We start from the raw sequence: 121,896 nt of genomic DNA on the forward strand, positions 1-121,896 counted from the left end.
ACCTGATTGGGAAAGTCTTCATCAACGACTCTAATGTCACATCCTGGGAATAACAGACCAGATTAGGGAGGCATGGAAACTTCTCAAAGTCAATGTGATGGAAGGAAGAGTCCTGAAGTATATACAAGTCAGTACAGTAGGAGTTTTTACCTAAAGAACTGTTTTTAAACACACACAGCCCAGAAGAATCAATGAGAGTTTGGGGTGAGGACGGGGGGACTTAGAAGTCAGACCAAGGCTAAGAAATGGCAAAACAAAGACAAAATGAAGGTGTGAGTGTTAATCAAGCCCAGAGGTTGGGGGTCAGACAATCAGGTCAGAAAATGTGAGAATTAAATGTGGTCTTCGGGCAAGCCCAAGGGTAGTTATTCGTATAGTCTTAGAAGAACCTCTGAGATCAGACGTGGCCAATTCAGAGACAGTATTTACAACTACCAAATGGGAAAGAAGGATGTTCTCTTTTGCTTTTATTGTGCAGGGTGCTTTTATTGTTTTCCATATCACTTTGATGTATAACTCAACAAACTGAATGAATTATCTCACAAAGAGGATACCCTCTATAAACATACAGCATTTAACTGAAACAGAAATCATGTGGAAATAGTGTAAAATGGTTTTTGGAAGTCTTTAATAACACTTATCAATATGTTTCCTTGAATTAGTAGAACTATATTCTGCCTTAGTAGAAGAGATCCCTGTTTTGGTCGGATTTAGAAGTAGTAATTATACTTAGGTTTTCTAATCAAGATAAGTCTGCTTTAGATGTTATTCTCCAATCTGTGTCTCTCCAAGAAGTCCTCTAGTTGGCTGCCAACCACATCCTCTCAGTTTAGCAGCTCCAGCAGAGTTAACTCTAATGGAAACATTTTAGCGGATGCCGTCAGTGATTGGCTTAAATTAGGCCTTATGTCAATCTCTGAACCAAGCACTGTAGCCATGACAAGGTGTACTCTGAGTCATGTGCCTGGCTCCCTTGGTCAGGAGAGGGCAGGCCACTGCTACCGCCAGCCATACCAAGTTCACGTGGAATGGGCAGGGTCAGCAGCAAAAGGGAAACAAAGGGCTGTTATCAGAAGGACACTAGAAAAGTATGCAGGGCAGTGAGAGGGCACGTTACCACAATCTCTCCTACTGTCTGGGTCTTAATCTTTACTCCGTGACTTCCTGAAAGGTAATTTAAATATGTTCAATTACCCACTTTGAATATAAAATGGCAATTCTCATCTATACAAATCAGAGTAACATTTAAGAACCACCTAATCAATGATTTAGGACTTAAGCAAATTTCATATAACAAATGTTGAGCAATAAACATCATAAAACAGACCAAGAATACTATGGTGATAAAACTGTTTACCAACCTCAAGTGAAGTTTTGCCTAATTAGATGGTAATGACATTGGGCTGGTACACAGTAAATGTTTGATCTGAGGACCCATAATCCTGGCTCGGTCCTCCTTTTAGTCACGTAAGTCTTCAAAGAGAAAACACTTTACCTAAATATTTTTGTATGTGTGTTGCTCCTTTATGATGAGCTTTGAAGGATAAGAAATTTCACCAGATCATACCATACAAGCCATGATGTGTTCCAGCACGCCTGTCTTTCAAATAATTCTCCATTAAAATTCTGCTTTCGGCACTCGAAAAAGTGAGCAGAGCTGGTGAAGCATAAAAATATTGGTTTTATTGACAGATTGTACCGCTATCTGTTATCCAGCTGTGGGTTTCGTTTGTAGTTTATCACAGGGCAATTAGAGATATTGCTCCTTAGACACACAGCTAGATTGTTTATTTGAAAGTCATTCTGCTAATTAGAAATTACTACATTAATAGCTATAGCTCTCTGAGACTAGCATCTCTGAGAAATGTCCCCAACCAAAAGTATCTGTGGACACCAAGATCTAAAGAATACTTCATTTATAATAAATTCACCAGGTAATATATAACAGTTTCATTACTCTTATTAAAAAAGAACTGCTTCCTTATATGCAACAGTGGATCACACATATTAAAATATACACAAAATGGTTGCAAGATAAACAAAAATCAAACAATTTTTTTCTTAGTTTAAGAGTGAAAAATGAGGCCCCTAGAACTATAAAATTCAAAATGGCTTACACTAGTAAGATTATTTATTATACTTACAATAAAATAAGCACAGACTTTTTTTTTGTAAATGAATTTTACAATATAATTCTCCCTGAATAACATTGGCCAGAAGCCTAAAACAAAGCAAGAAGCAAATGGCAACCTATTTGTGAGGCTGCAATGAGCTGCCTTTTCTGTAATTGCCTGCACCCCCGGGGATGCTTGACCTTGCTTATCTGAGCGTGAGCTCACTGCTGAGTTCAGTCTGGACCTCTCCATATCTACGCTGGCTGGTAAATTACGCAGGCCTCTCCACTCGGGTGGCCTGGCTTGCATATGCGCAGGCTTTGTAGCCCAGTGACAAATGCTTAGTGTTATCGTGGGGCTTACACACCAAAGTCCACTGAGACACGGGAGTCAAAGAGGCCTGCAAGTCAATTGGTTTTAAGTCACAAGGGAAAATAAATACATATACACTGGATCCTTTTATTTCTGTTTTGATGACCCTTCTGTTTTATACTAGTGCATATAGGGGTTGAAGTGGATGAATAGTGATTACAATTCCTTATTTGGAGAAGGAAGTTTACAGTGAAACAAATATATCTATGTCTCATTCCATATGTATTTGTGTTTGTGTACATGATGTCACAGTAGAAAGAGAGCGTAGCAAACAATCTTACTAAAAGTTTTGTTTCATAAATAGAAAGATCTAAAAGTGAAGGGTAGTTGAGGGGCTGTGTCTCTTTGAGGGTAGGGACTGTGTCCTGCTTATCATTCTATGTCCAGTGTCTAGAACATGCCTGGCACATAAATATTTGCCCTGTGAATGATCAAACAGTAGTTCTCAGAAGTATTTGGTTCATCACAGGAGCTCAACTACTGTTTATCTCCATTAACCCCGTGCCTCCTACAGTTTCAGTCTTTTCAAGAAGGAAGTTCTGATCGCCATATCTCATAGCGAAAGAAGCTGTGTGCAGCCTTGATGAGATCCAGGAGTCATCAGGTTGTAGAATCTGCCTTGTGAGGCTTTGAGAAGGAGGTGGCATTTAGGCCGGGTTGTACATCAAAGCAGTGAATGGTGGAAGGGCAAGATATTTCAGGAGGGGCCGTGTACTCAAAACACAGAGGTACAAACCTGCATGGCATGATCTGCTGGAGAAGAGGCTAGGGAACAGAGCCGAATCCTAGAGGTTCTGAAAAGCCAAATAATAATTCTTTTGTGGTCTGCTCCCCCAAGTTAGCTCAGATGTCAGATGGGCTGTGTGTATGAGATGACTTACACAGTTCCAGGAAGTAACACCATAACCCGATGCCTAGGTTCAGTCTGTTTCTTCCTGCTGGGCAAAGGGACTCCACACCCCAGGAGGCTATGCACAACCAGTGGGCATGGGGCAACGTGCCTGCTGATAATCCTTTTAGAGGCCTATGCTCAAACAGTCCTCAGTATGCTTCTCCTAAGAGAACTAGACATTAGATCTTAATGTGTCTGAGATCTGAGATAGTTAAACTAAGAGGGACACAGCATAGAGGTTCAAGAAATACCATAGATGCCCTGATGTTTCAAAGGAAAGAAACAGAGGCCTTGAATCCTTTATTTTTTTAAGTGACTGCTTCAGAAAATGGAATTCCAAACCGTAAGCTGAGGGCCTTACACAGTCTCAACATCCAACATATATCGTCAGATACTCAATAAATAATAGACTCTTAAAAACATTTCCCTGAGTAACTATAAAGGCACCAAACAGCCAGAACGGATGTCAGCCTCAGCACCACAGCAAGCTCCTGGGGAACCTTTTGGGGGAATCTTGGGGGGTCTTTTGGGAACTGGGAAGCAGCGGCTATTTAACAACCAGTCCAGAAGTATCGGGTTAAATTACATAAAATTACTGATATTTAACCATTTCTCAGTCTACACGACTGTCAATTTCCAAGAAGTCAGCCTTATATCTCACTATTTTAATAACCAGTACAGCCATTTTAATGCAAATACAGGGATTGTGTGTCCCCAAAATAGACCAAGTGTGACACTTTGGTCTTGTATTTATGGTCTTGTATTTATGCAGCACAAGTAGATATGATCTGGCAGGTATCTGGTTAACTTAATCCATGCAAATAACCATATATTTTAGGTCCCAGGTAGAAGTTGCTGGGATTGGGGACTCAATCAATAGCCTATCTTTACCCACGCAGAATCATAACAGTATTGATTGAGCATGCACCCCATTTCCAATATCTTTCTAAGACCTTTATGTGAATTAACTCCTTAAATTCTCATACAACCCTATTGTGTGTGGGGGATGGGAAGGGAGGTTCTACATTTTACAAATGAAGAAACTGAAACCAAGAAATAAATCACTTTTCCCAAGTTCCAGAAAGGTAGTAGCAGAGGCCGGCTTTATACGCAGGCTGTCTGTCTCCAGGGTCCATGCACTTTGCCCACACTCGAGCAATCTGGGGACCCACAGAGGGTGGGCCACAGAGGAGGCAGACCACAGCAGACATTGGGAGACCAACCAACAACTTTATTACTGATAAAAACTGTACTGGAGCACTTCATACCACTACAAAGGGTTTTGAACAGTGACCCCTGAAAGGAACAGATTTGCCCACTTGGTGTCTGGCACAGTTCAAAACTACAGGTCTTCCTTTCAGGGGCCAGCTACTCTGCAGGACAGAGAGTAGCAGGAAGGTGTGTACGGTGCAGACAGGCTTGATAGGAAAGAGGCTGCAAGAGGCTGAGCTAAACAGAGTGGAGCTGAGCATGCTGTGTTTCTTTCCTCAAAGTCCTTGGGGAGATAACCCACCCCTCTTCCTGTGGAAACCAGCAAGGAAAGCCTGGCCAAGGGTTCTTAACCAGAGGTCCCTGGAGAGAATCCAGGGGGGCTATGAAACTGGAGAGGGAAAAATATTACTTCTTTAATATCATTGACCTGTACCTGACCTACTAACCTTGAGCTGAAATTTAGCATTTCCTTCAGTTATGAAAGGAGGCAATAAGCCAGACTAATATGAGCAGCGCACGTGACTCTGTCAGCAATAGTTGTCTCAGATGTTTCCACCGCAAGTTGCAACTGTGGAGAGATCCAGAAACTCACTGTGTACATCAAGACTTACAGAATTATGAAATTCAGTCTCGCTGCTATATTGTGTTATTTAGTGCATTAAGAAACATATTATATCACAAATTTAATTATTTCTACTGTTCTGATAATGGCTTTTTGATATAATTAATTTCTTCTATAATATGATATATAGTAGTGTATACATTTAAAAATGTTATTCTGAGAAGAGGTTCATAAACTTTGCCAGACTTCCAAAAGACTCCCCAAAATATGAGAATAATCAAAGTCCCTCCAGGTAGAAACAGGAGGCCATAGAAATGGAGCTCCGCCCACTTCTGTCCTTCCCTAAGAGGTCATTAAGCAATAAATAAATAATCTTGGCTGTCTAGGTTTAATGTCTCCTCCCTTCTTTTCATAAATCCAGTCACATCTTTGCATCAGAGCCTTCAAAATCAAGGCTGCAGAGTGGAAATCTCCTTCCAGACTGGTAGATTGGAGATTTCTTTTCTTCTATTGTCTTCTGCTGATCACAACAAATAGCTTAAACTGTGCAAAAGTGTTAAACATATGTTTTTATTTTTGTTTTATATACTTATACTCTGCTTTGTTCCAAAAATATTTTAGGGATTACTAAAAATGCCTGCCTTTTAGGATCACACAACAATATTCATAATTACAATGACCAGCAATTCTGTGGCCCACAGCTGCCCAAGTCCTGCCCTAGACTTCCCAGTCAGTCTCTGATTCCCACACAAGCACACATGCAAGTTCTTTCCAGAGAAACAGCTAAGAAACTGCAGACACCAATAGTGACGGATGCTTCATTGCTAATGGATAAAAAATAGACTAGAAATTCTTGCTCCAGATACCATTTTTATATTTGAATGGATCGTAGTGTGTGTCCCACCTGCCATGGTTGTAGAAGTCTTATTGGAAGCAGACTCGACTGTATCCTGAGTGTCCGCAACCAATAGAATTCATACTTTCCTCCCATCACCATACTTTCTCATTGTCCAACCAAGAAGTTGATATTAAGAAGAAAAAAAACAGATAATTTAATGCTGAGCTCATCTTAAAGTCTTTAAGTCTATCCTTTGGTTTTCTACTACCCTCTTTTTTATTATTATTAATTTAAGTAATAGGTCAAATATTTGCTCCTAAAATTCAAGTCTTTGTCTCTCTGTCAATCAGATAATGATATCCAATTGGCTCCACTCATTTTTATAGCTGTTTTGAAAGCCTTTAGAATTCGATTCTCTCCCTCCGAAAGCTCTGCTTTGAGAAAAAAAGAATATGTAAATGGGTTTCCCTACCATCTCTGCCAAATATAAGCACTGAGTGCGTGAGCCCGAGTAAGTGTGCTGTTCTCCTAGTGTGTCATGGGACACGCCCAAGCTGCCAGGAGCCTTGTCCAGGCACTCTCTAAGGAGAAGTCTGCATGGTAGGCTGCCTCCAAGGATGTGAATCTTATAAGGACTTACCAATTGATTCTACTGGTCCAGATACGTATGTAAAAAATCTGAACACACTGCTGTGTTTATTGTAGTGCTATTCACAATAGTCCATGGAAACAACTGAAATGCCCATTGGTAGATGACTGGATTAAGAAACTGTGGTACATTTACGCAATGGAGTGTTACTTGCCCATAAGGAAGAATGAAATCTTACCATTTGCAACGATATGGATGGACCTAGAGAACATTATGCTAAGTGAAACAAGTCAGACGGAGAAAGACAAATACCCTATGATCTCACTTATATGTGGAATCTAAAGAATTGAATAAATGAGCGAATTAAACAGAAATAGTCTCAGAGATATAGAGGGAAAACTGATGGTTGCTAGTTGGGAGGGAGATGGGGATGAGGGAGAAGGTGAGGGGATTAGAAAGCACAAATTGGTAACCACAAGATTGCCATGGGGATACGAAAGACAGTTTGGGGAATATAATCAATAATGTTGTAAAGATTTTGTAGTGTATCCAATGGACACTTGTCTCATTAGGGAGACCACCTCAGGGATGGTGTAGGTGCCTGACCACTGCAGTGTACACCTGAAGCTGAATCTGATTAATATTGAATGTCAATTATAATTTAATATAGATATAGTCACAGGATGTGGAGTACAGTATAGGGAATAGTGTCATGGAATTGTAACATCTATATACGATATCAGAGGGAGACGGCTGTTATCACTTTGTGAGGGTTGTAAATGTCTATTATTTAGTTTTGTATACCTGAAACTAATAAAAAAAAATCTGAACAGATTTGTTAACTTTATAAAGACTTGAGACTTTATAGAATCCACTGACAGTGATGAAATAAAAAACTAGAGATTACTAATTAAAATAAGCATGGGCACACACATACCAGGAGAAACAGCACTACCACCACACCCAGAAAACAAACTACCAATACTGTTCTGGAAAGTTCTGGCATTCACTTCCAAGCCTTTCTTACCAAGGAATTGGTGCAAATTCTTAGCCACATAGGGCTAAGGGTCTTATCCCTGTGTTTGCCTGTCTGTGGACTCTCCTGCTGCCACAGTCCCGATTCTGTCACCTGAGGACCCATTTCTAGGAGATCTAGGGTTATTTCTTTGTAACGAGGCACTTAAGATCAGCTGCAAATGGTTCTCAGTCTGCAGTTGCTTTAAGTTGTAATTTTAGATGCACAGTCTTTATCACCCATACCCCTACTATAATTGCTTTCATTCGATGCCCTGTGACATGCTGGTACCTGTTTGACACGGGCCTGATGGTTGTGTTTGCAAGGCACTCTAGCTCCGCCCCTTGTGCTGCACCTGGAATGCTCTCAGCCACTAACGTCCCATTCAAGCTCCTCTCAGGGATACAGCATGTGAGAGGGTTTATAAAGTAACTGGCTTTAGCTTACAGATTGGACCCAAACTGAAAGGGGTTTCCCAGACATGTGGCATTCACGGACCTCTTGACAGTCCCTGAAAACCCCCATTACACATGCGCCCTGAGGCCCATACTCAAGAGTTTAACCACAGGGTCAGGACACGATGGTTATTAGGTATGAGGTATATTGGAAATAATTCATTACTCAAATTGGAAAATGATTGACTTCTTTAGTAAGTCACAGCCAATTCCTGATTATTCCTGTAACAGTGACAACTCCATTCACCCTTCCTTTTGTGGACGTCTGCACTGGGAATAAAACATAACCTAAGGCCTAATTTATGTATACCACAGGCTCTTACTTCTTGTGAGGATAAATCTGTTATTGTCAGCAGCCCTGCCCTACTCCCCCCTCCCATTTTGGTGTTTTGATAAAATCTGAGTATACCAAGAGAGTGTGTGACACGTGCAAATGTCAACTAATCATAGCAGGAGAGTCAGAAGGGGGGAGAGGAGAAAGTTGAAAATGCCTGGGTTACTATTGATCAGTGTTACAATCAAGCTGTGTTATGTAAACCTGGAAATAGCCATTCTCAGTGTGACCATAAGAAATTGCCAATATTTGACCGCTCTGACCCACAAAAGTGGCAGTTTTATTTGGTTCAACTTAATATTATTCACATTGCATTAAAACAGCCCGGGAAACAGACCGACAAAAATCACCCAATCCTACCCGAGGAGTCTGCAGTGGAAAACCAGAGTGGTTTTTTGTTTGTTTGTTTCATTCCATTTTTAACCAAGAAGACTTCAACAATACACAGTGATATACATGCTTCCTTGTTTTCACCTGTGTTTGGGTATAAACATCTGAGACTAGCAATGGAATTTTTTCCTCAGTTCTAGACCCTTCATGGGGAGAAAAGGGGAGTGCATTAACAGTATTTAAGAATGGTTGATCTGAGTCCTCCAGAAATAAAAAATTACTTTTAAGTTCCTGAGGAAGCATCTAACAGAAAGGACTAAATTATCCTTTGACTTGAACTTCTCTTACTGAGTTTCTCCATCAGTAACAGGGTACTATTACACATGCCACTATAATTTGGCTCGAAAAGACAAATAAAATGTGAAGAATTTAGAAGAATGACTCCATTCTTCTAAAAAAAATTACTTTTTAATTTCTCAAATTAATCTGATTGTTGTTGTTGCAAAGAGGGCATTCACCAAATACATTATAAAATAAGCATACCATGCTCAAAATCTTTCAATACAGAACGTTTTATTTCCTTCACATGTTTACCTGTATATATGGAATCAGGTCATCCTCCATGGCCAAGATCATAACAATTATGATCAAAACAAAGGTGTGGCCCTAAGTAGTTTAAACATTGGCAGCCTTGCTCTTCCTCTTCTTAGCATTCAACTGCCATCCATGCATAAGTGCTCAGGTCTCACTTTTTAATGAAAAATCTACACATGGTGGAAATGCCTTAAACACTTTATCAAATGAAGGCCAATGAGGATCAGAACATGTGTCTTTCCAAAGGATTTCAGTCTTTGAGACGGAAGTGAAAAAGAATATGGAGAGGAACAAAAATGCTTCATTAGTCATTCCTTTATTACTGAACAATAACCGTACAATTTATGGTCTCAACTCAACAGTGGCAATGATGGTTACGTTAGTCTGCCTGGGCTGCTAGAACAGAATACCACAGGCTGGGTGGCTTCAACGAACATTTATTTCTCCTAGTTATGGAGGCTGGCGAGTCTAAGATCAAGGTTCTGGCAGATTCAGGTCTTGAGGAGGGACCTCTTCCCATCTTAGAAACAGCCCCCTTCTTGCTATGTTCTCACATGGTGGAGAGATTGAGATTGAGATTGAGAGAGAGAGAGAGAGAGAGAGAGAGAGAGGGAGGTGCTTTGGTGTTTCTTCCTATTCTTATAAGGACACTAATTCCATCAAGAGGCCCCTACCCTCATGATCTCATCTAAATCCTCATCTCAATTTAATGACCTCCCAAAGACCCCACTTCCAAATGCTACCATATTAAAGGTTACAGCTTCACCATGGGAATTTGGTGGAGGGGGGGGGGCAGTTCAGTCCGTAGCACTAATTAACAACAACAAAAAAGTAGTTTATAATGCACCTTAGAAAGCAGCTTTCTAGATATCGGAATTCAACACATATTATTAAAATACAGAGATGACCATTTTAAAACTAACATCCTCAGTGGCCGTGGCATATCTCATACCTTCAGTAAACAACAGTTATGCACCAACAACTGTATGTTACCTTTTTCCTTTGGGTATTTATATTTTCTTTCTTTGGACTTACTCTTCCCAGCCTTTTTCCCTCCAACAATCTAGCTTAGTGTGCTAAAAATAGCCTCTGCACACTGTTTTTCCTTTAGCTTTATTGTTACCCACTGGTTCTAATTGTCTTTGAGACAGAAAATCTCATGTGAATGCAGTAAGCATATTTGGTTGAAGCTCACCTGCAGATAATGCAACCCTGGATTTGGGGTCAGAGGTCTTCTGACCCCTTCCGCTCTACCACTCCACCCTCCTTACTCATATACCCTTTTGGAATTTACTTCTGCCCCTGCAGAATCTGGGTATTAAATGCTCTGATTTGCTATAGTTAGATAGACTCTATTTTTAGTTACAAACTGTTTCCCTGAGATACATACAGCTGCTCATTAACACTGGAAATCTTTTTTCACAAAGCTTGTGTCCTCGCCTTCCTTTTCAATGCCCAACAGGTTAAGGGAAAATACAGTCACCAGTTATATTAAGTTTTCTATTGAGCCATGTCAGCCCTAAATCGAAAAGGAAGTTATAAATATCCTACAGGCAAAATGCTCTCATTTTCTTTAGGCAGCATTTTTCCCGCCGCACAGTTTTGTGGGACAGAGAGTAGAAAGGAGCTTGTATTAAAATAAGAGGCTAAGTAAATTAAAATTTGACTTTTTGAAGGAGTTTTCCAATACGTGCAGTTGGTATTCACATTGTGCAGTATCGAACAGCGCCTGAGACATAGTAGGAGTTCATTCAATAAATAAGGAATGTGGAGGGATTGACAATGTGTAGCAGGTATTCAGAAAGGGGTGATGGCTTGAATGAATATATTATTTTGCATAGTTTACCTTTTGAGATCAGAGAGAACATTGTCTGAAGCAAATTCCCTGGGAAACGTGAGCATTGCAAACCCACAAACTACCCCCTACATTCCCACCAATGGGCCCAACACTCAAAGTTTGCAAGTTGTCTCAACTTCTTCCTCTGTGGTAATGAACTTTCATTAACACAGACACAAGAGGCATTCCTGTGTTAGGAATTGCTTGCTTGTTAGAATTCTAATACCCACTACCAGCCAGTTGCCCAATGATCATTTCCATCTCATTCCTCACCAGCCTGTAACTCATTTCTTACGTTCTCTTGGGGACCTGGTGACCAGTAGCAGGAACCCATCCAACACCCTCCTCAGCACCTCTTTTCAGCCTTCTCAAAGGACTTATACACATCATGACCACCCAAGTCTTCCATTTTTCACCAGTGTAGTCCAGGGTACATTGTAAAAAGGGACGCCATCAACTTTGAATTAAAATATTTGAAGTGAAATATAGGACTAGAGTTAATAAGTACAAACACACTTAAAAACAAGTCCAAAATACCCAAAATATGTTCTTCATTCTCTCTCTATTTCCAAGTTTAATCTGCTTTTCTTTGTGCATTCAACACTTCAAAACAAAACAAAATCAAAAATTAACTCGTACTCAGTTTTTCAAACTTCATACATATTTCTGGAGAGCAGTTATTAAATAATTAATATTGCTGATTTTTTTATGTGGGTTTCCATTAACAACTAGGATTCCACAAATACTTTCTAATATTTTTATCACAAATATACTATACATCAGCTCTGTGGTAAGTAAAATAGACAACCAGGGATTAGCCTTGGAAAGTAGCAAGTTATAAAAGAGCTTCCTTAGAGAGCATGTTCCAAATTCCAAATGAGTGAGTCACAGTCACGTATGGAATGACCTGGTAACAAGCTGAAACCTGCGCCCTTAAGTGTTTTCCCACACCTAGCACATCTTCCTGTCTCTGTTTTATTGTCTCGCTGTGTTTTTCTAAGATGTGGCTTGGAAAGGAGTTAGACAGCTCTCCGACACAGATAAAAGTGCAGGAACCCAGCTTCCAAAAATGAATGACAGTGGGAGAACAGTGGGCTTGCTGAGACATTACCACTTTTCATCACGGCAAATGTTTGGCCAAGAAATAATCATCAGTCGTTCTCTAGGAACACCTGTAACCACAGCTTTATTTTTTTTCCCCTTGTCATTGCTTTTCTTTCTTGTTTTAAATCAAGGCCTTATCATATTGCAGGGACATGTCTTATGTCTACAATCAGCATTGCAGCTTCATGAGAAGAATAAATGGAAACTCCCAAACCTGAAAACCATCCACTAGACAGTGTCTCCATCAGTTTTAAATTGTGCGTGAAACAGGTGCACACATCCCTACAGCAGTCCTTCTAGAACTGTGCTGTCCAATATAAAATCCACGAGACATAGGTGGCTACTTAAAATGAATTAAACGTAAGTAAAACTAAACTTTAGTTCCTCGGTCGCAGTGGTCACATGTGGCTTCTGGCTATGCTATCATATTGCACAGTGTAGACACAAGACATTTCCTACATTGTAGAAAGCTTTATTGAACAATGCTGCTGCAAAATATGGATTTTCATGGTGAAACAGAGCCAGAGAGCTGCACTGTACACAGAGGATGAATTTTTGGAGAGAACTTTTGCTGCTGTTGAACCTGGGTTCAGAGAAAGACTTCTCTGTTTCAGCACTCGACTTTCCTGTACTTCCTAGTAAGTGGCACAAGAAATTCACCATTCTGCTCTTCTAACTCAGTGGCTTGTTGCTTCAGAAGTAGCTAAAGTCACAGATCCCAACATCTGACTCTCTGACACAGAGCAGCCAGCAATGAGCAGGCAAACAGTCAACCTTTGTTTTCAACCATGTTGTTAGCAAGCAAACCAGGGAAAGAAGACAATCTAGTTATCATGTTCTCCCGTGAGTACATAGCCAAGGCTCTAATACAGTTCTGAAAATAAGGCTTCCTTATTTCTCTGTGTGGCACTCGGGACACTTATAAAAATGACTCTTGATGTTTTCAAGAACCTCAGCACGTGGAACACTGGCTCAGGAAAGGAAGGCAGATAACAGAAAATAATTTGAACCTTAGGACTGAGCCAGTCTCTGTCACTAATCATCTCAGTTCAAGTACAGAAAATATTCTTCTGACCTATTCCCCTTTATTATTTGGACACTGATTCCACCTTCTAAAACGTATCTATTAAACTTGGTAGCCCAGTATTTTATTAAATGTGGGTCGAGCTGGCTTTCACTTACTCTGCCATGAGCTCATTACATTAAATATATGTATATTAAGAAGTTCAAAGTTCCTTCTTTTAATTCCTTTGGATCTTTTGGAGGAAACCAATGTTTATCTCTGTAACGTTCAAGTCTGCATAACTAAAAATCAGCCAAATCTGACATCCAACCACCTAGTGTTGTGGGGTGGGGGAGGTTGGGGGGGTTTTCCCCCTCCTTTCTCAATCTTCATGTTCCCATTTCCTGCTTAGACAACAGTTTGGAAGTCACTGAATGAATTCACAAGTACTAGCGTTTGCACTTTCACACACTGTTTAAAAGCAGAGGTATCAGGTTTCACAGTGCTGTGCGCAAGCTGACAATGACTTCAAAGCAATTTGGAAGCATCTATTGCTTTATTAAGCAAGGGCACTAATGATCTACAAAGTGCCAGCTTGCTCATGTCTTCCTGCTTGTCCTGCATTTCGCTGCAAATACCAAAGCCTCTCTACCTACTTAAACGCCAGTGAGTACGCTGCCTTTAAAATGACAAATCTGACAGCAATCACAAATAAAAGAGCTAAAACCACACATCTAAACGTCTTACACAGCTATGACAGCAGGGATAGTAGAAAAGTTTGCCATAAAACAATTCAGCTCTTGTCACCATGCCCGTAGCAGCATGCACTTTATCCCTCACTCCCTTTATTTCTGTGCTCTCTATATTTCTACAGATATTGTGAGACCTAATAATAATTACAAATCATTAGTTCCTACAGTAACTCAACAGACAATCAAGTGTGTGTTTCCAATTCGTCCAACATTTGCTAACCCAGCTGGAAACAGTATAAGCGCACGTAGTCCGTACTCTGTGCAAGAACGCACACCAGTCTTGGAGGTAAGTCTGACCCACAATAAACAACAAAGACAAATTGTAGATTCATAACATGTGAATTTGGGCAAATGACTTCTCCTTCCTGGTCTCTTCCTACTTTAATGCCATATGAATTCTAAGATAGTATAAAAAGTGGGGTTCCATTATGCCTTCCAGGCCATAAATCTTGTGGGTGTTAAGACCAATGTGACAATTGAACTGCCATTCCTGAAACTTGACTGTCACTTTTAACAAGGCTGATTCTTACCAAGTGATACCTGGCACTCAGCATCTATTTGTCAGCAGCTAGTGAAGCTCTAGCTTGTTGATAGCTAGCTGCCCTTACCTCTCCCCTCTCTGATGAACCACGCTGGAATAGACACATCGAGGTGAATGACTTACAAACCACAGTAATCAGATCTATCTTTTTTAATAAAATTCATTAGCACTTGGTTCTGTCAAAATCTTCTGCAAACTCCTATAAACGAATACATTCTATGGCTTCCACATGTTAAATCTGACCATTGGTCTTCCCAGTTATATGTAAAACAGAAATAGTTTGGTGATTCAAATCCCTCTACCACTAAAAAATCCAATGCTGAAGAACATGGAAGTGACATCTACCCAGGGAAGCTGAGGTATTGTGGTGTATATAGCTAGCCTGTCATCTGAATATGTCAGGACTCAGGCCTGAGGTCAAAGTCTGTTTGGGGAGGATAGCAGGGTATAGCAGAGCATAAAGGAGCAGGAATACTGGAATGGGTTATTGTGTGTCCCCAAATCTCTTTTTCACATGATGTAGCCACTGACTGACTTTTCCCGTTTATTAAGGACAAAATCAAAGTTAATTACCTCCTTTGGCCATACCAATAACACTCATCTAGTAATTAAATGAGAGCTGAATTTTTGCTTTTTTCCCTATGTTGTTCTTGAGTCAAGAAAGGTCATTTCTCAGCATCACAGCTAATTGGTTCAATTCCAATAAATTTAGAAGCAGAGAAAACATTTCCACATGCAAAGGGTTCTTAGAAGGAATTCAGAGAAATTAGAAAGAAATTCATATTCACAATTGTGAAGAGTGACTTATTAAGGAGCAACACTGCTTTTTAAAACAATTACTCATCCAAATGAGCAATGGCTTTCAAAACAACCATCTTAGAAGGTGACTTATCACAGGGATGTGAAATACAGCATAGAGAATAAAAGCAATAATATTGTAATAACTATGTATGGTGCCAGATGGGTATTAGACTTATTGGGGTGATCACTTTTTAAGTTGTATAAATGCTAATCACTATGGTGTATACCTGAAACTAATATAATATTGTATGTCAACTGTAATTGAAAAATGTTTTTTTTTTTAAAGGTGACTGAGTCCAAAGTCACAGTTCTCCTCGACACATTTTTAAACCCCAGCGTTGAAGTTGCCTTCAGCTCTAATGGATGAAGCACATCTGAACATCTAGCCCATTCCTTTAAAATCACACTTCGGTTGAGGCCCAAACAATATTTCTTGGTTTGATCAGTCACTTTATTAACCCAGTGTCTCAGTTCATTCAGGTTGCTATCACAAAATACCCTAGACTGGTGGTTTATTAACAGCAAACATTTACTTCTCACAGTTCTGGAGGCTGGGAAGTCCAAGATCAAGGTGCCAGTAGACTGGGTGTCTGGTAAGACTCTACTTCCTTATTCATAGACAGCTGTCTTCTCACTGTGTCCTCACATGGTGGAATGAGTGAGAGAACTTTCTGAGGTCTCTTTCATAAGGACACTAATCCCATTATTAATCCCATGAGAATCCTCATGACTTAATCACCTTCCAAAGGCCCCACCTTCTAAGTCCATCCCCTTGGGCATATATGAATTGGGGGGAGGGAAATGCACAAACGTTCAGTCCATAGCATCCAGCTCAACTCTGAACTACTATTGGCTTTTCTCAAAATACTAAATTTGTCCTCCAATAATGAAGGATGCCCCCAGTGAGTAAGTTCAAAAGCACAAGTCAGTCTCTGAAGATCATTTTCAAAGGGGCATCTCACAATCGCTAAAGCAAGGGTAGTATTATTGGAATACATCTACTGCTCCCCAAGATAACTTCTCTAAAGAGCCCTCAGGTAAATGCCTATGTGCTGCTTTATTCTGTGCTGTAGCTCCTAGTGTCATGCTTTGCATGGTTGTCCCCATAAGTGATGTGCCCTGCAGCGTACATTTTTCTACCACCATCACCCCTGCCCCATAGGTTTCATTTCTTTCTCCTCTGCACCCAAGGTCAAATACTATATTTTCCAGGAAATTTTCCCCGACCAACCAGCCTCCTCTCAGACAACTCAGGCAAGGTTACCGAGACATTTCTTTAGCTCTTTCTCTTCTTCTGCTTGAGATATCTCATATTATTTTCCTATGCGTAGTTATCTTTTTATACATTGTTTCATATGTGCTTCACCCATTAAACGATAATATATTTGAAGGCAAAGATCTCTCTTGAGCCTCATTATATTTACCATACCATCCAACACTATGACTAGTATGTAATAGGCACTCAATAAATAATTAGTTGCAAAATGACTCTATTTCCATCTAACTTTTATCTAATATTTTCTTCTTAAAGTTGTTTGGCTATGTAAATAAAAGTAAAATCCATAGGCCACTAGCTATATCCTTGACCTTGTGCAAATGGTAAAACTCCTCATCCTTGCTTTAGGTCAACAAATATTTACTGAGCACCTCCTGTATGAAAGCCACCATTCTAGGAGCTGAGAATAAGCTAAATAAGCATGGAGCTCACATTTGCAGTGAGGACAGAGGGGAATCGATAATGAATAATAATAACAAATATATAAAGTAATATATATATTTGTTATTATTTGCATTATATCTGGTGATGACAGTTGCTAGAAAGAAAGAAAGTATGGGAGAAGAGTAGGGAATGGTGGGAGAGGGGCGAAGGTATAATTTTAAAGAGGATGATCAGGGAAGACCTCACTTCTTCATAGGAGGTGAATTTTAAGGCAACACCTGACGAGAATGGGGTATCAAACTTTTGTAATGTGTAGAAAGCATTTGAATGCTCAAAGAACCAAGGATTATATCGGTAGATGTTAAAGTTTTTGGCGTTTCAATGGGTGATCTTCTGAGTCTGGAACCCCACAAAATGGCTTCATAGTCTCTTGTGCTTACTTATACCTAAATATTAATCACAATGTGCCATTAATCTTTTATTTCATATCTCCCTCAAGAGACTAATTTGAAGTCAGGGATTATCTCATTTATCAATACACAATTCCTGGCCAACAGTGAGAAATCAATAAATATTTGTTGAATATTGAGTAAATCTTCATTCAGGTCAACAATTCATCTCATCTAAATTCAAAGCATAGCTTATCCTAATTTGAGCCAGATATGTTTGTGTAGATATGTTTAGATTTAATGTAAAAATGTGGCAAACTTCTTTTGCAATAAAAAATTAAACTTCTTATAAAACAGCAAGTAATAGTGGCCCTATCACATCTCTTGACACTTCTGTCTGGATTGAAAAAACTTGCCAAATGTGGAATTAAACCTGGGGAGCACATTTGCTACCCTTCAATAAAGGAGAAACAGTTAGTACAAGAAGAGACTGTGCAGGTTTCCAAAGGAAAACTTTAAATGAGTACACACAGCACTAACTTAGCTCTAGAGTTATTAACATGAGGAAAGAGTAAAGTTCAAGTCATCCGAGGCCAAACGAGGTGACCACACAGTCTCCTTGGTGTAACCATGGTTGTATAGAGACAACTTTCTTGCAGGCTTTGAAGTTGGGAAAGGGAATATGAAGAATGCCATCGTCTTCTTAACCAGGAAGTACAACTTATATAAGAGTTCTCTTTCTCTTTTAAATCATCCTCTGTTCTCCCTCTTATTGACAGTTAGAGCCCTCAAGGAAGAGAAATCTAGCACTCTGTCATCTAATCATCTGCCCATAATGGCTTTTTGTCTGATAAAAAGTCTATCTGAAGGCTGACATTAACTCTCCTGTTGATGGGGGCAACAAAGCATCATAAGGAAGCATATTCCAATCAAATAAATTATACCGTAATTACCAAAAAAGTGAAATAAAACATTTATTCAATATCTGTGCAACAATATAAATATGTCATGCTATCATTCTAAGGCCACTGTAGACCAAGAAATAGTACTGTGTTTCCCCCAAAATAAGACCTAGCCGGACAATCAGCTCTAATGTGTCTTTTGGAGCAAAAATTAATATAAGACCCAGTCTTATATTATATTATATTATGTTATATAAGACCCGGTCTTATAGTGAAATAAGACCGGGTCATATTAATTTTTGCTCCAAAAGATGCATTAGAGCTGATTGTCCGGCTAGGTCTTATTTTCGGAGAAACACGGTATAAAGGGAACCCACACTATGCTCAGAGATGCACTGGGTATGGCTAACACATCAACAAGAGAAAGATGTGGTATTCAGATAAGCAGGCACAAGGCAGATGGGGGCTTCGTTTTGCCAATTTTTATTTTTAAAAAATTGTTTTTAAAAAGCTAATCAGGGACTACCTCAAGAAGCTTCCTAAATCTTTTGTTTGTCTGTAAACACAAAGTTCTGCCTTTAGGGTCCAACAAATATTGCATGTTAGCCTAGAGATCACCTGTAACCTGGTAGGCTGAGACCCCTATAACTTAGATTTCAAAGAAGTCTGGTGCTGGGTTTGAAATTATAACTATTTTACAGGGGAAACATTAAGGCCTCAGGAAGCTAAATGGTGAACCCAAGATCTGCTGGAGCTTTTCTACTAAATCTATTCAGAACTCTGACCCCAACATGTTGAGTTCACGCCTGGGTCCCTTCAAGTCTCATCACACTCCCAACTCTGTCTAATGACATTGAATATCCCTTCCCTGAGAGAAGAAACACCATGTGTTAAGAAACAAGTAAATTACATAGAGTTTGCCCCAATATACTCAAAGAAATTAACTCTGTGCTCTCCCACTGACTCAACACTCCTAGGTGGTAATATATCTTCACCCTCTACCTCCCCAATCAGCTCCACAATGGCAGAGATTGTAACCATCATGGTTTTCCCAGAGTTTAGCATACAATTCATTTTCTAGCACTCAATATACAATTATTGAATAAATAATAAATCCTCCTAGTGTTAATTGGGGGAGGGAGGTTGGTCAACAATTAGACATATTGACTTAACTGTTCCCTATCACCTCTGACTAGTAAGCTATCTCGGTTAAATTATTTCAGAAAGGTCATGGTTTGATTATGCTATTAATGGGTTGTGTATGTTCTCTGTCCATAGAAATTATTTCCAACTATAATCTCTACTAGTCTTCTTGAAGTTGGACACCATACTGAAAAATCATTTGCATCAAGGCCATAAAAATGTTTGTGTTGTTTGACTTGATAGCTATATCTTTAGAAAACCAAATTTTAGGACATAACTTCCAAGGTAGGTGATGTATAAGTGTGCCCAAAAGTGTTTATGGAAATGTAATTTCTAAAAGAAGAAAAATCTTCCCATGATTAGAGCATGAACAAGTAGATCAGAGAACATTTGTAATATATAGAACCATTCAATAACTATCTATTAAGTACCTACTGTGTCCAGTCCTATCCAGGTAACTGATGGACATTGGTTAGCAAAACAAAAATCTCTGCCATAGTGGAGTTTGCAGAATTTAAAAATTATGTTTTTAAGAATTTTTACTTACCATAGAGAAATGCTTAGCATATGCTATGAAGTTAAAAAAAATCAGGATACAAAAATGGTATATTCAACATGATCTTTATGTATTCATATGTACACAGAAAACTAGTTTCAGTCGAAATCTTAACAGATGCCTCTGAGTGTGGAAATCGGGAGTTATTGTTATTTTTCCCTAAGATTTTCTGTATTTCAATATTTAAAAGATTATTTTCAATAAACAACTTTTATAGTTAATAAACACTGGCGTAGGTAGGCTAGTGAGTAGCACACCCGCCTCCACCACAGGAATCTGGAATCTTGTTCTAAAAACTCCTACGCTCTGTTCCTTATAAGTAATATACTTTTTTAAAATATAAGTTTCTACAAAGCCCTTTTTAGCATTCCTTCATCTGGCAGCTGAGAAGAGCAAGCAGAAACCTGCCATGAACAATTGCTGCTCAGTGCTAAATGTGTTTGAGACTGATAAGTTAATGAGTTGATGGGTCAGTGTAAACTGTGTTTTGAGATAATACATATTCTAATACCCATGGAATTATTTATAGAATGCTGCTTGTATACAAAATAGATTGAGCATCTATGAGCATCACACACACACACACAAACACACAATGAAGTGGAGAAATAAGCTAAGCTGAGCAGGAGTAGGGTGACTTGAAGGCATAATAAATTAGGTGAAAGTGAGAAATAGGAACAATGATATAAGAATTAGAAATTATAGCCTCTCAGCTCATGAGTAAATTACCGTTTCCCTAAATATCAGACCTCACCAGACATCAGCTCTAATGTGTCTGTTGGAGCAAAAGTTAATATAAGACCCAGTCTTATATTATGTTAGATAAGACCTGGCCTTATATTATAGTAAAGTAAGACCGGGTCTTGTATTAACTTTTGCTCCAAAAGATGCATTAGAGCTGACTGTCTGACTAGGTCTTATTTTCGGGGAAACATGGTAGGTGGAGATAGGGTATGAGATAAAGAGAGAGTTGGGTGTTCGATTTTTCTGAAGCATATGGAATTGATCCGTCAACACCTTTGGGAAAAAAAAAGTCTCAAATACTTTATCAATATCCAAAGCAGAACAAGTTCAAGATTATCTGTCTAACCCAAAAGATTAGCTTTCAGGGTAAAGCTAATGACTCCATGAAAGGAAAGAATGGCAGACTCAACTGACGGCAGGATGTACGAGCTCAGCAGCAGTTGTACAATTAGTAGTGACAACTTCATGCTGCTCTCTGAACCAGGTGACTTGCAGAAAGGGGTCACTCTGGAAGGATAGGAAAGCGATACAAAATACTGTCCGAATTTTGCTCTAAATTGATAGCTAAAAGAAAACCAATCTCATCCCTGAGGTCCAAAGGGTTTTCCAACTATCACATGTGAACAAGCCAAGCTTCTAGAAACATTGTGGGAGTCAGAGAGTCTGTGAACCAGTGCCACCAAGGGCTTGATTCCGAGGACACAGGTGGTGGGACGGGAGCAGTGGTCCCTGGGGAGCATGTATAGATTCCATTCCCTAAATAGCTTGATCCTGTACTTAGCAAAGAACACTTTGAGAAGGGAAAGAGACAGTGCAGTTTTTCCGGTTGTGTTCATGTTTCCTATTTGTCTTTGCTTTGTTGGGTTGATTTCTTAATATAATGGCAATATATATTAATACATATTTATTATGGAAAATCTATATGTGCAGAATAACACAAAAGTAGAAATAAATACCACTTGTAATCTCATCACTCAGAGAAACTCAGCTTTAACATTCTGATATATATCCATCCAGCTTTCATTTTTTTTTTTTTTTTTTTTTTTACAATGTATAAAGTAGTTTGGCTTTGTTTCATTGAGGATCATTATGAACACACCGCTTTGTAACCTGCCTCTTAAATTTTAAATAATATCCTGGTCATTAGGCAATGTACAAACATTCTTTTAAAATATGATTTTTTAATGGCTGCACGTAATGCTATCATATGGATGCCCTCTAATTTAACTAATTATTACCATACTCACATTTTAACTGATTCTGACCTACACATAGTTTGTGATGTATATCCTCATAACAGATCTGGAACAATTCTCTTTTTTTTGTTTTTCTTCCCAATAACTTCCTAGAGGTGAAACTGGGCAATGGTTATCAATATTTTTCAAGAATTTGATATTTGACGTCAACTAGTCTTCCAGAAAAGTCTCCTGATTCATATTTCACCAGTGGTGTATGAAACTGTCTATTCTCACCACATCCTCACTAACATTAAATATCACAAGATCAATGTAAAAAGAATCTGTTGGGTTGATATTTAAACATAAGTATTAATTGTCCTTTTAATTACAATTTTTTAAATTATCAGTGAGGTGTCCCTTACACTTATTCACTGCTTGTGCTTTAACATAAAAATAAAACCAAAATGTAATTTGCTTCTTATACAAAAGCAGACGGAGCATACACACTTTACTCCTTCCCAACTCCTGGGGTACTATTTTCCTAACTGTTATTTTCCTAACTGTTATTTTTTCCCCACTAACATGACAGTAAAATGGATAGTAAAAAGAAGAGGGGGGGTAAGCATAAGAAGATATCAAAAAGTTTGGAAGAGGGAAAATGGATGGACAAGTGGGAAGTGACTTTGGTTTCAACTTCGGTGTCCCTAAAGGAGAGGACTCAATAAGCAGCAAGTTGAATGTTCACCAGAGAACACTAAAAAACTCAGAAGTTGGTATTAAGAGTATTTCAATCTTCACATCATTTCCTCTTCCAACTCCACAGCCTGTCAGCTGCTCCTCCCAGGGAAAACTTTTTGATTATCTTCTTCTGCTACCTCCCCTCTCTTCTTTTTACTAACCATTTTACTGTCACTTTAGTGACTAGAGGGTGGTCACACAGCCAGCTGTCTGTGCCCAAGCAAGGAGGACACCTGACTGGCATTCTGTCAAGTGTAGCATTTGTCAATCCCCACGTGCCTTGGTTTGAACATAAAATTATATGGTCACTCTATTAGATTGCAATATGTCCCCCAAAAGATAGCCACTTGGAACCTCAGAAGTTGACCTTACTTGGAATAATCTTTGCAGGTGTAATGAAGATAAGGACCTTAAAATGAAACTACCCTGAATTAGGGTGGGCCCAAAATCCAATAGAGAGATTCCTTATAAGAGACAGAACGGAGAAGACAGAGACAAAAGGAAGAAGGCCGTGTGACTACTGAGGCTGAGAAGGAAGACAAAGCTGCCACCAGCCAGGGAACATCAAGGATTACAACCATCATGAGAAGCGAGGAGGGAGGCATGATGGGATGGATTCTCCCTCAGCACCTCCAGAAGGAACCAACCTTGCCCGCTTCTCGATTTAGGACTTCCAGCCTCCAGAACTGTGAGAAAATACACCCAGTTTGTAGTACTTTGCTGTATGAAAGCCCTGGAAAACTAGTATAGTCACCCTGATCTGGAGAGGCCAACCCACGGAGTTGAGAGAGTCAGGTACTCCTGGCTACAGGAAGGGAAAGTGAAATGTGCACTCTGAATAATCAGACACCTTCATCAGCCTGCCTTTCCTGCTTAGCTCCAGAATTCAGTGTCCAGGTTTATACACCCAGACCTTCCTGGCAGGAGAATGGAAGCCATTTCTCAGGAGTAGCCAACTGCCTTAGCAGTGCCCCTCCTGACCCCCCTTCTGTGAGGCCCACGAGTCAACAAGCATTGCCCATGTAGACACAGTTTATGATCATATTTCCATGCAGCACTCTTAACTATAAATGGATGCCAAGTAATTGTAAATGGAAATAAATCCAGAGAATTAAGAGGGTGGTGTACAGAGATCTGCAAGTCATTGAAGTACCGCATTCTCGAGGAAACTGTCCCTCCTTCCCACGGCCTCAAATCCCTCTCTCGCTCTGGATTCCGACAGTCTGACCAAGCTGCCTTTGTCCTGTGGTGTCTATGAGAACTTTTACATCTATTTTCCTCTCTCTTTCAGATGCTGAGTTCTACATATTATACATCTCTGTCTTTCCCAGAGCACTGACTTCTGTCAAGAGTCTCCATAAATACAACTAAAGATAAGATTCAGGGTACAGTACATTTTCCCCCCATACACCTGCATTCAGCATAACCTTGGTGAATCAACCAGCATATCCATGTCCCAGGAGTTCTTATGGCTGAACATATTATTCCTAAGTGCTTCGATGGATTGAGTGCTTCTAGATGCCAGGCCCCATGCTAAGAGCTTGATAAGATTGTATCATTTAACCTTCGCAGCAACCCTAGAAGTTAAGAACCACAACGGTCCCCCATTTTACAGGTAAGGGAACAGGCTCCCAAAGTTTTCCCAGCGTACCCAGAGTCACACAAACCAGATTCAGGCCCAGGAAGTCTAGCTCCAGAGCCTGGGCCCTTAAATCTTAAAACAGATGCTTCCTCTGACCTCATCAAGAGCATTCGTGGTACCCAGTACTAAGATTCACTCACCTCTCCTCTATTTACAGCACTCCTAGCACCAGAGGTGACAGGCACTCACAGGCTGAATCTAAAGGCTTACACCAAAAAGATGGAGAGGGAATTCACTGGCCAGGGTCACAGGTAGGTCTCCCAGCTGTGGAGTGGAAAGCAACCAAGCCCAGAGCCTCACACAGGCTCCAGTCAGTGCTCCTGTGTGGGGATCACACTTTCACTTGGAAAAGTTAAGAGCTCAAGAGGAGAAGTAAACAATCCATGTTCTCCTTACCTCCATATCTGTACAAACTCAAGCCAACTGTAATGCAGGGTTTCCGGTCCCGCTCTCGGAGGGTGGACACAGAATATAGGGAGGCCAAAAAGGAACACGAACGGAATCATGGGTAGGGGTTCATACCACTATATTTTCACTGGCGGCTGGGTTGGAGATACAGAAAGCAGCATCCACACAATCCGCAATCTGCCATCTGCTTCTCAACCAACCGCCTTGCCAGTGTAGCCATGGAAATTATATTAGTGGCTAATGGCTAACTGGTTACAGCTGATGACCATCTACTACCCAAGCCAGCACCTTTCCACGTGAGGCCGAGAGCCTGGAAACTGCTCTCTGGGACTCCATCCCTACACCAACATAGCCCATTCCAGACAGCAGAGCAGACTGAATATATAGTAGTGGTAGTAGCTGTTATGGATAAAAATCTAATGTGGTTCTTAGGCCCCCTCCTTGGGTATATATTAGGCCTTTTGAAAAGTAGATGCACTTTGGTCCTCTAGAATCCCATAGCATATTGGCACAGTGATTGTCTCAAATGGACCAGTAGAGATAATTATGCTTTAAAGGCATGTGTACCCATGAGGAAGTTTATTGACCTTGCAGACTATATTCAACTGAATAATAATGCCCCATCACCCCCCCAAAAAAAGACATTCATGGCATAATCCTTGGAAGCTGTGAATGTTACCTTATATGGCAAAATACTTTGCAGGTGTGATTAAATTAAGGCTCTTGAGATGAGGAGATTATCCTGTATTACCCAAAAAGGCTCTAAATATAACCACTCACTAGGGGCTCCAAGGGAACAGAGCCCAGCTGACACCTTGATTTTGGCCCAGGAAAACGGATTCTGGGCTTCGGACCTCCAAAACTGTAAGAGAATAAATGTGTTTGTCTTTAAACCACCACATTTGTGGTCATTTGTTGCAGCAGCCATAGGAAACTAATACATAGTCTCATGCCTATTAATGAATAACCAGCTTAACCTATACTTACGTAGCTCCATTTTCCTTATTATTAAATTAGTAGCAAACTTGATTATCAGGTGGTTTGTGAACAAAGAATGGCAACAACTGGTCAACCAAATGCTACTGCTGACTGCAAGAAGACTGGCCCTCACATCTCTGACTTTGCTGTATTGTCTTGAAGGAAGGTGTAAGAACACGGCAGGTTTCAATAGGGTTCCTGTGTCTCAAAGCCAATTGAAATCATCTGCTTTTCCTCAACAACACGTAAAACACTGCAAATTCACACCTGTCATCCTGATACCACAGCCCCAGACCACAGCTTCCTTGCAATCTCATCCATGCAGGTGTAGAGAAACTGAAATCAACGCTGTGATAATGGCCACAGATCAAGGTATGAAGTTCCTCCCTCATTCTAATAGGGGGACAAAAAAACTAGAGGACAAAGTGGACGTAGCCATTACAACTCAATTCCTGTTGTTTGAGTCAACCTGACTTTGAGGAAAAGCTTAGAAGAAATTGTTCAAGACCTTTGATAAATGGTGTTTGTCTACCGTCCAGGCACTTCCGATCTTCTGTGAGCATTGGGTGGTAGAAAGTAGGCCAGTCTTAGAATGAGATGACCTCACCTTTGGATACTTCACAGCTGGGCCTCAATGTCCTTGTCTATAAAAAGCAGGAATTGATTTAGACTGACGTTTGCCCAACAGAATCCCTTATTTACTGATTTCATTGGTCTGCTTTGTCAAAATAGTTTAAACATCATTGTTCTATGTATAGCTTAGAAATAGTGCTGCTTCTTTAGAATATAAATGCAATAAAAATTTGTTTTTTCCTCCTACAGATAAAAATGTATAGAATAAGCAACATCTTTTAAAATTCTAAACAGAGATGACTGCTCTTTGAAGGGAGTATCGCAAGGCAGCAATCAAAACGAGGCCAGCTGGTACTGTAACCACCACATTTGTGAAGGTCAAGCCCTATGGAAGTCCAAACCTTTAACCAAATATCATATTTCAAAGCCCTTCATTTGCCCCTGGGTATAAACATGTGTCTGCACTGTTAGCTCCTTTCCTGAACGTAAATGAATGATAATAAACTTGTAGAAGCTTCACAACCTAAGTATCTCCTGAAATAAACTTATGAAGTCTCTAAAATCAAGACACCCTGTAGAAAGTGCTGATCATTACTTGCTAAAGAAATTAATTTATGGAGTACCATAGGTGCCATAGGTGAGAAAGTGCTTATCGATGAATATTTTCCAGTCATAAACCTGCTAAAAAAATGTTTTCGCAGCTCGTCAGGCTGTTAACTCTGTGTCATTTACTTTGCAAGGGCTTCCTCTTTTTCTTTCACCTTTGCAGAGGAAAGCATTTATCGTGCTGGAAGACACTGCTAGAAGGTTGGCAAGACCATACGCACAAATGAGCATTTTTCCAGAAAATGTGGAGATTAGAGTGATTCTGTTGGTCTGCACAAGGCTGCACTTCCTCCACCCTTAACACAATTGTTCTTCCTTCTGTATTACATCTGCCCTGCCTTTTGACTGCTCTAAATTAACAGCTAGGAGTAAAAAATGTCAATGTCTCCTGTACAGATGTTTATCTCTCCAGTACAGCAGCATGGCTACCAGCTTCATAAAAGGAACCCGGCTCCCCAGCGACAGTTGTATGACATCGAACAAACTACTTGACCTCCCTAAGTCTGGGCTGGGACCACTTAGATGGGGGAAGTGGGTCACCTTCACTCTTTCTTCCTCCCTGACTTACCAACTGCAGTTTCTGGCATCACCAAGATCCAAGCAGGGAGGGAGGAGAGGTGACCAGGCGAAAAGTTTTGACTTGCTCAGTAATGTCGTAAAATGATCCCATGCCCTCCAGGATTAAGAAGTGTATCAAGATGACTTTCTCTGGTGAGCGCTCTCATGGGTTCTCTGGAGACCTGCTCCGAGGATTCTGCAAATATAAGTTTGTCAAGAGCAGCGCCTCTTTCATCAGGCCCCACTCGATCCCTGTCAGCTTCTGTTTCCAGAAGGACCCTCCACAGCTGGAACGTCCAGGACAATATTCCAGCAAGGGTTTCACAACTGGACGCTGGTGTCATGCTCCTCGACCTCCTGTCAGAAGACAGGACCAGTAGTTCCCAGATGTAGCCCCTGACCTGCCGTCATAGCCACTTTTGTTTGCTTAGGTTTGGATTAGGCACCTGACCACTCTGCCCTATAAGTGCTGGGATGCAGGTCTCCAAGTAAGATAAGACCTAGCTCACAGGGTACCCTACACTCCAGCCCCATGAGAGGATTGGGGCTTCCTGCAACACTCTGTCCACCAAATTCCTCAGGACAAATCATCTCTTAATTTTCATTCTTGACCCTTTTATATCCTTCAACTAGGTGAGACTCACTTGGGGAAAGGATCTAAGAGTTATAACTGGTTCTAGAATACATCTTTTGAAATGTGTGTATGTATAATCTTCTCATAGGTAAATGTGGTATCTGACATTTATCACATCTTTTTAAAAATATGGAGGTATAATTAATAATCCATAAAATTTACTTGTTTAAAGTGCATGATTCAGTAGATTTTAATATGTCACAAGCTTATGCAACCATCACCATATCTAATTCAGAACATTATCATCACCTCAAAAAGAAACCCAATACTCATTAGCAGTCATTGTCCATTCTTCCCTCCCCACAGTTCCTGGCTCTATAGGTTTACCTGTTCTTAACATTTCATATACATAAACTCATACAGTATGTGGCTCCTTTCACTCAGCATAATGTTTTCAAAGTTCATCCATATTGTACCACACATCAGTATTTCATCCTTTTTGTGGTTGAATAATACCATTGTGTAGACAAATATACCACATTTTGTTTATCCATTCATCAGTTGGTGGAGATTAAGGTTGCTTTCCCTTTGGGGCTATTATGAATAATATGTACAAGTTTTTGTGTAGATATATGCTTTCAGTTCTCTTCGGTATACACCTAGAAGTGAAATTGCTGGGTGACACGATATCTCTATGTTAAAACTTTTCAGGAACTGCCAGACTATTTTTCAAACAGTTACACCATTATACAATCCAAAATATATGAGGGTTCTGATTTCTCTACATCTTCACCAACACTTGTTATTGTCTGTCTTTTTAAATATAGCTACCCTAGTGGGTGTGAAATGGTATCTTACTGTGATTTTCGTTCACATTTCTCTAATGACTAATGATGTTGGCCATCTTTGCATATGCTTATTGGCCATTTTTATATCTTCTTTGGAGAAACTTCTACTCAAAACCTTTGCCCATTTTTAATTGGGTAATTTGTCTTTTTATTGTTGAGTTGTAAGTGTTCTTTATTCTTAATACTAGATTATTATCAGATATATGATTTGCAAATATGTTCCCCGTTTTGTGGGTTGTCTTTTCATTTTCATGGTAGTGTTCTTTCAAACATAAATGCTTTAAATTTTGATGAAGTTCAATTTATCTTTTTTTTATGGCCTTGTGCTTTAGATGTCATATCTAAGAATCCACTGCCTAATTCAAGATCATGAAGATTTATACTATGTTTCCTTATAAGAGCTTTATTATATCTGTTACAGTATGGTCTTTTTGAATTAATTTTTGTATACGGTGTGAGTATTTATTGTATCTTAACACTACATTAAAACCCACAACTCAGCATCTTGTTAATGTAAGTAAATCAATATGATATTTTGGTAAATAAGAGATGGCAAAAATATCTCTGATATGAAACAATAATATTTTAATCATTTAAAAATGTATAGTTGTTCAAAAATTAAAATATTTATTGGTATGTACATTATAAATCATCCTTATATATTAAAAAAGATCCCCCCTAAGGTCCTTATTAGAAAACAAATTATTGTCTTTATTTGACTATTTTTCCTTGAAAGCAATGCAATTAGCATTCCTTTAAAAAGTAATAATGGGAGATCCAAAATGGCAGAGTAGATTACACTGTGCGTGCTTCCTTCCATGAACACATGAAAATGACAACTAAATTATAGAACAATCACCCTGGAGAACCATCTGAAGTCTGGCTGAACAGAAGTTTTATAAATAAGGAAATAAAGAAGAAGCCACGTCAAGACTGGTAGCAGGGGCGGAGACACAAAAGAGCCGGCCCCAAACCTCCATGCGACAGATGAAAATTGAGAGGGATATCTCAGCCACAGAGGTTCCCTACAGTGGAGCAAGGGACCTCAGCTTCACACCAAGCTCCCCAGTTCAGAGTACTGGTGCCAGGAAAGGAGTCCCCATAACATCTGGCTGAAAAAAAGCTCCACTGAAAAACTGGATATTCCAGCCTTCCGGGTGGGACAAAAGACTGTGGGAAACCCGGATGTCCTCTTAAACAGCCCATACACAGACTCACTCACTTGCAGGCACTCACCTTGGGCTCCAGCAGAGGGATGGTGAGTCGGGGGGCCTCGGAGAGATACAAGGGGCATACTGAGGTGTGTGGCTTTGTGGGAAGAACTAGAGGACAGTCAACATTTTCCCCGTGAAGGGTCCACTTTCCAAGCAGCCAGCAGGCGGGCATGATATTTCCTGTGTTTAGCCCACCCCCTCTGGCCAACTGAATCTGATTGGCCTGGTGAGCTCTGCTGCTCTGTTCTCCTGACTAAGTAAGACCTCGCCCCACCCACGTTGCACACAGCTGGAGGTACTTTCTCCATGAGCAGCCAGCCCCGCCTGCATTGCATGCTTTCTTGGAAAACTATCAGAGTCTTCAGGCCCCAGGTGGACAGCAACTGGCCTTGGTGTGCTCTGAGACTTTGGCTAAGTTGCTCCAGGCTCAGCACTGGCAGCAAACCAGAATTTACATTAACCTGGTGACCACAGTTCTTCCCACTCTCGTGACTCTCTGAGACTCTGCCTCACCCAACTCACATACTGCACAAGGCTTTATCAGTGACTGAACCTTAAGGGAGCTGGCAGGTGGCAGCAGGCCTCAAGGTGACCTGGCGTTTTGCAGAGCTACCGCAGGCCCAGTACTGGTGGCAGATGTCCTCAGTTCCCAGTATGGCTTCTCCCACATGCCTCCAACTTTAGCACAGGCAGCAAACAACTGTGAACCACTTTGTAGCTCCTACCAGGTAGTCTCTGGCTAGTCGCAGGCAATGGGTGACTTGGGCCTGCACCAAAGCCCTTCCTAAGAGGTCCCAGGACCAACATCCTTGGAGGTAGGCTTCAGATCACAACAGGGCACCACCCAATTAGCCCCACAAGTGGCACACACAAAGGGCAGTCTTGACAGGAACCAGAGTCTTCTGGGGAAAATTACACTCAGTAGGGTAAGCCCCTCTCCCACAGCAGCCTATAAGTGTGGATGTGGCCAAACCCCACAGTGAGTCAGTCTGAAGGTCAACCCCACCCACTGATGTCCCAAAAGCAATCAAGGCTCACCTATAAAAAGAGGGCACACACAATCCACACAAGGGACACTCCTGGAGCACCCAGAGCAGGTGACCAGGGAGAATGTGCCATAGCCCCACAGGGCACCTACTACATCAGGCCACCTGGTGAAGACAGGGAGACATAGAAGATCTACCTAATACATAGAAACAAACACAGAGAGGCAGCCAAAATGAAGAAACAAAGTAATACATCCCAAATGAAAGAACAGGAGAAAACTTCAGAAAACGCAACAAATGAAATAAAACCAAGCAACTAACCAGAGACAGAATTCAAAACAATAGTTATAAGGATGCTCAAGGAACTTAGTGAGAATTTCAACAGAGAGATAACATGCATGAAAACGACATAGAAACCATAAAAAGAAACCAGTCAGAAGTGAAGAATACAATAACAGAAGTGAAGAGTGCACTAGAAAGAATCACCAGCAGAATAGAGAAAGCAGAGGATTGAATCAGTGATTTGGAAGACAAGATAGCAGAAAACACCCAATTGGAACAGAAAAAAGAATCCAAAAATTGAGGATAGTTTAAGAGACCTCTGGGACAACATTAAGTTAAAAACATTTGCATCCTTGGGGTACCGGAAAGAAAAGAGAGAAAGTAAGGGACTGAGATTATATTTGAAGAAATAATAGCTAAAAACTCTCCTAACCTGACAAAAGAAATAGACAGAGAAGTCCAGGAAGTGCACAGAGTCCCAAACAAGATGAATCCAAACAGGCCCACACCAAGACACATTATAATTAAAATGGCAAAGGTTAAAGAGAAAGAAAGAATCCTAAAAACAACAAGGGAAAGGCAACTAGTAACTTACAAGGGAGTTCCCATAATACTGTCAGCTGATTTCTCAACAGAAACTTTGTAGTTCAGAAGGGATTGGCACAAAATATTCAACATCATGAAAAGAAAGGACCTACAACCAAGAGTACTCTACCCAGCAAGGCTATCATTTAAAATTGAAGAACAGATAAAGAGCTTCCCAGACAAGTATAAGTTAAAGGAGTTCATCACCAATAAACAGTATTATAAGGAATGTTACAGGGGCTTCTTTAAGATGGAAAAAAATCAAAACTATGAATAATAAAATGGCAATAACTACATATCCATCAACAATTATTTTCAATGCAAATAGATTAAATGCTCTAATCAAAAGACATAGGAGAGCTGAATGGATAAGAAAACAAGATATTTACATATGCTGCCTACAAGAGACTCACTTCAGATTAAAAGACACACACAGATGAAAAATAAATGGATGGCAAAAGTTATTTTATGAAAATGGAAACGAATAAAACAGAAAAAGCTTGGTTAGCAATATTTATACCAGACAAAATAGACTTTAAAACAAAGACTATAACAAGGGACAAAGAATGGCCCAGAAATCCCACGACGGGGTATTTATCTGAAGAAGCCCCAAATGGTATTTCAAGAGTCTGTGTGCATCCATATGTTCATTGCAGTCTTGTTTACAATAGTCAAGATGTGGAGGCAGCCTGGGTGTCCATTGATGGATGAATGGATGGATAAAGAGGAGGTGGTACATATTTACAATGGAATATTTGCTCAGCCCTGGAGGGGAATGGGTTCTCACCATCCTCATCATCATGGATGGACCTGGAGGGTATTGTGCTGAGTGGAGTATGTCAGACAGAGAAAGACAGATGCAATGTGATCTCACGTATATGTGGAATCTAAAGAACAAAATAAACAAACAAAACAGAAACAAATTTATAGATACAGAAAACATTTTGATGTTTGCCAAATGGGAGGGGGTTAGATGAAAAAGGGAAGGAATTAAGCAGTACAAATTGGTTGTTAAAAAGTAGTCATGGGGATGTAGGGTATAGCATAAGGAATACAGTTAATAATATTGTAATAACTATGTATGGTGTCTGATGGGTACTTGATTTGTCGGGATGATAGATGGGAGGGGGTGGGGGCCAGGGTGAAAAAGGTGAAGGGATTAAGAAATACAATTGGTAGTTACAAAATAGACATGGGGATGTAAAGTAAAACCCAGGGAACATAGTCAATGATGTGGTAATAACTGTATAGTGCCAGGTCACAAATGTGACTAAAATCACATTCATTAGTCAGGGGCATCACTTCTTAAATTATATAAATGTCTAACCACTATTCGGTACACCTGAAATTAATATAAAATAACATTGAATGTCAGCTGTAATTGAAAAATTTAAAAAGGGGAGAAAAGGTGAAGCGGAATATAAGGTCCAAATGTCCAGGTATAAAACAAATGTCATGGGGATGTAATGTACAGCATAGGGAATATAGTCAATAACATTGTGATAGCGTGGTACGGTGTCAGGTGGTTGCTGGACATACCATGGTGATCACTTCTTTAGGTATATAAATGTTGAATAATTATGGTGTACACCTGAAACTAATATAATATTGTATGTTAGCTCTATTTTTAATAAAAATCTTTTAAAAAGTCATAATGCCTAACTTTCAATGCATTTCACTTACTATAATACTCAACTAATTTCTCTAAGGAAAAATATCTTTACAAATTAACATATCACTCTTACATTAGGTACATGTTAACACACTATTACTCCTCAAAATTGCTCTTGCTAAAATGTATGCGCCTGACAAAGAGAAATAACCTCACGGCATTCCAATGTCTTCTTAAATTAAGTCTTGGGTATGATTAAGTGTCCGTAGAACTGTTGGTAGACTGCCATCAGAACTCATTGCATTCAGAAATTCATGAAATAACCAAAACAAGACATTTTTAACTGAGCGGGTATGAGAGGAAAGTGGGGAAGGAAACTAGAATCAGAAATGTAAAAAACCCAACCAACAACAACAAAAAAAACTCCTTATGACAGAGGCACCTGAGAAACAATGAAGTATGTGATTTTGGAGTTAGACACCCTATATCTGCACCTCAGTTCCACTACTGACCAGTTTTGTGAAGTTGAGTCAGTTAATATCTGTAAGCCTCGGGTTCTTCCTCTCTATAATGGGTTTCATGACAGCATCTGTCTCATAGTATTGTTACAAAGATTAAGTTCATTCAGGTAAGCACCGAGTTCAGTTCCCTGCTTAGAGAGAGAACCCAGTAAGTGTTAGCTTTATTATTTATTATTTTTATTATTTCAACAAACAGAAAATGTGCATAGAGCCAAATTACTGACAATTCTTGGCTTCCAGAATTAAATTCCTATTCTTTGGAGTTACGATATGATACGTAATGTCCAAATAAGACCCGAAGCAAAATATTTCTGCATATCGGTGAATTTAGTTGTTGTTCCAGTCTTTGACCTTGAATTTCAGGGATCCTGTCCTCCACTGTGCTAGGTTATATTGTATTGGATTTTTTCGTTGTGCATATTGATACTATGTTCTTAGACTCATGTACACTCAAAACAGTTAGATTCTCATTCTGAATCGCACTCGTTGTCATGTTAAACTCTGGTACAGTTATAGTTATGAAAGCAACCAGTAGGTCAGAATTATTATAGTTCTGTTTCTTCCCCACTGCTTTTCTTCCACTATTCAATTTTAATTTATAATACCTTGATACTTTAAATGTACTTTTCTTTCTACTATCTGCTTTATCAGCTTTAAATTATATATTTTGTCTTTTCACCTGAAAGTTCAGGAAATCAGTGTACTTGCATGACCTCCATTATATTCTACGATTACAATCGCATGGGTATCATTGGGGTTTATAACATTTACATTCGGTTCCTAACCATATATTGGTATCAGCCTAAATGGAATCCATTGTGACTGCCAGTTCTTTTGCTATGCTTTCCATTCTGGTTCAGAGTACTCCCCCACTGTAAGGAGACAGTGTATACAGTTCCAGTGCCGGGAGGACTAAGGAGAGTGCAGCTGATTTGGAAACTTGGGACTCTTCAAGTTTGGAGCCGCAGGCTGGGAGCTTGGCCCAAAGCACAGAGTCTGAGAGCCGGTGGAGACTGCAGGGTCCAGGAGCAGAGAAAGTACAGAGCACTGCAAGCAAGAAGAGTTTTTCTATGAAGACACTGATGTGTCCCTGAAGATTCAAGGAAAATCTGGGGAGAGACTTTGCAGGGGGCTGAGTCCCAGCTGAGTAGATGGGGGGGCACTGAATCATGGAAACTTGTTTAAACGGTAAAGTGGTCACATGTGACCTCCCCAGGCTAGACAGGCCTGGGAACATTTAAACTCCATCTGAAATTAAAATGTGACTCAATAAGAAAATACATTTTTTTGTAGATAAATAGTGAGGTCTGATTAAACAGAAATGTGGGATTATAGATGTTTATATGAAGCTCTTACTGTAATAGATACAGATGTGTACTTTTGTCTTTAAGTAAGAAGCAAAGTTAGAAGTGGATTTAAAAAAAAAAATACTCCCTACTACAGCTACAACCTTTCTCTGAATAAAACTTAAACTCATCTTGTCATTCTCGCCTTTTCTACACCCTACTATAATGGGCACGCATACACACACACACACACACACACACACACACACACACACACCCCTGGTAGCCTCTGGCGCGCTCCTTCAATACACCTGGGAGCTCACATTCCACCTCCAACTGTCCACATCGCCCCACTTCCCTCTCTAGAGTCTTCAGGGGCACAGGTCCAGAAAAACAAAATCACCATGTCACACTCCTTTCCTGTTCCCTCTCATCCAGAGGCCACTCCTTCCTGCTTTCAATCCCCATGCTGTTTTATCTGCACCTCTCACGGGGTTTATGGCTTTCTGGCTTGTGTTATCATTGTTTACGTGTATTAGACATCACAGTCCAGTGGAAAGAACGACTGTCGGCTTTCGAGTCCATCTGTCTGCAGATGGAGCCCAGGTCCATCCCTCACTAGGTGGGTGGCCTTGGGAAAATTCCAAAGTCTTGGGAGCCTCGCTTTTTGGGTTTTTTTTTTGGCAAGTATACATGAATGATATTGTCACTCCTAATTGTTTCAAAGGTTGGAGATAATATACGTAAAATACAGGGCTCAGTAAAATATCAAAAAAAGCCCATCATCGTTATTATTATTATCCTCATTGATGATATTATTTTTGTGATTTCTTACGTCCCCTTTGAAGTATTTGTTTATCCACACATTCAACAGATATTTATGGAGGACAATCTGTGTGTCAGGCACTGGGGGATACACAAAAATACACAAAGACACAGAAGGTTTGGGGCTGGGGCTGGGTAAAGGCAGTGAATAAACAAGCAGACAAATAAATGCAGAGATCACTGCCGATGAACATAGTGCTGTGAAGAAAACAAAACAACGTACACAACAGAGAGTGACAGAAGCAGGGGGAAATAAGCAAAGGCCACGCTGGGAAAAGAGCTACTGGACTAAGAGCAGGATAAGACGCAAGTACCAACAAGAAGTCCCAAAGCCAGAACTTTTCAGGAGGGGACCGTGACTGTGAAGCCTCTGAGTGGGGACCGACCTGGTAGAGGGTGAGCAAAGGAAAGCATGGTAGAGAGCGGACAGGAAGAGACAGGAGACGCCAGTCCAGTGGGACCCGTTGGCTCTGATTAAAGAACATGGATTTTATTCCCAGTGGGATTGGAACCTCACTGAAGACATGGTTCACTGGCTTGAACTCAGTGTTACATCTGCCACTGGAGAGCTGTTTGTCTCCTGGAGAGCTGTTCCCCAATGACCAGTCCACAGATGTTTGCAAAAGGTAGAGATGAAAGGAAGGAAGGAAGACAGGAGGGGAGAGAAAGGAGGAGGAAGGAGGAGAAAGGAGAAGACCACAGTAGACGTCTATACAGACGAATCTGATCATTCTCACCATTGTCAGGGACTCAAGGACAGACTGAGGCCAGCTTTGGTGGGTGGAGAAATTTTCCATCCTCCCATGAACATTTGGTGTCACACTGGTGTCTTTGCTCGGGTGGTCCCAGATGGTGGTTGGGGCTGGGGAGCTGGGAGGTCTGCGAGTAGAACAGCTCATCGCTGCCTCTGGCTCTCATCTCTGGCAGTTCTGTCTCTCAGGTCGCAGATAACAACTGTCAGATGGTCTTACTGTGAAGCAATGAGCTTCCCCAAAACAAAGAGGCCGGCCCTGCTCCAGAAAATCTGCAGCCTGGACAAAACACACAAGCCTGGAAAAAATTAAAAGTTCATGAGCAACTTGAACAAAGCACCACGGGGAGATGGAAGGGGTTAAACACAAGCACACAATGTTCCCGACGTCCTTGAATGCACAGGCAGAAAAATAATCGCACATCCTTGGTAAAGAGAAAAAGAAACCGTGCGAGCAACAAGTCAGGGTTGCCCTATGATAACTAAAAATAATGCCGGGAAGGTTGGCCCAACCCAAAAATGGAGGGAAAGGAAAATGAAAGGCAGTAGGAGAAAGCAAGAAACAAGATAAGAAGAGGGGCCGGGGAACGGAGCTGCTAAGCACAGCCTACCTCCTGTTTTCCAGAAATGACTCCCAAACAGCCTCAGGGTGTCTGACCTGCCTTGGCCAGGTCCGGGTCCCCTGGACACCCTCCTCTCTAAGAGCATTGTGGTGACGAGAAGCTAGACTACTCATGAAGGAGAAACCACAGCCTCCTCTTAACTATTTTTTAAAATTAATTTTGGTCTTTCATATAAAATAATTGAACTCAAGTTTGGCCAACCCCACTGGCCAAATGATGCTGGGGCGATTTGCTAACAGACACACATCTGCAAAAGAAGGCTGTGGCTCAAACAAAACAGCAGCATTTGGAAAAACAAGAAGTGTGAGAGTGTGAGATTCGGGGACCATATCTGAATCCAACTTGAAGGTTACCAAGCCCGGATTGGATGAGAGTTGCTAGTCTCGGCTCATATCTTGAGGAAAATAATGCAATAGTTGGAATTCAAGGTAGAACTAGCTAATATGTTCATGATTCTTAACGACCAGTTCCTTCATGGGTGCCAGTTCTATGCTCCGAAAGTTGCACGAGTGTCTTTCTGAGAAGTAGTGCCATGATGGCAGAATCCCATCTGTGGCTTCATCATAAAAATTTCTAGGGACACAGGCCTATTTCACCAGAGAGATTGGTGGGAGACTTCAAGTGAGTAAGGACTCCTTGTGTCTAAGGCCTCTTAAAATTCTCATTTATAAAAAGGTAAACCAACCAGTTTGGGCACGAAAGAACAGATTTTGTCCCAAAGTTGTAAAGATGTTTAGAGTTTAAATTACCGTACTATGTCTAGCACGCACGGGGTGCCAGCTTTGGGCAAAGCACCATTGCAAATGCTGTGCATATGACAGAGGGCCTTTAGTGCCGACCAAACCTCTCTGCCAAGTAAATATCACCATCCCCTCGTTACACATGGTAAAACTATGGCTCTGAGAAGTGAAGCCATTTTCCCATGGTCTCCTAGCTAGTAAATGGGATGTCCAGGTTGGCCTAGGACTGTCTAATTCCAATACTAGAATAAAAACTCATGACCACAATAGGAAAACTTAAATGGCAGGTTTCAACTGCCTGGCCATCTTGGGTGAAAATCTTTGCTCGTTAATTCTTTTCATTGGGGTAGGGGCCCAACATTTTTATGGAACCAGCGCAGTGGGCATATAGTCTTCTCACCTGAAAGACTGTAGTGTAGTTTATGAGAGAAGAAATTTTGAGTTTAGAATCTCCAAAGAGAAATGCTCTTTTTAGATTTTTGGCTGGAGGTTTCTTTGTGTCATAGAGATCAACTCCATTGCTGGGGCACGGAAGAGTAAAAATAGATTTCCCATCAGTAGCAACAAGTAGGAGTTGTTTGTCAGCCAGAAGGAAATTCCTTCATTCTTTTCCTGCTTTAGTTCTTTGTCTGCCAACAATTAAGCCAGGTTCGTTGTCGAGTAGGAAAGAGCCCACTTCACGTATGAGTGGAGGAGGAGGTCACCTACAAAAGATAATTTTAGAGAGGTGAGGAGAAGTGGGGCTGAACCCAGTCAGGACGGAGAGCACCAGCCAAGCAGGGACCCTACACCCCAAAACAAAGGAGAAAATAAATTTAGCTTTGCTGAATATATACAAAATTGAAATTATTCAGAAAAATCTCTTAGAAAAAAGCATTTTAATTTATTAAACATACAAGTTTTATGCCACTATTAAAGTTTTGTTTATAATTACATCTAAGGGAAAGAGATGACCATCTCATACTCCTTTTTAAGACTCAGTGCCTACAAAGTGTTAAATCTCCCCCAACCAAACTAAACATCTCCCCTCATGGATACCTAAAACCCCATTTTTGCCAGTAAGTTCCGGTTTGCAAAAGTGTTCTCTTCCTTCTGGGTAGGTTTTCTTTTTTGAGGCAAATGCCCTGAGAGCTAATACTCTAATTTCATATAACTCTGGGGAAAAAGAGTTTATCAGATGTGTTTTCTCCACTCCAGAAAAACCCTGGGTCCCATGAAAGCATCTGGCAAAGGCCAATACCTAACCTCAACCAACGTGTAGAAAAGTTGGGACAAAGCTTGCTGACCTAATGTTTTGGCCCTAGGCCATTCTCTAATTCTATAAAATTTGCTCTTAAATCATAAAAATTGTGAAATTCTATTACTGTAAGAAGTCATCTCTGCTTTGAACCTTTGGTCGATCCACTGGAGTCACAGTCCCTTCTCCCTGGGGGGTGGAGGGGGGGAGGGGAAATGCACACAACCATACCTACGAAAAACACTGCATTAGATTTCAGTGTTGTCAAATTTCTGAACCCCAGGTTCAGATCAGATGACCCTCATATTTTATAAACAAAGAAGCAGAGGGCCAGAGAGGAGTTCTTTGCTCAAAGTCACTCAGTCAGTGACAAGGCAGATGAGAACTGAAGTATTCACACGATCATTCAAAGAAATACCCCCCATCAGATTCCCATCTGTCAAACATTTCAGCAAACACAAATAGTAGGGTTACTCTATTCAGGAAGAAGTTTGTTTAGCTCAGCCAAACTTATTTTATTTTTCAACAGTTGAAGTAAACCAGACTCAAACTCTACATATTTTTCACATATGGGGCATGAGATGCTACTAACTGGAATAGTTAGTGTGTGCTGGGGATGAGAGCAGGATGAAAAATTAAATGAACAGTTTGAATTTAAACCAGAAACGTGCTGCTGATGTGAAAAATAAGTTGGCTGTTTTAGATGCATCATTAACATTTCCTCCCTGAAATCTGTGTGTAAGGGGTGTGTAGTGTGGTTGCAAGTATGTACGGATGTGCGTGTGTGTGTATGGGCGGTGTGGTGTGTGTGCGTGTGTCTGTGTGTATGGATGGTGTGATGTGTGTATGTCTGTGTGTATGGGTGGTGTGGTATGTGTGCATGGGTGGTGTGGTATGTGTGCTTGTGTGTGTATGGGTGGTGTGTTGTGCGTGTGTGTCTGTGTGTATGGGTGGTGTGGTATGTGTGTGTATGGGTGATGTGTGTGTGTCTGTGTGTGTGTATGGGTGGTGTGTGTGTGTGTCTGTGTGTATGGGTCGTGTGGTGTGTGTGTATGGGTGTGTGTGTATGAGTGTGTGTTTACGTGTGTGGGGGTGGTGATATGGTGTGCAGTGTGCATATGTGTGTATGTGTGGTATGCACATATGTGTGTACGTGTATGAGTGTGTATGGGAGGTGTGGTGTGGATGTACGTGTGTATGTGTATGTATTTGGCTGCCATCTTCTGTGAAAAGCAAATGGTAAGTTGCAATTACCCAAGTGAGCAAAAGCCCTTGAGGAAAAGCCCTTAATTAGCAGTTGAGCTTTAATGAGACAGCCCAGCAGTCTTTTCACCAGCTTCCCAAGAAGCTCTCAGAAGCACCAGAGAAGGAAGTTGGATTGGGGAGGTGCCCACAGGGGAGGGGGTACAGGTTGTGTCTGGAGTATTGTAACTGCACATCAAGAACTTTCACTGGCATTTCCTGACAACCCAGAGCCATAAATGTGTATCAGCATTTCAAAGAACAGGGATTTTTTTTTCCAGTTTACATGTCTTTCCATTATTGAAACTTCCAAAGTAAAGCTCTGGAGTTAGATAGAACTGAGTTGAAATCCCAGATGTACATGGACCCACCAAGTGACTTTAGACAAGTTCCCTTCTAGGCCTTAGTTTATTTTACTGTCCAATGGTGTTAGAGGTGGTATATACAAACCTTTGGGATGAAGGGTTATATGGGCACCAGAGCTGATCCGTGACAGTGAGGGGGCACCTAGCAAAATGCTTGATAAACGTGAGCTGTGGAATATTACTTGGGTCTTCACCATACCTGGTCCAGGAGGAGTTCTGAAGTTATCGGCAGGAAACTGGGGACCTTGGTTTCTTGACTTTACCAGGAAATGAAGAGATGTATCAGATGATAAATAAAGCTTTCCACCCAGCAGTAATCCTTTGCGATTCTACAGTCTTTTCTGGCCTCTTTGGAAGTCTGCTGGAGGAGCCTTCTCCCCGTCGCCTGCCCCGATTCTCCTCATTCCAACCTTCTGGCCCTTCTTGTTGTCCCTTTTCAGCACTCTTCCTGTCCCCCACTCTCCACCTAGCTGGCTATCCAGGTTGACCTCAGCAATCCTCTGGGACATGATTTCCCAAATTTGTGTAGCAGCTTTACATACTAAATATGGGCCCATGATAACACACCAACATTCACTGGGAGGGGAGCACTAAAGCACTTCCAGAACCCATTTTAATCCAACTGGTCTAAATAGGATTTTCAAATAGTCTCATTAAATGGGGATGGAACTGAAATCCAATTTCCTTATATACAAGCGGTCCAGACAAGTCGAGATCTGAGATGACTTCCGGAACAGATATGAGAGCTGCAAGGGGCAGGTGCTATCATTGTGCCACATCCCCACACGTAGCACGTTATGTCTCCTCAATGATATCGAGGGTATGATGGATAAATACACATTGGGATATGAGTTTAAAAAACAAGGAACTGACTCCCTATCTAATGATTCAATTTATAACAATGTTGTTGTGTTTTTTTGGGTGTGTGTGTGTTTTTAAATCCAATAATCCTCAAATATTTTATCTTCGTCTCATAGGGTACCAGGTATTATCTTCCCGACCTGAATTCATGCTCTTGGCACTGATTTCCTTTCTCAGAACTGCAAGTTATTCACATCTGTTATTCTCAGATGACAAGTTAGAAAAGAAGACTGGAGAAGGATGCCTGTTAATTGTTTCTGCTACTGGTTGAGGTCCCACTGTTCTGGATATCTCAATCTACTTTGAACTTCCTCGGCAATTTCTCGAGGAAACCCAACCTCCATAGGAAAAACACAACCTTTAACTGATTTCTACTACTGGGTTTTTTTTTTTTTTTTGGCTTTTAATCTAGAAAAAACGAGGCACTAAGAAGAAAGTATCATCCTAGACCTAGTGCTCTAATTCAGCTCTATGTGCCTAACTGTAAAAGTAGTTTAGTGTTTATAGACAAAACTGAAGTCCTTCTAGCACTTCAGCAATCAACTGCATAGGGATTAAGAGATGATGTTGAACTCTAACAGCACGATATGGTGGCAACAGAGCTCAAAGATGTTCCTTTGGCAGGTCCAGGAGAATGTCAGAAGCCCAGGGCATGGAACTTTGCCTCCTTTCCAATTCTTTCTTAGACAGACATCTATCATTTGGGTCAGCAAACATTTCCTATAAAGGAACAGGTAATAAGCATTTTACTCTTGGGGCCATTTGGTCTTTGCAACAACTACTCAGCCCTGCTGTTGTAGTGCCATAGGCAACACCTAAATGTATTAGCATGGTCGTGTCCCAATAAAACTTTATTTACAAAAACAGGCAACAGGGCTGGATTTGGCTCACAGGCCATAGTTGCCAAAACCCTGAATTTTTGATCATGGAGTTGTATGATATAGGGTAATACCAATATGTGGGGATTCATTAAGATTCTCATCCAACCCCCTTGGTATGTGTGACTTTTTATATATATATATATATATATATATATATATATATATACATATATATACATATATATATATATATATACATATATATATATATATATATAGTATTTTGTTTTCTTTCTCATTGTGGGAATGAAATGATCATTGTAAAAACTTACAGAAAAAATAGAACAGATGAAAATCATTCATAATGCTATCAGACATACTACTTAATATTTAGAGATATTTTCTTTTGTTTTGTTTGAGATTTTTTTGTTGTTTTATAGGATCAGGATAATGCTGTATACTATATAAAAATTTACCTAATTTCCTTATTTTTATATTATTTCCTACGTAAGTTTAGACTTGATTTTACTAATTTCTAGTATAGAGATTATTTGATTTGTTTTTTCAGGAGCAGGGAGAAACTTCAGCAATATCATGGTGGGGACAGAGCCCCAGAGAGCAGTTTCCAGGCTCTCAGCCTCACATAGAAAGGTGCTGGCTCAGGTAGTAAATGGCCATCAACTGTGATTGCATGGCCATCAGCTGTGGCTAGTTGGCCGTCAGCTGTAACCAGTGAGCCATTGGCCACTAATATAACTGCCGTGGCTAGGCTAGTAGAAAAAAAATGGGGGCTAGCAAGATGGTGGCTGAGCCTGCAAGCGGAGCAGCGAGGGTTGCGAACAGTGTGGCTCCTGCTTCCTGTGTCTCCAACCCAGCCGCCAGCGAGAATATAGTAGTATGACTCCCCTACCTATGACTCCGTGGGTGTTCCTGTTTGGCCTCACCATGTCCTGCGTTCTTATGTGGGGAGTGGGACCAGAGATTCCAGAAGAGACCCTGCAGGTCGCCCCACAAGACAAATGGCGCAGCGAGCAGGGTCCCCTGCATGACAATCGTTTTTCTCACATTTCCAGTTATGGTACTTGAGGTCTGGAGCAACTTACACAGAGAGAGAGCAGAGAGAATACTGCCTAGTGAACTTCACTAACATGTTCCTCCAAGGTCAGGGTGTAGAATAACCCTGGAGAGAAGGGGTGTGTGTGTGTGTGTGTGTGTGTGTGTACAACTCGTTACTAATATTGTTTCTGATGCCCATGTTAAACATCATCAGGAAATTGGGTGTAGGTAGTAAACAGCCCAAGCTTTGAGAAGCATGTGGGTTTAATGGGTTTCAGGAAATGTTACACTAAAATATGGCACCTTGGCTTTTGAATATTTTCAGCTGAAGGAATTTGAGAAAACAACAGAAGCAGGAAGGTCACTCTGACCTTCTCCCCGTCCTTCTCCCAGAAACAGGTCATAAAACCCTCATGTGAGAGCCGCCTCCCTACACCCAGAGGAAACGATCATCCTTATCTCCCTCCTTATTTCCAAGGACGAAGAAAGGCCGAGAAGAATCTGAACAAACAACAAGCAGGACTCACTAAATTTCCCCCCAGCTGACTGCACTAACCTCAGACCCCTTAACCTATCATCTTCCTCCCAGAGTCTCCACCCTTCATCAAACCTAGCACAGAAACACTTAGTCTAACTAAGTCTTCTGGTCTTCATTTCATTGTGAGGGCTTCCGTGTCATGGAAAATTTATGTTCAATACATTTATATGCTTTCCTCCTGTTAATCTGTTTGTCAGTTGAAATTTCAGACCCAGACAGGGATCTTAAGAGTAACAGTAAACTTTTTCCTCCCCTACAGGGTAGTATATGAGAAAGGGTTCCTATATTGGGGGAGCTTCAACCATCTTTTCATTTCGGGTGAGGACTCATTCTCCAATCCAGAAAATACTCAGGCATCCGCCTCTCCCACATTTTTGCTGTTACCCATCGTGGTTATTTATCTAATGGTTATTTATCGAATCATTGGTATCTCAAAGAATGTAAGTTCTGATTTCCAAAAGTTTACAGGAGATATGTAAAACCTGATGCCTAAGAACAGGCATTTGGATTTTGTGTGGCTTTCATATTTCACCTACTGCCCTGCGTGTTCCTAAAATAAAACTGAATCTTTCAATTCCGTTGCTCAAAAGAGTTGCCCTTATTGAGAAAAACAATAGGGACCCAGAACAGGATTTTTGACGTGAATGGACTAAGGTAGACACAAAATTAAAGAATGGAAATAAATGTAATAAGGCCTTGTTACTTTGTAGGATGTTATAAGTTGGACAGAGATTTATTCTCAGGCTCATGTCAGACCATATTTGCTCAGCAAATGAGTAACACAAGGCAGCTGAAGTTATATTGTTTTTAATGCATGGAACATAATTTTTTTTAAGTACTTAGAAACCAGAGACTTGTAGTGGTGCCTGTGAGAATACAAACTTGGCCACAAACATACATACCCCCATTTTGCACATTTGGGAAATAGGGATGATGGGTGGTTGGAAGGATAAAATGAAATAATTGATATAAATCCTTGTGGCTAACCTAGAATGAATGCAGAAGGAATGTTGCTATTGTTTATTATAGAGTCAGTGAGGTAATTACCATTCTCGATGACTATTACATTCTCACAGACCTTTTATTGGCATTTTACTTGCTATAGTTTGTTTATATGGGTAAAGGTAATAAGACAATTATGTTATAAATCACACCATTAATTCATTTCAACTAGACTGCCCTCAAGTGACTACTAATTAGTGATGTTTATGTGTTGTTTCCATAGAGGTTAGAGTGATGTTTGATTTGCAATACGACCGGGAGGGGAAAATCACTTGGGTTTTTTTGTTTTTGTTTTTGAATAAATGAAGGAAGCTAATATACAATGAAGATGAAATAATGACTTCAAGCATTATTCAATCACATTGTGTGCTCCTGAAAATATCATCTATAATGCCAGGCAGAAGGGAAAATCCCTCCAGCCTGAAGCACCAAACTAGGATGGAAAAGAGAGTAGAGTATCATGCTCATCAAAAAGTCAAGTTAAAAAAAGAAAAATCTTGGATGTTTCCAAGTGTTCAATCATTTGAGTTTACCTGAACGACTTAGGACACATCTATCACCTGTTTTAAATTGTTTAAGCAAATAAAGCTCGATTTGGGAGGGGTAAGGGAGTTGGCTGCCTCTATACTGCTAACATGGCTTAGTATTTTCAAAACTTGTAGATATTCTATCCCTTCTAGTGGTGAGACGATCCCAAAGGCTCCCCTTGTACAGAAATCAGCATTTCCCTAAATGACAAGTTATTTCTCTAACTTGTCAACCACAAGTCACCTGTTGAAACACACGTTTCCAGACAGCTCCAGGGAATCAGAATTTCTAATAAGTCCCTGTAGTAATCGGTTGTGGGCAACCCTTCCCAGCAGTGGTTCTCAGCCTTTACCATGTACTGGAATCTTCTAGAAGGTGTAAAATGCAGCAGTAACAACCACTGAAGCCCAGGCCCCACCCCAGACAAAGTGAGTCAGAATCTCTGGAGTTGGCCTGCCCACTGTTTCCTAAAAGCTTCCCAGGTGACGCCAATGTGTAGCCAGGGCTGAGAAATGCCTTGCTCTTCCCTTGCTACTCAGTGCCATCAGCAGACCAGGGCAAGTGGCCCTGGGCCCCTGGGAGCTGGTTAAAAACAAAGAATCTCAGGCCCTGCCCCAGATCCCTCAGGGCCAATGTGCATTTGAACAGCTCTTCCAGGATCTCCGTGTACACTGAAGGTTGGCAAGGCTGTTCCAATGCCCACTAACAGAATACATGTCTTTCTACCCCTCTCCCTCCTGCCACTGTACCACCAGCAACAAAGTAGCTTAAAATATTTTCAGACATCTTTCTCTTTATACTCTTGGCCATTGAAAACCAGCTGAAGAGGGGTAGGGTGAAACCAACCTATCTGTCCCCAAATCACTTATTAACATATTAAGCCATATATACTGCTCTTACCCAATCAAATGCCCCAGCAAATTTTAATTGGCGGTTTCTGTTTTTCATGTCCCATAACCAAAGGCATCAAGGATCACTAGCATTCACATCTGTAAATTCATTTAGACAGTTTTCTTTAATTAACGATGAAGACACTACAGTGCTAAGTACCAGACAGAATCAGGAAGGGGGGAGAAAACTGAAAATAAGCATAACACTATAAAGAAAACTTGGAAAAGTGGAACACTTCTAAATAAAAATATATACCTGGCCTGGTACCTGTTACATATATACATAATACATATGTTATACACATATATACAGTAAATGTTTTGGTAGCAATACAGACCATGCATTGGTCCTTTTGTACACAGATGAAGTAGCACCGTGAGCAGCACCACCGTCTTAAGATGAGAAACCAAACTGCACATACATTAAATGAAAAAATATATATGTATTTAATTTGGCCCACCCTGTAGCCAAGAGGTGTAAGGAAAGAGCTTTGTAAGAAAAATTGTTCTGGGAACTACATTCTTAAGCCAATAGCAAATTTCTAAAAAGAAAAAATATATATATATATATAAAACAGCACTGAAAATGTCTATACAAATACAGACAAGCATTCCTGTTTACTGAATTTGTCCTGTCATGTGGCATATTGGTTAATACTGGGGAAATTCACCACAGAAGCAGAGAGATGGGAATGCCAGGTGCATGGCAATAGTCTAAAAGACCGGGTTTCGTGGTGTAGATATCACAAATACCAAGTCATCAACAAACCAGGAAAGAAAGACAACTCTCCAGTGAAGTCACACATTTTCTAATCTTATTAGCTGACTGCAAGCTCTTTCTTACTGATAAATTCCTAAGAGTGGGGTCAAGTATTGTAACTGCAATATCCCTCTACCTCTTCCCAGCACCCACCTTGATGCTTTAGTTACAAGGCGTGAGGGACACCCCAACATGCCATCTGACCCACACGTTCTCTCCCTACACTTACGGGGCAATGGAAGGACCTCCAAGGTTTTCTCTGGCTTGGCTTTGGAAATGACCAGTGTTTAACCTTTGATGCTCTACTGACTCCGAGAAGGTTGTTTTTACTCTCCACCACTAAGCTCAGAGACTAGAGGTCTTTCTCTTAGTATTGACAAAGTCATATTTTTTTCTATCCCTAGAAGTGCATACTTCTTCCTTTTCAGTTTCTCAGCAGTGTATATGAATGCAGCATTACCGCCAACTAACACTCACGGTGTCCTAGGAACACTAACTCCCCTGTCAAGTCATTGCAAAGAAGAGATTGCATATTTGGCTTTCATCCATTCTCCTTCACATGCCGTCCAAAGAGTTCTGTCTCTCCCGAATCAAGGTCTTAATTCCTAGTGTCTGGGGTTTCAACGCCTCCTTGTGTGATGAACTGACCTACAGAGCTCTGCCAAAGCAGTCGGAGCATGTCACATCTCTCCCATTTTTCATGGCTCTATTTGTCAGTGGACAATGAGTTCCCTTCCCCCATTTTTAAACCACCTTTTGTAAATAAAATTAAAGTTTTCAACTACATGGCATATTGCATTCAGGATGCAAGATCGAACAAAACAGGGCTTCAGGATTGTAAAATACTGTTTCTTATGGTATAGTCAAGTTGTTTCTTAATACTTTCTCTCAGATTTAAAAAAACAGCTAGGAGACAAAAGTCAGGGAAAGAAAGGTTAAAAATCTCTACTTCTGGCTAGATGAATTTCAGTAAATCCATTTTTTGCAGTCAACCTAGATTAGTCAAGAGAGTCCCTGACCTTTGAAAGTTAGCAAGAAATCACCACAAATGTTACATCGGTACTGATTGGTCATTACTGACTCAGGCAGTTGATCATTAATGGATTCTCTTCACTTCTAGCTGGTTCTAGGACCTTGTTTTCTTTTTTGTTTTTTCTTTTTTTTTGCCCAGAATGAAGATATCCTGGAAGTCATGAAACATATTTGTTCTTTCCACAAAGGAGAATTTTAAACCTCTGCCTAAGTCTCTAAGAAAGAACACTATGAAAGGTTGATCTCATGAAGAAAAAGCCACTAACTTACAGGTTAACTGGAGGCCACTAGAAGCTCCATTAACGTAAGCCCTTGGCTGGCCTACAAACACTTTGAAATGGATAAAAGCCAACTCTCCTCAATAGAAAATGAACACAAGGGCTTAGCCACTGATGTTGCTCCAGATAAACCCCTCATGCAGCCAAGAGTGTGAGTTTTTTGCCTTAAATACCAGCAACTTCCAGTTTTCGGTCGGTGAAGTTTGATACCACCATGAAACCCAGCTCAGGGACCAGTAGCAGCAGCTTCAGGAAGCATTTCTACCCTTATGCTATTTGCCTGAACAAAAACGTCAGAGAAATAGAGACCAAGAGATGGATTTTTCTAGTCTGTTCATTCCTGTTCTCACCCCAAATACACTGATAATTCCACATGCAGAGGTATCTTGGTAATAATAACTCAAAGTTTAGGTTCTTTAAGAAATAATCAGCTTTACAGGAAAACAGTTGAAGCTGACTTTGTTCACTGCTTTCTCTTGAAGTACTGTCCTCAGGGGAAGACAGCAGAACAGCTTGCTTTCACCCTGCACTACTAGTAAGAGTATGAGTCAGAATACTTGAAAAATGAAAGTTACTTTGACCAGTAAAGTCTTTTTCATAAAAGAGTAAAAAAAAAAAAAAAAAAAAATACCACTTTCATATCAGATTTTTAAAATTGGTAGTGTTCTCTCCTGGTAGGAAATGATGTAATTCAGCAAGTTCCTTGAAAACAATGGATTCTTATGACTATAGACCTATTCATCCTAGAAATTGATGAGCATGCAAATGATTAGACTCTGCAACAATGAACATTGTACAACAGTCTGTGAGGTACATGCCACCGGTTGAATTAACAGTACCACAGGCCTCAAGAGGGTGACGGGCCCCATTTATCTCCACGCCCTTTTGAACAGAGCAAGGGTCCCTGGCCAGGTGATGAGGGGCAGCAGACACTGCAATGCCCCTCAACTCTGGCCCCCTCCTTGTAGCCCCATCCCCACCCAGGGAGCACTACCCTTCAGAGAAATAAAATGTTGTTCCTCTCAATAGTAGGGCTGGGAATTTCTGATAACTCCGAGGAAGCCTGATATTGGCATTAATTCACTTAACCTTTAGAAAGTTTCCTGGTAAACAGGTTTAAAATTCTGTAGGCAATATCTGTAAGTATGTCCATCGCCATTTCTTTTTCACTAGGAAAAAATACAACATGTGTGTACTTTCCAAAGAAGAAAAGGATTAAAATATTCACTGCTGGCTAGATGTTTCCAAGAGCAGGTCATTGAGCTTTGATGGGCTCTCTGTACACTGGGTTTTATTAACTAATCACTAAGAGGCTAGTACCCACCAGGGCAAATGGGCCAAATTACATTCAGTTCAATAATGTGACACTGGAAGATTTCAGAAAACGTGAGATAAGTTCTTCAAGAAAGTGACATGTATCCCTGGTCATGATAAAAAGCATTTTCTGGAATTTTAATTTCTGGTTAAAAATTAAAGACAAATGCTCACTTGTCTTACCATCTTTCTCGAGATCATGCAGGAAATGAAATATCCTAATGTGTGCACTGAAGAAAATGGTGGCCATGGGGCAGGAAGCTTACAGAAGTGGGGGGAGGGGGAGAAGAAAAGATCAACAGTCTAGTTTATTATGAATAGAAAGAAATTTCCAGAATTTACAAACACCCACATTGTTCATTCCAAAGACCTTTTGACTTGAAGGAATCGCCCATGTCTCCTTCTCTTTACAGTATGTACAATGGAAGACTTTGATTTCCTTTTCTTGTAATTTTGCTTCCATTCAATTGCCAATTTTAAGCTGACCCTTGAAAATAACCAGTAGAATATATCCTTCAGTTTAATTAACATGGCCTATTGCCTTACAGGAAAAATACAAAATTAAGATCATTTCTTGTAAGGATATCAGCTCAACATCAGGGCTATATTACAAGAGATAGTATCAGCAAATGTAACTATACAATTGAAAACCATCTATGGCACTATGATTCTTATATTATTTTTCTGAATTACAATCTTAAAACAAGGGTCGTACCCCATTCTACTCGTTAGCCTTGTTTTAAGCATTTGCTCCACTCTTTACAACAGAACATTGTATACCTCAGGTCCACATCCAAAAAAAAGATGTGTACTGTAAGAAAAGTTACATTTTAATTAAAAAATTACACATAAAAATCAAAACCTATGTTAAATATTTCATACTCTCTCCACCCAACGCGAACCATTTTGCATGAAATAATTTACAAGGACGCTTTGTCGCACAGTTTCAGCAGCAGATGAAATGTGTCATGTAGATGCAATGAGAGTAAACCCATTCTCTCGTGGCATGGTGGGCACATCAGCTCATGTGGCCAGCCAAGTCCTTACGGCTGAAGATGAAGTTTATGCAGACTCATTGTTCTGGTGTCACAGTGCTTTTTTTTTTTTCTTTTTTTTTTTTTTTTTTGCTTGGCACAATATAGAACGTGCAGTTCAGTCAACGAACTCCTGAGGATTGTATTAAGTAAACAAACTGAAATGGATGCATTGTACCATCTGCCGAGGAGGAAGACGTGAGGTCCTGGTTGTGAATCATGAAATATTCAGAGTCTGGGTACCCATGAGTTAAAAGAGGATTTGCTGAGGTCATTTAGGTCTTCATTCTGCAAAGGAAAAATGAAGGAATCGGTCACCACAGGCATCTCAAAAGGCACGTTCAATCACTTTGTCAGGGTTGTGCTTTAAACAAAGAGGCATATCTGATACACTGAAGTTCCAAGCGCAAACAGCGCTGTGTGCTGAAATAAAATCAACAAACTATATTTAACTTCTTTTTTTTCTTTCAAAATTGCAAGAGTCTAAAGCAATCACAAACTCAAAATAGTCAATATTAAGTCAGTAAACAAATCAATGTGATTTGGAGGTTTCAGAGGCTTAGCAACACAGAAACACACAGTGCTTTGATGTTCTTACGATCAAAACAAAAATGTACATTATGGTCATTGTGCCAAATCACTACAAAATATGGGAAGCGGGTTATAGTCAGGCTACGCTGAATCTTCTTTTGGTTAAAAGTCAACTGCAAATTTCAGAATTTGATGTTGCAAGGCGTAACATTACAAAATCTAAAATCAGTTTTTAACGTGACAATGTTTGACAGGTAAATTTTAGATACAAAGGAGACCAAAGCAAGACAGACCTAGTTAATCATTAAATATTTAAAAAAAAAAAAAAAAGGATTCTGATTGAGGTCTAACCAAATTACATTATTCTGGCAGAAGCACAACATTTCTTCCGTGCAATTCAAGAAGGCAGACGTCAAGGGGCATTATCCGTTCACCTCCAAAGCGGAGACACCTTTTGAAACCTTGTCAAGCCTCTTCTGCTCTCACGCATCAACATTACAGAGTCCTTCTGAGGTCCATGTTTTTCATGCATTCCAAAGTTTTCTACAAATATCAGTATTTACAGAATGTACTGAACAGAGTAGTTGATCAATAAATACTTGTGGCATGAGTAAAATGGTTGCATTAAGTACTATGGAGGATACCAAGTTGAATTCAGGTACAGGCTCTGCTTTCTAGAAATTCTGGAAAGGAAGGTTAAGTTCCAGTCATAAATAGACAGAATGCAGAGTAGACAGGTGTGAACTCCATGAGAGGTGCACAGGAAGAAAGCTTTAGATGCATGGAAGAGGGAAAGAATCCTTCTGGCCAGGAATGCAAGGGCTGACACAGAGGCTTGGTTTGGAAGGAGGAAAAAGATTGGGGCCGTGCAAACTGGGAATGTGTCTATGTTGCTTCACCTTTGCTTCCATCTCCAGAACTTAGCACAAGGGCTGGCCCATAGCAGGTACTCACTGGATGTGAGCTGCATGAATGACAGGGACAAAGTACACTTCCCACCAAGGGCACGGGATAAAACAAGGCCCAGGGGGATGAGAGCTCAGCCATGGGCAGGCCAAGTGAAGACTGAAGCTTCCCCAGAGCCTCAGGCATCCGGAAAAGGGGTAGAAGGAGTGAAGTCCACAAACACAGGTTGGGCTAGATGCTGAAGACCCTTCAATGCCAGGCCAAGACGCCTTTATCTAAGTACAGGGACAACAAAGGGCATGCTTTGTGATGTTACCAAAGTGCAGCAGTAATAATCTCTGTCAGCTACAAGTACAGCGAAGGATTCTCAAATCCGCACAATGAAAATGTTGAGCAATAGAACTGTTTTTTATTTGTTTCTCTCTCTCCTCTTGAAACAGAATATGGCCGGGATCATCAGCATTCACTATTTACATAATGGCTTTCAGGTAAGTTGAAATTTAGCAAACAAGGACTCCAGTTATAGGAGGAGATTTCTGTTTATTTTAAAATATTAACTCTGCCCCTAAACAACAGGTGAACAGTCTCCTTTTCTACTTATTCATAAAGACTTGACGTGAAGACACCCATGTTAAAACAAGAAGCACACCAGGCATATCCCTTTAATTCCCAGAGATACGAGATTTATTTTGCTACAAGTGAAAGGCAAACCCATCCTTTCAAAACCTTAGAGAACAGGTCTACGGATCTTTTATTTAGTTTCAAGTTTCTCCCGAACTCATGTTGTGATCTATCAGAGTATCTACATACAGCTTAATACAGCTTCACAGCCCTGGGCGTAAAATTAGGTAGGAAAGCCATACTTTATAAAGGGCTGAGACAAACCGCCGAATGTAAAACGGGACAGCAGCGAAGGTCACGTGTGTTTTTCATTTTATATCTGGCTCTCCTCCAGAATGGCTCCACAAACAGCTTAGCACAGGGACAAACTGCATCCACTGTTGTCATCGCATGTGCCAACCTGCATGGATGCAGAAAGGTGGAGACTGGGAGCCCTATGAGTTGAGAAACACATATAGCTTCATCCGATGTTGAAATCTATTGCCTTGGGACACTCGAAAATCATCCCTGTAATTTTCCACAAGTACGTAGGCTCAAAGAGCAGGAAATAAGAAGACATATCAATTCCACCCCATACCTTCCTCCAAACCCTTAGCAAAGTCTCAGTCACTAATGGTACCTATTGATGCCATCGACTCGGGAGTCTATAACAGAGTGCAAGCATGTGGGAGGTAATGCTGATGGAGGGGATGGGAATGGAAGGCTATAAACAGGCAATAGAGGCTGCAAAGATTTTAAAGGGCATGTCTCAAGTTCCCATCTGCTTATCTTTGAGAGAGAGAGAGAGAGAGAGAGAGAGAGAGAGAGAGAGAACTTTAGCTCCAGAGTGATCACATGGATTTTTAAGACATCCCTCAGTGAGAACTGTCCTTCACTGCAGCCACCTTGGGGTCTGCATACTTATTCTAATCAAGGGGCCATTGTTTGAACATTTTTGGAATGCCTTCTCAAGTTTCCATTTCTTTTTTGCGACTGCTTTCTCAGCCTTGGGTATATTCTTTTGAGTGGTCTCTAGAGCAGCCAGTCTTGGCCCTTGGAGGGCCCATTTGATCTTGGAGACAGCCAAAAAGCTCTGAGAGACATTTATGGTGAATAAAGGGGCTGATTAAGCTAGGTAATGGTTCCCAGAGTGGTATTATCTAAAGCCAAAGAATTCCAAAACTGAAGTTCCGGAAACAGAGCTGTTCACAACTCCTCCGATGAGTTTCCTTGGAAGGAACTCTCAGAACCTTACAGACAGACCACAGCGTATGCTTCGTGGACGTAAATTCATCTGACTATATATGTATCCTTGCCTCTACGTGCTTGTCATCAAGAAGGGCTGAGCTTGCATAAAGCAACTAACTTCAAGAGAGACAAACATGTAGATTATACAATTTTGTAATTTATGAAATTGGGTTGTTTTGTTTTTTTTTAAAGCAATTGAATGACCAGGCACTCAGTCATTCAAATCAACAAACATCTATGGCGTGACAAAAATGCAATGATCATGCCTACCCTCAGCACTGAAAAGGAAGACATGGGTATCTGTTTAATGCACTTTATGTACACAACCCCAATTGACTCACACCCACATGTAAGGCAAATACTGCTCCGATGCTTTATAAATACAAAACCTCATTTGCAGCACACACGACCTAGACGCAAACCAGCAAAATGTCTCCTGGGGGAAGAGCTGTGCCAATGTCACACGGGGACGCTCCTGTGACACGCGTCCTCATGTTACAGCTTTGGGGGATAACTTCCGAACCCAGAAATACGATGCCCCTGTCACTGGGTTTAGTAACAGGAAATTACATTTTGACCAAATTTCATCATCCCATCAGCATCTACTGTAGCCTTTCGTGTGTCTTCTCATAAGATAAAACCCACCTAATCCTGTTCCCAGTAACAAAAAATGTAATTTTTCAAGAATTATCAAATAAGTCAACACTGAGTGATGCTACTTGAGACCTATGGATTATTGCATTATTGCATCCAGTAAGAATTTACATCTTCTGGATTCAACCCACTTAAACCAGGCCTACCAGAGCTGAAAAACAAATAAAGGTCCTACTGCCTTTCACAGGGCCAGCCTACTGAGGAGTCTGCACCGGGAAAAGCAGCTGGAAGTAGCACGAGATTATGACAGAAGATCAAGAGGGATCTGTACCCTCTCAGCAATGCGTTTTTAGTCAAACCCATTGATTAAAAGTTTTTCCTCTTGTATTGAAATGCCTTGAAATTTCTTGCCCATTTGTTGAATCAAATGCAACGTAGTTATAAGTATCTGGGTAGAGCATTGCTTTTACTAAGAAAATAGGAATAAAATATTATCATCAAACTATGCTGGGTAAAAAAATCACGACATAATGACTGTCCTTCAATGGAGAGTATTGTTTGAAATCTTATACTGTAGATTTGACTAGAAAACTTTGTATAAATTCCTCTGGTTAAAGAAATGCGTCAAAACAGCATATTTCTCTTTCTCTTAACATAAACAGCGATGACTTAAAAACCCTTCATCAGTAATATAGAAAAATTCCTGAGTACAATGTGTGAAAATATTTAAATGGGAGAGGAAAAATGACGTTTTGATCATATGTAAATCTTCCCCATTCTTGAAAACAAAATCTCTGTTGAGAAAACATGCGACACATTAACCGACTTGTTAAACCTTCTAGGTATGCTCTCCCCTGTCCTCTCAATTCACTCTGTAGGGGAGAAGTATGGCAGTTTCACAACAGACAAAGCCTCTGGCTTACTGGCTTTGGTTTCCAAAAGCCTAACTCCTTAAGGGAATGGTACAAGCAAAGTATTTGGAGGAACCAGGAGAAGGAGAATCATTCCTCTCAGAGCAGAAAGAGACTCCCAATCCTCTGGGAATCCTAGAGGGAGACAGGGTGAGACGAATGCATGAGGAGAGGTGGGTAGGTGGCCATGGCCCTTGAAGGATGCTGAGCATGGCACCTGTGACACCTCTCTAGATCTTGTCTTCCCAGGTCTACTTATTTCCTTTTTCACACAATTATATTCAACTGCATGCCACTCCCACAACCAAAATCCACTTCTTCAGGTACCTCATTGAGGCGGGTGCAATTAATTCATGGTACCACTAATGTAGAGCCGATCAAGCCTTCTGGAATACTTCTGTATTAATCTTCTGTATTAGTAAAACAAAACACCTGACAAAACACCGCAAAAGTACTGGTTTTAAGCATACCCGAAATCTGGTAAATGGACCTAGTAAGTTTTTTTTAATCATCAGTCTCAAATATATGTATAGTTCTGGTAATGTATAGCACGCCTCATTTTCACGTTTACGCCATGTACTCTCAGATGGATAAAGGAGACCACTGATTCTCAGGAGGGACTGTGAAACCCCTTATTAAAGGAATTTCCTGGCTTAGAGCTGGGGTCCCACCATGCAAGTTCGAAGGCAGCAGCTGGGGAGGAAGCAGCCTTATCAGCCCAGCTCTATTAGCTATGGAAATCATCCTAGGAAAAAGGAAAGCTAAATCCATAGAACTTCAAGTCTGGGACTGGAGAAGCGTCTGTGCTTTTCACAATGCACAGCTGGGAAGTGCGGCGGAAAAGCATTCTGTTTTAAAAGCCTTTAGACCATAACCACCAAAAATAATGTACAAATAAAATCTCAAGTTAGGATTGAAAGTTAGAGGTAAGCCGAAGATGTTTGCTGCTGCATGTTGCAAGGAGAAAGCCATTTTCGCGAAAGAAAGGAAACTAACATCTTTTAAAACAGGCCAGAATTGAGCTGGAAAGACTTGGTTTCATGGTCTTAAATGGCAAAGGGCAATGGACCAGCCAAGCCAGCTTTGCTGCTTAAATAGCACTTTTGCCTGGTGCAAGTCACATGGGACAGGGCTGGTGGAAATAACAAGGTTGCTGGCCAGCCCTTCTAGTGTGCGGGGTTGCCAAGGAAGAAAACTCAGGGCGAGCTGCCAACATGTGAGAGGCCATTTCGCTCCAGTTCCCTTTCTGTCCCAGTGAAAGACCTTCTGGCAAAGCTGGTGACTTCAGGAGACCACCAATGAAGAAAGGCACACGTAGAATGAAAAGGAAAGAAGAGAGGGAGTGACCGAGGACAGACCATCAAGCCTGTGTGCTCCCGCTGTGGTCTGCTGGGGTGAATTCTGTCAGCACTGTGACTTTCTCCTTCCCCAGCAACCAAGCACAGGAGGAGGGTCTGGAAACTTTTCAAGAGAGTTAGGGACTGATGGAGAAGATAGATTAAAACAGCAACAATAAGAACATATGGTTCTCAACAATTAAATGTATTCTGTCATTGATGTATTAAGGAACTTTGAATAAACATCCAGAAATATTTTAAGCCAAAGAATATGCACTTTAGTAATTTCCCATTCTTTTAATGAACAGGGAGCATGCTGAGAAAGCAAAAGATAATTAAAAGATAAAATCCAAATGGGGGTCAACACCATTACACCCCCGCTTCAAAGGTAAACCAAAATGTCTCTAATCTCTCTTCTACCAAAAGTATATGTCCCCATATATATATGGCAGTCAAGGTAGAGGCACTCAGAAAAACAATTCCCCACATTTCAAGTCAGACCACATGTGCCATGGGACAGGAAGCTTTAGTTTTAACAGGGCTCAACCAAAATAAACCTGTTATTCAAAGACACAAAGGTAATATGATATCATCTTCCCTACCTGAGTAAGAAAGTCTTGAAAGTCAGTCTATTTTCTGCTTTCATGGGAGCTATTTCTACAGTATTATTCTTCCTCATAGGAATTACATTCCTCTTCTAAGGTTTACATGGAAATTTCACATCAGGTTTTTGTGTGTGTGTGATGTTCAGAAATATAGGATATAGGTTTTATTAGTATGTCTTCAACATAAACCAATACACTTAAATTAAAATCACAACTTCGTTTACAATGTGGTGTAGAGGTGGTAAAAAGTGTTTGCAATAAATACCGTTTCTGTAATTAGGCAAAAGGAAATCAAGCAGGCCTAGTCGCCTCGCCTTTACTTTTTCTTTAAACACTAAATAGATTTTGCATTCTTTGCCTACTCTCTGGAGTCCTGTCACAAACTGCTTCGAGAAAACAAATGCCTGACTTTACATTTGAGTAATTAATTGTCTGGCTACCCAATTGTTTCTTATCACCCATCATCAGCTTTCTGAGACAGCACAGGACCCAGAGGCTAGAACAGGTTTGCAGACAGCCCTGGGTCTGCAGCAGGCTGAGGTAAGGATCATTAAGACCACTGACATCACTTTTGGCAACTGGAGAAAAGGGAAAACCTATGTTTAATCTATTTCCTACTCACCACAAGTTTTAGTCGGAGTCCCCGATAATATGGGTTGTGGTTGACTTTATGGAAGAAGTTGGTAATGCAAGAAAAATGTACTGAACTGAACAAGCATCTTTACCGGGAACCATGAGGTACTTCAGCTGTGTGGTCCTGATAGCCTTCCTGTAGGTGTTTTTGGCCTGAAGCTGGCCTAATGGAGGACAGAACCATTCCCAACTCTGCCTAGGAAGTTCAAGCTCAGTAGAAGACTTTCCCTAGGACACACACCTAATTAACATCTCCTGGGAACCATGACCATAAATCACAAACAAACAGATTTTAGCCTAAATGCCTTCTTGCGCTGAGAATACCAAGGGGAAAATGTTGGGTAGAATTTAATCCAAGATTCTTTGTGTTAAGTGAGCTGTTATTTCATTTTATTTTTTTTGAAATGGTCTAAATAACAAAAGAACACTCTCTGAAACCAATTGAAACTGGTCATAAATATATAAGTAGATGGCAGCATAGTTCAAATCTAGTCAATCCACAATTCTCATTCATTTTACCTTTAGAATTCTTGTTAAAGAAATGCAAGTCATAAAGATTTCTGGGCTATGAGAGCAATTCTTAAACAAAATTCAGTGTAAAGGAGGAAGGAAAACTGTACCATCCATCTTAGATTACAGAGGGCCACAGGTGGAACCTCCGTTTAACTGGGTCATGTTAAAGAAAGCTGTAATGTTGCTTGCAATAAAGTAATGCAATAAATGTGTGCTTCCCTTGAGTTGCTTCTATCTGAGTGATATATGAGGAACCTGTATGCAACTTTGAATTCTAAAATGTAATTTAGGAAACTCAATCCAAAAAAAAGTTATTTTGGGAATGAGGATGGAGCTGTTTTGCTTTTTAAAGATCGATCAATTTTAACTCAAAATTTATTTCCAAGCGAAAATTTAAAAGGAGACTAAAACAACTTAGATTCTCTCTTCTCTCACTGTTTTCTCTATGATTTGGGGCATGTTCCTAAACCTCCTAAATCTCCATGGTTTCATCTGTAACTTGGGGGTCACGGTACCCATTTCATAGGGTTATCAGAGGTTAAATGAGATAATACATGAAAAATTTTTATCATCGTGCTTGGTACATAGTAAGTCCTCCAACCTCAGCTCTGACTGAAACTACTCTTATTTAAGAACAAGAAATCCTTGGAACTCACATCTTCTCTGGATACCTGACTATATACCAACCAAAAATGCCCCGGTGGAACTAGCAAGCAAGAATGAATCCACAGAGCAGATAACAGCCAAGGTCTGAAGCTGAAGCCAAGATTAGAATGTGTCTTGGGAAGAGAGACAAAGTTATTTCAGACAGGAGGTAGGTATGGGAAAAAATGCCAGAAAAAAAGAAAAAGCAGTGGGAGTAAAGCTAAAATATGACTGATAGGATTTTAGACAAAGACCTACCTACCTACCAACAGAACAGCATGAGTTAAATATTAGGACACACAGCATTAACACATCTCTGAGCAGATCTTAAATTAATTCTATCTATAGAATCACCACCGAAAGGCCACTTCTATTGCTTTCCCAGAAGAAATTAGAAGCTTGAAGCCCCCCACCTTTTCTAAGTAGTTAACAAAAAAGACTTACGCAACATGAAAGAATTTACAAAAAATCCCGATGAACAGGCTTAAATGGGTGTTCAGTGAGGTTCTTGTGTACTATTTCCAGGTTCAAAAGCACGTTTCTAATTGTTGGGGGAGGAATTGGGTGGCTTTTGTTTCCGAATTCTTTTCCCCAATCTCTCATCTGAAGAAACTGAACAGGAGCGTGACACAGCCAGTCAATGCTGCCTGAGTGAGTAACTTGACGAAAAACTGAAATTGCTGCCAGATGCACACATCTAATCGTTGGCAGCTGGAAGGGGAAGGGAAAAAATCGGAAAGATAATCTGAAATAATTGATAATATACACACTGCTTGCATCTCTAAGGTCTTTGAAACAAACAATGGTGTGGATTTCTAAGTAACTGCAAATATTCTTATCTCCTTATTTAAGGAAGCAAAATTCTTCCAGTTGACAAAGAGGGGCTGGCCTTTGACCCACTGACCCAAACCCCGGGTCCTCTGTTTTCATCTCTCAAGTCACACTTTCACTTTGCTCTTGTTCCCGCTCTTCTCCATTATCTGACATCTCAGCCCTTTTCTTTTTGATTTGGAAAGTGGCCTTTGCTGCAAAGTTCCCTGACAGCATGCTGAATTCAACTGCATCCTGTTAGTGGGGTGCTGAGCGGGTTGCCTACAAGGCTGAACTAGAAGCATCCTGAGGACAGTTGCGCCAAATTTTTCATTAAGAAGTGGTGACAGCTCTCAACGAAGGGATCCTTATGAAGGATATTTATCACTGACCCTGAGGGTATCACAGTCCCCATGGAGAGAAATGGGGTCTGTGAAGGTGACCCTCAGGCCCACTGCAGCCAGCGGGACTTTGGCTGAAACAAGCTCACCTCGCCTCCAAGTGTTTCACTAAATCTCCAGAGAAGTAGTTCTCAATTTGCCTGGGTAGGAATAATGTCTCCCCTCAAGGCAGTGCCTGGAAACATTTCAGTTGTCACAACTGGGGCTGGGGTGAGGTGGGAGACTGGCTATTGGCATCCAGTGGGGAGAGGCCAGAAACACTGCTACAGCCTACAGTGCACCAGGAAGCCACCTGCAATCAGGAATGATCTGGCCCCAAATGTCAACAGTGCTGAGGCTGAGAAACCATGTTCCAGAGCTACTCCCTTTAGCTGAGGAAATGTAAGAAGTCACCGAACATGCTTGTCAACTGCTTCTGGGGTCCATGTCAGTCCCAGGGAAGAGTGAGAGGGAAGGGGCATTCCTGTTCTGAGGCCTTCATTGATTTCTGATTGCCACCCATGGTTTCAGGGTCCCCGTGGGTGAATCCCCACGCTCACAGCCTTTCCCAACTCACCACAGATGCTGGACGCTTACGCTGCTGGGTCCTGTTCCCTCACCACCTTCTACTATATAGAAGACAGCTAGTTAACCAGATTCACCAGTCCAGGCCCATGTTTTCACATGCTCCTTCTCTCTAGGAAAACAGGAACCTTCTGGAGGGAATGCAAAAGCAATGGCTAGAGAGGCGAGAATATCGGGCATCACAGAGGCCAAAGCAACACAGCTGGAGGAAGGGTAGCAGCGTGCGAGTAGCTCCACCTATTCTGACCATGAAAAAGAGAGCAACTCCGCGGGGAAATACATGTTATCGCTCCCAGGCTTGTATCTCTGCCCAACTTAAACAATACTTTCTATAATACCATGTTTCCCCGAAAATAAGACCTAGCCGGACAATCAGCTCTAATGTGTTTTGGAGCAAAAATTAATATAAGACCCGGTGTTCTTTTACTATAAGACTGGGTATAATATAATATAATATAATATAATATAATATAATATAATATAAAATAAAATAATACTGGGTCTTATATTAATTTTTGCTCCAAAAGACGCATTAGAGCTGATTGTCCGGCTAGGTCTTATTTTGGAGGAAACACGGTATATGGTCTTGGACAAGTCACCTGACCTCACTTGCCTCCACAATTTAATAAAATGGAGAAAATGCCTAGTCTTCAAGATTATTTGCAAAACTCAGTGAGGTAAGAAGAGAAGGGCATTATGCACAAGAAGACACACTCTCCTGATACTACTTGTGACTACTAGTCATACTCGCTGCCCTCTTATATCTGGGCGTTAAAAAAAAAGAAAATTAAGGATGAGGTCCTTTCTGTTCCAGAATTAGTTGAATTTTAAAAATTAATCCACTAACTTTGCTAAGAGGTTACTTCTAAGTCAGAATACTGTTTCCTAGAGGTATTTTTGTTTTGTTTTGTTTTTACTTTAGGAAATAAATACTCACTTTGGAAGCTGACTTATTATAAGAAAAAAAAAGTCAAAGACAGATATAGAAATTCTAGTTGCTGTTTCTAAGACGTCTTCCCGGGGGGCACTTTTAGGTCTGTACACCCTAAACTTAAACTTGAAAACCAATAGCAGAATGGAGGGAAGAACATGTACATATACCATCACCAATGAGAGTGCATAGGGTTCAAATTTTTGAAAATCAGACACAATGAACGAAAGAACAAGTTGATTTTTGGGTGGTTCAACACAAACTTTTTCAGATTGAATCCTAAGGTAACAACAATAAGAACAGATCCTTTTTAAATATAGCCACAGGAGCTGTTGTGGACCCAAACTACACAAAGAAAACAATAGCTTCTATTCCTTCTAGACCACAGCCTGAGACGCTGACAAAATGCTTTCAAAATAAAACCCAACCATGCAATTTTGCCATTACTATCAAACAGCGACAGGCTATAATTAGGACTTAATTAACAGTCCTATGATGAGCTTGGCTTAATTGGGCTCAAACATTGCCTTAAATTTTCCTGTAAAACCATGTCACAAATGGGCAATGGCTTACCTGTTCATTCGGTTTCTCCATTCTCTCCTGCAGTAACAATATAAGGAAGAGCATGACTATGGAAATGTCCATGTCAAGCCTTACTTCTTCAGAGTTGCTCCTCTTTCGTCCTGTCTCCCTGGGAGTGAACTCTGATCACTCCCAAACCATCAGCAGTACCCAACAGGGCCCATAAACACGGCCACTGGCTTGCCACAAATCATGGCTTCTTGGATCCTCCCTAGAGAACTTCCAGTAGAAACAAAGGGCTTCCTAGAGTCTTTCAAACAGAGGTGTGAGGACTGACAGTAACCAGATCCTGGCTCATTTCCCATTCTAATGCAGATCTAGAGAAAGTCAGTGGCTTGAGGACCATTTGACTTGAGAACCATTTGATGTAAGTAAATAAGCCAGGACTCTTCACTGCTGTGGCCTCTGCCCCTGTCTTTGGTCATTTAGTGGATTACTAGCATTTCTTCCAGGGATAGATTCAAGAAATAAAAGGAGCCTGCAACCAAACTTCAACACAGCAAGTTTTTCCCACCTGAGAGTCCTATAAAAGTGGTAAGAAGGGTGGTACAATGACTAATCAAAATATGCATCTGGAGGATAATTATTTTAATTTTTGTTTTAGATGCTCCCCTCCCATTTCTATAGGTAACTTCTACTACAGGACCAAGTCACTATGTACATGAGTAAATATGAACAGAACAATCAAAGCAGTTCCAGGCCTGATATGATAAGAACTTCCTTGAACATATAGAATTAGAATCATCATTAAATGAGTTGTCCGAGCTCATGAAACTGGTTGGTAGTAGCATTGAGGTGAGACTTGGGGTCTTCTCACCCCAAAGCAGTATGCTTTCTAGCCATGACTCATTAAAATCTTAATAGCCCAACTATTTAGAAAAGCAAAATGATCCAAGTAGAAGAAAACCAGGGTGGTATTCAGTATAAATGCAAAGCAAGATTCCTAGCAGCCAACTTAACCACAAAATGGGGACTTCTCTAGGTGACAGGGGTAACCATGTAGCAGAAAAAGACCAAAAAAGTCTCTGCAGCCTACAAGTTTATTGTAAATGAAGAACAGACCTCAATTTACAGTTAAGCTTTGAACAACCTGGGAGTTAGGGGCACAGACACCCCCCCATGCGGTCGAAAATCCACATATAACTTTTGACTCTCCAAAAACTTAACTATTAATAGCCTGCTGTTGACCCGAAGCCTTACCAAGAACACAAACAGTTGATTAACACATATTCTGTATGTTATATGTATTATATACTGTTTTCTTACAATAAAGTAAACTCAAGAAAAGAAAATGTTATTAAGAAAATCCTAAGGAAGAGAAAATACATTAACAGTATTTATTGAAAAAAATCCGTGTGTAAGTGGATCTGTTCAGACACCCATGTTCTTCAAGGGTCAACAGTAGTTTGAAATATTTTAACCTCGTCGGTATTAAATTAACAGGAATTTGAGATAGATAAATATTTCCATTATGCTTGGTAACATCCAAGCCATCATCATTAACAGTAATACGTCTAGCTTTGGTCTTCACTGTTACGACACACTAGAGAAAAGTACAGAGAAAATAATAACCAAATTATGAAAGGATAAAATAAAGCAGTGCTTCTCAAACTTTCATGTGCTTAGGAGTTCTTGGAGATTTCCTTGCAGATTCTGACTCACTAAGTTTGGGGTGGGGCCCAAAATTCTGCATTTCTAACCAGCTTCCAAAGGACCCCAGCGCTAGCTACTGGTCTGAAGACCATACGTTTAGTAGCAAAGGACTAAAAAGAAAGGAAATGTACCATTTCATTTATATAAAAGAATAATAAGAGGGCTTAACTGGGGACTAATAAGGAAGGCTACCCTATAAGCCATCTGTTCTCCATTTCCACAGGGAAAATGTGCTTAAATTGCAGAAACAGCTTTGAATTGAAATATGAAAAAAATTTCCAGGTGGAAAAGGTTCTAAAAGAGTTAATGGCAAAAGAATGAGAAATCTCTGCCTAAGGGTAACAAAATGATCTGGATGATTGCAAAGAGAGTACTGGGGACAACAACAGAATTCCTTAAAAGACTCCACACTGATGGGTTTTTACTCTACTTAGTGTTCAGGCTAAGGGAGACTTTGACTACTGAATTGAGAAAAGGGGTGTGGAAACTATGACCCAAAACGTTTTTATCTTTAAAAAACGGATGCAGATTATTCTGATGTCTGGCGGTTTTGGTCAAGAGGAACTGAGTAGGGCCATGTGAGTCAGTTCACAGATGTCTGAACCCAAATAAACAGGCACTCCCCAAAACTCAATGGAATGCTTGCACCCTGCTCTCTAGCCATCTTTTACCAAATAAACTACAAAGCGAAAACTGGAGGTTAGTTCCCAACTCCACATCTTTGTTATTGGAGGGGACCAGTAGATAGTAAAAGCCACCAAACTGCCAAGTCATACATAGCTCATCTCAAGTAAATGAGTGGAATCAACATAATCAAATGATTATAATTAATCTACAACACCTTCAACTTTAAAATATCAAAAGCATGGTATTGAAATATGCTCCCATTTTCCCATTGAGCATTAATTCATCCTCCACAATCTTTCTTAAGAACAAGGATGATCCCTCATGCAGATATCTCATGCAGATATCCCAGAAACACAGCTGTGTGCACAGGAAGATCCAGAAGTAGTACATTTGTAACACCAGGGGAAGCAGGAAAGCTACAGTGACTCAAAGATATCAAAATTTGGAAGAGACTAAAAGATAAGCAGAGAAGGATACTATGTGTGTGCTAATAACTTCCACTCTTGTCAACAGATAGTAGTAAGGTGGTCCCCATTTCTACAGGAAGGCAAATAGCCAAAGTCAAGAGTATGTTCTCCAGTCCCATTTATTAGAAAGTCAATTACAAGAGTGCGTCTTCCCCATCAATGAAGTTTTATGGCAGTGCACGGGTCTTCATTATTTGACGGTGATTTCATTCACAAGGCCTGGCCCTATGCTCTGACCAGGAGCTGCAGCTTTAAGGGTCTGGAAGAGAAGCCCAGGCAAGGCAAGCATAGATTGCTAACAGCTTTAGGAAATGGAAGGAAAATGATGAGGTGGCCAGAGGTAGTCCCCAAGAGCTAATTCCATAACCGCCATTGGGCAGTGCAATTCACAGGCTATTCCCAACAGCTGATTTCCTAACCAGTTCGGATAGAGTGAGAACACATTTCACCAAGCAATGGAAGTCACTGCAATGACTTACTGTGGGACCCACATGGCCGACCATGTTGAGAACCCAGTTCCTCCAGCACCACTTACTGGCACTCAGGCAGTTTGATCAACCTCAGGGAGCTGCAGTTTCCTGGTAAAATGGTGCTACAAGTGTCTAACTCATTGGAATGTTGTGGGGGATTGAGACGGTGACTCATGTGGCAAGACCCCCAACTATTGCAATTATACAATTAATTCATGGCAGACAGTAGCAAGAAGCCGCCAGAAACCGTAATAGGAGGGGACAGGCTGAAAGAAGAACTGAAAGGGAAAGGAAGGTACTTGATACTAAAACTCTCCACTTTGCAAGACATGTTTGCAGAAAGGAGCACCTCAAAAAAATCGTGTCATTGAAACCTCAATAATTACACTTATCGTGTGATACCACAGGTTTGAAATAAGGAATTCTGTCCAAGCTATAACTATTTTATCACTGGATATGAAGGTGCTTCCTATTCGGCTTTGAACTTACAATTTTTAATAGTTGATCCATTATTTAAATTGGATTGCCTTAGCAATTATAAAGCACCCTACAGTTCTGTAACCTGAATTTTTAAACTTCATTACCTGAAAGGTAAAATTGTATCTAGGCATCGTAGAATCATACCATAGTCCAAATATGCCATGAAATTTCTGAGACTGTGAATAAACTTCCCTTTGATTAACATCCCTTACTAAATTGTTCCTGAAGTTTCTCATCTCTAATTCTCTACTTGATATGGCAGAGTTTTATACATACTTGGCATTCAATAAATAACTGTTTAGACTGTCTAAAAAAGTGTCTATATGGAAATCATATATACTCACATACATATTCTAAGGTCCATATGACGTAAGGATAATTTCAGCCAAATAAAAAATGGGCTCTTAAGTTTTTGTGACGTTTCTCTAGCATTTGGCAGGGGTTTGCTAACCTTTTAAAAGTTTTGTCCCCTCCTTTTGATAAATTTTAATGCTACAAATTAAATATCACCACTAACAAAGCAATTTTAATATTGATTATAATTGTTTTTGAATTATACTTGTGTCCTCCACCCCCCCTGAATATTCAAGAAAACCACTCCTGGGGTAAACACAACACACGCACACACACTCTTAGACTCTCCATGAACGATAAAGCCAACATTCGTTACATGTCAGGGGCACTATTCAGGCATTAATGTGCATTATTTCATTTAATTCTCACAACCATCCTGAGATTTTATCAGTATTCCTGTTTTAAAGATGAAGAAACTGAGGTGAAGAAAGGATGGGTAAATTCTGCAAGATTTCAAAGCTAGTAAATGTGGCAATTGGGATTCAAAATCCATGCTGTTGACCACAATTTTATAGACAATGCTATAAAAAGCTTGGGTAGAAGTGTTGTCAAGCCTCTCATCTAAATAGTCCACTGGAATGTACAAAGTTATTGTTACAAAAGGAAACAGGGGGTAATCTTCATGTTTACAAAGAGTAATGAGAAATTACACAGTGAAACGTCATTGTGATAAACCTAAACTAACTCAGCTACAACATTTCGTGTAATAGGCACCTGGATATCAGAAACACCTTCACTTCTGGAAAACAGGTCTGCAAATGAGATTGCTATCAGAAAAGCATACCTTTGTCCCTTATTATGCGCCGTCCTATAAAAACACTAAATATAAAATCTCTCATTCCTTGAAGAATCTAGACAGTAGTACGCACAAGCAACTGGGTGTGACTAACAGATTCTGACAAACACACACCAACAGAACCGAAAGGTAAAGCAAGAGGGAGGCCTGACATTTACTGGCCTCATAAAATAGAAACCCTTTACCTCTATGACTGTAGCTGCCCTGGCCCACGGCTTCCAGTGCAAGTTCTAGTACACTTCAGGATATTTTTACCCGGCAACTTTTCCTTCAGTCCTTCCGTCCTTTATTTAGAAAGCCAAAATAAACCTTGAAAAAGTACACTTGTAGAGTCATAAGCCATGCACTATAATAGGTAAAGAAAAGCCCTTTGACCTTAAAAGCCCTGAAAGAACAGAAGATTAAAAGTCAGCCATACACAGCGGCATCTCCCCTCCCAAGTGTTTACATTCTTAGACATCCACTTTTTAAAAATATTCCCTCTGTAGATCAAAACAGGCTGTACTTGGAGAAGGGAAAAACAATGACGTTCGCTTTAAGATATTATACAGTTTACATATAAACAGAGCTGAGTTATGCACATTATTCTAGTCGGAGGCAACTGATCTGAATGGCTCAAATGTAATTGTGTTCCTTCTCTCCCTGCACAGAAAACTCAGCGATACAGACCTAACCTTTGGCAGGTATCTAACTTGAGTGTACGTTCCCTATTGTAAGGTACAGGATACAACTGGTTTAACAAATCAAAATAATCCAAAAAGGCTTTTTTCCAGTTGAATTTGGGTGGCCTGGGCCTAGAAGATAACTGGATGCAATTACAGAGAAGCACTCTGTCCCTTCATCCTCTACTTCCCTCCCTTCTCCCCCCACCCCCACTCTCTTTCCTTTTCCTGAATACCTTCTCCCTATCAATTAGTGCCACCCATAAATACTTTCCAGTATGTTTATTGATACTCCGGCTTAGAAAACTAGGTGGCCCCATACCAATAACCATTTATTTTGACTGTTGCCTTCAAACGTTAAAACACGAATCCAACAAAAAAACTATCCCTGAGAGCATGGATCTCCCTCTCCCAACATCATAATGTGGTTAAACTTTGATGCAATATAGAAATAATTACAATGAATCAGACTACCGTGTTTCTCCGAAAATAAGACTGGGTCTTATATTAAGGTTTGCTCCAAAAAAAACCACATTAGGGCTTATGTTCAGGGAATGTCCTCCTGAAAAATCCTGCTAGGGCTTATTTTCCGGTGAGATCTTATTTTCAAGGAAACACGATATTACTTTGATTCCTTTCCTGGTTTCCAAAAGGCAGTGATGATGTACAATATTTTCTAAGATATCTTTTTGTACATAAATTATATACTGCCAGAGAACACAGAAATGAAACATAAAGAGTATATTTATAGGGTGTAAAAAAAAAAGTGCCAGGGAAGGGATGAAGTTAAATTATCAGATGCAAATGGTAACAACCTCATAATTAGCCAGCTAGGACACAATCCAATCCTATATTCCTAAAATATCCAAGGAAGTGGAATTTTTGAGCCTCTACTGATAGACACAGGGATTGTCTTGGAAGATATTTTTGCAAATTCCTTTAGCAAAGATGTTCAGTGCCCATTACAAATTATTTTATCCAGTAATTGTGAATGAAGAGAGGCTGTGCAATTATACATTTACTTCTGTTTATGCCCACAATATGACTCACAGAGGCCCAATGGGGAATAATGAGGAAATAAACCCTAATGTCCAGATCTGCCTGTTTCTGGGGTTTAAAGAATATTACACAAGGCTCAAAGCACAAATAAATGTCACAACTACCAAGTAATATTTATTAGGCACCCATGTGGTGTTGAAAGCCAAATCCAAATGCTTATTTATAAATGGGAGACACAGTTGCTATATTTTTACAATGCCATGTTGGTAAATGGAAAAGCTCTTTACAAAGCAAAACATTTTGTCTTAGAGAAAACTCTTAACGGGGCTGTGGAGCCAATGAACTTATAAACATGGTACCTGCCTTATAAAGGGGCAAATAAGTACCAGGTTCTTGAGTCTGAAGTTACAAAGTTTGACATAGCCAGCAAACCATGGCAGCTGGCAAGTGTCCTGAGCCATTAACCACCAAACGGCAGCTGAAGCAAGTGGCATTCCAGAACTCTGGGGTACTTCCTATAATATAGTAAAATGTCGATATGCAGTGAAATGAATTTTTCTTCACTGGGGCTGAACGAAGATCATTCGAGCAGGGAAGAGCTCTTGTGATCAAAGCAGATATACACAGTGGGTGCCAAAAAATGTACACACAGTTTAAGAAAGAAACAAACTATTAAAATTTTAATACTCAATGTATATCGATAACAAAAGACGAATACAAGTCACGCCGAACTTCTGCAATTACAAGAGGTGCTCAAAGCTGTTCCCATCAGCGTAATTTCAATACAGTTTTTTTCCTTTCTTAAAGTGTGTATACATTTGTTTGGCACCCTCTGTATTTTCGAATGTATTTAAAAACTGAATGAAAACGTCATAGAAACCTATTTTTTTGGTAATTCATGCAAAGACAAATAAAAACTACATTTTGGAGATAATTTAACACATGGCGCTTTCTTACACTAGAGAAAACACAAGAGAATAAAGTCACAGTAAAACACAAATACGCCACCAGTGCCATGAATAACGAAGTCATGAAAATACACTGAAATGCTTTGTTTCCTTGAACTCTGTTAAACATGTACACAGAGTTAGTGTACACAGGCTTAGATGAGAAAGAAAAGCCTCACATAAAATAAGCCCATCCTCCAAACAAAAGTCTTTTTTCACGTATATAAATTAAATTTGGGTGGGTTTTTCTGAATTGTTTGTTTGGTCATCTTTTGCCTTAAAACAAAATTAAAAATTCATTTTAAAACCAAGATTCAATTAGCGGCTTTACTAAAAGGTTGCCTGAAATATCACTTCAACAAAAGGTGACATTAAGAATCTCCTCTCTGTTCCTTGGAAAGAGTTGAAAATATCCAATTAGTTCATAAAAATATCCATAGCAGAGGACTTCCTGAATGGCAAATCTAATGGTGTCTGGCCCACACTTCCCTACAAATATATGCAGTCATACTTTTCCCCCCTCTTAATCTGCTGTGGCTCCATTAGTAAGCCCCTAAAAATGCAACCTGGCATTTACACTCTTATCCATCTGGAATGTCTCTACGTCAAAGGAAAACCCTCACCCCCCGTGAAAGACGAACAAGTACACAGCTGGTAGTGAGCTGAGCACGTATGAAGGAGCCTACTTGTGTTCGGGCATACACCTGGCGAAATGGCTAATCCCTCCAGCACCCTCTTCTTCCCACTTTCAGATGAAGCTAGCCAGGAATAGAGTTGCTTTGTAAAGTTGAATTCTGTACTATTATCAGACACCAAACGAGACCTTGTTGAAAAGATATTGCAAGAACAAAGCTTGAACACCGGCCATCAAAGCTGTCTGAAGTCCAAGACGCCGCCTTTGACCGTCACTAGAAGCCTTGGAAGCACAGACGCACAATGCTCAAGCCAATCTTGTGAAAGTAGCATTGTGAAAGCTGACCCTGCCACTCCGAGCTCAGAGCAGCAGACTCACACATGTGCATTTCAGCAGACTCGGGGAACTGCTGAGGTTTTCCACGCCACTTCCATGAAAACCAATACTTCTAGGTTTCACTGCTGGCTCACGATGGGAAGCTAAACTTAGAAATCAAGCTGGGTTCTATATCAAGCTACCCCACCTCACTCGCTATGGGCAGGAATGTGAACAGACAATTCCAATTCTGAATTCTTGGTTTTAATGAGCAAAGCAGGGCAATCAAATCCAACTGTCCAGATGATGTGACTACAACAATATAATGCGTTTTGGTATTGAATTTGGCTTTCGTTGTTAACTGAGGTTGGACAGCACAACCACAGGGGGCGCTATTTACCCCACTGTGTGTGTGAACAGAGTCCCATGGTTGTGGATTTTACTAAGTCATTCTAAGCCAGTTACCAAGAGCTATACCTCAGGAAAAGCTGGAAAAACTATCCAATTTATCCCTGATACTTTCCTGTGTCATTCTTCTCAGCTACCTTCTCCACCCTCATCATCTGTCATTCTCAGTGACAAGGTCTTGCTTCTCTGCAGACCTTATACTGAATAAAGGCTAGCTGAGGGGTCAAAGAGCTTCCTTCTTCTCACAAAGAATCTTAGACTGTATGTAAATGACACAGGTGCTAAAATTTGAACAGAACTTCGAATTTTATAGGTACTTCAATAAACCTGAAATTTTCCAAATCCAAGAAATTTAAAGAAGACTTGTCTGATCTCGTTAAGCTACAAATTATGAATCTTAAAACTTGAATGACTGTTTCACGAATGCAATCTGGAAATCATGACAGAGCCATAAGCATGGTCATGAAAAAACAGAGGTTTTAAGGTGCCACCTTAAACTATACGAAAATTAACGTTTCTCATTGTTTTCAGCAAAGTCCCCGGGTTACTAGACTGCACAGGCACTTCATTCCGATTCCCAGAAAAGCAGGTAAGACCAGGCTAAGAAGGCTCATCAGTACACCGTGCTGATCAGTGGCCCTCCATCAAACACCGTCCTTGCTCACTACATACAGAAGCAGTCTATACACAAATTAGAAGACTCCCTAAAGTTCACCGTCTTCCAACAACTGGCAGTCATCATTTTCCAGGAAAACATAGATCCGAATTTGATTTTATTAATTTAGTTATGTTTCAAACACTTTGCTGTTAGGGAATACAAATGCAGTGCCACCATTTGAATGTGGCATCCTGATTTAGAACTACTGCCTAGATGTCTTTGGGAAGCCATTCTATATGTCATATTGTACTGACAATTAAAGACACACAGCTCATGCCCCCTGTGATATAACCCTCTAAGATGCCATGAGACCACAGAAATGTGAAAAAAGATAAAGAGCAACAAAACCACAATATAGGTACCATCTCTACGGCAACGACTCAACTCTGCTGGAAAGTGGCTAGACATTACATACAGAAAGGGGCATGGCTGTGTCCCCGTAAAGCTACAGAAACAAGGGACAGCCAGATTTGGGATCATGGGCTCTAGTTTGTCGACTCCTGATCTATGGTAAAGCGAGCCACAAACACTACTTATTTCATGGGAAATCAAGAATATGAACACAAAAGGGAATGAACATAAAAACCAAATCAGCTCAGAGTAACAACCCTCCAAATAGAAAACACCTTTCCAACGCAAGGAATCGAGTAAAGAAAACAGCAAACACGTCGTTTGCCAAAGTATAAATATGTATCTGTTATTCTTATAAAATAGTATGCCATTTTGATCAATCAGAAGAGAACAAGGCTAACTTCAGAACATTCTGTGTCATTCTCTTCCTTTAAATGCCTCGAAAGCAAGAAATGTACAGTAATTTTCTGAATAGAAAGATAAGAGGAGGAAAAAAAATCTGCTCAAACTCACCTTCAAAGTCAAGAAGGGAGGATGGTTAATGCAAGGAACAGAAGAATGCACGGCTGAGGGCCTTATTATGGAGGTTCTTGTTACTTTTAATTCACCATTCCGTAAACGTTTCCCATACTATCCTATTTTGGGTTCCTTTTTATTCAAATTACTACATTTTTTTGGTTTTTCTTTTTATACCATGTTGTGGTTTCTTCAGTCCTGAAATTATGCTAGATTCGGAGAGTCCTGCATTAAGGCTATCTGGGAAGGCTACTGTCTACATTTATGACAAAAATATTACAAACAAAATCCACAGAAAGTGCCACAGATGCCACATCTCACATCCTGGTGGTTACTCCCTTTGACTGCCAACATGAAAATGAAATGAGCAACCCAGAGAGCTTAAATTTCAAGGGTATTTTTAAAAAAGATGCCATCTGCTTTCCAAAAGCAAAACAGCAGCAGATAAGTTTTCTCCTTCTCTAGCACTGGCAATCCAAAATATTAGATCATAGCGCATTTGATTTGCAATGGCCAATGTATCAACATTTTTGTGGTCTTTCTCTCTCAGTTTCTATGATACAAGTTTTATTCCATCCGGAATTATTCATTATCCTCACAACAATTCCAAATCAACTTCAAATGCCATCCAAAAAGACCCTCTATAAATCCTCCATTCACAAAAGCTTTGACTTTTGAATCAAATTTCTCTTTAGCAAAGCTGAAGCTACTCCTTTCTTCACTGTCAAAACCAGTAATGCATCTCAGGATAGTAATATATCCTACTTAATATGGTAATCTTTGGGCCAATCACCTACTAATCAGGGTTTCAAACCTCATTTGTACCAATGCTGTACAGTAAATGAACTCCAAATACTAATAAAATGAAAATCCCTATAAAGAACTCTAGTTCATGCCAAATGATGAAAAATGGAAGGCATGGATAAACTTTAACAGCACACAATCCAACACCAAGTCTATTCTATCTGAAAAGGTTTATGATTTCCCCCACACCAGATTTTCTAAATAGTTATTTTGCTTTTGCTTTTACTGCACTAATAAAAGTGTGTTCCTTTGGCAATAACAAAGGATCACCAAAGGAATGTGACAAAGAATCAGATTTTACAACACGGGTTTTTAAAGTTGCTATGGAAAGTACATCAAGACTGGGAAAAAGAGAATAAATGAAGATGGAGTTACAAATCCTAGAAAAGGGAGTTAAAACACATCAGTGATGGTGATCTCAGCATCGCCTCTGTAAATGAATGGTACTCCCATTTATCTGTTGTGTTGCAGTTGCCAACGTGTTAATTCTCATCCACATGTGAGTAGATCAGAAACTGACCAACTGCCGAATTGGTTTTACTACAAAATGCAGGATTGTCTGTATCAGCTGAACGCAACTGGTACCAGAAAATGACCACTTTGAAAAAAGAGAAGGTACAATCCACTTAAAACAGGGACCTGATTTTCATAGTAAAAAGGGGTTTACATGGAATTTCATATTGGAAAATAAAAATATTGGAACTATTGAGACTAAAATATATGGGGGAAAAAGCTATTTTACCTTACGTTTAACCAAATATGTCTTAGATGCTTCTACCGGCAAAGTCTAAGAATGAACAAAGTGTGAGCAACTAATCATTTTTTGGATTATTTTTCTTTCATGTTTCATCCTTGACTTCTGTTTGGTTTTCACAGAACAATCATAAAAATGTTTCTACATTTCTGTAGAAACAGTGCAGGGCTTTATCAATTTCCCCAAGGGCCTCTCTTAATCATATGTTTTTATTATGAACCTTAGAAATACTGAAGAAGACATTATAGTTGGCTTCTTCAACAGTTGCTTCACCAAATTCTGCCAGATCCTTACTTGTCACTGACTACATGTGGACCCAGGAGTCCTCAACACCACTTTCACTGACTTCATGAAATCCTGCATCTTTTGTAAAATACAGTGGCACTTCGGTTTTCGAACGTAATCCACGAGCTCTGAAACATACTAGGCCTCAGGACCTTGCACTCAGTGGAAGCCACATGACATATTCGACTTCTGAGTCGTGCTCGAAAACCAAAGCATTTACTTCTGGTTTACAACATTCATAAACCAAAAAGTTCGTCAACAGAGATGTTCGAAAACCAAGGTACTACTGTACACCTTTTCAACACTGAATTAAACTGATGGAGGAGCAGTTCATCGTATTAAGTATAGAGAGATAATAAACTAGGAAAGAGTTTGGAAGTGGTTAGTTCATTAGTGAATATTTTTATAGCATCTACTTCCCTACTAAATCCTTATAATTGCAGGAACTCAGATAATGAAGATCACTTTCCCAACAACCCCTCCCCCAATACCCACCTAATTAGGTTTTCATCAGACCATGAGGGCCAGCTGTCCAGAGCAACTCAAACCAAGAATGGTCATAGAATTAACACCTAAAAGCAAATGGCGTATCAAAAACATAGCTAGAAGTTACCTTGAACAGCATTTTCCAGGAAGTAGGTAAAAGCCAGTTTTAAAATAAAGCAATAAAAGTCAAAGCTAACACACTCTACCTGATTGGTGCCATATGTTTCCATGATAGATTTTAAATGTCACAGAAAAATTTAAAAAATGCTCTGGAATGTAGGTGTTAGAGCTGACTAGTATCTGAGTAGTCTCTAGCATGCAGGAAGATTAAAGGATTAAAATGACCTAATACTGTACTTCCTAACACATACAGACTTCCACTCAGTGCCAGCCAAGTGTTATCAGCAGGTCTAAATTTGGATCTCATAACCTAAAAACCACTTAAGATAAAAAAGAGTGCTGAAATAAGTACAAGTCCTAATGGAGCCAATATAGAACGGGTCATGTCAGGTGACAGGGATTCCAAAACAAAAACGACCAAATCAAGACACAAATGTGCTGGCTTAAATTATTTACAGCTAGAATGCTTGTTAGAGGCTTAAATTAAGGATCCTACCCCAGAAGGAAGGGCCTTTGCCATTCCCTATAGAAGAGATGCGATTTGGCTTTAAAGAAACCAGGTTAAGTATGTCTTGCAAGGAATGTGTCAGTGATCATCAGACGGTCGGCCAAGTGCCCAGACAGGCCTGAAACTAGGACTACAACGTACAACATCCAAGGGATCCAGTTTGCCCAATGGGCATCTCAGGGTCTTGGGCAATAAGCTTCAGCAGCAAGACTAAAGATGAAATCTGCTTTGGGCACCCCTGAAATATGCCTTGGTGATGCTGGAAATGAATTTATGAAAACCTAGGTCAGAGGTGGCTTTAGTTTGTATCTAAGAGGTCCCAGCTGATGTGCTTAATCAAAAGTGAAGATGTGAGGAGTAAAAGATTCTACGGAACTCCATGTCTCTCCAATATAAAACTTGGGAGGATGCTGGGCGGGCCTGACACACATGCTAACTTCTTAATGGATTTCCATCACACTTTGAAGGAAATCTAAACCATTTACCAAGGTCCATCAAACCCTCCAAGACCTGGTCCTAATAGGACCCCTCTCTCAGCTGCTCCAGATACACTGGCACAAGTCAGCCTTGTTCCCATTGTAGGATTGTATCTGCTGCCTCTAGTGAGGAGTCTCTACCAGCAGCCAGCCTTCCACCTGTCCCTCACCTCATCTAGGTGTTTGCTCGAGCACCGTCTCCTTTTCTGACTCCCCTTATCAAAACAGCCAACCCTACCCCTCCTGTTTATCACTTTACACTACTTAATTTCCTTTGTTGCTCTTACTCTCTGAAACTATACTATTTTTGTTCACTTGGCTATCACTTGTCTCTTCCATGAGAATAACGTATACTCCATGAGAACAGAAACCTATTACTCTGCCTGATTCTACAGTCTCCGTTTTCCAAAAGGTAATCTGGGCACAGAGTAGGTACTCAGTAAGTCAATGTTTGTGGAATGAATGAATGGACATATATTAGTTGCATTGGCACAAATATATTTTATGAAATAATGAATAATGAACATAATCAAAAAACCTTTGGTAAGACGAAAATAACCCAAACCAAGTCGAGGGCTAATCAAAGATGCAGATGTTTGTGTACTGTATTATATGCCACGATTTGCTTGGTAAAACTACCCTGAGCCCTCGTCTGTGGTTGCTGACCTTAAAATCCATTTGAAACTAAGTTCTGGTTGTTAGTCAACCAATGTGGATGACCTCAGAAATTCACTAAGATCTTGATTCTTTAAAGCCATCAGAGCAGACTGGGGCAGGGTAGATCACCATCATCATCATCATCACACTTGTTTGCACAACAGGACCACTTGCATTCTATATATTTCATGTAATTACAGTCCATATATTCCAGTACTGTTTATGCAACTGCAGAGACAGAGTTTCCAGTAAGCACTAGAATTCTCCTCATCCAACACTACTACCATCACCAACTCTCTCTGTGACCACAAGTATGCTTCTAAAGCACAGAAGGCAAGCCAAAGGCTGTATGTAATCCACTGAGCAGAGGCAGAAAAGACAAGGAAACTAAAGACAACTAAGAACAATTAAATCTGCAGCACCCTGCAAACATGTATATGTGACTATGTAACACATGAGTGTAACATACAGTGTTTCCCCAAAAGTAAGACCTAGCTGGACCATCAGCTCCAATGCATCTTTTGGAGCAAAAATTAATAGAAGACCAGGTCTTATATTATATTATATATAAGACCCAGTCTCCATTTTCCAAAAGGTAATCTGGGCACAGAGTAGGTACTCAGGTAAGTAAATGTTTGTGGAATGAATGAATGGACATATATTTGTTGCATTGGCACAAATATATTTTATGAAATAATGAATTAATAATGAACATAATAAAAAAACCTTTCATAAGATGAAAATAACCCAAACCAAGTCAAGGGCTAATCAAAGGTGTAGATGTTTGTGTACTGTATTATATGCCACGATTTGCTTGGTAAAACTACCCTGAGCCCTCGTCTGTGTTTGCTGACCTTAAAATCCATTTGAAACTAAGTTCTGGTTGTCTATATATATAATATATTATATTGTATTATATCATATTACATAATATTATACCCGGTCTTATAGAAGACCCAGTATTATATTATATTACATTAATTAATATTACATTATACCCGGTATTATATTGTACTACCGGCTCTTATATTAAGACTGGGTCTTCTATTAATTTTTACTCCAAAAGACGCATTAGAGCTGATGGTCTGGCTAGGTCTTATTTTGGGGGAAACACAGTATTATATAAATATAAAACAGACAAAGCATGATACACATGCACATCTTTATGTAGTAGAGCATGGGGGAAACATCAAGCTGGAGAAAACACATTCAGGTGTTTTGTCAATGCTACTGGGAGACAGCTATATCACCTTGAGCAAGCTAATTAACGTCTCTGGGCCTGAGTTTATCTATAGAATAAACATCTTAAGGTTTATCATCTTTAAGGGTACTTTCAGCCCTAATACTTTTCTTAATGAATTTAAGAGATGTATACAATGGTTTATGTAATTCACACTACATAAAAAGCAAAATAGCAATATAACTGAAATTCTAACTCCTGACCCCTGGGTAATAATAAATCACTAACTACGGCCAATGGCTATCTATAAAACTGCCATATGAATTTACCCCTTCTCCAACCTACCCTTTTGTTCTTCTCATTTCCTATTTGCTTGATTCATGGAACCACATGCTCTGAAATAATTCTGGAACATAAATGAGCCTACTGAGCCACTGAAGTTATTGCTCTGGATCGCTGACTAATACCATACAGTCGAACTGAGGAAAGCGGGCTCAGCTATAAACTCCTCTACAGCTGCACGTACCCTACCGTCATTATCCCACAAACCTGTGACCTTGACAAACATAAACCAAGAATGAGCTCACATCTAAACACCCACTCTCCCCCATAAAAACAGGGTAAACTTTAAAATCACAACACAACCAATACCACCAAAGTCATTCTAGAAAGGCAGGAGAAGATTTAGCTAGTTTTCACTCTCCAAAGCTTCCTTTCTTTGGGACAAGTAAATTGAATTGCATCTATTAGATTCTATGACCAACCTCAAAGAGGAGATCTAGTTCCCTTACTAAGTAGGGGAGTTATGCTGCTGTCTTTCCTTCACCCATCGATTCTGCCTGGCACAGCACATAACATCCCTCTGGCGAAGACTGCTGACACTCAAGAGTAGAGATATATGGCAACAAGAATTTTGTCAAAGAAAACATTCAGTGCTACCCAGTAATACTTTCATTTTCCATATTTAGCATATAATTAAATCCACAGGAACTATAAAATGCATATACATACCTCCTTTTAAAATTTAATAAATACATTTCAGTCTTTAATCCTGATTTATACTTACAGCTTATAAAACAATTTAGCTCATATGTAGAACTTTGTGTTTTCTACGCCAAGCTAATAAATGTAACCCAGTTTCCTAGAATGTAACCGTACAACACTCATACTTCATGAAACAAATATCTGAACTAGAGGTTAAACGTCGATGCGTCTTTTCAGGCGCGCTCAATCACGATACACTCTTCCAGCCAAGAAATCTAGGAAGCTGACTAAATTTGAAAACTATTTTTAATAAGGAAGGGACATAAACCAAAAGCACCCTTGGGTTGTAAGGGTGCAAGGAGAGTGGTGAGACTTAACCTACCACAAAACTTAGGTTGGAAAGGCAATTCATAGTAACAACTGCACTTCCACATATATTCTTTCATCTGATGCTCAGAACAACACTGTAATGATAGAGACTGGGAAATGTTACCACCTCCAATTTAATGGGCCAGAAAAATAGGTCCAAGAATGATGGATCCCAGAAAGTGGCAAAATCAGAAATAAAATTCACATCTTCTCTTTTCTTTCCATGCTGGTTCTAATCTATCATTTGACATATGTATTAATAGTCAGGCTTGCCTTGCATTACAATATATAGAAAATAAATACTATACGCACACACACAATAGATATACCAGTGGAACAAGGGATAGTACACAGTATTTCTCTTAGTTGAGCAAATACTATTGAGTGGTAGGAAATGAGAGAATCTTATCAAAACAACACAAAAAATGATGCTAGTAAATTCTCTTTTCCCACCCCCCACATTGATTTTTTTTTTTTTTTTTAATTTTTAATCCTGTTATAGAAGCTGAATACAAGAAATGAAATCTTGGGATCAGGAAAACAGAACCAAAACCTAAAGCTTATCATACTGATAAGAATACTTCTACAGGAAGCAATAAATTACTACTGCTTCCTGTTTTAACTATTCTTATCCGTAGGACACCATTTGTGTGTTTTTTTTAACCACAGAACCTCACATTTAGGACACTTCCCAAAATAGAATCTTCTGATCTTCAGCTGTCAGCTGAAGTTGTTTCATAAATAGCCCAGCATATGTACTCTGGAGGGTTACTAACACTCTAAATGCAAATATAGTCCAGTCATCCCCATTCCTTTTAGACTTAGGGGACAACCTGGAATGTGCAAAATCAAGCAGCCCCAGAAATTTTATGGAGGATATCTCTGGGTCATGACCTCAGGGAACTCAGTTTGGATACTTCTGGAAACTTTGAAATAAAGGCCATCAGCAGATATATATTTCTATTTTTAATATATGGTTCACAAAAGAATGTACAATTTGTTTTAGGTCAATTAATTTTTAAACAGTTTTAAAAACAACTCTAATCCAGAGATTCATTTTGGTGAAAAAGATTTGTATAAAAAAAACCCGTGGGTCCTGTATTTTAAACAACTTTTCCGGAGGCCTTCATAGTCAGCAAGTACAAACAAAACTGATTATAAGGAAATGTGTCTGAAAAATTGCACATGTAACCGAAGGTTAAATATATGGAGAAAACACACAGAAGTATAAAAGACGCCTAGCTGTAATCTCTATGATCTAGTATGTCAGGAATTCTAGTGCCAGAATTATACAACAAGCTGAGACAATTTCAGAGAGAGAGAGGGGGAAAAAAAATGAATGTCTGTGTTTTTAAAGAAAAGAAAACAAAACAGGACTACGTGGAATGGGACGATGGAGCATAAGTGGCTTGGGATTTTATTATTTTTGTTTTGTGTCCTGATATTTGAACAAAACATCTGTGCCTTTTTGGCCCTCTTATCACTCCTTCTTCTGATTACCTGCCCCACAGCACATCCACCCCAGCGGGGGTATTTATTTTAAGAGCTTTTGCCTTAGTCAACGGCAACCAGCCCAGAAGAGTAGACTTAAGGTTGATTACACTCTGTATGTAGCAAATGCTCAAAAAAATGTGTTGAGCGTTGAAAGACTATAAATATGATCTTCAAGCCCCTCTTAGCCAATTGCTAAGTAAGTTGCCTTTTTTCACACAAAGGTGATAAGCACGGATTCATCACAGAGTGGTCCCTGTATAAGCTCAGGGGTAAGACCAGTAAGGAAAGCCTGTCTCCAGACTACAAATCCAGACAGGGACGGACGTTGGGGTTGTTTTGTGTGAATCACGCTATGCCCAGACCAGGCAGATGTATCTGGCCAGTCCCAGATTCCCACTGGACATCCAAATTGATGACGACTAAGCTGAAGTTGATTAACTTGATTCTCTGAGACCTGGGAATCAATTATGATAAGAAAAAAAAGTGAAGGTTTTATAAACATCTATAATGAGGCCAAATTATAAAGCAAGTAAAAAAAAAAAAAAAAAAAGCAGACTACCAGTAGAAGGTTTCAAATAATTCTGTTCAAAATATCCAGATACCTAGGTCCTTCAAGGAAGGGAATTTAAGAAGGCTCTTATGGTGACACAAGTGGCTCCAAGGTGATACAAAAATCTATGATGTCCTGCTGTCATTGAACAAATAAATACTAATATGGAGATTAAAATGGGGAGAATGGGGAGAAATCCAGAAACGAATCTCCAGCAGTACCCTGGGTTGGTCTGAAACACTCAACTACAGAATGTTGGCCAATTCTGGGCAGAAAGAAGATGTAGAACTCTTTACAGGTTCTGGAAAGAACCACAAAATTGATTGAAGATAGGAGAAAGCAGAACAATGAGTAAAACTGGAAAATGGTTAATAGTAAGAGAAAATTGAGAGCTGACTTCCCAACAGTCTTCAAACATACATAGGGAAATATCCCATAAAAGGCCAATGGGCTGTATAACCCAAATGTGGTGCATCCATACAAGGGAATACTACTCAGCAATAAGGAGAAAAGAGCTATCAAGCCAAAAAAAAAAGACGCGGAAGAATCTTACACGCATACTGATAAGTAAAAGAGGTCACTGAGATATTAATTGCACATATTATATGATTCTAATTATATGACATTCTGAAAGAGGCAAAACTACTTGAGATAAACAGATGAGTGGTTGCCAGAAATTGGGCAAGCACAGGGGATTTTTAGGGCAGTGAAACTATTTTACATGATAGAACATTGGTAAATACACAACATTAAGCATTTGTCAAGATCCACAAAACTTTACAGCATAAAGAGTAAACCTTAATGTACACAAAAATTTTTAAAAATCACTTAAGAGGTCAGTTACCCCAGGTGGAATGCAGAATGTGACAGAAGAATCTAAATGTATTACAAATACATGAAAAAAACCTCACTGCAAGGGGTGGAGGAATAAGGTGCTGACTGAAGTAACTTTGGAAATGAGGAGAATCTATAAGACTAAAGGCAAAGGAAACCATACATAAGCACTATATTCTAGTTGATAAAGTTGTTTCCTATAGGGACATGAGGTAACTATTCTGACAGTGTCTCTGTGTGTGTGTGTGTGTGTGTGTGTGTGTACATTTATATCACATATGGATGAAGGATGGTGACAGGCAGGTTTCTCACTGTTGTTGTGGGAAGTGACAGAAAAGCAAGGGGAGGAGGCTACAATGATCCATATGGAAATTGATTAGAGTTAAGGGACATCCGTATGAACTCATGCTTAGCTTAGTGTACAGATATCACACAGAAATATTTACACATATGTCTCTCTCTCTCTCTTTCTCTCTCTCTCTCTCTCTCTATATATATATATATACACATATATATATATATATACATCTATATATATATATATATACATATATATATATATATATATATATATATATATATATATATATATGGGTTAGATAAAACACATATATTTTCTTGCTCTGGATGCCGAGAGGGCAAAAAGTGATACCCCAATAGCAACAAACATAGCTAGTGCCAACATTCTGGTTTCTAACGCGACTCCCTTGTGAAAGGAACCGGGGCTCCTTGGAGAACCAGATGACTGATTCTAGGACTGGGGCAGGAAATAAATAAGATGATCCTGGAGCATCTTGCAACTTCAGAAAGTAAGTAAATTCTTTAAAAAAAAAAAAAAGCCTACTGAGTTAAAAATGAGTGATGAAAGAAGTTAAGGTAATTATATATTCATGTATTCTGCTCTCTAAATGGTTTTTAAATACCTTTAAATCTCCTGGCCACTTTAGAGAACCCCAAACTATAAACTGTATTTGATGAATTACTGTTTTTTTATTAAAAAGTTGGATGATGCAAAATTTCTTTCAGAGGAAATTGACTCTGTAATTAAATTTCAGCAAATGAATATATATTATATTTGAAACCCAGAAGGTCATACTCCGTTTAATTAGCATTGTCAAATCACTTATGAAATATTTCACGTTTATGGCTATTTTCTTCTAAGAATTTCTGTTTAAATTCATTTCCAGTCTTATTTCCTCTTTAGCAAACCAATTAGAAACAGCACCAAGGTTGTTGTGATTTCCTGTCTTCTGCACTTTTAAATACATCCATTGTGGTCTAGCTTTAATTTGTTTTTAGAATCTTACTGTGCCTTCCAGTAGATTTTTGATTACAGAAATATAAATCTTCTGATAAAAATATAATATATATCCTCGTTTAAAAAAAATGTCACTCTTACTAAAATCAGAATAAGGGAAATGCTCTCACTTGAGAATAACACATTTAAGCTAGCTATGAAGGAATTTCCTTACCATAAAAGCTGTTAAGCACTAGAAAAAGTTACCTCAAAATTGTGAGATATCCTCTTGTGATGTATGGATTTAACAGGAATACGCCTGAAGATCTTTACTAGTAAAATACATAGTAATATCAAAATTATAGCTTTTGGGCCAGCCCGGTGGCTCAGGCGGTTAGAGCTCCATGCTCCTAACTCCGAAGGCTGCCGGTTCGATTCCCACATGGGCCAGTGGGCTCTCAACACACACATACACACACACACACACACACACACACACACAAAGGCAAAAACAAATGTAAAAAAATATATTAAAAAAAATAAACCCTTAAAAAAATATATTATAGCTTTTTAAATGAATGGTTTCAAGATATTGCTCTTTCCTCCCAAATGTTTTGTATAAAAAATAATTGTAGAAAAAAGTAAACATATTACGTACTTTTCTAACCAAAACTTCAAACAAAATTTCAGAAAAGAGGCCTTAGTATTTACACATTACCAGTTTTGTATAATAGTATCAGAAAGAGAACTCTTAACACCCAGTGAAAACTGCTAACATCCAACACTACAACATAAGCTATGTTTATGACACCAACACACACACACGTGGCCCAGCACACTTGCGGCCAGTCTTAATCTTTTCCAGGGCCTCTCAGAGATATCCTGTACTCCTCACACCTTTCCCCTAGCCTTCCCCTGTTCCAGATCTTGCCTTTCGTGTAAGACAATCTCTCCCAAGTAGATGCACATCCACTTCAACTCTTACTTCCTTCTCTTTCACTTCCTGCCCTATTACATCAGAAAAATCTGACTTTGCTTCATTTGTTAGTGACAAGGTAACCTCAATCATGACTGATAAGCTACGGTATGAGGAGTGTTAACAATATACTTACATCAGGCAAAAGAATGGCATGAGTTGTAAGGTGCAGGCCCATGTACAAATCTATGTTGTCAACTCCTCAAGTTCATAAAAGAGGCCAGAAGTCTTTGATGCTTCTCTCCGTGGGTCTCATCTGTCCCCTGGGGAAGCTTTAAAGTCTTCTCACTCAACCTGTCCTCAAGAAAGGAAGCTCTACGACGGCCCTGATTTGTTTTCTTTATAATTACAACTCAAGAATGTAATGCCGGTGGCTCAGGCAGTTGGAGCTCCGTGCTCCTAACTCTGAAGGCTGCCAGTCTGATTCCCACATGGGCCAGTGGGCTTTCAACGACAAGGTTGCCATTTCAACTCCTCGAGTCCCACAAGGGATACTGGGCAGCGCCCCCTCAACTAAGACTGAACACAGCACCTTGAGCTGAGCTGCCACTGGAGCACGTCCTCTCAGCCACAAGGTTGCCGGTTTCGACTCTCTCAAGGGATGGTGGGCTGCGCGCCCTGCAACTAGCAAGCAACGGGACCTGGAGCTGAGCTGCGCCCTCCACACCTAAGACTGAAATGACAGCAACTTGACTTGGAAAAAAAGTCCTGGAAGTATACACTGTTCCCCAATAAAGCCCTGTTCCCCTTCCCCAATAAAAATCGTAAAAAAAAAAAAGAATGTAATGAATATGCCTGGAATTCAGTAGAAACCCACTAACTCCTTGTTGCATGAGCTAACCAGAATATTCTCTCAATGTCTGGTCTACAAACATTTGGGTCTTCAGCAATTCTCCACCATTATCTTCATGATCAGTTATAATTTCTTCAAATTTCCAGGTTCAATAATTACAACAGCTCAATTAGGGAATGAATGGGGAAATTTAAGACAATAAGTACCACCAACTGTCAGGCCGTGGTAATGTAGTTAAGAAAAACTGTCCTCCTGAACAAAATAGGATTCTGGTCTAGAGATAAAGGAGGTGCTGGCACATTTCCCATACTTTGGTTTAAAAACATATGGTCCCACATTCACTCCCTCAGTGTCTACAACAAATAGTATCTACCAAATGCCAGACTCATCGCAGTAAGCATTTGAACCTAGTCAACCATACTTGCAGAGAGAAACAGCCTCCTAGCTCAAAACCAGACACATCTATTGGAAAGCAGCATAAATGTCCCGTTTTAGAAAGTATCACAAATGTCAAATGACTATGCAGGGCCAAGAAAACTGAAGTCCTATTTAAAATAAAGCAGAACACATTTATATTACAGATCGTGGAGAGCAGTAGGGTTTTATATTAAAATATGACAAATGTTTTGCTCTACGTAAAATTGCTTGAATCCTAAAGATTTAGCTTGCTACTCGCAATTGCAAGCAACGTTTAAAAAGAACTGCTATATTCGCTGATAAACTAGAATACACATTCTATTACTTTGGTCATCAGACTAGCCCAGCCTCAATCAAGTATGGAAACAGAATGCTGGGGGAAAGTCTCATATCTTAGCAATTAGGTTCAATTTCCCACACCAAAGTACCTTTTTAGTAGAGTAGCTAAGAAGTGCCACACTGGAAAAATGGACTCGTTTAAATTTAATTCCTTTTCCCAGACCTTACCTACAGTTTAGCAGAGGGGCTAATTAACAACAATAAACCCAAGAGAAAGAAAAGGAAAGGGCATAGGGACAAATTAAAAGGGGCTTCTATGAATCACATACTTAATAACTGGGCACTTTTTGAAAATAGAGGTAACTATGATACAATAATTATTTTTCAAATAATTTTCTCATTGCTTTTGATATCTTTAAACCTCAGTACAAATACTATGCTATGACCTAGATCAGTAAGCTACAATTAACATCAGAAGAACCCTATCAGTGGAATAAAAGTTGATGAACTACTGTTGAAAGCAGAGAAATAAATCTTGTCAAAACAAGGCAAAGTTTCTGTCAATCTTTAAAAGAACACTTTGGGGGAACAGAGGAAGTATACAAGAATTTCAGACACAGGGATGGTGCTGTTGTAATTAATTTTACCCAAGTTTTCACATCCAGTCGTATCAGATTGCAAGGACTCCTGTAATTTTGTTTGATTATTTTTAATACGTTGTTAAATCTGAATTTGATTTTTAAAAGAGCTGGAGAATGAAAAGATTTGAGGTACTGAAAAATATATCCACAGTATTGTTGTTGCTTGAGATTTTTCTAATGCCACCCTCTCCCCTGATCCAACAACCCTCTCCTGAACTATTAATAAACAAATTTTCAATCCAGCAAGCGTTTTATAAGCACCCCCTCAGATACTGGAGTCATGAAATGAATAGTGAGCCTACTCTCAAATAGCTCACAATTTTTAGTAGGAAAGAGTGCCATGAAACCAGTAACCAGAGCAAGGACTGGGGTTTCCATCATCTCTCAGGAAGGAGTAAGCTTTCTGAAAGAAAGGAATGAGGCAGGGTGCTCCGGTACATGTGAGCCCTGCAAACAGAATAATCTAAACGTATTGATTTTACATTGCAAATGCAATTTTACTAACTTACAGTGGAAATCCATTCTGAACACTTCAAAGCTAAGAACTCTTTAGCTATCTTCCTAAATACCTCCTGCCACTATTTTTAAAAATAATATTCCCCAAGGTCCCCCTGCCCGCCATAAAAGCCTGAACTTTCCTTATCTAGTAAAAAACAATAAATCATCTCAGTTGGAGCAGGGAGGGAGCGGTGGAATTGTGGAATTGGGCTTTATTCTTAGAGAAGAGACGTTCATTTAAAATCCACCTAAAAGTAGTCAGTGAATTAGATCGAACTGGGTGGCATGGGTTTTGTTGTGTACTTGATAATGCAAAGACGTTTTTCAAGAGCCCATCTAACACAGCCTGGTGGAACGCAGGCTTTGAAGACACAATAACTTTCCTCCAGTGAGTTTCAGGCGGGAGGCAAAAAGCACCAGCCATTCACTCTTCCGTCTTGAGCCACATTCTTCACCCAGTTCAAAGGCCTGAGAAACAACAGGCCTCACACTTTCTGAAGTTCGTCCCTTGTAGGGACTTGTGAGGGACCAAACGCTTGGGCTGCAAAATATTCTTCAAAGACCTAGTTTTAGGAATATAACCCTTTTTATTGGGCTGTAGTTTCCATCCCCGAACCCTCCGTTCCAGCTACACACACACACACACACACACACAGTAAAGTTTAGGCAAAAGAGAAAGTTTTAATTATAATCCCAACGACTTCCAGGCTTACCAGTGGAAGTAAAATATTTTCAGAAATTAAGTCATTACCCATTCTTTAAACAAATGCAATATTTATATTCCTTAATCTAACCAGAGGGGATGGGATCAGCTTTTGAAAGGAAGTTATTGTTTAGCTGTGGTTCAAAGAGTGCCCTGGAATTGGGAAGAGGGGCAGTCAGAGAAAGCGAGGGAGGAGTTGGGGGTGGATGGGATTGCCAAGATCAGAATAAAAATATACCACTTGGCCAGCCCCTCTAAACACATTAGGGATCTCCCTCCCTCCCCACCCACTATGACATTTTTATACGGTGTCCATGTTGTTTTGTTCTGTAACCTCAGGAACATTTAAGGCATTCAAGATTCTGGTAAAAGAAAATGTAAATACTGCCTGGTAGGAGATCTGGGGCAAAGAGTTAACCAAAGTACTGCCTTGGCTTTGATTGGGATGTTTCCAACCATTTCCATTTGCTTTCCAATAATTAGCAACTCTGTATTACCAAGATCTGGATTTGTGCTCAGGCAGGGAAAACCTCTTTCAAACCACTGAAAAGTCTTTGACTCCATTTTGGCCACAGCTCCCAATCTCACCCTACAAAAGGTCAAGTTCTCAGCCAGTCCAGCTTGCTGTATAAGTGGGAAAAGGACAATCTTTGTGAAGGAGAAGAGGACAGCACACCATGCCTCTTGGTCTGGATTCCCTCTGGTACCACACTTATCTCCAAGCCTGTGTGAGCCACCTGAGGATGTTAGAAAGTGTCACCCTCTAGTCTAGGACAAATAGCATAAATACTGTCACCACTACAAATACAAACAACAGCCTCGGGTACTAGAAACCTCACTCTCATTTTTTTGTTTTTCTTAGAGGCGGGCTTCCAGCCCTCCCTCATCCAAGAGGCATTCTCAAGAGACATCTAACTCTTCAAAAAGATGCCATCCCAAGGCCCAAATCTCACCTGACCCAAGGCATGTGCAATATTAAAATATTTGTTTCCCCTTCACAAACCTGAATGACACAACTACATTATTTACTATTTTCTCAAATCATGTCCTGCCCCCCCATTTTCAGTGGCTCCTAGTTATTCTACTTCTTAACAGCCTGTTCTTCATTCCACATTTCACAGTAGTACAACTCTTTGTTTATGTTGCCTTCTCTGCCTCCTATAAGCACCCGGAGAACAGGGACACGCCCATTTCCGTCTCCAGTGCATGGCTCCAAGAATGAATTCAATAAAGATTTATTGGGGGAACATAGGCGTTAATGTTTTCCAAAGAAAAATTAAGAGTAAAAATGTGATACCACCCTAATAGGAATGAAATCACTGATATTTCACCCCAAGCTTAGAATATTCATTATAAATAACTAAGAATAATTTTATTCTAAATGTTCAATATGCAACTGATAAGTGACTGTTAATGAACCGCGTTTATAAATACACGTATGTATCGTATAAATCAGGAAAAACATGGCTTCTCCCACCAAGTAGTATCTATTTTTCTACCCCACGAAATTGGGCATGGCTTTGTGACTTGCTTTGGGCAATGGGATAGTAGCAAATGTGCTATAAGCAAACTTGAAAAGTACTTGTGCATGTTTGCCTTCTCTTGCTGCTGGGAGCTTGTCCAATACCACGTGAAGTTCAGGTTAGCCTACCAGGGACGTGTGGCTCAGTCAACAGCAAGCACCAACTGACAACCAGCAGAATTCACCAGACAAGTGAGTGAAGCCATCTTAGACCAGCCCTCTGCCAACGCTCCCTCCAGTGACTGTGACCACAGAAGCTTACCCACCCAGGTGAGACAGGAGAACTAACTGCCCAGCTGAACCCAGCCCAAATCAACAACCCCCACAACTGTGACCTAACAAGTGATCCGTTTGGGGATGATTTGTTACACATCAAAGCTAAAGGATACATACATCTAAGAAGCTAAATAGATTCATATACTGAATTCTTTGACAGCTTTTTGAAAAGGTCCTTCATATTAATGAATTTTGTTCCTCCTTACTCTAGATGATTTGGAAGAAAATTAACATTATTGCTTTTAGCACATTCTTATTGATAGGTCATCAAAAATGGTAAAACATTGATAATTCTAATTTAAATGTTACCTGTAATCATACTCTTGAAAGCTTCTGTTTTGTCACAAGAGCTGCCCCTTTATTCGTACTTTACCTGGACCACAATTAACAAACACATCAGGGCATCAGTCATAAATGTTTTTATACATTAGAAAGTTCCTCTTTGGTTCAAAGTAGAAATGGTCTCAATAATACACATATTTACCTTAGGAGACGTGATAGATTCTTTATGTTCCACTCATTTTCTCCAAAGTATTAATAACTTTGAAGAAAATGAACGAGAGGAAATCACTAGGGTAAAGTAATTTATCTTATTTTTATATGCAATATTAGGTCTAAAACGAACTGCTTCCAGAATTGGAAATGGTGAAAAACTATTCCAATAAAAAGCACTAATTCTTTTGAACTCTCAAAACTACGAAACATCAGTGTCCAGAAAGACTTCAAAAGGATCCTTAATCGTTATACTTAATCCTACTACACTATATTAAGAACTAGTTTTTCATTGGGGGTGGGGGAGGAGGAGGCGGGGAAGGGGGAGTCTGCCTACTACCATGAAGTGAGCAGGGGAAGAAAATAAAGTATTAAAGAGTTTCAATGGTAGTATTTAAAACTTAGAGACCTTTTTTTTTCATGATCAGTCTGTACAAACACAACTCTCAAAAGGGGCATGGAAAGGAAAGAGTCCTTTTCCCTTTAACAAAAAAGCAGTGAGTCTGTTGTAAGAGGTATGTTGTGTGCTGTGTTCTGTCAGTGAAGAAACTTGGGATCTGAGCATGTTCCGCCAAGGAAGACTTTGAGCAGCGGGCATTTAACCAACTTTTTATTATTAAGCTTCAAAATTTACGAGAAGTTCATTTTTGGAAAGACAGACAGACAAAAAAAACACAGGTGGCCTAGGAGAAGAGAAGGTAGGCAACAACAGTGGGAGAGAGCCTTATTTTTCACTCTGCACTTTGAAAAACAATGTTTAACTACTTGAAACTTATATAATGTCCATTTATGGCCCATACCAAAAAAACTAAACAAACAAACAAACAAAAATTGTGTGAATAGACTCAGCAAGCTATTATAAAACTTGGTGGTCTTAAATGCTTTTTCATGTTTCTGTAAGAAACTACTACAAACTTAAAAACAGATATGACTGCACATCATCAAAACTGAGAGAGAGAGAAAATGTGTGTACACTTAAGAGAGAGCAGTGACAAAATCTCAAAGGAGATTATACTTCCAGCCAGAAGCAAGCACAGGAACCAGAGGTCAGAGGGTTAGAGCCTTTCACTACTGAAAATAAAAACCACCCACCAAAAGGGGGGATAAAAAAGTCCTTGAATAATAGAGCTTCTAAGACCAAAAGAAAAGACTTTACAATTTCTTTTGCAGCCCCCACCTTCACCCCAATGTTTCCCAACCCTGACCAACCCATAACAAGTAATCGCTAAACTCCTGTTCATTGGACACCTGGACCCCTCTCCTGGCTGCTTCACTTGAACGGAAAATCCAAAGATATCTTTTTCTTGCTTTTTGCCAATACTGTTTGCTAGCTGAATATCTGGAAATGGACCACTCTCCCAAATGAGTCTCAACAGCCTTACAAACTGTTTTAGTTTGCCAGTTTGATTGTGAGGCAGGAAACCCGGTTGGAATGATGGAGCAAAGCACAAAACATTGAAGGAGATGACGGCACATTCACCCTGTATGGACATGACAAATGTTGACTCCCATGGATTGCATGTTCTGAATCTTGATTTAGCTGAATCCAGATCAATTGTGCCATAAGAAATTTGGTAAGTACTCCTCTTGGATGAACTCCCCTCACTTCTGTTTTTTTCTACAAGTATCCAACTCCATCCTCCCTCAACAAAATATATGCTATTTGGAACACGATACTGTGTTTCCCCAAAAATAAGACCTAGCCAGACAATCGGCTCTAATGCGTCTTTTGGAGCAAAAATTAATATAAGTCCCAGTCTTCTTTCACTATAAGACCGGGTCTTATGTAATATAATAATTAATATAATATAGTATAACATAATATACTTAACATAATATAATATATACTTAATATAATACAATACAATATAACATACCGGGTCTTATATTAATTTTTGCTTCAAAAGACGTATTAGAGCTGATTGTCTGCCTAGGTCTTATTTTCGGGGAAATACGGTAGGTGTTCGATGGTGTTTATTGAGAAAAGCGGGAAAAGGGGAGCAACAAGAAATAGTGGTTTAGGACCTGTTTGGCCAATGTCGGGTCATCTATGTAGGAGCCAGGAAGTAGGTGGGCTCTAATATTGCATTGGAAGTGCTAAAGTTCTGATTATTCCCACAGTCCCTAAAATTCCAGGGTTCCTATAGAGCCCTTCAAATAATTTTAAATGAACAGGGAAATAATCATTGGAGAACAGCAAGTGAATAATAGTTTGAAGACATGGTAATTAACGGAATATTTCAGAGACCTTCCACTAACGGCTATACTTTTGTAAACGTCTTTTTTTTTTTTAATTTTGCCTGTCTCACATTGATCATAACCTTCTTAAAAGAATCATGACTTTCTCTACAAAATATAGTTTCCAAATATAGTGTCAAGTATAGTTTTCTCTTCAAATATAGACCTATATTTGAAGAAAAAAAATAAAAGAATGCCTCCTTGATCCTTTCAACAAACCTAACACAACTATCAACTTCTCAAGATTAAATGATTCTGTTCAGCAATGTGACTTAAATATGTAAAGGAGGATCAGAGAACTCACAGCAAAGTATATTTTCATCAACAGAATAAAAGGAGGAGAAAGTCTATCAGTCTTTTTCCCTTACTACAACTGGGATTTCTCTGGTATCTTCTTCAAGCCAACCAATTAGCTCCCATTGTTTGGCTCTAACTGGGTCAGATCAGGAGTAGAGGTGATGGTGGGAACTGTGACCCAGAGTAGGAGGGGAGGGGACATGAAACAACAAGACAAAAACAGTGCATATAACTCAGCTTACTCAATAAAACATTCAGGGTAGGGATAATCCCACCACAAAAATCTCTTTTCCACTTGAATATAGATATGATGAAAATTATAATCTGACCCACATATTCAATTCTACTGCCGTCATTAATGAAAATGCAGAAAAGGACTTGAAAAAGAAAAGCAGCCTTTTCAACATAAACACATCATTTTTAAAAGCTCTATTATTCAAAGATCAGTGACTCATTGAAGAAGCACAAATAACATTTATTCAAACCAAATTTAGTTTAACAAATAGGTATAGCAGAGCCTGCAGTAAGAATATTATTAAAATGGAACGTATTCCTTTGCCCATAGATGACCGTACATTATACTTATCTAATCCATCTTCCCCCTTTTTCAGTGAATTAAGAATGGGAGAGATTCATGTCCATAATGTAAGACAAGATTAGACGTAAACAGATGATATTTACTAGCCTATCATTTAAAAAAAGATTTACAATAACTTTTTTGCAACTATTTCATATTAGTTTGAAATTAATATGAAATTAGTATACTATTACACTATACTAATATTAAAATGTAATTTGGTTAAAATTCAGTTACTGAACATGTTTCAGTAACATTTTAAAAAGAGCTTTTAAAGTTTGCCACACAGCTATGGACTCATAAGGTAATGAAGTAAATCAATTACCCAATAAATGTGGAAGAAAAGACATAGTATATTAAACACAAAAAAGTATTAGTAGGAAAAAAGTGATAGAATCTTTAGTATGAAACTGACTTCAAACTAAATTCACAAGAAGCAGTTTGCCTTGAATACAATTTTTAGTAACTCTGTAACATGAGAAAATAATTGAGGAAATGGCTTTCTTTACAACAAAGCAAAACAAAATCCTAACATTGTGAAGTGTTCCATTATTCTAAAATTACCAACCCACCAAACTAAAAAGAAGCATTCATATCCTATACAGCTAAGAAATATATCTGATTATAGCAGAAGGACTGGAAAAGATAAGTCAATGAAGTTCTGAATGAAAGCGTCAATAGACTATTCTAGTGATTTATGAAATCCACATGAAGATATCCAAAGGGTTGGAACTTCTGAATACATCAGCAACTCGACAGCCAGGATAACACTGGGTCAACAAATCAGTGTAAGCTCAACTGCCTAATCAAAAATCCTACAGCACAAAAAAGCTGGACAACACTCATTTTGCCAGCAAGAGAAACACTGAGCTAACAGAGAAAATGAAAACTAAACAAAAAATTGTGGAAGACTTCCTACAGTCCCCAATTGGCCTCTCAGATTTCCTTTCCATTCACTCAAATGGCTACCTCACTGAAGGATTTCGTGATGATACAAATGAGAAACATTATCCATAAGCACACTACCAGTTCAAGAAGGGATGATTTCCAACAGAATGAACAGAATAATGTCATAGAAACGAACTGGTTAAAGCTTCACCTGTATTATAGGATGGGTGCGATGCTTCCAACAGTTGCCCTTAGGACTCAGAACTAGCAGGTGACTTGCATGACCACACACACTTAATTTTAAGAAAAGGGGAGGGAGGAGCCTAATCCAGTCTAAAGAACGTTCCAAAAATTTAGACTGGTGCAGTCAGGAGGGTTTGTCTTAAGGTCTGTTAAAACCTGAAAAATGTCCCCTCCAAACAAGAAAGGTTAAATGCAGTATTTAATCAACCCCAAAAAAGTGTCTGATCCAAAAGCTAGAAGAGGACAAAACAGAATTTTCTAATGTACTTCACACTATGAACCCATCAGCAGCTTCCTCAGAAAGAATCCTCATTACAACTGACCCATTAAAGAAAACCAGTCATTTTCTCCAAAATATTCCTATGTTTAGAGCTGCAAAGGAGGCCATTGTAATTTAGAACAAAACTCTCAAATTACTGATGAGGAAATAAGTCCAGAGAACTTAAGTGACTTGCCCAAGGTCACTCCACGAGTGAAGGGCACTGTTACAACGCAAGATCTCTGGCTCCCAGGACCTGCTTTTTCCATTGCATCAGTCAAGATAGCATAAAGCTATTTTCCAGTAATTTTGATAAACCAAAAAAGAGGGGGGGGGGCATGAACTTTTAAATTCCAAGTCCCCACAGTACAGCAATACTGGAGACAGTATTTATTTGGGGCAATCAGATAAATGACTACAAATATAGAATTTTTTATGGCTTTTTTTTTAATATAAAAAGCCACCTAAACAATGGCAGAAATAAGACTGTTAGATGCTCAACGTTTTCTGGAACAACAGAGAAACTCTTCCACATCTTAGAAGCAGTATTAGGGCTAGCATTTACATCAGGGCACTCCTTCTTCCTTACATTTTTACTTATGATGTTTCTATCCGCACCTAAGGAAAAATGCTGCCTTTGGGGCTTATGATTCAAGGATACTGGCCAGCGAGAAATGCTTATTTGAGAGGGATGAGGTAGGGGGGTAGGAGAAAAGTATTTTTCTTTCTTATTTTCCATAGTTATTTTAGAAAGGACAAATGTGAACAAATTTTCCATCACATACAATAATGCATCTCACATAATTTTGGTTATATGAGCGAGCAGGACACAAATCTAGCAGTCTTTCAAAATCAGTTTGCCCAGCCTGCCCTGATGGGTTTTCACTTGAGCTGTCATTGGTCAAAAAACAAATCTATTTTTGAGAGCTAAAACAGGCCTTTCCTCCAACCTCAGAAAGGAACCCTTTAAGCCCGTGCAATGAATCTCTCTATTCTCACGATTTGCAAGCATTATGCCACGTTTTCATTTCACAGTAAGCTCCCTGGGGCCTAGAAGGGTCAGTTTTTGTTGAACTTATCTAGCTCCCTGCTTTACAAACTGTAGGCACTCAATATAGCGTTGACCCTAATGCAATTTCAAAGCCAAATGAGGTTTTTTCCGATGATCCCCAAACAGTGCCAGCCACAGCACATGTATTTCCATGTCGGGATTTTTTTTCCCCCTCCTGCCTCCCATTAGCAAGGGGTGTAAATGTGGGAATCTTAAGTTAACCCAATCAACCCTACAACCACGTGCTGTAGCTTCCTCACGCTCTGGGAGTTTTAAGACAGGAAGATGAAGAAACAGCACGTAGTAAACCGTAGTAAGGAGAGGAGGGAAACAAAATGGGGCACGTCACATGGTCACGGCCTGGATTTTTCTCAATTAAAAATAAGAGGAAGTGTGGGTTTCCGGCCTCTGTCAGTGGGCTGGTTGGACTTTCTCATTCTTAAGATTCTGGTCCATGCTCGAATAAGGCTGAGTGCAGAACATCCTCTGGGAGGGGGTGGGAGGGGCTGAGTTTGGCTCAGTCCTGACCTCCCCAGAGGGAAAGGGTGAGGGAGAGGGGTGGAAGAAGGCAGCCCGGATCGCCAGGCCCATGGCCACTGCCGGACCCCAGACCAAAGCCGGAGGATGCCAATGCCCCCATCCCAACCACCCCCACCCGAGGCCCCGCCACTCCCTCCCGCCCCCCCCAGCTAAGCTGATACTCGCGCTGATTGGTTCTGGCGGGGGCCAATCAGAGCCCGTCCGCCCCGCCTGCCTAGAGCCAGTCTGAGCACAGTGCTCACCCAGGGGCTGGGGCTCACCCACCACCCGTGCAGGGGAAGGGGCCCCGGCCACCTCAATGTCCTCAGGCCACCTGGAAGGGCGGGGTGGGAGACTTCAGAGGACAGCCTCAGACTTGATGCAGAATCCCCAACCCCCAGCAAAAGGGGGCTAGGAGGGCGGGGGAAACCAAGTGCCAAATAAATAGGGAGGAATGCAGGAAGCGGAGATGACCCGGGAAACGGGGAAGTGCCAGAGCCGGGAGGGTTTGCCCAGACAAAAAGGCCACACAGTGAGGGGAAAAGGAGGGAGAGATGGGAGGTAGTCCTGGAGGTATGAAATCCTTGAACACAAGCAAATAGTGAAAGGAAGAGAAATGCACACCACCACTACCACCACCCTTTTTAGGGGGCTTAACAAAATGACGAGCAAAAAAAAAAAAAAAAACACCTAAAAAGGATGACTTGGGTCTGTGTCTTTGCCCAAATCGGCTCTATCTGCCCAGCTGCAGTTTCAAAACAAAAAAATAAGAGGTAAAGGCTGATTAAAGATAGTTTGGCTGCTGTGTCCTTTTTGCTCTCCTTGGGCTCTCAATCTACTCTGCAGAGTAGGTAGGCCACAAGTACCGCGAAATTCTGAAATGGAGCAAAAAAACTGGCAATGCCAGGAACACACTAAGAGGTGGGAAACAAAGGGAATGAGAGAGGGGGAATACTAGAGAAGCAGTGTAGCAGGTCAGAACCAAGTTAGAAGAGACACACAGTGACCCCAGAAACAGAAAAGGTGGATGGACAGGAGGTGAAGCAAAGGGCAGCTGACCTAAATGCCTCACAAATGTTCTCCTTTAAGACACAGCGGGGAAAATATTAGGCAAACGGAGATGTTTACAATGAGGGACTAGGAGAAAGCCCACACCCCATCGCTCATAGTCTCTCACTGCCTTTCATGTTTCAGGTTTCACCTGAGACACGGGAAAGCAAGGCAAAGAAAGCAACTGCTGAGGAAGTTAGGAAAACAATGTTTTCACAAACCAACATACTCATTGCTAGGATAGTTGTGTGCCTCAAACCGGTTTGATTTCTTTTTGTTTCAGATGATAACTGACTATCAAATCACATCTTTAAGCTAAACCGGGCAAAGGAAAGGAAGCAGAATGCAGGGTGTAAATGTGAGTTGAGTAGCATTTAGTGCCTCATTTAAAAAACACACACCCCCCCCCCATCTCTCTCTATTTACATCTTATAAATAAACATTGTAGAATTTTCTGGCATGGTGCTGTTAAAGCATAGTCTGCTACTCCATGATTATTAGGGATATAATTATTCCAGAATATTATATTTTCCCTAAGAAAGCTAAGAATAGAAGATTGTTTTGTTTTGGTTGGTTTGTTTTTAATGTATCCTCCACATAAGGAGGATTTTAAGCTCTTTTTAAAAACAAAAACACAATTTGGTCATCTATTTCCTTCAGAGCAAATATTATTTATTCTACTCTATAAAAAGAAATGTGTTCAAATTAAGAAAACAGGCGAGGAAAACGTATTGTTTCTTAGTTTCTTCCTTCATCTCCTTTAAAACCAAAATTTAAGTTCTGCTGGGGTTTTTCCTTCAAATTCTCATTATTTTATACATGAGAGACTGAATCACAAATGACTAAAGTGTTCAAGGGCTTCACATTCCACAATCATTGAAATAACCAAAATTTTTACTGTTCATGTTGATAAACACAATTAAATCTCTTCTAGGGAAACATGAAAATAAATGCTGAATACCAGCTTCGTATAATACATCCTATCACCTAAAATCTTAGTTTGTTCATATACCTATATCCTGTTCTACAAAATAGAGAATGATATGGATCAAATATTGGAAACTGTTAGAATCAAGGAGGCTGTGACCACAAAACAAACAAATACCTATCAATAGGAACTCAATGCACAAATTAATTTCTGATGAATGGATATATATTAAGAAGAATAATGCTTTTAAAAGCTCATTCTGTGAAGCATATATAAAGAGACTATCACAATACAGTTTGTCAAAATAAAGTGTTTCCAAACGCTAGAAAGTTCTGCATTGCCAACTCATCACATTATTCGCAAACTATACTCTTCTTCCCACACTTATGACCACCAGAAAATAGGCTCAACAGAATGATGGGCAGGCTAATTTCCTATTACAAATATTTTTCATTTTCAATACAGCCTTAATCACAGAAGACCTAACGCCAATTTTCAACATTTACTGAGACGTCTACTCTTGAACGGCAAACAATAAATATCCTAAAAATAAAGAGTACAAGGTCTAGCCCTTCACGTTCAATGCAAAACTAAACAAAACCCTTTCATTTCCCTAACTTAACAGTCCTTCTTTCAACATAAAAATGTTAAGTAATTTTACAGAAGATGCACTGTAGCCCCTAAATGATCTGCAGAAATGTCTCCATGCTGGCCCTCGCAAAAATAGACAACTGTGAGGCAGACACACGGGGGTGAATTTCCATAACTCCTAACTTAATAATGGGTCCCAGATGCATGCAGACTTCACTGCATATCCCATACAAAAGTGGCCATGCCTGTGAGGTGGTAGGTCGGTGCCTGAATATTTCCTAAGTCCTGGTTCAGGAACAAAAAGAAAGCATCCCCCATAATTACTTTTGAGAGAGTCATAGGTAGACAGGTGTTTCTCTCTAAACATGTAAGCCTAGAAAAGCTTACTCTTGAATCATTTTAGGGGGATGTGAATAAAAATCCTACTGCTATTTATGTATCCTTGGTACTGTGAAATCAAAGAAACGATTTACCAAGAGCAACCTAAGAGCTCCGAGAAATTATCTTAAATGAAGGTTTTAGCTGCTGTTGTAGCAAATATTTTTTGTAGAAGAATTGTCCCTTCCAGGGAGTGACCTAAGTATATAGTCAAAAGTAAACTTCAATAAAGAGGTCCAGGTTCTTATATAAGAATTTCACAAACATCGGACCTGGGATTATAGATGTTTTGAAACGACTACAGTGTATACTTCACTTGGAAACCTGCAGCAGTCCTCCAGTGTGGCTGCTCCTATAGGGTGATTTGACTATCAGCCAGGTGTCACTAGGGTGAGCATCGGTGTGCCCTGACCTCCCCACCTCCTCTGACGGCACTCCCTAAAGCAGCAGTAGGAAAGAGAGGGAAGGGGCAGAGGCAAAGAGGAAGAGGATTCAAGCCCAAGGTTAAAAGCAGTTTGTCCTCTGACTTTGTCACCATGAAACGCACCTGCTGTGATGTCCAGTTGAGCTACTGGAGATCCTCTGGCTGCTTCTGGAAACTGATGCTGGCATAGGCGCTTAAATCCTCATTGGAATGGCTGGTGGAGCTGCTCTCACTGCTGCCCAGAGGCTGATGAGGGGGCGGGGGCGGCTGCAGTTGAGGGGGGCGCTCCTGAGGGCGCTGTTTGAAGTCCTTGACCAAATCCAGATCTATGTAGTTGAGACCATTCTCCAAGCCCCCAGCAGCCCCACACACTTGCCCCGGCTCCTTGGGGGCTCCCCCGAGCTCCCCAGGCCTCAGCCACACGTTCTCAAAGGAAGCAGAGCTGTGGCGTTTCACATCCTCAGTGCTGCTGCTGCCACCACTGCTGCCCCCCATTGCAGCCCCCACTCCGAAGGGCACTGTGTTGCCCGCCCGGGTGGCACTCGGTGTGGAGGAGAAGGTCTCGGAGCTATGCCTCCTCCGGCACCCTTGCGGGTCTGCACGGATCACTTTGGCATTCTGGTTGCAGCTGGGGCTGAGGTTCACCCTGGTGAAGGCGCTCATGCCCCCGGGTCCCTGCGCGCCCCCCAGCAGGGAAGAGCGGGCCACCAGCTCCCCTGCTCCTTGAGGTGTGGTTGGGGAAGCAGAGGCTGCTGAGGATGAGGACGGAGCAGCTGCTGTGGCCCCAGGAAGGCTCGCCTCCTCCACAATGCCCGTCCGAATGTCAGCATAGCTGACAGGGGCAACTGGAGAGGTGTCCACATAGCTCTGACGAGGACAACCCATCTGCATGGTCATGTAGTCACCACGGCTGCTAGGCACTGCCCGGGTAGGCCTGCACACGCCAGCAGTCCCCGGAGGTGCAGGGCCCCCCCTGCCAGCCTGGACCCCAGGGCTCTCTTGCCAGGTGGCCCTCCGGCCTGGCCCCAGGTCCATGTTCATGTACTCTTCCGTGCCAGTCTCTTCCTCTCTGGGAGCTGGCTGGAGCTGGGATGGACACCTGACAGAAGGTGAGCTGTGGGATGCCATTGGGCCAGACAAGTAGCCCGGCTGATCACTCCCAAATTCGATATTCACATATTCCCCTGGGCTCTTGGGCTCCGGAGGGTGCAGCAAGGCTGGCTGCTGCTGCTGCTCTCGGGCCCGAGGTAAGGTGCTGGCCTTAGGGTCCCCCAGGGACAACCTTGTGGGCCGAGCCAGGCGGCTGTTGGTCTGTGCAGCTGTGTCCACCTTTCGAGGCAGATGGGGCTGCAGGACCTGATGGTGGAGATGATGCGGGAGGTTGGGCTCGGGCCTCGCCCCACAGTATCCCCCGCCCAGGCTGTCGCTGCTGGTGGAGGAAGAGGAATCTTCTGCAGCTGCAGCATAGAGAAGGCGACCAGAGCTGGAGGAAAGGCGGAGGTGCTGGTGCCGGGCAGTCTCCTCCAGCTCCCCGGGGCGCTGGGTGTGCTTAAAGGACCTTGGCAATGAGTAGTAGGAGAGAACCGGCTTGTGCTGGGGGTCCTCCGGGCCGTAGTAGCAGTCGGAGGGGCTGCTGGTATTGGAGTCCCCCACTGGCGACATGTTCATGTAGTCACCTGTGCAAGACAAGAGCTTGGTACCACCGCTCTCCACAGGTAGTTTGGGGTGCGGCAGGATGTGAGAGTGGTGGCCCCCGACCCCATTTGTCCATAGCTTCCCATAAGTACTCCCAGAAGGGGCAGCACTGCTGCTGCTGGGCCCACCTCCAATGTCAGGGGAGCAGCTGCCGCTTGGGGACATCATCATGTAGCCATTCGGGTCCACTCTCTGGGGATGGCGTCTCATGGGGTTGATGATCTGCTGTGGGGCAGACACACTCTTGGGGCTCATGGGCATGTAGTCCCCACTGCCTTTTCGGCTGCTGGGCACTGGAGCCACTCCTGGGGACATGGGCATGTACCCATCATCGGTGTGGAGGGTGGAGGTATCTGGGCGATTGTGGCCTCCACGACGCTCCAAGGGGTGCATTTCCAGACCCTCCTCAGGGTAGGACTGGGTGGGCACAAAGGCAGAGTGCCGGTAGCCGGGCAGTCGGCCTCCAGTGCCACCTCCTGGTGGGTAGGCAGGCATCATCTCTGTATATTCCTCAATGGAAGCCACGGAGGACTGGGATGGGGTCTTCTGGTGGGAAATGGTGGGGGATGTGCCAGCAGAGTGAGTCCGCTTTCGGAACCGATTATCCAGATCTGCAGCACTGGCTGTTTCATCCCCAGCCAGGGCTGGGCTGGTACCCAGGCCAGCTCCTGTGATGTAGCGGTGACCATTGCCACCCCGAGGCAAAATGTAGTGACCATTGGGAGCGATGAGGGTGGAGGACCCCTTGCCTCCCATGCAGATGTAGTTGCTCAGCTCCTCCTCTCCGCGGGCCGGTGGGGTGTGGCCCAGGGAATCCGGGGTGACACTGCGGAAGGAACTTCGGAAATCGCAGGGACTGGAGCCATACTCATCGGAAGAGATAAAACCGCCATCGCTGGGGGAACCAGACACAGAAGCACTAGATCTCCGAGGGAAAAGACAGTCAGAGGTGGAGCCATGGCCACTGGTGCTGCTAGATGACAGACTGACAGGGCTCGTGGCCGAAGGTGAGCAGCGCGAAGAAGGCATAGGAATGGAGCGGCTGTGGTTGAGTGGGGGGTGCAGCCGGGAGCTGCCCCGATGCCGATGGGCGTGGGTCCTGTTGGTACTAGGACTCACAGGACTGCCGTCCACCGAAGCCGGGCGGGACATGGTGCCTTCACCGTCGCTGGAGGCACGGACACGGAAGGAGCCCTGCTTCCCGCCCACCATGCTAGCTGGAGAAGTGGCAGTGATGCTCTCGGTGCGTGAGCGGCGGGTCAGCCCCACCTGACTGGGTGGGGGGTTGTTAAGATGGTGCCTGCGCAGGGGGACACTGATGGGGTTAGAACAGTTGGAGGAGGACTGGCTCTTGCTGCGAGGGCGGAACTCATCGCTCATGGCCCGCATGGCCTCCAGGATTGTCTCGTGCATGTTCTGGGCCACCACCGAGTCATCCACCTGCATCCAGAACTCTCCGGGTCCCGTCACTGCGGAACGGCCCACTTCGATGAAGAAGAAGTTCTCTGAGTGGCCACAGCGCCGGATGTTCATCAGCTGCAGTACCACCGCCGCCGCCTCTGAGTTCAGCTTCACAAAGCTGATGGTCTTGCTGGTCAGGCAGAGGCGGTAGATGCCAATCAGATTCTTTGTCTGACCCAGGCCCTTGGGTTTCAGAATCACCTGCCAGACCTCCTTGAACGCGGGTCCTGGGGGCACATCCCCGTAGCTCAAGTCCTCCCCAGCCTCGCCAAGGCCAGAACTGCCGCTGCAGCTGCCCCCGCCGCCTCCCACGCCGAGGGCCGAGGCCCCGTCGTGGTGGCCCTTGGCACGGTTGTGCAGCTGCAGGAGGGCCTGGTACCAGCTGTCCTGCTCGGCTTCGCTGTCTGCCGCGATGGCAAAGTGCTCGTCCCGAGTGTAGAGGGCCACCAGGTGCTTGTTCTTGGAGTCTGCCCGCTTGTTGATGTTGAAGCAGCTCTCCAGGGGGATCGAACGTTTGGGGGCGCTCGACTTGTGCCGCCACTTCTTCTCGTTCTCGTAATACTCGAGGCGCGCCGGGCCCCCCGCCTCGCTGGCCGCCCGCAGCACGAAGAAGCGCTTGTGCATGCTCTTGGGTTTGCGCAGGTAGCCCACCTTGCGCACGTCCGAGAAGCCGTCGGTCTCCGGAGGACTCGCCATGCTGCCGCCGCCGCCACCGCCGGCGAGCAGAGGGAGGCGCAGAAAAACCACCGGGTGGGGGGCGGAGGCTCCTCGCCGCGGCCCCGCGCATGCAAACAGGGCTGGAGGCGGCAGAAACCCCGACTACGAAATCCACGCCGCCCCCCCGCGCGGGGGAGGGGCGGCCGCAGCAGGACGCAGCGGCTGCGCCAAGGAGATAGCCCCGGACCGGAGTTTACGGGCGTTTCATGCCCGTGGGGGGAGGCAGTGCGTCCGGCGGGAGTGCAGCCCAGATCAGAGAGCCAAGTCTCCTCTCAACCACCACGGCCGGGAAGGGGCGTAGATGCATCTCTCGCCGCCCGGGCTGGAGTCCCGCGCACGTTGGCGGCGGCGGCCGGAGGTCCCTGCGTTGCCCCTCCAGGCGCGCGCGCGCCTTCCCTCCTGAGTTCCCCTCTGGAAGTAGCGATTCCCGAAGCAAATTAAATATCCTTGGGCAGTGGGAGGCGAGCTGCCAAGTCCCAGCGTTGCACGGGGTTCTCCCTCCTCCTCCTCCGCCTCCTCCCACCCCCAAACGTCCCCGCCGCCACCAGCCGCCCAAATACCAGCTCAATCGCGGAGACCGCGGCGCTGCGGCTGTTGCTGGTGCTGCCGCCGCCCGCAGAAGCGTCCTCTGCAGCCCCCATTCGGGCCCATTTCGGCGGGCAGAGAAAGTGGCTTTTCCACGCGAAACGCTACTAGGCAACCGGAGAAGCTCGGGACGGGCTGGAGGGACAGGCTCATCCCTGTCCCTCGTTCCAGTCGGTTGGGGAAAAGGGGAGAGAACGAGGGCGGGAGGCGAGGGGCTAGATTTGGGAAGGATTCGGGGAAGACGCCTCTTCCCCGGGAGGCGCTGCCGCTGCAGTTACTTCTCCGCTCCTCCCTCCTCCTCCTCGGAGAGTTGCCGAGAGCCCCAACCAAAACAAGCGGCGGCGTCTGGCTCCACGCGCCGGCCCCCTCCAACCGCGCCGCCGTCTCACTCGGAGGAGAAAAACACGTGACGGAGCCTCCGCGCTCCGCAGCCCGGCCGCCGCCGCCGCCGCCGCCGCCGCCGGGAGGCTCCCGCCCGGGTCTCTACATTCCCGGCGGAGCCCGCCCCGCGCCCGCCCCTCTCCGCCCCTCCGGCCGTGCCGCAGCGGCGCCCGCGCCCGACCTCGGCGCAGCGCTCGGCCAGCGCCCCTGCGCGGCCGCCCGCCCCGGCGCAGAGCTTTCCTCCCGGTGCGCCACCCAGGGCGCCCCCGGCCCGCAGGAATCCCCGCCGCGGGCACGGGCGGGGGTGTTTGGGTGGCTACCCGAAAGCAAGAGGGGAGTCTGGGAAAACGGCGGGGGGTGGGGGCAACCTCCGGAAGACGCAGGAGTGAGGGTGGGGGGCGGGGGGGGGGGGCACTGCGGCTACAGGGCGGAGTGGGAGGGCCCGGGTAGGAGGGGGCGCGGGAGCTGGGCTGCATCTTACCTCACAGGTAAGATCGACCCCTCGGGAGGGAGGGTTCTAGTCAGGGCTTTTTCTCCCAGGAAATAATAAAAGCTGCATTTCAGTTTCGGGGTGATAGGCCAGAGTGAGGAGATCTGGAGTTTTATAAGGTTTCCTGAGGGACTTCGGGACCAGCCTGAACCTTGGCGTCCCTGCATTGATGCAGGGAGGTACCTCGAAGGAACAGAAGTACGCCCAAGGGCAGCTGTTAGGGCTTCTGGTCACTCCATAAGGAGAAGAGGGGTCCCTGGGAAACATCCTACGTCCGGTGCTGGGCGGTTAGCTGCTGATCATTTGGGGACAAAACGTAAATATCACAGCTTCTCCTTCCCCCCCCCCCCATCATAACGAGGGGCGGGGATTCACACCTAGGAATAAAGGCAGAGAGAGAAAATGAGATGTCCCTTATCGTATTCCGAAATCTGCTTTTTATTTTAAACAGCTGTCAGGGATCTACAGTGGGCTCCTAAAGCCAAAACCCTCCTGTGTAAACATTGGCTGAAGTGTTTGTTTCACACACAGCTTCCACACCCATTGAACCACCCCATCAAGTGTTTACCCTTGACTACAAGGATAATGGGAGAAAACAAGGATGGTGTCAGCTCAACTGTACAAGAAACTCGGTACTTCACGAGAACAGGTCAGCAGCCTGGGTCGTATCCGTCCCCACAAGCAAACGCTCCCCAAAGTTTTTGTTTGTTTGTTGGGTTGGGTTTGTGTTTTTTTAAAGCTGACCGATAAACAAGCAGTTTGTCCCCTACTTGCCCAGCTGGCATTAAGGGCCCTACAAAGATGACGTTTGTCACTCGGCTTAATGCTATTTTATTTGTCCACCCCTTTCCTGGCTTGTATGGAGTTTCCTCGCCCTCTGTACCCGGGAGTCCCTCGTCTGCTGCCAGCTCTCAGGCACTGCGCGATGCTGGCAGGGGAACGCAGCGCTGCAGTCGAGGCGCTGGGCATGCTCAATGGCCGGCCGGGCTGAGCTATGGAGGAGCGCTCCTGGGCCTAAAGCGAGGATGAGGGACAGGGGGAGTTTCTTGGGGAAGCCTGCTGATTGGTGGGGCTCCCTGTCTCTCAAAAACCTTGCATTGTAGGAGGGGAGGTGAGGAGTGATGGTAGGGGTACCAAGGTAGGTTGCAAAGCGTAGGGGGAAAAAATTAAAAAGATCCGCAGGCGCCATTCAGCAGCGTGTGATAAGAGAATTTAGGGGCCTCGGCATCTGCAAAGGGGCTGCTACCCAACCGAAGCCTGGAAGCTTCTCATTTCTCCTCTCACCTTTTTGTTCCCTGCCGTCATGCAGTCTCATCTAAACCTGGTTAATCTATAATTTGTGTACACACTGTTGAATTGCAAGCCCGCCCTCTCTCCTTCTGACAGCTTGGTGATGTGTGCACACGTGCCCACTACAGCAAAGCTATAAATAGCATACGAGTGTATTTGAAACTGGTAACGAGGCGTCAATAACAGTAAGCGAGATTCTGGCGGTATAGCTAGTGTGCTTTATGCAGAGCAGGGGAGGCGGGCGTGCGGAATAGGAAGCCTGAAGTTAGTAGTAAAGTGTAACTGTGTGGGGTTTTACCTTGGCAAGAAAAAAAAAGATAAAAGGTCGTTTACTAGTAACAATGTAGTAATCTAAGACCAAAGAGCTTTTTACAGATTTGATGTTGAGCGCGTGGTGGAGGTTATTTCTCAGTTTGTAGGAAAACAATCCAAATCCATGGACATTTACTTTTCTAATGATACCCTCTCCCCTCCCCCCCCCCAAAAGGAAAGCTAAATAAAGGAAACATACCTCTGTGGAAAACAAAATATTGAACTCTTCCCTAAAAGGAGGAGAGGGCAGGAAGATCAATTTAATTTGCAAAAATTCTACAATAACCTTCACAGAAAGGTTAGGATTTTGATCATATAAACCCAATTATTATAAAGGCTTTTTAAAAATACCAATTATTATAAAAGCTTTTTAAAAAATATGTCTCAGTGGGAAAGGATTTCTGCTTTAAAAACTCAACTTCAGTGGCCAATGTATTAGCTACAAATCATGAAATAAGCCAGATTTCTGTGATAAATTCTGTTCAAAACAGTTGGTTTCATGTGGAAGATAATCGCTGATCATAGAACATTAGGTACTGTCATTTCTTCATACTTGCTGACGTTTTACTACAAACGTTAAAGGTGGTTAATATTTATTATAACTATACCATAGTAAGCTCATTTGTTCTCTACATATTTTTTATTAATGGGTTGCCATAACTCTGGAAATGTGTATTTGGTTCATATAACATACAGAATCGAAAGAGATGCTTTTATGGAATCTAAGTGAAGTGATTTTGAGCAGGTACAAGTATTATCCTGTCACCTTACGCTAAATTAGTCTTGTGGTGTACTGAAATGATAACACACTGCATGAAAAATTTACCCCTAGCTCAAGTCACAGAAACCAAAAAGCCACCTATTACCAAATATGTTGCTCAATGCTGCCATCTACAGGACAGTTACAGATGATTTGTGTAATAGACTAAAGTGTATTTTTAAATTATGAGACCTAAATAAGGATTCATCCAAACACTGGAACAGCTATGTTGATATTCACAAATGCAGGTATAATTCCAGAAGTTAGAATTTTACATACCATGAGTGCACTATTGGGCAATACGCCTACAATTAGCTTTAAAAATGGAAATACTGGTCTATGTATGATGCTGTCAAGGACTTCATACAAACTGTAAACTATTACATATACCCCTAAAGTGGTCTTTAGCCGTAAACTTATTTTGTCTATGAATTAATGTTATAAATTAAGCATTTTATATATAGTCAACATAGTGAAGTATATGTTACTGTCATAAATAACAGAAATTAGAATTGAGTTGGCTAAAGGTGCAAACAACCGTTTGAAAATTAGAAAGTATTTCAAATATCAAGACAGATGTTTTACTTAAGATAAATAGGTTACAGCTGGAGGAGCTGTTTAACCATTGTCATCTCTAGAATTAATTTTGGCAATTTAGAATGATGCCGGAAGGAAAATCAAAACTTGCAGATTTTCCCATGTTGATGTCTATTTTCATTTTAGCTCAATAGTAACCGATATTTGAATGCCTACTGTGCAAGGCAGTATGGAATATATAAAGAGAGACAGCTTTTTACAGCTCTGATGGGGTAGTAAGAGACACAACATAAAGGATCATTAAAGTTGTGTGTGTGTGTGTTAGGTGTCAAATGAGTGGTATTCACTTAGGACAGGTAGAAATCATGGTGGTTGAAATGACTGAAGAAATCTTTATGAAGGAGAGGAGTCTTAAACTTGAACTCGAAGGGTGAATATAAATCAGATCATTGGCAATATTTATTTATTTAAAATGTATGTATGTGTTGCCCTTCTGGTGTTTGGAAGCCACCTTCAGTGTTAGGCACTGAAGATTTCGATATCTAAGACATGATCCTACCCGCAGAAAGCTTACAATGAAGATAGAAGACTTGTGAAAAAGTAGGCACAGAGCAAATGAGATCCCGTAACAGCCAACGGCATTCTGATTTAAAAGTCATCAACCGCAGACTGTACAATCTGGGAGCCTGGATATGTCTTTCCCCTTAATAACCTTGTTTTCTCCTGTTATTAAAATGTTTTAATTTTTTCGGATTAAAATACGTGAAATACCAGTGAAATGAAAAAGGTGAGCTGGAGAGTCACATTTGGGTTGTGAACCTGCTAAATCAATGCTGCTGCAACCTGAAGATCTTGTTAATAGTCAGGTTCTGATTCCGAAGGTCTAGGGCAGGCTGCGAGTCTGCATTTTTACACACTCCATGCTGATTCTGCTGGGCGGGTGTGAGCACCCCCTTTTCAGTACCGCAGTTCTAAATGACTGATGATTAGTTGGAAGGCACCATGCTATGCTGCTGTGAATTGCAAGCAGGGCATGTACATTTTAGTATTATGTACATACCAAGAGAAAAGCAGCAATACAACTACTTAACGGAGGCATTGTTGCATTGGGGCTTCTCTCTTTTCAATCACAGGTATCAAATCTTTCTGACAAGTGTGGAGTTATTTTTTTCTTAAACGTTTGTGTTAGTGTTTTCCAGGGTATGATTTGAAATGGAGAGTTCTGGCTAGATCCACATCCTCCTGAAGCACAATCAGTTAGAGAACGCTGAAACCCCCACCATCTGCATTTTAAGCAGCATTCCAAGTGATCCTTATTTACACTAAAATTTAAGAATCATTGGCTTAGGCCAAGGGTGTCCAAACTTTTTTCAACGTTTTTTTACCAAGGGCCATAAGCGGTAAAATACACAAACAGCCGGGCCACTCACTCAAAGGTGAAGTACGTATTGCCTCACCTGGTTTATTTAAGTAAACTAAATATATTTTTGGAATTTCCTGCAGGCCAATTAAAAATGGATTGCGGGCTGCAGTTGGCCCGCGGGCCACAGTTTGGACACCCCTGGCTTAGGCACAAAGGAAAATATTTAATTAAATACCTTGGGAACAGGTGAAGGCACAGCCTGAACTAGTAAACAAAAGTTGGTACGTGTGGGATACACCTGGGTGGAGCAGGCAATGACCCAGGCCTGGTGAGTCTCAGAGCCTTTGAGAAAAATCAATTACCAGCAATCATACAGTAAGAATGCAGTGCCATTCTTGTCTTGGTTTCATCCTCCATCAATCCTGGAGAACTCAGGGAAGATAAAGGCACCGAGATCTAACAGGATTTCACAAAGACTAATACCCTCAACAGACGATTTCAAACATTTGCTGTTTTTGGTATAAATAAAGCATGAAATAAATTGATGGATGAGGCTGGGGAGAGGGAGTAGGTGAAAACTCTATGCCAGGTTTTTCCATTTCAGAAATTTTACTGATTGGTGATTCTTTTAGGTTAGTTTCTAACAACTGATACTGGTCTAAAAGATTTGCTTTTTCTTTTCTAAACTGTTCTTGATATACTTATTATTGTATTTTTTATTTTCTTTTATATTCGTTGATGAGAATCGGGGGTTTATCAGTCAATATGTCATCTTAGATAATGCCACCAACTCTTTGGGGCATTTAATCTAGAGAAAGAACCTCCAGCTGTTTCCTATATTTAAAAAGATGTGTGTTTTATCTAGAAAAGCACATGCCAGAAGGATTTGTAGACATTACCACACCTCTTGTTGATTTCGCATCTTAAAGTTATCTTTTTGCTGTAGTGCACTCCGTCTGAAATTTGATAACCAAAAAATGTCTTCTAACTAATTCTTTATGTGTTTGTTTTTTAATAATAATCTCAGTAATGATGAATTTTCAATGCCCTCTGTTCAGTAGTCAGGGTCTGGAGGTAAAACTAGTTGGTTTCACCAATGAAAAATCACTGTGTCGCCCACAACCCCTCTTTTCTTTCACCCCTTCCTTAACCATATTTCTTTTTAAAAATAATTCCTCAAACTGGCACTCATGACTTCAAGGTCCTTTATTTGGAAAAAAACAAACAAATAATACCACTCTTTGAAGTTTAGGAATATTTGCTGTGTGTAGATTAGGAAGATAGGAGTTAATTTGAACTCAAGACATTCATAATTACATCACTCCCTGTGGTGGTGTCTTGTGTGGCTCTACTTGTGGGCAGAGGGTCACTCACATCAGCTGGGGGCTTATTAAACTCCAAGCTACCTCCATCCCACCCGTGGATCTACCAAATGAGGTGTTTTGTAGGTTACTGTGCCATTCCCCCGTTTCCCTCCTGTCACGCAGGGGACCCTGCTCGCTGCGCCATTTGTCGTGCAGGGTCTCAGCTCCCACTCCCCGTCCAAGAACGCAGGACACGGTAAGGCCAAAAAGGAACACCCACGGAGCCATAGATAGGGGAGTCAAACCAATATATTCTCGCTGGCGGCTGGGCTGGAGACACAGGAAACAGGATCTACATAATCTGCCTAACAGCAGTCCGCACTTGCCAGCCACCATCTTCTTGCTAGCCCCCATTCCTCCTCTGCTAGCGTAGCCACAGCCGTTATATTAGTGGCCAATGGCTTACGGGTTACAGCTGACGGCCAACTAGCCACAGCTGCTGGCATCTGATCACAGTTGATGGCCATTTACTACCCGAGCCAGCACCTTTCTATGTGAGGCCGAGAGCCTGGAAACTGTTTTTTGGGGTTTTGTCCCCACACCTCCCCACTCCCAGGAATTTGCTATGTGCTGAGATTTGAAAACTACTCATTAGATTATGTCTAAAGCCCCATATTTTAAAGGAGGATATTATGAAATATTGTGGATTGAACTCAGTGATTGTTACAAGTCTGGTCAATAATTTTATTCTGAAATATACTGCTTTGGCTTAAAATCTTTTGACCTTGACGTGCAGTACAAATACATTTACAAACACATTGTACACCAAGCCCTGAACACACGCACACACTCACACACGCACACACACAACAGAAACACAACCTACCCTTACTGCCACAATGCACTCAGATCTTTCTACTCTACTTTCTTTCCCTCTCCCTCTCTCGCTTTCACACTCTTTTAATGCTCACTAAGAGACCACTAAATTAATTTCCAAGCACATTAAGGTGTCATAAACTACAGTGTGAAAAATGTGACCCACAGTTTCCCTCACTATCTGAATATTTCTGATTTCAAAAGCAAACAATGACCATCTCTAGTTCCTTGGTTGTGCTACCCATAGAATCTCCTAAGAGGAATAGCACATCACTTCCGGTGGATTCTAGTTCATTAAATAATATTATTTACCCTGCCAACCGATTATGATTTTTCTGTTGCTTTGTCTTAAAGTTGTAGCCAATTTGGACCTGCTAAGCACTGAAATCTGATGCACTTAAATTTTCCATGTATCTATCTAGACAATGGAAATCTGAATGCAGGTGAAAGGCAAATTAAGAATACTGAATGTAATTGTTACTATTTTTTTTAAAATGTTTGTTATCATTTCCCAATTTTATTCTATCGTAATATGTGTATCAAGTATTTGAGAGAAAGAGGTGAAGTAGACAAAAATGCATTTAAAATACATTCATGTAAATGTATATTTTGTTTTTGCATCAGTTTTGGATTGAGGCTGTATGAGAAAGGGATTGCCCTCTTGTATAAAGGAGATATTTTTAAAAACTAATTACTTGTTTGTAATGTAAGTCAGTTTTATCAACATTAGTTTCATTAAAACTAGCTAAAATGTTATTTTGTATTTCTCAGTTACAAGCATACATTTCTCCAAGTACTTAGGAAATTCAATTTTTAGGAGATAAGTCTCATTCATTCATTCAACAAACATTTATTATTTATTTTGTGTCAGACATTGTTTCAGGTGCTTGAGATACAGTACAAAGCAGATTTGTACCTGCCCTCACAGAGCTTACATTTTAGTAAGGGAAGAGAAAAGGCAATAAAACTGAACATCTTAACTGATTAAAATATCTAGTATGTTAGAAAGTGATAAGTGCTATTGAAGAAAAGAAAACTTAAAATCAAGGTAAGGGGGATTGGGAGTGCTGGTGGTAGCAGAGGGTTACAATTATAAATAGGTGATCCAGGTAAGCCTCATTCAAGAAAGTGAGACTGAATAGAGACCTGAAAGAGGCTAGCTAACTAGCCAACTGGAAAATGGTAAAGAGTATTCCACGCAGAGGAAATAGCCAGTGCAAAAGGCCCACGTTAGGAGCATGTGTGACATATTCAAGGAACAGTAAAGAAGGAAATGTGGCTGAAGTGAAGTAGGCAGGAGAGAAGAGGAGGAAGAGATATTAGAGAGAGAACAGGAGACAAAATCATAAAAGATCATGTAGGCCATCTTAAGGACTTTCGTTTTTACTCTGAATGAGATAGGAAGTCACTGGAGGGTGCAGTGACATAATCTGATGTACTATAAAGATTCATTCTGGCAGTTCTGTTGAGAATAGACTGTTGGGAAGAGAAGGCTGGGATAAGGCAGAAGCAATGAGACCTGTTAAAAGGCTATTGCAGAAATCCAATCAAGAGATAGATATTTAGTCAGCAGTGGAGATAGTGAAAAGTGGTCAAATTCTGAATATATTATTTTAAAGGTGAAGTCAGTAGGATTTGTGGGTGGTTTGGATGTGACATGAAAAAGTTTGTTTGTTTGTTTGTTTAATCTGTGCAACTGGAAAGATAGTTTTCATCAACTGAGATAGTGTGTGCCCATTCCCCCAGGTGATCTTGCTTGGACACGTGGACATTTGCTCAGATCAATAACGCTCCCCACGAAATTGCTTGCTCTCTCAGTTTGGCCAAGGTTGATTGTGGGGTCTTTGTTGATAACTGAAAGTATTTAAAAATTGACAAAACAAAATCTTCCCCTCTACCCCCAATAGCTTCTTCCCTTTCCCTGTTCCCTAATTCCCCTCCTATCACATTTCTTCTGACCCTACGAGGGAGCTTTATGGGGTAGTTCAGGACCACGGAGAGCGTGAGGAAGGGGCGCTTCCAAAGATTTGTAGTTATGTAGGTGGGAAAGAGATGATCCTGGAATTGTTGCTGGACTACTTGCACTTAAAGGACATTATTGGAAAGAGTAACAGTGGAATTCTGACTCCCTAGTACTTGGGAGAAATGATTTTTCTGGACACTCAGCCAGTGCTTTCTGAACTTCTCCATTGAATTCCTTCTAATGACAGGTAAGAAGACACCAAAAATAGGGACAGCCAGAAGTTGCCAGTGCAAAACACCTTTTGAAGATTCATGTTTATAATTTGCTATCTTTTATGTAAAATTTCACATTTTTGACAGTTATGAGACCCACCAATAGAAGAGGATTAAGTCATGTAGAAATATGCAGAGTTGGAAATGGATAATTAGAGGGAGTGTGTGTGGGCACCAATCCTAGGTCTCTAGAACTGACCTGGATCCTGCAACTAATCAATATTTCAATTCTATGAACTACCTAGAATCCTTTCAAAAATTATCCTCCCCTTCTCCATCCCCACCCCCCCAATTTTAATTTTTCTTCAGCTAGTTTCATTTGAGTTTAGTTACTTGCAAGTAAGTGTGTCCTAATGCAGATGGATAGAATTTAGACAGACAAATGAGAAGAAGGATAATTCTAGGCTAGGAGCAAACAAGATTACAGGCAAGGAAGCAGGAACATAACTTGGGGTTTTCTGGACAGAGAAAGTTGGCTTCAGAAAATTGAGTGGTTTATAACTTCTCTATACTACAACTGCATAGGATGTAGCAAATCCACTTCTGGAAATGAATTCTATAGAAATAATCATGCAATCACATTCGTTGAAATATTATTTTGTCACAGAAAATGACTAAAAACAGTATACATGTCCATCAATAGAGAACTTGTTAAGTAAGTTATGCCCCATTTACATGTTGACATGCTGCATAGCCATTAAAGATAATTCAGCAGATTGATATGTACCAACATGGAACAACCCCCATTGGAAAAAAAGGCAAGGTGTAAAACTGTATCATAAATGCTATCATTTATGGGTTTTTTTAGAAAGTACACATATATTTTTACATACATAGAAAAATTCAGAAGGACAAACAAGAAATCTTAGCAATGGTTTTCTCTGGGAGAGGGACTCTTTTTCTTTTTTCTACAGTCTCTTCATTTGCTTGTTTTTTGTTTTAACTACATTCATATATTATTAAGTGAACTAAACCACTATAACTAAACATAACTAAAATATAGAACAATGAAAGCTTTGCTTAGGAATTTCTATGTAGGCATAGTTTTAAGCCCTGTAACATTACATCATTCAATCCTCACAGCAACCCTATGAGGAAGACACTTTCCTGAAATTTGAAGTTGCTGCAGGTAAAGCTGCTGGAACTCAAACAGTCATAGTGCCATGATTCCAAACTCCAGCTCCAAAGCTCTTGTGTTTAACCTTTCTCCCTTTTGCCTCCCTGAGATGCTCCTGACTTTGTGGTAATAATCCCCAAGGGCAGATTTCTGTGGAAAAAAAAAAAAAAAAAAACCTAAAATCCTTGCAGACAGTCAATGACATCCAATAAGGATTCTATTCATGATGACTAATAAAATGAGTCACAAAATAAACTTTTCCTGCATACCAGATGTTCAGATTTGGCGTAGAACTTTTCTTAAACTGGTAGTTAAGGTACACACCACCTCATAAGTTTCATTAGAAAGCAAGGTCTGATGATGGTTTCCTTTTCCATTGGAAGCCATGGCATTGTTTAATCAGGATGACAACAAACTTGGACTTTCATGTTAAATAGATCACTCATGTAGTTTTGCTGGATGGACTTAGAAAAGAGGAGGTTGGCGGCAAGGAGGTAATTGACATGGAAATTTGTGGGGTATCTACCCAGCATTCACTTCATCTTTTGCCAAGAGCACCCTGACATCCTGTGGGTCCATTCATGGAATGGTGGTTAGTTTAGGCCTGAGCACTGGACTGCCTTGGTTCAGTCAGCTCTGCGATGTACCATCATTGTAAATGTTGCAACTCATTTAACCTCCCTCATGTCTCAGGTATCAGTAATACGGGAATAATAGGATCTCACCAAATCATTGTGAGGTTTGAAACTGATAGTGCTTGTATTATGAGTGCTTAATAAATCTTAGCCATCGTCATCACTGTTGTCGTTCTCAACCGTGTCTTTGGAACGGGGTTAGTCCCACCACTCCTCACCTCCCTCCCCCTTGAATCCCCCACACCCCTGCAGATCAGGCTAGTCCATATCGTGGTGAGGATCACAGAGATTTCATCCTTCAACAAGGAGCAAGACTTTGTCAGTTTGACTCTCTTAACCTACATTATTTTTCTTAAATATCACCTTCTTAAATGTCACTTTAAATTTGTTCTCTGAAAGTACTGGATTTGTTTACTGCTGTTTTGAGGTGATCAATAAGTAGGTGCTAAATAAAAGTGGCTAAAGAAAGTAGTGCAGACATGGGACCGTATGGACGATGGTGAGCAAGTCATGAAGAAAAACAGGGTTTCCATGTGAATTGGAAGAAAGGGCGTATGTGACCTGTCTGTAAATGGGATTGTACACGTAAAACATTCAGTTAGCACCATGATAGCCATTAGAAGGAGTGGCAACGACAAACTCTTTGAGGAGAAGAGTGTCCTCTTTATTGGAGAATCATTCAGAACATCTAGTACCATTCATTTTGTACATAGCAGGCACTCATTACTCAATTGTGGAATTGAATGTTATCACATCATAACCTTGAGCGCCCGCAGAGATGACTTTGAATGAAGATCAAAGAGTTTAGACTTATTTCATTAATAATGAGGAGGAGTTGGTGTGATAAACAGAAGTAACATAAGCAGATCCAGGAAATAGAATAAAATGGAAACCGTGGGTCAGGGGGAGGCTAGTTAGGAGCCTATTTCAATAGACTAGATGAGATGATGAGGGTCGGGGTTAGGTTTGTGGTGGTGGAAATGAAAAGGAAGGATCAAGTGCAGAAAAAATTCAGAGGTGAAGACGATGGGCTTTGAAACCAGATTGGATGTTTGGGACAATTGTTAAGACAGTAGTGAAAGATGATGGGGATTTTAATCCTGGGAGGCTCGTAGGACATCTGATCACTTTTTTTTATTTTTCAGAGATGAAAGGCTTTATTCCTCACAGAAAAAGCAGTACCCAGAAGTCAGCGTGTTTGTGCTAGTTCCCTATCCCCTCAAGTCCCCAATGATGATGCACGCGGCCAAGATGGGTACTGCCCAAAGAGTGGGTTGCAGTCCAGGAGAGGAGCCCGGGGCCAGGGGCCCAGCAAGCAGCAAATATTGCAGCAAAAAGCAAGCAAGCCACTCTCCGTCCCTAATGTCCTCTGGGGAGTAGGCAGTTACTGAAAGTCACACTGTGGGCACCTCGTTTTCTGGGTTACCTAGATGACTAACGACAGAAACTGCCCAGCATTAGGAGATGTATCAGCCTTCAGGCTGGCCACTCAGGAAAAATTGTCAGAGTCTGCTTCAGCGAGGATGGTGCTATTCTTTTAAAGTTCATGCATCCAATCACTTTTTTGGGTATTATTGACATGAATTTCTTTTCCTTTCTTTGCCGAAACCTAACTTAATTAATTTTTCTTCCCATAGTCCTCATTTATAAACTCTAATTGTTGGTAACTGAGGGCATTGGTTGTCATCATGTCATTTTCCATCAGTAATTATGTGACAAGTTAATTTCTGCAACGAGCACATTGAAATTATTTTTCTGACTTCTAACATAATATTTCATTGTGAACAATTTCCTAGATTCTGCCTTCTGGAATCCCACTTCTCATAGAGTTTGGGAATTCTCTTTTCTAAAATAAGGGTCAGTATGTCAGATATTACAATTACTATACATTTCCTCCAAACTTTAAAAAAATGGCATTGACTTTCACTTCTTCATTCCTCTAGGTAACATAAAGGTCTTTTGGAAATTTTTATATTGTATTACTTGAAGCACATCAAGGTTGACTGACTCAAAGATCACGAACTTAGAAGACAAGAGTAAAATTAGAAGTTACAATTTCTATTCCACTTCATTAATTCCTGTTTAAGTCATTTCTGGTAAGTGTGTGGTATGGAGGAAAAAGTTTATTTAAAGAGTTGTCACTGTGTTTGTTTCTAGCAAAACTGAAGTGTTTTTTTGTTTTTGTTTTTTTGTTTTGTTTTATTAATTCCAGTTTCTCAATAAATGGAGTTTTCCAGGAGTTCTTCATAGATAAATTTCAGGACTCTGGCTATCAAAGGTTAAATTTTATCTCTCTGTAAGTTATAATATATTCATGGATTCTTCCGACATTAAAATAAAGGTAAACACTTGGGGTGAAGGGAGTAGAAAATAAAAGAAGCTATATATATAGCTTTAAGTTCTTTTTATAAAAAGAACTGCTCTGTGTTTCTAGTTAGTGAGGGGACACTGATGGCTCACCTATTTGTGTGCAGGTGGGGCGGCCTTTGTCGACATGTCTATCTTTAGCTAGGAGGTGGATTCAATAATATTATGCTGACTTGGAAGTTACAAAGCCTCTGACCAAGGGTCATCACATCTGGAACCTGATTTTATGTCAGTAGCTGACCTTCTTTTCCCCTTCGTCCCCGTGGACTTCTAAACTTCGTATTTTTACAGATATCACACAGGGCCATCTTGCTGACTTAGATGAGGCTGTGACAAAAACAATATTACTTCACCTCTGTGAGGGTGAATTCAAGACCCATCACTGTGCCCAGAAAGCCAATAGCATATTTGAGTATTCTGAATTGCATGGCTGGTCACATTAACTAGAATTGTATGGAAATGATGAAAAAAAAGACAAGCTGTACAAGAAATTATCAGATTATCTTGTGGGGAAGGTTACCTCAGAAGTCATAAATTTCTTTTGTCTAACAATGCTGGAATGGTGTAAAAAAACCCACCTAGTTACCATCTAAGCTAAGGCGTGAATAATCTCTTAAACTGTACTGTATTTAACATTCTGTTGTTTGTAGCGTATGAACACCAGATAGAAAACACAAGTCTGATGCCTCTACCTGATTTCAATGTTTTTAAAAGACAACTTGCATTTCGGTTCATTTTTCACTGAAGCAAAATAGCAATTTACATTTCAACTGTGGTTTTCCCTAGACACACGAAAATGTGCAGTTCATTGAACATGTCAGTCTATCAGCATTTTTTGCAGCTAATGTTTCCAGTGTCTAAAATGGTGTGACTACAGCACTTTCATGATACTATTTTTGTCCTCTGTAAGAATGCCTAATGAGTAATATACTCCTGATAATATGTTTACTGCCTGAATTTAAGAGCAGGCAAGATCAGAAGTTATATTAATTATTTGGGGATGGGCTCATTTGGTCAAATGTTATCAAATAATTTTCTGAGAGCCAAAAATTAGTGGCTTAACTAATTTATTGGCTTACCTAAAGTGCTTTGTGGGTTAAAGTAAATGGTTGTTCAATTCGGTCACAGACAGTTGGTCTGCTAGGCCTAGTTGATGATGTTCTAATTAATGCATCATAATAGTCAATCAAAAATGACTTACAGGCCACCGATCAGGTACATTACACTGATACTCAGTAGGGAGCCAAGAGGAAATAACCGCCTAAAACATTAGCTAAATGAAGACATATACTGAGCAACCATAAACTATAAGCTAATGAGGTAAACATTTATTTGTCAGAATGAAGTATCAACCTGTAACTACAGAATTGAATGACCCAAATGCACAGGTGTGTTCTGGATCCCCCAACCAAGGCATAGATCCAAGGAATCCAAAACGGAACCCACTTGAAACTGGAGCTGTCTCTGACTGGGGGAATGGCGGAGATACAGGAGTTAAGGCTGCTGTGAACTGACTACCTACCCTGCATATTCCCAAAGGGAGGGACTCCATTAATGCCTATATTAGGGTCATTCGAGGACTGGGGTACTTTCACAAAGCCAGATTCCGAGGTGCCACCTGAGACCTAATAAATGCAAATCCAGCGTGCACGTTTTAAAGAAGCTCTTCCGTTACTTCCGAAGTAGGTGGTGTACAGTTTACAGACTGAGAAACATACTTGATGGTTTTGCACAGATCACTAGGTTTATACCACCCTTCCTGTTTGTTTTGGTAAAGTATAACTCAAGTGCGTTTCTAATATTCTATATAGGCTAGTATAGAGGTATAAGACTTCAGAACTATGAACTCCTTTCCAGGTATTATTTCTGTTACTAGTTGTGTCATTTCATTAAATTATAAGTTGCAAACTGGTGGCCTGCTGGCCAGATGGGGTCCATGGCTGGTTTTTCAGATGTACCAACTAGTATTTTTTAAATTGTCAACATTAAACATTAGAAGATGATGCATCCAACATTGAAATTCTAATTTCTCTTTAAAAATCAAATGATCTGAGAGCACTGGGCTCCGATTCCCACATGGCCTCAGTCAGCCAATATTGTAAAGCAGCTGCCCTTTCCATGGCCAGTTTGCCATCATCCCATGGCTCCAGATAATCTCCCTGACACCGTGGCCAAATGCCAAGCGCCATTTGTCACCATGATGCTTCAGATGCTTTCTTCCACCCAGGCCTCTTGACTCATTTATATCACTGTCCTAGCTCCTCTAGGCACTGGAGCTTGTGACCCCTGTCTTAAGGGTACTTCAAAACCAATTGCTTTTGAACAGTATTTGATGATGAAGACAGATATTCCACGTTCAGACTTGTTCTACTACATTCCCCTGGGAATGCCACACTGTGCCCCTGAGCAGAATCAGGGCTAATTCGTTTAAAGAATGCCCATTAATCAAAAGAAGGTCCAATCTAACTCAAGTCTTTCTAAGAGGCTACACAATTTGCCATGTCCAATTGATGTGCATATTTTATTTTGAGAGTATTTTTACAGCAAAAGGAAAGATCCTGCTTACGGAGACTGTTGTCTTACAGAAAACACAGTTGGTTATAGTATTTTACCAAAAAAACAAATTAAATACTAATTTTAAAAACCAGTCTAAAAAACTCACCTTAAATCAATCACATGTGGTTAACAGTCCAAGAATATTCAATAGGAAACATGTCCTATATTTCTTTCATTACATAAAAAATATAGTTAAAATATTTCATATGATTTCTCAGTGGGGCCTCGAAAATTAAAGATGTTTCCCTTTCCCAAAACTATATATACCCTGGCACTGGAAAAATAAAACTTACCCTGCATTATTTATACTTCCTTGATTGTGTGCCCTAAAAATAAGTCTCAAGATAATTCAAGGTAAAAATCTGTTAATAAAAATATTAAGTCAAGATTTAATTTTGAAAACTACATATTGTGGCATTATCCTGCACTTCAGGTCTCATTTCTAAGGGCAGCTGAAGGTGTGTGGATGGATTCATAGTAATTTAGGTTTGGGTACCAAGTCTCTTACTTTGTTGTTGTTTTTTTTTTCCCTGTGTAAACTTGACCTTGTCACTTCACTTCTGAGCTCTTTATCTGTAAAATGGGATAATAATCCTACTTTATAGATTCGTTAGGAGAATGGATGTAATTTGATGGACAAAGCACACAGCACAGATTCAATAAATGAAGAGCCTTTATTTTAATCAGTGAGGGTGATTCTTTTTTGTTTTATACTGACTGATCAGTATATCATAGGACCTAAGACAAACTTCCTAAAAAAGTAAGTAGTGAATCCTTGTTCCAATTTTTCTTTTAAGGAGCTTTGATATTCAGCCAATAAAAGAGAAGGCAGATGAATATATTAGCCATGACTGCATTTCTCATACTCCTACATCCTAAGACTCTTGTTGAGTCATATTTCTCAGGTGCAGACTGCAAAAAAGTCCTAGAAAAGCAAATAGTTCTTTTAAAAATTAACTTTTACTTTTGAAAGATCACAAAAGCTGTTAACACACATTTAAAACAGGGCGTTTCCAGAAAGTTAGCGGGTGTTCCAAAGAAAAGTGTTGAAAGAAATGGGGCTT

At 40.9% G+C, this 121,896-nt stretch overlaps 1 protein-coding gene and 1 long non-coding RNA gene across 2 annotated transcripts; one reads left to right on the top strand and one right to left on the bottom strand.

The window, feature by feature from the left end:
• Nucleotides 1-48,732: 48,732 nt before the first annotated feature.
• IRS1 (insulin receptor substrate 1) lies at nt 48,733-105,112 on the bottom strand. Its single transcript, XM_081052079.1, has 2 exons — nt 100,275-105,112; nt 48,733-51,513 (listed from the first exon to the last, which is right to left on the bottom strand). Exon 1 carries the CDS (start codon nt 104,001-104,003, stop codon nt 100,296-100,298), a length of 3,708 nt encoding a protein of 1,235 aa, XP_080908205.1. The 5' UTR covers nt 104,004-105,112; the 3' UTR covers nt 48,733-51,513; nt 100,275-100,295.
• Nucleotides 105,113-106,034: 922 nt separating this feature from the next.
• On the top strand, nt 106,035-121,513 carry LOC308499156. The gene is made up of 5 exons (XR_013993552.1): nt 106,035-106,129; nt 117,706-117,766; nt 117,853-118,005; nt 118,122-118,250; nt 119,616-121,513. It is a non-coding gene; the product is annotated as an uncharacterized lncRNA (long non-coding RNA).
• The last annotated feature ends 383 nt before the right edge of the window (nt 121,514-121,896 follow it).

Source organism: Rhinolophus hipposideros (genome assembly GCF_964194185.1).
Source record: "Rhinolophus hipposideros genome assembly, chromosome: 6".
NCBI lineage: Eukaryota > Metazoa > Chordata > Mammalia > Chiroptera > Rhinolophidae > Rhinolophus > Rhinolophus hipposideros.

Excerpts from the sequence above, each read along its gene's own strand:
- IRS1 (XM_081052079.1), bottom strand. The coding sequence starts at position 104,003 with ATGGCGAGTCCTCCGGAGACCGACGGCTTCTCGGACGTGCGCAAGGTG.